Source organism: Macaca thibetana, chromosome 4 (genome assembly GCF_024542745.1).
Source record: "Macaca thibetana thibetana isolate TM-01 chromosome 4, ASM2454274v1, whole genome shotgun sequence".
Lineage (NCBI taxonomy): Eukaryota > Metazoa > Chordata > Mammalia > Primates > Cercopithecidae > Macaca > Macaca thibetana.
This window is the reverse complement of record NC_065581.1, coordinates 109,588,779-109,728,980: the sequence shown is the minus strand read 5'-3', so window position 1 is coordinate 109,728,980 and position 140,202 is coordinate 109,588,779. Positions and strand designations below refer to the sequence as shown.

Genomic DNA, 140,202 nt, shown 5'->3' with positions numbered 1-140,202 from the left:
GGTAAATTACTTCATTCTAGTTGAAAAAGATTTATTGGCTGGGCATGGTGGCTCATACCTGTAATCCTAGCACTTTAGGAGGCTGAGGCAGGAGGATCCCTTGAGCCCAGGAGTTCAAGACCAGCCTAGTCATTGCGGCTCACACCAGTAATCCCAGCACCTTGGGAGGATCATTTGAGCCCAGGAGTTTGAGACCATCCTGGGCCCCTTAACAAGACCCTGTCTCTACTAAAAATTTAAAAATTAGCTGGGTATGGTGGTGCATGCCTGCATTCCTAGCTACTCAGAAGGCTGAGGCAGGAGGATTGCTTGAGCCCAGGAGTTTGAGGCTGCAGTGAGCCGTGATTGCACCACTGCACTCCAGCCTGGGCAACAGAGCAAGATCCTGTCTCTAAAAAACAAACAAACCCAAACATCATGACTCCTAATGGGGATCCCCTCCCTTCTCCTATTGCTGCATTCGTACTGGGTTCCAGGGACCTCTTCCTCCCCTAACCCCTTCACTCCTCCTTGCTGGTGCTGGGATGCTTCACCAGTCCTTTGTGGAATCTCCGAATCTATCTACACTTTTGTAAATAACACCTTCATAACACTCAATGATGACCCTGTTTGAGAGTATCATCTGTTTCCTGCAGGGACCATGACCACTACTTTGCATGACTGAATTTTTTAGCCTGCACATGAGTGCATCTAGCATTTATTTCACTCTTTCCCAAATGAAAGGAAACTACAAATAAGCTAACCGCAGAGTGCACAATTTTACATAACTAATAAAGTGTATTAGGCATTTTGCTGCAAAGAAAATGAAATAAAGATGTTTTATTATGTACATTAGTTAATGAGGCACAGGAAAGGAATGTTAAGAAAAGCAGGAATGTTTGTCTAGTTCATGGTCCATGATAACCACAGATGGCTGCATTTGTAGCCACATGAGTCATTCAAAAGTGATATGAACATGCACACATAACAATTCCGCTTTTAATGAAACATAAGAAACTGTCGGCCGGGCACGGTGGCTCAAGCCTGTAATCCCAGCACTTTGGGAGGCCGAGACGGGCAGATCACGAGGTCAGGAGATCGAGACCATCCTGGCTAACACAGTGAAACCCCGTCTCTACTAAAAAAATACAAAAAACTAGCCGGGCGAGGTGGCGGGCGCCTGTAGTCCCAGCTACTCGGGAGGCTGAGGCAGGAGAATGGCGCGAACCCGGGAGGCGGAGCTTGCAGTGAGCTGAGATCCGGCCACTGCACTCCAGCCTGGGTGACAGAGCGAGACTCCGTCTCAAAAAAAAAAAAAAAAAAAGAAACTGTCAAGCTTTGGAAATTAGAAACAAACATATTCAATGCTTTTTGAAAAATCAGGCCTTACTTAAAAAGAAAAATGTTCTATCATCAAATGTATTAGGCATTTCTTTTTTATCATTTGAAATAATAGCTTATAAATAACATCGGTCCAGAACTAATAAATGAATTTTTACAAGAGATCTTTCTCTCCCTCAAATAGGTTTAAATTTGCTTTTCAAAATAAACAGCAAATTTCCTGGACGTAAGGAAGAGAAAGGAGTTTCCGGAATTAAAATCTGATTGCTTTTTTCTTCTATTTTATTTTATTTTATTTTTTTCCAGTAAGAACACAAGGTGAGATCTACTATCTTAACAAATTGTTCAGTGTACACTGCAGTATTGTTGACTATAGGTGCAATATTGTACCACAAATCTCTAGAGCTTATTCGCCTGACTTTACTGAAACTTTATGCCTATTGATTAGTAACTCCCCACTCACCTCAGCCCCTGGCCACCATCATTTCACTCTTTGGTTGTATGAACTTGACTATTTTAAATATCTCATATACATTGAATCCTGCAGTATTTGTCTTTCTGTTAATAGTTTATTTCACTTAGCGTAATGTCCTTAAGATTTATCCATGTTGTTGAATAATTGCAGAATTTCCTTCTTTTTAAAAGTTAAACAGTACTCCATTGTATGTATGTATACATTTTCTTTATTCATTCCTCTGCTGATGGACGTTTAGATTGTTTATATATCTTGAATATTGTGAATAATGTGGCAATGAACCTGCGAATGCTAACACCTCTTTGGGATCCTGATTTCAATCCTTTTGGATAAATATCCAGAAATAAGGTTGCTAGGTCACATGGCAGTCCTATTTACATTTTTTAGGAATATCCATACTGTTTTCCTTAGTGGCTGCACCATTTTGCATTCTCAATAGTATGCAAGGATTCCAATTTGTCCACATCCTCACCAATATTTGTTGTGTTTTGGTTTTTCAATAATAGCCATCCTGACAGGTGAGAGTTGATATCTCACCGTGGTTTTGATTTGCATTGCTCTGATGATTACTGATGATGAGCACCTTTTATCCTCTGGGAGCCTACCATTTCCTGTCTCTCATTGACGAGAATTTGCCCATGAGAAGTTAATGTCCCTATACTCTCGTAATGTGTCAACTAGCTCCTTTCATTGCTGTTCAAGATGCCAGAGCCCATGCTATTCAGATTCTTGGCCCATTTAAAAAAAATTTTTTTTTTTTTGCTATTGAGTTATGAGTTCCTTACATGTTTTAGATATCAACGCCTTATCAGATACATAGCTTGCAAATATTTGCTCCCATTTCGTAGGTTTTCTTTCCACTCAGTTGATTGTTGCCTTTGCTGTGCAGAAGCTTTGTGATTTGATGTAACTTTACTTATTTTTGTCTTTGTTGCCTGTATTTTGGGGGTCATATCCACGAAATCATTGACAAGACCAACATCAAAGAGCTTTTCCCCTGTGTTTTCTTCTAGAAGTTTTACAGTTTCAGATTTTATGTTTAAGTCTTTAATCCATTTTGCATTGGATTTCGTATGTGATGTAGGATAAAAGTCCAATTTCACCCCTTGGCACATAGATATCTGATTTTCCCAATACCATGTGTTGAAGAGACTATGATTTCCCATTATGTATTCTTGGCACCATTGTTGAAGATCAGTTGACTACATACATGTGAATCTATTTCTGGACTCTCTATTCTGTTCCATTCATGTATATGTCTATCTGTTGGCCAGTAACATACTCTTTTGATTACTGTAGTTTTGTTATACATTCTGAAATCAAGAAATGTGATGCCTCTATCTTTGTTTGTCTTTCTCAAGATTGATATGGCTATTCTTGGTCTTTTGTGGTTTCACATGAACTGCAGAATTGTTTTGTCCCTATCTTCAGATGACATCATCTCCTATATAGAACACCCTAAGATTCCATTTTTTAAACATGTTAGAACTAATAAAGGAATTCAATAAAGTTGCATAATACAAAATCAACATACAAAAATCAGTTGCATTTCTATACATTAACAAAGAACTATCTAAAAAGGAAATTAGGGAAATAATACCATATACAATAGCACCCAAAAGAATAAAATACTTGGGAATAAACTTTTTTTGTTGTTGTTGTTGAGATGGAGTCTTGCTCTGTCGCCCAGGCTGGAGTGCAGTGGCAGGATCTCAGCTCACTGCAAGCTCCGCCTCCCGGGTTTGCGCCATTCTCCTGCCTCAGCCTCCCAAGTAGCTGGGACTACAGGCGCCCGCCACCTCGCCTGGCTAGTTTTTTGTTGTTTTTTTTTTTTTAGTAGAGACGGGGTTTCACTGTGTTAGCCAGGATGGTCTCAATCTCCTGACCTCGTGATCCGCCCGTCTCGGCCTCCCAAAGTGCTGGGATTACAGGCTTGAGCCACCGCGCCCGGCCTGGGAATAAACTTAACTAAGGAGGCAAAAGACTTGTATACTAAAAACTACAAAGTACTGACGAAATAAATTAAAAAGACACAAACAAATGGAAAGACATTTCATTCCTGGGCTGCACGACTTACTATTGCTATTCTCCTTTTATAGAAAAATAAGCAAACTCAAGTATGCAGAGTTAAGTTAGTCATATTTAATCTTTGATTCATTATACATCATTGTCATCAGTCCATGCATATCCCTCTTTTATTTTATTTCATTTTGAAAATAATAAAAGGGACACCCCACATACCCATTATCCTAACCAAGAACTAGAATACCACTCATCAGTCACAAATCTCGTATACTTCCCCACATTTTCTCAGCACCACCTATGTCTTAGACCTCAGCCATTTGCCTTGCCTTAGCCCCAGCCTGTGCCTGACCAACTCACCTAGGCTACCCAGTTCCCTTCTAGGCTGTTGAGGGTCGGCTGTCCCCTTGACTGTCAACTCTGCAGCTGGGTCAACCATACACACCCAGAGTTCCTAGTTCCTCCTGCCCTTTATGGACTCTGACAAAAGACCACACTGCAGGGCATAGGCTTGGCACCTTGAACAGCAACAAAAGAAGGTGACACTTTGTGAAAGTATAGGGACATTAACTGCTCATGGAAAAATTCTCACCAATGGGAGACAGGAAATGGGACGCTCCCAGAGGATACTTTTCTTCTTCCCTTCCTCTCTTCTATAGACTATACCTTACAGCTTTCCAGAGAAGTTTCACTGAGTGGGACACAATTGCCTAGTGCCCATTGTGTCTCTGTGTGGCTCATTTTGAAGTGATAGTCAGTAAGGTTGTACATCATTTTGTGTATTAGTTTGTTGGGTCTGCCATAACAAAGTACCACAGACTGGGTAGCTTAAACAACAGAAATGTGTCTTCTCACAGCTCTGGAGGTGGAAGTCTGATCAAGGTGTCAGCAGCATTGGTTTCTTCTGAGGCTGTTGTTGTTGCTGCTGCTGTTGTTGTTGTTGTTGAGACGGAGTTTTGCTCCTGTTGCCCACGCTGGAGTGCAATGGCACGATCTCGACTCACTGCAACCTCCGCCTCCCGGGTTCAAGCGATTCTCCTGCCTCAGCCTCCCAAGTAGCTGGGATTACAGGCACATGCCACCACACCTAGCTAATTTTTATATTTTTAGTAGAGACAGGGTTTCATCATGCTGGCCAGGCTGGTCTCGAACTCCTGACCTCAAGTGATTTGCTCGCCCTGGCCTCCCAAAGTGCTGGGATTACAGGCTTGAGCCACTACACCCGACCTGAGGCCTCTTTCTTTAGTGTGTAGGGGTCTTCTTCTCCCTGACTTCACATGGTCTTTCCTCCATGTGCATACATATCTGTGTCCACATGTCCTTGATTGAGCTCACCATAATGACTGCATTTTAGCTGAATCACTTCTTTAAAGACTGAATCTCCAAATACAGTTACATTCTGAGGTACTGGGGTTAAGACTTCAGTATGTGAATTTGGACAGAACGTAAATCAGCCCATGCCATTTTGTGCCACTTCGTGTCTTCTTTTGCCTCCCTTCTCTTTTTTTCTCACCTCGCCTTGGGCTTGTATCTTCCAAATAAAGCACCAAGAGTTTCATCCTTGACACTGGCTCTGTTTGCAGAGATTTGGGCTAATGCAACTGTCTGTCACATACCTGTGGCTTTCTTCCTTTCCCACAATCTTGCTGCCTCACCACGAGTAACCAACATCCTAAACTTGGTCTTTTCACAAAAGTGTTGTGTCCAAATTATATATTTTTCAGTTTTACCTGTTTCTGAATATTTAAAAAGAATGTAGCCAGGGGTGGTGGCTCACGCCTATAATCCCAGCACTTTGGGAGGCTGAGGCAGGTGGATCACCAGGTCAAGAGATGGAGACCATTTTGGCCAACATGGTGAAACCCCGTCTCTACTAAAAATACAAAAATTAGCTTGGTGTGGTGGTGTGCACCTGTAGTCCCAGCTACTTGGGAAGCTGAGGCAGGAGAATTGCTTGAACCGGGAAGCGGAGGTTGCAATGAGCCGAGATCATGCCACTGCACTCCATGCACTCCAGCCTGGGCGACAGAGCAACACTCCATCTCAAAAAAATAAAAATAAAAAATAAGAGTGTAACATTGTATGTTGTCTTCTGACGCTTTTTCCCACTCAGCACTGTATTAATAAAACTCATCTCTTTGATATGAATAGCTGTAATTTATTCATTTTTACTTGCTGCAGAGTATTCCATGGTAAGAATATACCACAGTGTAAACTTTTTTTTGTCAACAGACATTGAGTTGTGTTCTACAAAGGCAGATGGCCAAACAGCACACATAACAGGCCCCCTAGAGACCCTCTGCTGGAGATGCCTTGAGAAAAAGCAGTAGAAGGAGTGCAGGTCCCCTGCTGTCAATTTCATCTGGGGCACTAAATAGACGGCTAAAGAAGCCCACTCTCGGAATCCAAAAAAGGTTCCCTAAACCTTGTGGGGATTGTAAGCTCTATGATGAAGGAGGCACCAGGCTCTCTCCTGGCATCATCAGAGGTTGTGTTTGCAGTTAGGCAACATTGCAAACTAGCAGCAGGATTTGTTTCATCAGCATCCATGGTTGGGGAACAAGGGGCCCTTCCCTGCCCTGACAGCAGCAGCAGAATGGGGTCTAAGCCTTGCATCTGATGAGACTTCACTGCCCTAAGTCTTGGGTCATTGCCAGTTTCCATGGAGCTCCACAAGAGCCTGACTTCTTTTCTGGGAGATGAACTTGTAGAACACTTTGACATGTTAGCATTGTCCTCTGAGGTAGTTAGTGGTTTGTTTGTTTGTTTTGAGATGGAGTCTCATTCTGTTGCCCGGGCTGGAGTGCAGTGGCACCATCTCGGCTCACTGCAACCTCCCACCTCCTGGGTTCAAGCAATTCTCCTGCCTCAGCCTCCCAAGTAGCTGGGATTACAGGTGCCCACCACCACGCCTGGCTAATATTTGTATTTTTAGTAGAGACGGGGTTTCACCATGTTGGCCAGGCTGGTCTCGAACTCCTGATCTCAAGTGATCCACCCGCCTTGGCCTCCCAAAGTACTGGGATTGTAGGTGTGAGCCACTGCGCCCAGCCTAGTGTTTCTAATCCCCAGGATATATATCTAGGAGTGAAACTGCCGAGTCATAGGGTATGTGAATATTCAACGCTAATTTAACCTCATACCCGTAATATACCAGATCCCACTGATAGTTCTAGCATATCCTCCAAGTATTTTCTAATAATTTCACTTTTGCCAGTCAGTTAGGTAGAGAGCAGCATCTCCCTGTGATTTTGACTTCACTTTCCCTGCTTGCTAGTGAAAATCACTTCATGTGTACATGGACCATCTGATTCTCTTTTGCAAAATGACTTTTTGCTCATTTTTGTATTGATTTGTCTTTCTCTCGCCAACTTGTAAGAATTATATGTACACATTCTTACTGCCAACCCTTAGGATTTTTTAATCTCCCAATTTGTAACTTTTTAAAAAAATTTTTTTAAGGTGTCCTATGACAAGGAAAAGTTCTAAGCTTTAGTGTAGTTGAGTTTATTAGTCTTTTCTTCTGTACTCAGCCCTTTTATTGTCTTCTATAAGAAATCTTTCCCTATCCAAGGTTATAAAAACAAACTTCAAAATGATTCACAAAGGAAAAATCATAATAGAAGTTAAAAATTAGTTAGAATTGAAAGGTAATGAAAGTGCCATATACCAAGCCTTGCAAAACATGGCCAAAGAAATGTTTTGGGAAAAATGCAGTCTTGAGTAGTAATATTAGAAGAGTTGTAGATTAATAAGCTAAATATCCAACTTAAGAAACATGTCAGAGACCATTCATCCTGACCAGTATCACTCTCCCAACCTTCCTTGAAGTTGCAGTGGCTGTGATTGTCATTTCTTTTCTTTTTTGAGATGAGGGTCTTGCCTTGTCATCCAGACTGGAGTGCAGTGGTGTGAACATGGTTTACAGTAACTTCAAACTCCCGGGTTCCAGCGATTCTCCTACCTCAGCCTCCCAAATAGCTGGGACCACAGGTGTGCACCACCAAGCCTGGTTGTTATATGTTTTTGAGAGATGGGGTCTCACTGTGGTGCCTAGGCTGGTCTTGAACTTTTGGTACCAATCAATGCTCCCAGCTCAACCTCCCAAGTGTTGGGTTTCTGACTGTTAGCCACCACACCCGGCCTTATTATTGTCATTTCTAGGTCAGGTTGGTTGAGTATTCATTTTCCTGAGGCCCATCCCCCAATTTACCAGGTGGATAATACTAGGGTCACTTTGAAGTCCAAAACTGAAGACACCATAACCAAACTGGAGATACCAGGAGCAACCCAAGTCCCTGAGTCACTAGCTGGAGGAGAGCCACAGAGCATTACCCAACCTGGAACATCCAAAGTGGACTTTGATGAGGAAAATGTAAACTCTTATTGTGTGAAGTCATTGAGATTTGGGGGTTGTTTGTTAGAGCATGAGCCTAATACAAGAAGTTAAAAAAAAAAAAAAAAAAAAAAAAAAAAAAAAAAAAAAAAAAAAAAAAAAAAAAAAAAAAAAAGAGGAAGAATTCCAAAGGAAACAGAAGAGAAAATAAAGAGCAGAAATCAGTGAAATTGAAAACAAAGAAACAACAGAAAGGCCCAACAAAGGGACCACTGTTCTTTCCTGAACCTCAGGAAAGCCATCAGATAACTGTCTGATTCTGTTCTTAGTCCTCTTGCCAAGTCTATTTTTCTCTCCCCATGCTGTTCATAAGAAGAGCGTATCGAGAACCTGCATATATAAAGCTGTGTGGGTTGGATTCTTTGTTACTTATACCTCCAATGGCCAAATACATTTTCACCCATCACAGGAACCAAAGGAAAGAGATGGTCTGAGCACAGAGAATGAATCTAGGAAAGAGGTGACTGGTTTGGGCTGCATCAGGAAAACGCGAAGGCTAAAGACGAGAGCAAGAGACCAAAATGCAGGGAGTACAGGTGGAAAAGGGCAAGTGGAACAGAGGCACCCAGGGCAGGAGAGCAGGGCTTCCTGGCAAGCTTAGGACGCGTGCTCCCCCTGCAAGGAGAGAAGGTAAAAGCAGAGTTGTCTTATTTGCATGCATCAGGTATTTTCCATTGCCAAGAAAAGAATTCAATCCCATTTCCCATGTAATGAGTGAAGCGTAGTCTGTGTTTTCAGTTAATTCTACAAGAGTGCTTTTGAAAAAAAGTACTCCAAAGAATTAATTGGGAAAACAATCATACAGAGCCCTGGTAATAGTCACCATCATCATCCATTGCTGTTTACAAAGGAGACTCTCTCTGTATTTAATCATGTGGGATCTCTATTTTAATTTGTTTTCTTTGTTGAACTGCATCATAATTGACTATCTCCTGCTACTTGTTACCTTTTTGCAGTGCAGGATGTGTGGGGGAGCAGAATTTCCACTTGTTTCCTTTCATCAACAAAGTAGAACATCACAGACTCAGATGAGCCCTATGTAGCAATACGCAAAGGACATTACTTGAAAACTCAACTTTCTTGTCTCAGACTTTTATTGGTGTAGTTTGTTGTCTCCAAAAGAGCGGCAACAATATTCTCAGTGGTTCTACCACTCAGCCCCTTGGGATGAAGGTGCTTAGTAATATTTCACTATTTAGTCTACAGCCTCACTATGTATGTATGTACGTTTTGTTTGTTTGCTTGTTGGCTTGAGATGGAGTCTGTCTGTCACGAGGCTGGAGCGCAGTGGTACAAACTGGGCTTACTGCAGCCTCTACCTCTCAGGCTCAAGCGACCCTCCCATCTCAGCCTCCCAAGTAGCTGGGACTACAGGTGTACACCACCTCGCTTGGTTAATGTTGTTTGTTTGGAGGCAAGGTCTCACCATGTTGTCCAGGCTACTCTCGAACTCCTGGGCTCAAGCAATCCACCCACCTCAGCCTCCCAAAGTGCTGAGATTACAGGCATGAGCCAACTGCGCCCAGCCAGCCTTAGTCTTTATAGACCTGGTTTCCTCAGGTCCAAATCCCTCTCCTTCAATCAAACGTTATACAACTGGAACTGTCCTCCACGTCGGCTCCATTTATAGAGCATTCTATTTCCTTACCTCCCCACCATTAACTTTTCCCTGGCTAATTTGAAACTGCCTGTACAAACTTTAAATGAGTTCTTTGTGGACGTCAGAAAGTGCTTACATTCTTAGCAGTTCCTGTAATCCTGTAACCAAAGAAGCATTGTTGATGGCCAAGGTCTATTCTTCCTATAAATATGATTGAGTTCTGACACCTGGTATAATGTTTTCTTTAAAATGAGAGCCAATGTAATAAAATTCTATATGGAATGGTCTGTAAAATGCTTTAACAAAATTAAAACAATTTCACAGAAAATTTCAATAATTTTTTCTAACTTTCTTTTCTGATTGCACAGTTAATTTTACCATCTAGTTACTTCAATAATATTTTCTCTGCCTACAGAGCAAATATAAGGGTAAATTATACAGACCCTGCTTTAGTAAGGCTCACAGTTCAAGCTGGTCTAACTAACATGATGAGTCAATGCTATGGAAAAACAGAAGAAACCAATTAATTCTGTTCAGAGTAAGATCAAAGAGGATCTCATATGGATGACCTTGGGACTTATTGGGGTAACTAGACCGAGAAGGATGAGTCCATTACCAGGATTTAAGAATCCAGAACTAAGTGCTAAGTAAGGAGTCTGAGGAAAGCATCAGCTAAAATTCACTAATTGTTAAATTACTACATACATGAAGTTTTATACCCTGGCATTTGTGTTTTACGTTGGCTAAAGAGTATAATTCAATAAAACCACTGGACACCTTTAAAGGCGCTTCAGTGGCATTCTTTCATTGAGGAGAAGTCTGCAGAAGGGTAGCACTTTCAAGTAAAACATAGTACTCTAAGCACGGTTAGCTTACATGTTCTTCCATTTATTTAAGTGCCTTAAAAACAAAAGGAGAATCAAAATCTTGACAGATCTTGGTTTAATCCTTTTCTTCTCTAAAAGTAGGTTTCTGTTTTTGGGAGGGGATTTATTTATTTTATTTATTTATTTTTTTGAGACAGAGTCTCGCTCTGTCACCCAGGCTGGAGTGCCGTGGCGCCATCTCCGCTCACTGCAAGCTCCGCCTCCCGGGTTCATGCCGTTCTCCTGCCTCAGCCTCCTGAGTAGCTGGGACTACAGGCGCCCGCCACCGTGCCCGGCTAATTTTTTTGTATTTTTAGTAGAGACGGGGTTTCACCGTGTTAGCCAGGATGGCTCGATCTCCTGACCTTGTGATCCGCCCGCCTCCGCCTCTCAAACTGCTGGGATTACAGGCTTGAGCCACCGCGCCCGGCTGGAGGGGATTTAATTGCTCATCTGATCTAAATGCCCATAACAAAAATAATATAAAATGCCAATGTAACCAATCCACCATGATTGTTTTTTCTTTTTTTCCTAGGAATTAACAGTGGCAAGCCCCGGAAATAGATGGGTAAGAGCAAATCTGTGGTCATCAGCAGGTGCACAGTCCAATCGGTGTGTGAGATGCATTCACAGGGCAGTACAGACGGCAACTGTGATGCAATTAACACGGTAGGCCCTGGAAACAGATGAGTAATAGCAAATCTGCAGTCATCACTAGGTGCACGGTGCAGTGGGGGTGTGTGAGATGCACAGGGCAGACAGTACAGCCTGCAACTGTGGTGCAGGCACAGAACGGGATTGAATTTCGCTAAATAGACGAAGAAAAAGTATGGTCTCTGTCCTCAGGGCACTTGCAACCCATTAGGCTGAATCATATGAACTGCAGATTATGCAGGTAAAATATGGCCACATATCCACACCTTCATAGGGCTCTGCCTGACACACGGAGGACACAATCACAAGAGCCCAAGCAGGCAAGGGGCCGGGAAAAAGTGGACACAACCCCGCCCCAGTCCAGCGGTGCAGATCAATAAACCAAGACTTACGGCCAACCTGAAATAGATTCTATTCATGAAAGTCCTTCCAGAAACAACATTCAGGATGACGGCATCAGTGTTAGCCAAGTGTCTGATGGTCTGGGTGTCACATCTGTGTGCGTGCCCAAATGGATGAAATTCATGCACAACCAATAAACCACACAAAAGTGATTGTTATGCTGAGCCGAACAACCATTTTTCACTTCCCTTTGTCTCTCCCATAGTTTCTCTTTCCTTTTCAATTCCTGGACCTACCAAAGCCTTAGGTGGGCAGGCATCCAGTGACTGTCCTTTTCAGCTTCGACGATGGCAACACAATCTCTTGGCTTTGTATTTGTGGAAGAGTTCCTTTTCACGATGAGAATTTCCAAAATTGATACCATTCTACATTATTCTTTTATTTAAAACCAAAGGAAACATAGAAACGAGTTTGAGAAATACCACTTCAAGATGGGGATGGGAGGCAAAAATGCTTCAGCCAACTAGGAGGTGGGCAAAAATGCTCTGATTCCCTTTGTTTTCATATATCATTTCGTTGAAGGTAATGGGAGGGATTTAATAGAAAAGATATGCTGATGACAAATCAAGTCAATATTAAAAGAATACTCTAGGCCGAGCACGGTGTTTCACGCCTGTAATCCCAGCACTTTGGGAGGCTGAGGTGAGCGGATCACCTGAGGTTGGGAGTTCGAGACCAGCCTGACCAACAAAATAAACCCGTCTCTACTACAAATACAAGATTAGTCAGGCGTAGTGGCGGGCGCCTGTAATCCCAGCTATTTGGGAGTCTGAGGCAGGAGAATCACTTGAACCCGGGAGGCGGAGGTTGCAGTGAGCCAAGATCGCACCATTGCACTCCAGCCTGGCCAACAAGAGTGAAACTCCATCTCAAAAAAAAAAAAAAGAATACTCTATTATTCTGAATATTCGGAATGTGTGTCCAATCATAGACTTTCGTCATTTCTTGAGTTCTGACTCAGCCAAAACATCTGAGTGAGATTTCTAACAGTAAAAACTGCATCTCTAGGCCACTGACCACACTGCAGCCCTCTGACAGTGTCACACTGGCATTATTTTGCTGCTTATGGACAAAAGAATGAGCAGTTTCCTGTTAGCTGGCTCTGAATACCTTTTTCACTTGAGGCTGAGATGGAGTCAGTACCGCTGCTACAGGAATACGAGTCAACATATCTTAAATGTTGTGTGCCAGACTATGCGAAGAAAGGGCCTTAAAAACATTCTCTCATGTAATCACCATAAGCCTTCAAAGTAGACGCTATTATTATCCCCACTTCATAGATAACTGAGGAGTAGAGAGGTCAGACACTTGCTTCAAGTCACAGATCTTGTAAATGGCAAAGTGAGATAGCTGGGTGATTCGACTTCAAAAGCCGAGCCCCCGCCTGCTTCTATCTGCTTGATGCCAATTCCAAAAGTCAAAGGCTTCTGAATTCGCACTAATTCCTCAAATCCCTCCTCTCTTATCCTGGTGCAGTCTCAGTTGGAGTGACAGCAAGTTTAGATATGAGTAAGAAAACAGAACCTGACACTCAATTAACAGGACAATTGCTTCCTTCAGAGACAATCTTACTTTATATTAAACTTCATTTCTGAAGCTCTCTGATTCTCTAAAATAATCAAAATGTTCAGCCCAAGATATGTCAAAATGGTGAAGAAATATCTTAAAATCCACTTTTTATCCCTCTAACAATAAACTTAAATCCTCCCCTTTAATGGGTCTAGTCAGTGAAAGAACATTTCTCTCATTTTAATCATTTTTCTCCTGATATTTTCTCTCCTTTTAATCATTTCTTCACAAACATCTGAATGTTTACAATGCTCCAGGGAAGAGGAGAGAAAATGAGAATATCCTTATCCCCAGGTGTGAGGAGTAATTACTCCATTGCCCTTTTAAATACCTCTGAGGTTTATTTCTTAATTTTTTCCCTCCAACTTCAGTTTCACAACTTCTTCATGAAACAAGGAGCTTGGTAAAGGAGGCCAGCGAGTAACAGGTTGGCTGTGAGCGTGACATGAATGCTCAGGCTGTCTTCCTCAGAGAGCAGTGACTCCAATGGTCAGTGACATGCAGGAGGGAATGCAGGATTAGGACCGACTTTCCTTAGGTGTAGACTCGCTTGTTTTAATCCCTGAGGTATGTTGTAAATGGGCAGTGCATGAACAGGTGATCAACTCAGAAGACGAGCTTCAGAAAGGTTGCCATAGAACTTTAGAATATGCCTAGGGATGGCCAAGTTACAACCAGAATTGAGTCCTTAATCACTGACCCCATGTGTGTTTCTATGGAAGAGATATGGACTATGTGCTCCAAAAGTTCTGAAAAACTGTGTGTGAGTCTCCTGACTGTGTAGCAAGCATTATTTTGTTGCTTATAGACAAAATTTCTCTCCTCTATCCAAATCAGTAGGCTATAGGCCATTATTTAAGAAAAATTTTTGAGTACAAAAAAATTCGTCTTTTATATACACACATGCACACATATATAGGGTTTGGGACAGACTCCACACCCCTAAAACTAGAGGAAAAACAAGGCCCTCTAGCTGGTCTGAACATGATGTAATCGCTTTTTCCTTTACTTATGTAAAAGGTACCCTTTGTCAAATCAGCACACTTCTGGCAATAATTCTGGCCCCAAATAAATAGAAACTCTAAGGTGAAACTTAGCAATTGTGAAATTTCCAAATAATTAAAAGGTAAATTTTACAGTAAAGAGATTTTTTTCTAATTCCATATGGCCATAGGCTATAAAATATATATATAAGTTCCCTTAGGTATTACCAAATGTGTGTTGAGGTCCTCAGCTAGGGTTGAGGGACCCTAACTAGGGTTAATACATCATGCAAAGTTTTCCACGTATTGGAAGAAACATCAGAAGTCAGCTTTTGTGTGCTCCTTAAGCCAGTTTTAAAATAGCTTTTAAAATACTCACCTTCCAGCTGATTAGCATGAAAGGTTTGAAAAAAATACAAAAGCAGAGTGCTATGGATTGAATGTTTATGTCCTCCCAAAATTCCTATGTTGAAACCCTAATCTCCAAAGCAATGGTATTAGGAGGCAGGGCTAATATAGCGGGCCTTTGGGAGGGGAGTAAGTCCTGAGGGTGGAGCCCTCATGAATATTAGTGCTTTTACAAGAAGGGAAAGGAGAGCTTGCTTGCTTCCTTTCTCTCTCTCTCTGCCATGTGAGGATGCAATGGGAAGACAGCTATCTGCAAACCAGGATAAGGGTGCTCACCAGCAACTCACCTTGATCTTGGACTTCCCAGCCTCCAGAATGGTGAGAAGTTTCATTTAAGCTACCCAGAGTATGGTATTTTGTTATTGCATCCTGAGCTGATTAAGACACAGAGTAACTTACAAAATCAATAACATCAAGTATCATTGGCCAAGCCAATGAGCGGCCATACCAAAAGTAGTTTACTTTTAAGATGTCTATCTTCCACAGAATCTCCAAGGAAGTAGCTTGCAGTAGTCTCATCCCCACAGAAATGATGCAGTGATTTTATGAACAAGGGTAGGAGCAAAACGTGAACTAATGGTCTACAAAACTAATCTCATCTACAATAGGAGAAAACAAGTCAGGCCTACTTCTCCATACCATTCATGCCTGTGGTAGCAAAAAGGCAGCATGAGTCTCATGTTTTGCTGGTGACATTCAAGTGTCAGACAGATTTACTTACTCGAGCTCTTTGGGGGATGAAAAGTTTTGTGTCAACACCTCAGGGTTTGCTGCAATACTACAACCTAAAAGTGAATGCTGATGGTCTTCCAGGGAAAAAATTTTAAAAAGCAAGCCCACAAAATAGATTCTACAATTTCAGGTTTGGTGTAGAAACAACTGAGAGAGAAACAGAGATAGAAAATGGACAAATATATAGACTGAAACACTACTTAAGGAGGATACAGGATTTCTTTTAAAATACTTCTTCTGAAAGAGATGGTACCCCACCCGACCCACCCCATCAACAAGAGGCAGTTTTGGAAATGTGAGCACGTTAGGGGTGCCACTGATGGGCGGCCACTACTGAGATTTAATGTGTTGGAGCATGCATACTCCACAAGCCCTGCAGCCTACAGCCCTCACAACAAAGAACTGACCCCATCAACACAACTTTCAGCTGCCCCACCAAATATTCATATAGATGGAAACTCAGTTTACCATAACAAATCTATGATCTCATTTCTTTCTATATATAAACACACAGAGAATTTTCAGCCCAGTTTTAATATGCTTTGGATTTTTCAAGAATGCAATGAGAGGATTCTGTAAATGGAAGGAAGCCTGTACAGCCAAGTGATTATGAGCAAGGAAGCCAGAGCCAGGCTGCTTTCATTTTAATCCCAGCTCTACCATTATTAGCAGATAACCAGGATAACCAGCAATAACCTGGATAATTCCCTCATATGTAAAATGGGACTAACAGCAGTACTCACCTCATAAATTTATTAGAAAGGTATTAGAATAATGCCAGGCATACCACAAGCACTGTATGAGCGAAGCCATTACAGACTTGGTATGCCTAGAACTTTATCAAGAATTGGCCACATTTTAGAAAATCATACTGCTGACATCAACCCCGTTCCTGGTATTGAACTGCCAATGCAGCGGGTCTGAGTTGATAACTACCACATTCATGGTGATTTTTCATCTATTTATATTTATACACACACATAGGAAGTATGTGCCCTGCTTAGTAATTTAATTACGTCTTGTAATATAACCATGCTAGAGCATTTACATATGAAAATAATTATTTCATTATAAAATATTTTATCTGTTTCAGTTAGAACATCACTGATGTGTATGTTTTAGAGGCTGGTTGTATTACCTGCTAGTTTCATTTCAGAATAGTAAATGGAGCGATGTTTTTATGAGTGAAGGTAAGCTTTATCATCCACGATTTTCATCTGAAGATTGAAAAGTGATGTTATAAAATATTATAATAGGGGTAAGGTGTTGAGTTGTGTCTGGTAGAGTTTTAAAAATCACTCTTTTAAAGTATCCTGTCAAGGAGTTCAAGATCAGCCTGGCCAACATGGTGAAACTCCATCTCTACTAAAAATACAAAAATTAGCCAGGTGTGGTGGTGCATGAGCCTGTAATCCCACCTACTTGGGAGGCTGAGGCAGGAGAATTGCCTGAACCTGGGAGGCAGAGGCTGCAGTGAGTCGAGATTGTACCACTGCATTCCAGCCTGGGCGACAGGGTGAGACTCCATCTCAGAAAAAAAAAAATTTTTAAAGAAATAAAAATAAAGAATCTTGTCAAAAAGCATCATCAAGCAACTTCACATGTCAACACATGTCCACAATTAAACCTGGATTACTACTGAGGCAAGCAGTTTCCATTAATTTCTAAGAAATCTTATTTATATATGTACATACGTAGAGGTGTACAAAGGTTTTTTTTGTTTTCGTTTTTGTTTTGTTTTTTTAGCAGCAATATATTTTTCAAACACAATTCAGGAGAAAACCTCAAATAAAAAGAAAGCCGAAGCTGTGGAGGGTGGCTGAAGGTAGAGGAGCCAGAAACTTCTCTCGCGGGTCCTGAGACTCCAGGGAACAAAGGCTGAAAAGCACCGATCTGGTTGGCCACTGCCTATAATGAAGACTGCCTGCCGAACATTCGTTTAAAGGATGGCTATTCAACTCACAAGTGGCATTTTCCCCACAGAAAAAGAGCTCACCAGCCAGCTAAGGCCTCCAAAGCGATTGAACTCAGTTATGCAGCAGAACTACAGCTCGGAGTTCTCCCCACAATCTGGGGAGTAAGAGGAGATGTTGCCACCCACTTCCTCGGCATAAAGCCAGCTCAAGACAAGAGTAAAACAGGCAGGGCTGGCTCGCCCCTGGTACACAGCTCCCTCCTCAGCACCAGCGCCCTACATGAGATCTCCCCAGCCCATACCCCACCCTCCTAGTGTGCTGAACACCCTGTGGTCACACAGCGCAAGGCTCTTCCCTCCGTCTGCCAAACACCCTTGGGTCTCCATGAAATACCAGACATTTTTTTCTTTCTTTTTTTTTTTTTTTTGACGTGGAGTCTCCTTCTGTCACCCAGGCTGGAGTGCAGTGGCCTGATCTCGGCTCACAACCTCTGCCTCCAGGGGTCAAGTGATTCTCCTGCTTCAGCCTCCTAAGTAGCTGGGACTACAGGTGCCCACCACCACGCCCAGTTAATTTTTAGTAGAGACGGGGTTTCCACATGTTGGCCAGGCTGGTCTTGAACTCCTGACCCCAGGTGATCCACTCACCTTGGCCTCCAAAAGTGCTGGAATTACAGGCATCAGCCACTGGTCCAGGCTGAAATACTAGATCTTCATGGAAGTTCTCTTAAGAGGTAGAGAGGAAAACAGCCTGACTGAGCCGGGCGTGGTGGCTCATGCCTGTAATCCTAGCACTTTGGGAGGCTAAGGCTGGCAGATCACTTGAGGTCAGGAGTTCGAGACCAGCCTGGCCAACATGAAACCTGATCTCCACTAAAAATACAAAAATTAGCCAGGCACGGTGGCAGGTACCTGTAATCCCAGCTACATGGGAGGCTGAGGCAGGAGAATCACTTGAACCTGGAAGGTGGAGGTTGCAGTGAGCTGAGATTGTGCCACTGCACTCAAACCTGGGCGAAAGATTGAGACTCCATCTCAAAAAAAAAAAAAAAAAAAAAAAAAAATCCTGACTGAATTCAGTCACAGTAGTAATACATGAGTGGTTGCTAGTTCCTTTAACCACACCAGAGGCATTTTAAAGGCAAGACGTTTCCTAACTCCAGTGATTTTCATGGGCTGAATTCCAGGCAGTTCAGCAAACTCAACAATTCGGTGGTGTGAGAAAGGGCATTTTGGAGTAGGGTATTTCAGCTCTGCCTAGGAAGATACCTCAGAAAATTCCCCTCGTGCAATTTCACTTCGCACACGCTTCTCCTGTTCTTCCATTTCTAATCCATAAAATCCCAAAATGCTTGGGAGGGTTTATTTTGATTTTTTTTTTAAACAATAGTGCCCTGCTGGTAACAGCCACAGTCACTTGCTAATCTGAAGATACCTCGCACTTTCTCTTTCACTAGCTTCGTGTATGACGCGAAACAGAAATATTTCAATTACAGGTGACTAAGAGTAAGAAAAATATACAACTATATTTAAAATACTTAAATTAACAAGATAGTACTTTTCCATTCTAACAAAATATCATACATTCAGTTTAAACAAGAGTTAATATCCAGACACACGTTTTCAAAATACCTGATGCTAGTTGAAAATTAGTGACCATGAGGCTTTCCAAGATATTTCTAATTAGCAAACTGCGTACAATTTTGAAGAACTGTACATACTGTGCTGGAAGACAGACACTGAACAGGTCAAAATGCAAACTGATGTATCTTTCATCAACCTAAATCTTGTTGCTTCACTTTTCTAAATGATACTTTGGCTGTCAGCGAATCTTATCGCTTCTTTTCCTTAAAGACAATAATATATAACAACACCCCACACAAATAACCATAAACTTCTTTGTGTGAAATAAGCCCTATCAAAATGTGTTCATGTGTTTCTGTACCAACTGATCTATACTGAGACTGTCATGAAAAAGGTATCAAACAAGTGTAACAGGCCTATACTTAAACTTCTGCCTCAAAGGAGAAATCGGATACTTGCCACGTTATTGCAAAGTCAAAGCTGCTACACTTACAAATATGGTACATAGTTTAGAAAAATCAAATCAAGGCTGGGCACGGTGGCTCAAGCCTGTAATCCCAGCACTTTGGGAGGCCGAGACGGGCGGATCACAAGGTCAGGAGATCGAGACCATCCTGGCGAACATGGTGAAACCCCGTCTCTACTAAAAAAATACAAAAAACTAGCCGGGCGAGGTGGCAGGCGCCTGTAGTCCCAGCTACTCAGGAGACTGAGGCAGGAGAATGGCGTAAACCTGGGAGGCGGAGCTTGCAGTGAGCTGAGATCCGGCCACTGCACCCCAGCCTGGGCAACAGAGTGAGACTCCGTCTCAAAAAAAAAGAAAAATCAAATCAAAAATGTTTTCTCACTGGCTTTTTCAGATAAAGAAGTTGGACCACAAACCAACATATCTGTGTGAAAATAGCCACCAATTTTAGTCCCCCCAGCCCCTCAAAGAGGAACAATGTCACCAGTCCCTCACAATGATCATAGTATCTCTGGCCAGGGCTGCGATTTCTAGTGTGTGTCTCCACATTTTGTCTCTGGGGAAGCAAGACAAACAGGCTCTACCCGTTTTCCTCCTTTTGTCTCCACAAGCCAGCACCTAAGATCCTCTGAATTTGTTCCCATCCAATTCTGCAAACTTCCAAGAAGGGCAGTAGATAACTTTTCAAAAAAAAAAAAAAGAAATGACGTAAGGTCACTACATAATACTGAGGCTGAAACGGGAAGAGGCTGTCCACTGTAAAAGCAAGGCACTTGGGGAGGAGCCAGGCAGGTGGCCTGAGCAGGGTCCCTCTCAGTGAGTCAACAGTTTCAGGCGCGTAAACCAGCTGACCAGGAGGGACGGTTCTGTGGATGAGGACTTCGTAGCTGAGGAGCCCGATTTCTTTTTGGTCCCTTCCTCCTGGAACGGAATCGTGGCGCTGCTGTGGAGATCTGAGTTGACGTAGCACCTGCTTCCTCGGATGTAGTCCGCACCCCGGACCAGATGCCGCTCGGTCGTGGGTCTGGAGAACCGGTATGGGTGAGAGGAGCTCTCTTCGATGATCGGGGGAATCCGCTCGTTACTGAAATACCGACAAAGGGCGTCCTCCCCTGTTGACGGACAAAGTCCATTAAAATCACAATCCCGGTGGGGCACGGTGGCTCACGCCTCTAATCTCAGCACTTTGGGAGGTCGAGGCAGGTAGATCACAAGGTCAAGAGATCAAGACCATCCTGGCCAACATGGTGAACCCTCATCTCTACTAAAAATACAAGAATTAGCCGGTGTGGTGGCGGGCGCCTGCAGTCCCAGCTATTCAAAGAATCATTTGAACCCAGGAGGCAGAGGTTGCAGTGAGCCGAGATCGCGCCACTGCACTGCAGCCTGGCAACAGAGCGAGACTGGGTCTCAAAATAAAGAAAAAAAAAGTCACAATCCCCCGCACAGTGCTCTTTAGAGGGCCCTCAGCCTGCCCAGACTTCTGCCACCACCCTGAATGTGGACACCGTACCCTGCTCTCCTCCCTGGATTGGCCACAAGGTCCCACATGTGGCTGAGCCCACCAATGGGTGCTCTGGAAGCAGAAATGGGAAAGGTCCCTCCCACTTCAGGCTGCTTTAGCACCTGAGAGGTAACACACGGGGCTCCTTTAATGGGTGGGGATCAGAGACTGTAGTGCCCTGCCATGGCTGAACAAGAACTGCTCATGCACTGTTTAATGCAGGGCATTCAGGGACATTCCTGAACAAGGAAAAGAGTAGTCCTGCCCTAACTGCCAGCAGACCCCCTGGGATGGGGATGGAATGTTAAGAAACTTAATACAAAGTTAAAATACAGGACACTTTGGTAACATGTAGCATCCTTGTGAAGCAGAAATTCTACACCCCAAAATATCAAAGATCTACGGGCATGGATGCTCACTGAAACATTTATTTTTATGCTTATTTTTATTTTTTGAAACAAGGTCTCACACTGTCATTCAGGCTGGAGTGCAGTGGTGCCATCTCAGCTAGTTGCAGCCTCCATCTCCCAGGCTCAAGAGATCCTCCCACCTCAGCCTCCCAAGTAGCTGGGACTACAGGTGCACACAACCACACCCAGCTGGTCTCGAAAATCCTGAGCTTAAATGATCCGCCCGCCTCAGCATCCTAAAGTGTTGGGATTATAGGCATGAGCCACCACACCTAGCCTGAAACATTTAGAATTTGAAAAAAACAAACAAAAATAACCTAAATTTCTAACAGTGGCACGTTGAATAAATAGGCGCTAGAGCCATAAGATGTCTTACTAATACGGCTATATTCTTTTAAAATATGTGTAGATAATATTCATTTTTACATAGTATTATTGAATATTTACTTCTCCATTTTTTTTTTTTTTTTTGAGACGGAGTCTTACTCTGTTGCCCAGTCTTGAATGCAATGGTGCGGTCTGGGCTCACTGCAACCTCCACCTCCCAGGTTCCAGTGATTCTCCTGCCTCAGCCTCCCAAACAGCTGAGATTACAGGCACCCACCACCACACCTGGCTAATTTTTGTATCTTTAGTACGATGGGGTTTCACCATGTTGGCCAGGTTGGTCTCGAATTGCTGACCTCATGATCCACCTGCCTCGGCCTCCCAAAGTGCTGGGATTACAGGTGTGAATCACTGTGCCCGGCCAACTTCTCCCATTTTGCACTTTTTTCTAAGTATATAAATGTGAATACAGGAACAACTGGAAATCACACGAAACATTCACAGTGATTATTTCTTAGGTTGGAGAAACAGATTCCAGCTGAGTTTTATTTTCTCATGCCTTCCACGTTTTTCAATGTACTTGCTTTGCTTTTGTAATGAAAGGGGAACAGTCACATCTAAAACGTGCCCATTTTCAAAAAGCCACATGTTGTGTAAGTCTATTTATATGAAATGTCCAGAACAGGCAAATCCACAAAGTAGATGAATGCCTGTCAGGGGCTGAAGGAGGATGGAATTGGGAGTGACTGCTAAAAGGCACAAGGTTTCTTTTTGGGGCGACAAAAATGTTCTGGAATAGTGGCAAGTGGTGCACAAGTCTGTGAATATACTAAAACCCACCTGATTGTATATTTTAAAAGGCTGAACCTTATACAATGAGTTATATCCCAATAAAGCTGTTATTTTTAAAGTGGCTGTGTATAGATAGATACCTTTATTCCAAAACAATCATGCAAGAAAAATATGGGAGGAGGTGTGGAGGGAACAAGTATTTTTCCACTTCCCAATTTCACACCCTCTAACCCCGACACTTCATCTCTCCATGTATAAAATAAATTAAAGGCTCAACCCAGGCTCAGAAGAACGGTAAGGAAGATGTTAACGTGTCTAAATCTAAACAAAGGACAGCCCTGCCACCTGCTGACTGCTCCACAGATACTCACACGTTAACTAAGGGGATCTTGAATGGTACCCAGGCATCTCTCCCTTTTTCACTTTAGCATAATACAGGTGATCTGCGTACTTAGGTGACAAACTTTACCAAGTCCCTAGAAAGGGTCAGGGGTCAATCAATCCCTTTGGAAGGCTAGGCCTCCAGAATTTTTTCTTCTTCCCTTTACTATCTAAAGCCTATTGTACTTAACTTTTCAACTGCCCTTTGTTTCAACAACTGCAAAAACAATGTTATAGTGTTCTGCCAATGATGATGATCAAATGCAATCTGGCAATCAAATGAGAATGTTTTAAAACATTTCACTCAAGACTAGTATAATAACCAGTGACTTTGATTACAGGGTGAATTAAACACAAATTTCTTTTCAAGTAGTAATTACCTTCTAACACAAGGAGGACTTGGAAGAAAAATCCATGTTTGTTAATCAGAAATCAGAGAGACTCAAAAAATAAAAGTAACAAAATTTAGAATAAGATTGTTTAATGAAAGCTGGGCATGGCGGCACAGGTCTATAACACCAGCTATCTCAGGAAGCTGAAGTGGGAGGATCACTTGAACCCAGGAGTTCAAGGCCAGCTTGGGCAACATAGTAAGAACCCATCTCAATTTTTAAAAATAAATTTTAAAAAAGATTGTTTAATGAATAATTTATTTCTATTTATTAAAAAATTAGACCACTGGCTGGGTATGGTAGCATATGCCTGTAATTCCAGCACTTTGGGAGGCTGAGGCAGGAAGACCACTTATGGTTAGGAGTTTGAGACCAGCCTGGACAACATATTGAGACCCTGTCTCTACCAAAAAAAAAGAAAAAATAGCCAGAAGTGGCAGCGTGGACCTGTAGCCCCTGCTACTCGGGAGGCTGAGGCAGGAGGATTGCTTGAGTCCAGGAGCTCAAGGCTACAGTGAGGTGTGATCATACCACTGCACTCCAGCCTGTGCAACAGAGCAAGACCCTGTCTCTAAAATAAATGGAAAAATAAAAATTAGACCATTAAAGTCTACAGCCTTTTTACAGCACTCAATGCTAATTAGGATATTTACAATCACTAACTAGGATGACATAATTTTGCTATTCTAGAAATAAGTAGGATCTTAAAGATCTTCTGCAGTCCTGATTTTATAGACGAGAAAATGAGGCTCAGAGAGGCCAAATATTCAGTCTACTTATTATAACACATTTACAAAGAGAAGTGAAACCAGGGCCTGGGTCTGTTCACTCCCCATTTGCTGCTCCTTGGTTCGCTTGGCTTAAACGTACCTTTCCTGCCATGACCTCGAGGTCTGGCAAAAGGGTCCACAATCCCCATCCAGTTCCCATCAGCAGGCATGGACAAAGGCCGCGGCTTGCCTTCAGAGGGACGAGAGAGAAGGTGACAAGTTTGACGAGTTCTGGAACTTTAGTGAATCCTTGCCTTTATTTATAACGTAGACCCCACAATATCGCACCCACTTAGACAGAAGCAATAACAAATTTTAAAATAAGAAAAGTATTTTAAAGCACTGTATTTCCATAGCAGGCAATTAAGATAGAGGCACATTAAACTTGAGCCTGTGAGTCTACAGAGCAAAGCAACTCCAAAGCTAAAACCCAGGCACTGAAAGTTGAAACTGTAACATGATCTCACCCAGTTGGGCTTTGATGCCAGGCAGAGTAATGACTCAACAAGGATCCGCTTGAGAGAGATGAATAAAGGTCTCATACTTAGAATTTCATTGAGGTTTATGTTTTCCTCAGATTACTCTTAAAGTCTGCCAAATTCATCCAACAGTTCCAACTAAGGCAGGGGGCGGGGAGAAGTCAAGGCCGACGGCAGAACAAAACAAACACTCGAAACTTACCATAAGATGGTGTTTTCTCTCTCATTTTTGTGGGCAGAATGTTGGTTTCCACCGAATACCCAGGCAACTGATCCGAGTCGGCAATGGTAAATCTTCGTCTCCGGCTTTCCTGGTCCAAGAAGGAATTCGGGGACTCTGAACCCTTAGAACCAGGCAGTGGTTGTTTGCACTTACTGGACCCTCCATACACAAAACTGCCATTCTCATCCCTGGAAGATAATATGCGCAATACTTAAGTTGTTTACAAAGATGTTCTCCTACTGAAGAATTCCAGCAGTCCTGCTACCTCCGCACACAGAAGGTAACTTAAATTCTCCTTTTCCACTGGAGAAGCGTTCCTTTTGTCAACCCCAGTTGCCACTCAAATACATACAGATCCTATTACACAAGAGCCAAATACCATGATGTGATGAAATATAAGAATAAATGCAGGCCGGACATGGCAGCTCCTGCCTATAATCCCAGCACTTAGGGAGGCCGAGGCAGGTGGATCACCTGAAGTCAGGAGTTCAAGACCAGCCTGACAAACAAGGTGAAACCCCATCTCTACTAAAAATACAAAAATTAGCGGGGCATGGTGGCGGGCACCTGTAGTCCCAGCTACTCGGGAGGCTGAGACAGGAGAATTGCTTGAACCCAGGAGGCGGAGGTTATGGGCAATGGAGCGCCAACCTGGGCAATGGAGTGAAACTCCACCTCAAAAAAAAAGAAAAAAAAAAAGAGTAAATGCAGGGTTTTAAAAATATATATATATCTACACAAATATACCTTTGAAAAGACAGCTCTAGTTTTCCTGTGCTTCTGTGTAGCTGAATATCCTATTTACTACAGCAATCACATGTTAAGGTGTGCTCTAGCAAACCATGTTGCTCACGCCAAGAGCTGTATCTTTGCCAAAATCCAGCAAAAAAGACTCTTGATATATAATGAAGTTATTATATTTGAAAACCATGTCAAAAGATACCAAGGAACCTTTTCTTTTTTTTTTTTTTGAGACGGAGTCTTGCTCTGCCACCCAGGCTGGAGTGCAGTGGCATGATCTCGGCTCACTGCAAGCTCCGCCTTCCGGGTTCACACCATTCTCCTGCCTCAGCCTCCCGAGTAGCTGGGACTACAGGCGCCCGCCACCACGCCCGGCTAATTTTTTTCTATTTTTTGGTGGAGATGGGGTTTCACCGTGTTAGCCAGGATGGTCTCAATCTCCTGACCTCATGATCTGCCTGCCTCGGCCTCCTAAAGTGCTGGGATTACAGGCGTGAGCCACTGCGCCCGGCCAAAGGAACCCTTATATTAACCAATGGAGAGTGATTCTTCTCTGAACCAAATACTACAAAACCAGCAAAAGTTGGATCACCGATTCCATCCTAATTCTATCTACCTGTCAGTTTAAAGTGTAGGATTAATTTGGGTCCAAGTTACCAGCTGATTAGACTTTTTTGCACTTGGTAAATTCCATTAGGCAAATCAGGACAAAAACTGCTAGACAAAATACAGAATCAGCTGAGTCCCAAAGCCATCTACTAATCAGTCATGCCTGTGTGTGGTATTCCCAGGTGGGATGGCACCCACCTACCCCTCCCACCCACAAATATATCTCTTTCCATACCTTTAAACCTGGCATATAACTCCCCATTCACAAAGTTTCCATGACTCATGACTGGTTTCTCGGCAATCCATTCACGTTTTTCATTCCTCGGAAAATCCTTCATGAGTGGTGTGTTTGTGCACTCTCAAAAGCGTCCTCCCAAGCAGTTTAATCCAGTTCTCTTTCTAGCCCCAGGTTCCTTTATCTCTCACTATGTACACACCACTCCTTTTCTTGCTCCCGCAACCCAGACAAGAACATTCTGGATCAAGGGAGGGCATCCTCCTCCAGTTTCTGATAAAACAATCCACACATTAGTCATCGTGGAATGCTGTGCTCTCTATATGCAGAGGCAAATACTACCTGTAACTTTAAACACACTTAAGATCTCGTGAACCAGAATGCCCCGATCACCTGAGGTACATTCGTACATGCTGTAATAAGTTCTGAGTAAACCAAGACTCAAGGAAACAAAAAACATCTCTGCACCCAAAACAGAAGAAATACAATGAAGCAAATACCTCAGCTTCAAATGAAAACCAGTAAACAACAAATTCTGATATACAGTAAAATGTCACTGTAATAAAATCCAGCCCGAACTTTGTTTTATGAAATATTATAGCCTAATCATATATTTCTCAATATATGCTTGAATTGCTGAATAAGACCCTGGTAGTTCTGTAGGGTCAAGGACTGAGTCTGTTTTGTGTCAGATGGTAGCCCAGACCCAATACTCAGGAAAGATATGCTGAATAAATGAGCCAGACTTTCTAGTTTTATCAACATATATAAATATGTGAGTTGATTAAAATAAGCCTAGATCACACCTAAATCATCCTGTACACTCTATATACCACCCTCATTATACCATATAGTATTTAAGTTAGCCATGAAGAAAGCAACTATCTTTTAAGAATTTATATCGAGACCATCCTGGCTAACACGGTAAAACCCCGTCTCTACTAAAAAATACAAAAAATTAGCCGGGCGCGGTGGTGGGTGCCTGTAGTCCCAGCTACTCGGAAGGCTGAGGCAGGAGAATGGCGTGAACCCGGGAGGCGGAGCTTGCAGTGAGCTGAGATCCGGCCACTGTACTCCAGCCTGGGCGACAGAGCAAGACTCTGTCTCAAAAAAAAAAATAAATTAATTAAAATAAAAAGAATTTATGGTACACACACACACACGCACACACACACACAAATATGAAATGTTCATACCTACAGTCACATGGGTTTGCGTTTTCTTGTTTTTGAGAGTAGGTCTCACTGTGTTGTCCAGGCTGGAGTGCAGTGGCGTGATCAAGGTGTACTGCAGCCTCAACCTCCTGGGCTCAAGTGATCCTACCACCTCAGCCTCCTAAGTAGCTAAGACCACAGGTGCACACAACCACACCCAGCTAATTTTTAAAATTTTTTGTAGAGATGGGGCCTTACTATATTCCCCAGGCTGGTCTTGAACTTCTGGGCTCAAGCAATCCTCCTGAACCGGCCTTCCAAAGTGTGGAAATATCGGTGTGAGCCACCACACCTGGCCACATAGGTTTTTTTTCAAGTTCTATGAAGAACACATCTCTCTCAGCAAAATCAAGCTGCAACTCTCATTAATCTCACAGAAATACTTATTATCTACCCCCTCAAGATGAATTTACCATGGAGTTAATGAAACTTAACCTGCAAGGCCTCCAACAGACCCTTCCAAGGTCCCAGGAGAGCACATTTTCATTCATTTTTCAAAAGTAAGGTATTGCTATATCCTTTTCTTTGTTTCTTTTTTGAGACAGGGTCTCGCTCTGTCACCCAGGCTGGAGTGCAATGGCACAAACTCTGCTCACTGCAACCTCCACCTCCTGGGCTCAAACGATTTTTCTGCCTCAGCCTCCTGAGCTAGGACTACAGGCATCTGCCACCACACTCGGTTAATTTTTGTATTTTTTTGTAGAGATGAGGTTTCACCATGTTGCCCAGCCTGGTCTTGAACTCCTGAGCTCAAGTCATCTGTCCGCCTCAGCCACCCAAAGTGCTAGGATTACAGGTGTGAGCCACCACACCTGGCCAATATTGCCATATTCTTTTCTCAAAAGGGCCCTCCCCACCAAACTGTATAGCTTCAAGCCCCACAGAACCTAGATCTGTCCCTACACTCCTATAAAGTAAGGCTGATCATACTTTTAATGGTAGTTCAAGATTCAGCCCTGTCATACTGTGGCTCAGCAACTTCCTCTCTCAAGATCCTCTTTTCACACCACCATTTACAAACACCACCAACAGGAGACGAGCATACCATGACAATGGATAGCAACATACCGGGGAGAGTAGGGAACAGCTGGTGGAGGAGGAATATAAAGATCCAGGATGGCTGACTTCTCCTTCTTCAGCGAGGTATCCATAGTGCTTTCAGGGGACTGGGTTGTCGTAGGTGGAGGTGAGGTCTGAAACATGAGTAACACAGCAATGCAAAGAGTGGAGATCAATTCAGAGATGATTCTTGGTGTTCATTTCCCCTTCCCCAAACCAACACCAACCCCGTGTCTGAACAGGGACTGAGGTCATTCATGTGTTTACAGATATTTGCAATATTTAACTTACATTCTTCTTTGAAACCCTTAGAATTAGCTGAGGGATTTGAAAGACGATGCATAGTGGCAAGAAGCAGAGGCTTAGGAGCCAGGTGCCAGGGTTATGATTCTAGCTCTGAGGAAATCACTTAAACATCTGTGGCCTCCCTTTCCTCCTCTGTAAAGGAGTGATACTGATAATATCTCTTGCATAGAGCTGCAGTGAGAATTAGATGAGTTCGTTCATGAAAATTACTAGCAAGGTCAGGTATGGTGGTTCACGCCTGTTATCCCAGCACTTTGGGAGGCCAAGGTGGATGGATTGCTTGAGCTCAGGACTTCGAGACCAGCCTGGGCAATGTGGCAACCCATCCCTAAAAAAAATATTAAAATTAGCCAGGTGTGGTGACACATGCCTGTAGTTCCAGCTACTTGGGAGGATGAAATGGGAGGGCTGCTTGAGCCCAGGAGGGAGAAGCTGCAGCGAGCCAAGAGTGCACCACTGCACTCCAGCCTGGGTAACAGAGCAAGACTCTGTCTCAAAAAAAAAAAAAAAAGAAAGAAAGAAAGAAAGGAAAGAAAAGAAAAAGAAATCAAATCAGTAGCAGCGCTACTATTGACTAGAAGTATCGCTTGGAACTCTGGATGTGACCCTGGCTAGACTTACTAGCTGTTTTTTTTGTTTGTTTTGTATTTTTTTTCAAATGGAGCCTCACTCTGTCTCCCAGGCTGGAGCGCAGTGGCGCGACCTCAGCTCACTGCAACCTGTGCCTCCTGGGTTCAAGTGATTCTCCTACCTCAGCCTCCCAAGTAGCTGGGATTACAGGTGTGCACCACCACACCCAGCTAATTTTTGTATTTTTAGTAGAGACAGGGTTTTGCCATGTTGGCCAGGTTGGTCTCAAACTTCTGACCACAGGTGATCCGCCCACCTCGGCCTCGCAAAGTGCTGGGATTACAGGTGTGAGCCACCACGCTTGGCCCTTATTAGCTGTTTATTGTTGAGCAAGTCACACAATATCTCTGTGCCCCATCTATAAAATGAGAATAAATAGGGACAAGAATAGTACCAACATCGGGTGCCTGTGAGAATTAAGATCACACATGTAAACAACTTAGGACACTGCTTTCCCATAGTAAATACACAACCTTATACCATTTGTTTTAGTACTATATATACATATATGCATTCATATATGTATATAATCTTAATTTCAAATCCACACGGCTGAATTTGAACTATGATACTGGTCTCAAAGGGCATGGTTTTTAATGTTTCACATGAGACCTTCAATCTTACCTTTCTACAGTCTAACAATGACAACAATGATTTTTCTGGTTGGTAAAGAACAGCAAGGAAATCTTGGAGTCAAGGCAGGGAAATATTTGGTGATGGCCAGTGAGACTGTGCTAAGCCCTGGGCAGACATAAAAAGCTACCCTGGCATGTGGGCGCACACCTGTAAAAATCCCAGCACTTTGGGAGGCGGAGGCAGGTGGATCACTTGAGCTCGAGAGTTCAAGATCAGCCTGGAGAAAATAATGAAGCCCTGTTTCTACTAAAAAAAAAAAAAAAAAAAAAGCTACCCTTCAACACTGGTTGTGATGGAAGAGCTCCCTGAAGTGAAACTGTGACCTGATTCTAAGGATTGAAAGGACTGACTGGCCAGTGTGACGGAGCTAGACATGGCCACCAGGAGGTTCACAGAGGACAGCTCATTTTCAGGAGAGATAGCAAGTCACAGGGGCAAGGACTGAGCTTTCAGTCTTCCAGAGTAGAACCCCATATTTTAAACGTTGGTCATTAATGCATAATCTATCAATTCTATTCAATTTATAATTGAAATCTCAACATGTCAATCTTGGATCATATCTGAAAACATGAGGCCAGGATCCAGATTCTACAAATCTTAGAAGCAAAAGTAAACTAGAACATTTCCACAAAATTGATACTCACTGAAAATACATATATGGATCATTACTTCTATATCAGTAACTCTCATTTACCAGGAGTGTGGCATCAAAACAGAATGGTGAATGCCTTTTCTATGACAGGTCAACAGAAATGATGTTGAAAAACTTAAGAGCTCTCTTCTGGGAAGGGTGGGTGTCCAGGCACAAAGAATAATGAAGAATGGAACACAGAGAAACCCCCAGGGCTGGGGGCTAACTCTACAGAGTATTTGTCTACCAGAGCTTATATTCTGAAAATATCCTGGGCACAAGAACACTTGGTAGCTAAGCTATAAAATGGTGTCTGCATTTTGATGGTCATTATCTCCCTGGGTCACAGGGAAAATTAGGTGTCTCTATCTCTTACCACCACCTCTTCCCCAAACTGCACAGTTAGTGGGACTTGGCAGGAAAGTAGGCAAAACCAGAGAACATCGCAGAGTGTCCCTTCTTAAGTGAACTTCCAGGGACCAACACTAGCCTGTACTTAAAAATTATTTTCACTCATGTTCTGAACAGATCCATGTGAATTTTCCTCTATTGCCTCAAACTCAATTATGCTCAAAATACCCAACATCTCTTCCTTCCAAATGGCCTCTTTTTTGATTTTCCAATTTTTGTCACCACCCAGGTTCCCTGTCACATTGGACACTTGCTTCTCCCTGGCCTTTCTCACCCTTACCCCAAAACTTTTTCTAATAGTCAACACTATTAAAGAGCGGAGCATGGCTTAGAAAGATTACATACCTTGACTAAGGGTCCCACAACAGCTAGTAAGTGGCAGAGCTGGGACCTGAACTCAAGTGGTTCAACTCAGAGGCCACATTTATAACCACCAGGCTGTGCTGCTTCCTGAGCCCTTCTGATGTGCTTCCCAGTGGCCTCTGGCATTCTTAGTCTTTCACTAAATCACCCGTCACCAGCCTTGCCCAGGACCACATCGTATCTACCCTTATACAGTAGCCTCCCTTCTGGTGGTTCTTATGTTTAGATGTTGTTATGTGCTGAAACTGTGTTCCCTAAAATTCCTGTGTTCAAATTCTCACCCCCAGTACCCAGAAAGTGACAGTATTTGGAGATAGGGTCTTTAAAGAGGTGGTTAAGTTAAAATGGAGGTCATCAGGGTGGGCTCAATCTGACATGAATGCTGTCCCATAAGATTAAGACACAGACACATTGTAATCCCAGCACTTTGGGAGGCCGAGACGGGTGGATCACGAGGTCAGGAGATCGAGACCATCCTGGCTAACACAGTGAAACCCCGTCTCTACTAAAAAATACAAAAAACTAGCCAGGCGAGGTGGTGGGCGCCTGTAGTCCCAGCTACTCGGGAGGCTGAGGCAGGAGAATGGCGTGAACCTGGGAGGCGGAGCTTGCAGTGAGCTGAGATCTGGCCACTGCACTCCAGCCTGGGCGACAGAGCAAGACTCTGTCTCAAAAAAAAAAAAAAAAAAAAAAAAAGACACAGACACATATGGAGGGAAGACCACATGAGGACAGAGGAAGACCACCATTTGCATGCCAAGGAGAGGGTCCTCAGAATGAAGCCAACTCCACTGACACCTTGACTTTGACCTTCTACCACCTTGTACGGCAGCCCTAGCAGAGTAATAGAGGTATTAATGTCAAAGCAGCTGTCAACCTGTCACCTGTGGGAGAAAGCCCATGCTCCTCAGCCTGACACTCCATACCTGCCATGATAGTCTCAGGCAACCAGTCCAACTTTATCTCCCAGCCCCGGCTCCAGAGTCTGAGCCACTCATTCCTTCTGGTAGAAGCTCTGGAGCCCACCCAGAGTCTCACTGCCACCGCTACCACCCCCCGCTGCTGGGAGTGCCAGCCGCTAAGGCTCACGGCTGCCCCTTCTTGGAAGAATGGCCCTCAGCTGACAGAGCTGCCTCGCCCGAGCAGGGCCACCAGAGCCCGGAGCTGTGTGGCTCCACCAGGATGCTTCATCCTGCATAGTAGGTCAAGGCTACGCTGCCCCTGAGAGGCATCCTTGCTGCTTCCCCGTCATCATTCTGCCTTCCTCTCTCCCTTACCAGTTTTATTTGGAGCACATACCCTCAAAAATTGCTCTCACAAGGTTGTGCATCTCAGACTCTGCTCTAGGAAACCTTATCTAAGACACTGCCCTTCTCCGATGGTGGTCTATCTATGTTTTGTGGGTGAGTGCGTTTAAACAAAAGCATTCATCTCCTCTGTGGTACACGCTCCCATTTGCCAATGCAAATCCCACCTACCCTCCCAGGCTCCCACCTCCCAGTCCATACCTCTCTCTCCTTCAGAACCCAACATTTATCTCATGCAACTATGAGCAGGCAGAGCAAGCATTTGGCAGGAATCCATCAATTACCTATGTGGAATTAGCACCTCTGTAATGTTAAGTATCATATTCTGAGAAATCCAAAAAAGTCTAAGCACGTTTAAATTTTACACTGACCAATGCAAACAGAAGCAGCTGGGATATAATAAATAGGCTCGGTTATGGGCAATGATTTTTTGGCTGTGACCGCAAAAGCACAGGCGACAAAAGCAAAAACAGACAAGTGGGATTACATCAAATTAAAAAGCTTCTACATAGCAAAGGAAATAACTGACAAGACAAAGCGTCAATCTAGAAAGTATCTGCAAACCATACATCAGATAAGGGGTTAATATCCAAACTATATAAGGAACTCAAAGAACTCAATAGCAAAAAAAAAAAAAACCCCACAAAGAACCTGATTTAAAAATGGGTAAAGGACCTGAAATGACATCACTCTCTTGCTTTTTTTTTTTTTTTTTGGAGACAGGGTCTCTACTCTGTCACTCAGGGCGGATGTAGTGGTAAAATCAAGGCTCACAGCAGCCTCCCACTCTCAAGCAATCCTCCCACCTCAGCCTCCCAAGTAGCTGGGATTACAGGTATGTGCCAACCAAACTAGTTGGTTTTAAAAAAAATTGTTGTAGAGACAGGATCTTGCTTTGTTGCCCAGGTTGGTCTTGAACTCCTGGGCTCAAACGATCCTGCTGCCTTGGCCTCTCAAAGCGCTATGATTACAGACGTGAGCCCCAGCAGCCAGCCCCGACTAGACATTTCTCAAGAGGAGATATACAAATGGCCGACAGAGATATGAAAAAATGTTCAACGTCACTAGTCATCAGGGAAATGCAAATCAAAGCCACAGTGAGATGACTGCGGGCACCTGTTGGAATGGCTACTATCAAAAAACAAAAGGTAAGGGTGATAAGGACGTGGAGATGTAGAAATCCTAGCACATGGCTGGTGGGAATGTAAATTAGCAGAGCCATTATGGAAAACATTATGGAGGTTCCCTGAAAAATGAAAAAGCAGCCTCACTAGTGGATACACATCTAAAGGAAATGAAATCAGTATGCTGAGGAGGTATCTGCACCCTCATGTTCACTGCAGCATTTTTCAAAATAGCCCAGGCATGGAGTCAACCCAAGAGTCCATCAACAGATGAATGGATAAGGAAAACATGGTGTATATACATAAGGGAATGCTACTCACCCTTAAAAAAGAAGGAAATCCTGGCCAGGTGCGGTTGGCTCACGCCTGTAATCCTAGCACTTTGGGAGGCCAAGGCGGGCGGAACACCTGAGGTCAGGAGTTTGAGGCCAGCCTGGCCAACATGGTGAAACTCCGTCTCTGCTAAAAATATAAAATTTAGCCGGGCATGGTGGCGGGCACTTGTAATTCCAGCTACTCAGAAGGAGGCTAAGACAGGAGAATCGCCTGAACCCAGGAGGCAGAGGTTGCAGTGAGTGAGCCAAGATCGCGGCACTGCACTCCAGTCTAGGCAACAAGAGCGAAACTCCATCTCAAAACAAAACAAAAAAAAGAAGAAAAGAAGGAAATCCTATCATGTGTGACAACAGGGAAGAACGTGGAGGACACTGTGTTAAGTGAAATAAGCCAGGTACATATAGACAAATACCACATGATCTCACTTATATGTGGAATCTAAGAAAAAAAATCTAACTCTTAGAAGCAGAGAGTAGACTGGTGGCTGCCAGAGGTTGGAAGGAGTGGAATTGGGGAATCCTGGTCAAAGGGTACAAAGTTTCAGTTAGCCAGGAAGAATAAGTTCAAGAGATCTATTGTATAGCATGGTGACTATAGCTAATAAAAATGCATTGCATGCTAGAAAATTGCTAAGTTGCTATAACACGTGTAGATTTTGAGTGTTCTTGCCACAAATAAATGTAAATGGTAAGCATGTGAGGTAATAAATGTATTAATGACCTTGATTTAGCCATTCCAAAATGTAAACATATTTTGAAACACTGTGTTGCACAATATAAATATACACAATTTGTATCTGTCAATTAAAAAGTGAATTGTAAAATATGTTCGGTTATTATTTATAAACTGTAATTATGGTCCCCTCTTGCCCTACCTTTATTTCTGCGAGTTTTTGTTTGTTGGTTGGTTTTTGTTTTTGTTTTCAGACAGGGTCTCACTCTGTCACCCAGGCTGAAGTGCGGTGGCGTGATCTCGGCTCACTGCCACCTCTGCCTCCTGGGTTCAAGCAATTCTCCTGCCTCAACCTCCCGAGTAGCTGGGATTATAGGCACATGCCACCACACTCAACTACTTTTTGTATTTTTAGTACAGACGGGGTTTTGCCATGTTGGCCAGGCTGGTCTCGAACTCCTAACCTCAAGTGATCCACCCACCTCAGCTTCCCAAGATGCTGGGATTACAGGCGTGAGCCACCACACTCGGCCTCTGAGTTATTTATTTTTAACCTCTCCTCTGTGACACCATAATCTTTCCATAATCTCTCCAGCACCTTGCCTCAGAAAGTTTCAAAACTGATGGTTTAAGACTATTGTTCTTCCATGGGAAGACATACAATAACATCAAATAGTTACAAACAAACCATAATCTCAATCTTATAAAAGGGCACTATAAGGTTATTGCTTTTCATTCTCAGTTTATGAAACAAACACTAGGCCGGGCGCGGTGGCTCAAGCCTGTAATCCCAGCACTTTGGGAGGCCGAGACGGGCGGATCACGAGGTCAGGAGATCGAGACCATCCTGGCTAACACGGTGAAACCCCGTCTCTACTAAAAAATACAAAAAACTAGCCGGGCGAGGTGGCGGGCGCCTGTAGTCCCAGCTACTCGGGAGGCTGAGGCAGGAGAATGGCGTAAACCTGGGAGGCGGAGCTTGCAGTGAGCTGAGATTCGGCCACTGCACTCCAGCCCGAGCGACAGAGCAAGACTCCGTCTCAAAAAAAAAAAAAAAAAAAAAAAAAAAAAAAAAAAAAAAAAAAAAAAGAAACAAACACTAAGGACCAATGGCACAACAAGGAGTGTGACCAGTGAGTGTGATCCACCCAGGTGTCAGCAATAAGGGGGTATATTGTTTGAAAAGAATTTAAATAAAACTCAGTCAGTTTGTCTTCTATTATCAGCACAGACTGGCAATACTACATAATGCCTAAATAACGGTGTGATACGGCTCCCCATGGGGTGGGCTGCACTCACCGCCCCCAACCCTGCCTTGGTAAAGCGCTGCTGAAGACTCAACCCCACGTGGTCTCTCCAGCATTAGTGTTCAAACTGTATACAGTTATGTAGGTATGTGTTTGAAACGAGAGAGGAGAGGGACTAAAAGGAGCTTTTGGCAGTGATGGAAATGTCTGTATCCACCTATCTGATATGGGAGTTACTAGCCGTATGTGAATATTCTGCACCTGAAATGTAGCCAGCGATCCTGCAGAGATTAACTTTTAATGTCATATCATTCTTTTTTTTTTTTTTCTTTTCTTTTTGAGAACGGACTCTTGTTCTGTCACCCAGGATGGAGTGCAGTGGCGCGATCTCGGCTCACTGCAAGCTCCGCCTCCCAGGTTCACGCCATTCTCCTGCCTCAGCCTCCTGAGCAGCTGGGACTACAGGTGCCCGCCACCATACCCGGCTAATTTTTTGTATTTTTAGTAGAGATGGGGTTTCACCATGTTAACCAGGATGGTCTCGATCTCCTGACCTCATGTTCTGCCTATTTCAGCCTCCCAAAGTGCTGGGATTACAGGCATGAGCCACCGCGCCTGGCCTTATTCTTTAAATAGTCATATATGGTTACTGGCTACTATACTGTTCCATGTAGATCTAGAATTTATATTTTCACATAGGCAGGATTATAGGATAATTACATACAAACTCCCAAAACCAATCAATCACCTTCAAATTTCTATCTCTTTTTGTTTGGAGACTAATGAGATACTCGACATTGTTCAGGTGCTGATGCTAGACGGAGGCTTACAGTCAATCCCAGATACCTGTACAAGAGGTGGCTTCCAACGTAGGTTTTTCAAGGGAGCAGGAGTAAAGTTGAAAGACCCAGTGGGGCGCTTCTTAAGCAGTAACACAACTCCTGTGGGATTCTCTCTCAATTTCTTCACCAGATTTTTCAGCTGCCATCCCACCTTCAAATAAAGAAAATGGAGAGGGAGGACTTGAAACTTGCTCATGAATAATGAAAAACTGAACCTATGAATTTATCTCGAGGCAATCTGAGTTGTGAGCAAATACATAGAAACAAAATAGGCAGGCACAAGTATGTTCATGTTAGCACAACCTAAAATAATGAAAAATGGGATGTAAGCAGAAAATTTTAAAACTTTAAACAGAACGGTTTTAGATTTAATTAAAAGTTCTAAAGAGGAAAATTGAGTCTCAATAAACAAACTCACCACAGTTTGCTGATTAACTTGAATGACTTCATCACCAGCATGAATCTTCTGAGATCTGTCTGCAGGAGACTGTACAGAAACAAAATAACCTGCCTTAATTTTTTTAAACCTTCTATTTCTTTCTGTTTTTATTTATTCTTTCTTCTGTAGACAATTAGCAACTGAAATAACATTTTCTCAGGAAAAATAAACAATGCACTTTATTTCCCCGAGACTACACAGTCTATAGGACCTTCCCCATGAATCCTGTGTTATCCATTTTATTAGTGTCTGTTATAACTGATAATTTGTCTGTTAGAATAGCCAGGTTCATCTAATCTATCGGGAAGAGACTGGACATACTGTCTTTTGTTTTGTTTTGCTTTTAAGACAAAGTCTCACTCTGTCACCCAGGCTGGAAGGCAATGGTGGATCTCAGCTCACTGCAACTTCTGCTTCTCGGGTTCAAGCAGATCTCCCAACCTCAGCCTCTCAAGTAGCTGGGATTACAGGCACCTGCCACCACGCCCAGCTAATTTTTTAGTAGAGATGACGTTTCACCATGTTGGCCAGGCTGGTCTCAGACTCCCAACCTCAGGTGATCTGCCTGCCTCAGCCTCCCAAAGTGCTGGGATTACAGGCGTGAGCCACTGCGCCCAACCTGGACATATTGTCAAAATGATTGGCTGATAGAAGCTATTGGCTCACTAAAAAATTCTTACACATATCCTTATCAAAATTAATCCCATAAAAGCTGACCAACTGTTCAACACGGAAAATCATCCTTGTAACTCTGTCATCTCGTTTTCTTATTAAAACTAAATGTCGTTCTTATTCTACTTTTCCGTATTATTGCAATGCTGCTAAAATAGAAAGTTGGTGGGAATAGAAATTGCTTTAAAGAAAATGAATTTAGTTTTCTTTTCATTTTCAGATTACATTCAAAAATGAGTTTTCAGTGTCAAAACAAAACCCGAACTTTTTTTCCTTCAAATAATGCCTGGTTATTAATTTACCATTGCTGCAACAAAAATATATATAAAGGGATATAATCCATTTGTCAAATATTTTGCTCACGGTGTTCTTGTTCATATAAGCCATCTAGAACTCCTATGTTGAAGGTATCTCACATATGACTAAGAGAAGAAGAAAGGACAAACCTTGGATTTCAAATTCTAATCAAACCTTATCTAGAACAGAGTATTTAATTTTCTAACTTACATCACTGGCTGAATCTTCAAACAATTTCCAACTATCCAAAAAATAGCACTTTTGAACACGGGGAGAGGGATAGCAAGACCCAAGACACACTGGCTGAAGTTTCTCTAAATTGTTGTGACAGGCTCAACGGGAAATTAACAAGCAGCCCTAAACTGTAGAAATATTCCCTTTGATTTTATCTAGGTCCATACAAGGCCCTGGTAACTGTGACAGTTATTTGTGAAAACATTTAAACTCCTATAGTACCCCGCAGTGCTCACCTGAGAGACCAGCCCATGTTCATCTCAAGTTTCTGGTTTTTTGTTTTGTTTTGTTTTGTTTGAGACTAACTCATGCTCAGTCGCCCAGGCTGGAGTACAGTGGTGCAACCTCAGCCCACAGTAACCTCTGCCTCTGAGGCTTAGCCATTCTCCTGCCTCAACCTCCTGAGTAGTTGGGATTATAGGCACCTGCCACCACACCCAGCTAATTTTTGTATTTTTAGTAGAGACAGGGTTTCACCACACTGGCCAAGCTGATCTTGAACTACTGACTTCAGGTGATCCGCCCGCCTCGGCCTCCCAAAGTGCTGAGATTACAGGCGTGAGCCACTGTGCCTGGCCCATCTCACGTTTCTCACATCACTTAAAAAATGAATTTATCTATGCTCCTTTTAGTTCCGTGTGTCAGATGCTGAACCCACAGTTACAGGCCTACTTTAGTAATTCTGATCTTAATCGGTCGAGTCCAGTTAATCTTCCTGGGCAAGGGATTCATTTAAGATAAGCTTAACTTTACAAAAGTTAGCCCAAAGGCCAGGAAGTCCCTGCCTCTACATGTGCAATCTTAAAAAACATGCTCTGATGTCCTGAATTGACTTCCCTTCCTAAGGACCCTTTTGCATTCATTTCTCAAATGTCCAATCAAGTGATTAAGAGTTGTGTTTGGCAGAACACTGGTAAAGAGAGAGTTCGGTACCAAAATTCTGCCCAGGGCAGTAGCTCTTGCCTATCTTCACCATGAGGAGGACAACTGAAAAATGATGCTTGTGTTGGTTTGCTGCAGAAGGGTCATGACCTAGAGAATAATGCACCCATTCTTCAGAGGCTAATCTAACTCCCATTTGATCTGAGGAGTGGAGGACAGAAGTATGGATGAGGTTGTGTCAAGACTCTTGTCAAGGTCTAAAATAACATCAAAAAAAGAATTAAGATAGAGAAACATCAGACACGGTTGGGTCTGACTTTGGAATGATCCTGGCCTCTCAGGTAACTTACCTCAAAGAAAGGGACTGAAGGCCTTGCTTGCTTGCTTCAGCCTCAAGCAAGCATTGCTTCAGCCTCAAGTCCAAGATTGAAGAATATGAACATAATTCACTTGTGAAAACAATGGGTGATTTTCATCCACTGCTACCTACCATACTAGGCTTCTATTAAAACATTCTGACAGTGAAGTCATAGCAACCTTAAGTGACAGCCAAAAGCTGACCTGGAGCTGGCACTTTCTACTGCCATTTAAGTATATAATACCCAACATTAAGAATAAAATATCCAGGGGCCAGGCGCGGGGGCTCACGACTGTAACCCCAGCACTTTGGGAGGCCGAGGCGGGAGGTCAGGAGATCAAGACCACCCTGGCTAACACGGTGAAACCCCATCCCTACTAAAAAATACAGAAAATTAGTGGGGCGTGGTGGTGGGCGCCTGTAGTCCCAGCTACTTGGGAGGCTGAGGCAGGAGAATGGCGTGAACCCAGGAGGCGGAGCTTGCAGTGAGCCACGATAGTGCCACTGCACTCCAGCCTGGGGGACAGAGCGAGACTCCGTCTCAAAAAAAAAAAAAAAAAAAAAGAATAAAATATCCAGATTGAGTCGGGGAGAAGTGGGCTCTCACCTAACTTCCCACGCTTGTCTAGAAGACTTAGACTTACTTAGCCTAGTGTCTAGCACATTCCAGGTCCTCAATAAATGCAAACTGAATGACTAAAGGAATGAGTGACATTTTCAAGTGGATTACCAGATGGAAGAAGACAAGTTTTCTTTTTTGATCTCTAACAAGATGGTAGCCACCACTCCCTGAAATGACTTCCATACAGTCTTACATGGGAACACCAGGGCCGACCCTGAGTCTGTCAGCCAGTGTTACAATTCTGGTAGGAATTCAGGGAATATATCATTAATGACATATGACATTTCATTTAATTCAAGAGCAGCTTTGTTTAGTCTGTCATTGAACTCTTTTCTTTTTTTTCTTTTTTATTTTTTTTGAAATGGAGTCTTGCTCTGTCACCCAGGTTGGACTGTGCAGTGGCTCGATCTCGGCTCACTGCAACCTCCTGGGTTCAAGCAATTCTCCTGCCTCAGCCTCCCAGGTAGCTGGGATTACAGATGCGTGCCACCACGCCTGGCTAATATTTTGTATTTTTAGAAGAGACGGGGTTTCATCGTGTTAGCCATGATGGTCTTGATCTCCTGATCTCGTGATCTGCCCACCTCAGCCTCCCAAAGTGCTGGGATTACAGGCGTGAGCCACTGAGCCGGGTCCGAATTCTTTTCTTTAAAAAGGGGGGTGGTACAAGAGGAAGGAAAACTATGCCTTCCAGTAGTAAATCTGTAGTGCTCCAGATCCAAGATAGCAATTGCTTCAAGACTCAATAGAGGTGGAAAACACACTGGTCTGGTTAAGAGAGACAATGCAATCATCAAATTGCTAGACTGCAAAACTTCAACTCTAAAAACTGAAATGACATTCACCATGTTTCTCATCTATACAGACATGACTGTGTTCTTATCACGGCTAAGCTGCAACGTACTGAGTCTCACACAAGAATGAAGGAAGAATCGTGTGTTGCATCTTGTGTCTTTTCTTCAGCACCATCCCCAGCCTAAAAGCAGAGCTTCCTGTGCTGTTATTATCTAGGAGGTGACACGGTATAAAAACTCCTAGTGACTCTTAGGGCTTCCTCGCTGTAGCTCAACAGAGAATCCTGAAAGACACTACCATTTCCTACCCATTCATCTACCAGAACCATGCAATGCATTTATAATTCATTGACTGCCTTAAGCAGTATCATTTTGTCAGTACAAAAATCAAGTGCTTATCACAGACACTCAAAGATCATGCCATTTTCCTTTATTGAAAGATCTAGGGGGCGGAGCAAGATGGCCGAATAGGAACAGCTCCAGTCTCCAACTCCCAGCGCGAGCGACACAGAAGACTGGTGATTTCTGCATTTTCAACTGAGGTACTGGGTTCATCTCACTGGGGAGTGCCAGACGATCGGTGCTGGTCAGCTGCTGCAGCCCGACCAGCGAGAGCTGAAGCAGGGCGAGGCATTGATCAGGCACACCAGGAGATCATATCCCACACCTGGCCGGGAGGGTCCCACACCCACGGAGCCTCCCTCATTGCTAGCACAGCAGTCTGTGATCTACCGGCAAGGCAGCAGCGAGGCTGGGGGAGGGGCGCCCGCCATTGCTGAGGCTTAAGTAGGTAAACAAAGCTGCTGGGAAGCTCGAACTGGGTGGAGCTCACAGCAGCTCAAGGAAACCTGCCTGTCTCTGTAGACTCCACCTCTGGGGACAGGGCAATAACAAACGCAGCCGAAACCTCTGCAGACGCAAACGACTCTGTCTGACAGCTTTGAAGAGAGCAGTGGATCTCCCAACACGGAGGTTGAGATCTGAGAAGGGACAGACTCCCTGCTCAAGTGGGTCCCTGACCCCTGAGTAGCCTAACTGGGAGACATCCCCCACTAGAGGCAGTCTGACACCCCACACCTCACAGGGTGGAGTACACCCCTGAGAGGAAGCTTCCAAAGCAAGAATCAGACAGGTACACTCGCTGTTCAGAAATATTCTATCTTCTGCAGCCTCTGCTGCTGATACCCAGGCAAACAGGGTCTGGAGTGGACCTCAAGCAATCTCCAACAGACCTACAGCTGAGGGTCCTGACTGTTAGAAGGAAAACTATCAAACAGGAAGGACACCTACACCAAAACCCCATCAGTACATCACCATCATCAAAGACCAGAGGCAGATAAAACCACAAAGATGGGGAAAAAGCAGGGCAGAAAAGCTGGAAATTCAAAAAATAAGAGCGCATCTCCCCCGGCAAAGGAGCGCGGCTCATCACCAGCAACGGATCAAAGCTGGACGGAGAATGACTTTGACGAGATGAGAGAAGAAGGCTTCAGTCCATCAAATTTCTCAGAGCTAAAGGAGGAATTACGTACCCAGCGCAAAGAAACTAAAAATCTTGAAAAAAAAGTGGAAGAATTGATGGCTAGAGTAATTAATGCAGAGAAGGTCATAAACGAAATGAAAGAGATGAAAACCATGACACGAGAAATACGTGACAAATGCACAAGCTTCAGTAACCGACTCGATCAACTGGAAGAAAGAGTATCTGCGATTGAGGATCAAAAATGAATGAAATGAAGCGAGAAGAGAAACCAAAAGAAAAAAGAAGAAAAAGAAATGAACAAAGCCTGCAAGAAGTATGGGATTATGTAAAAAGACCAAATCTACGTCTGATTGGGGTGCCTGAAAGTGAGGGGAAAAATGGAACCAAGTTGGAAAACACTCTTCAGGATATCATCCAGGAGAACTTCCCCAACCTAGTAGGGCAGGCCAACATTCAAATCCAGGAAATACAGAGAATGCCACAAAGATACTCCTCGAGAAGAGCAACTCCAAGACACATAATTGCCAGATTCACCAAAGTTGAAATGAAGGAAAAAATCTTAAGGGCAGCCAGAGAGAAAGGTCGGGTTACCCACAAAGGGAAGCCCATCAGACTAACAGCAGATCTCTCGGCAGAAACTCTCCAAGCCAGAAGAGAGTGGGGGCCAATATTCAACATTCTTAAAGAAAAGAATTTTAAACCCAGAATTTCATATCCAGCCAAACTAAGTTTCATAAGTGAAGGAGAAATAAAATCCTTTACAGATAAGCAAATGCTTAGAGATTTTGTCACCACTAGGCCTGCCTTACAAGAGACCCTGAAGGAAGCACTAAACAGAGAAAGGAACAACCGGTACCAGCCATTGCAAAAACATGCCAAAATGTAAAGACCATCAAGGCTAGGAAGAAACTGCATCAACTAACGAGCAAAATAACCAGTTAATATCATAATGGCAGGATCAAGTTCACACATAACAATCTTAACCTTAAATGTAAATGGACTAAATGCTCCAATTAAAAGACACAGACTGGCAAACTGGATAAAGAGTCAAGACCCATCAGTCTGCTGTATTCAGGAGACCCATCTCACACGCAGAGACATACATAGGCTCAAAATAAAGGGATGGAGGAAGATTTACCAAGCAAATGGAGAACAACAAAAAGCGGGGGTTGCAATACTAGTCTCTGATAAAACAGACTTTAAACCATCAAAGATCAAAAGAGACAAAGAAGGCCATTACATAATGGTAAAGGGATCAATTCAACAGGAAGAGCTAACTATCCTAAATATATATGCACCCAATACAGGAGCACCCAGATTCATAAAGCAAGTCCTTAGAGACTTACAAAGAGACTTAGACTCCCATACAATAATAATGGGAGACTTCAACACTCCACTGTCAACATTAGACAGATCAACGAGACAGAAAGTTAACAAGGATATCCAGGAATTGAACTCATCTCTGCAGCAAGCAGACCTAATAGACATCTATAGAACTCTCCACCCCAAATCAATAGAATATACATTCTTCTCAGCACCACATCATACTTACTCCAAAATCGACCACGTAATTGGAAGTAAAGCACTCCTCAGCAAATGTACAAGAACAGAAATTATAACAAACTGTCTCTCAGACCACAGTGCAATCAAACTAGAACTCAGGACTAAGAAACTCAATCAAAACCGCTCAACTACATGGAAACTGAACAACCTGCTCCTGAATGACTACTGGGTACATAACGAAATGAAGGCACAAATAAAGATGTTCTTTGAAACCAATGAGAACAAAGATACAACATACCAGAATCTCTGGGACACATTTAAAGCAGTGTGTAGAGGGAAATTTATAGCACTAAATGCCCACAAGAGAAAGCAGGAAAGATCTAAAATTGACACTCTAACATCGCAATTAAAAGAACTAGAGAAGCAAGAGCAAACACATTCGAAAGCTAGCAGAAGGCAAGAAATAACTAAGATCAGAGCAGAACTGAAGGAGATAGAGACACAAAAAACTCTCCAAAAAATCAATGAATCCAGGAGTTGGTTTTTTGAAAAGATCAACAAAATTGACAGACCACTAGCAAGACTAATAAAGAAGAAAAGAGAGAAGAATCAAATCAACGCAATTAAAAATGATAAAGGGGATATCACCACCGACCCCACAGAAATACAAACTACCATCAGAGAATACTATAAACACCTCTACGCAAATAAACTGGAAAATCTAGAAGAAATGGGTAATTTCCTGGACACTTACACTCTTCCAAGACTAAACCAGGAAGAAGTTGAATCCCTGAATAGACCAATAGCAGGCTCTGAAATTGAGGCAATAATTAATAGCCTACCAACCAAAAAAAGTCCAGGACCAGATGGATTCACAGCTGAATTCTACCAGAGGTACAAGGAGGAGTTGGTACCATTCCTTCTGAAACTATTCCAATCAATAGAAAAAGAGGGAATCCTCCCTAACTCATTTTATGAGGCCAACATCATCCTGATACCAAAGCCTGGCAGAGACACAACAAAAAAAGAGAATTTTAGACCAATATCCCTGATGAACATCGATGCAAAAATCCTCAATAAAATACTGGCAAACCGGATTCAGCAACACATCAAAAAGCTTATCCACCATGATCAAGTGGGCTTCATCCCTGGGATGCAAGGCTGGTTCAACATTCGCAAATCAATAAACATAATCCAGCATATAAACAGAACCAAAGACAAGAAACACATGATTATCTCAATAGATGCAGAAAAGGCTTTTGACAAAATTCAACAGCCCTTCATGCTAAAAACGCTCAATAAATTCGGTATTGATGGAACGTACCTCAAAATAATAAGAGCTATTTATGACAAACCCACAGCCAATATCATACTGAATGGGCAAAAACTGGAAAAATTCCCTTTGAAAACTGGCACAAGACAGGGATGCCCTCTCTCACCACTCCTATTCAACATAGTGTTGGAAGTTCTGGCTAGGGCAATTAGGCAAGAGAAAGAAATCAAGGGTATTCAGTTAGGAAAAGAAGAAGTCAAATTGTCCCTGTTTGCAGATGACATGATTGTATATTTAGAAAACCCCATTGTCTCAGCCCAAAATCTCCTTAAGCTGATAAGCAACTTCAGCAAAGTCTCAGGATACAAAATTAACGTGCAAAAATCACAAGCATTCTTATACACCAGTAACAGACAAACAGAGAGCCAAATCAGGAATGAACTTCCATTCACAATTGCTTCAAAGAGAATAAAATACCTAGGAATCCAACTTACAAGGGATGTAAAGGACCTCTTCAAGGAGAACTACAAACCACTGCTCAGTGAAATAAAAGAGGACACAAACAAATGGAAGAACATACCATGCTCATGGATAGGAAGAATCAATATCGTGAAAATGGCCATACTGCCCAAGGTAATTTATATATTCAATGCCATCCCCATCAAGCTACCAATGAGTTTCTTCACAGAATTGGAAAAAACTGCTTTAAAGTTCATATGGAACCAAAAAAGAGCCCGCATCTCCAAGACAATCCTAAGTCAAAAGAACAAAGCTGGAGGCATCACGCTACCTGACTTCAAACTATACTACAAGGCTACAGTAACCAAAACAGCATGGTACTGGTACCAAAACAGAGATATAGACCAATGGAACAGAACAGAGTCCTCAGAAATAATACCACACATCTACAGCCATCTGATCTTTGACAAACCTGAGAGAAACAAGAAATGGGGAAAGGATTCCCTATTTAATAAATGGTGCTGGGAAAATTGGCTAGCCATAAGTAGAAAGCTGAAACTGGATCCTTTCCTTACTCCTTATACGAAAATTAATTCAAGATGGATTAGAGACTTAAATGTTAGACCTAATACCATAAAAATCCTAGAGGAAAACCTAGGTAGTACCATTCAGGACATAGGCATGGGCAAAGACTTCATGTCTAAAACACCAAAAGCAACGGCAGCAAAAGCCAAAATTGACAAATGGGATCTCATTAAACTAAAGAGCTTCTGCACAGCAAAAGAAACTACCATCAGAGTGAACAGGCAACCTACAGAATGGGAGAAAATTTTTGCAATCTACTCATCTGACAAAGGGCTAATATCCAGAACCTACAAAGAACTCAAACAAATTTACAAGAAAAAAACAAACAACCCCATCAAAAAGTGGGCAAAGGATATGAACAGACATTTCTCAAAAGAAGACATTCATACAGCCAACAGACACATGAAAAAATGCTCATCATCACTGGCCATCAGAGAAATGCAAATCAAAACCACAACGAGATACCATCTCACACCAGTTAGAATGGCGATCATTAAAAAGTCAGGAAACAACAGGTGCTGGAGAGGATGTGGAGAAATAGGAACACTTTTACACTGTTGGTGGGATTGTAAACTAGTTCAACCATTATGGAAAACAGTATGGCGATTCCTCAAGGATCTAGAACTAGATGTACCATATGACCCAGCCATCCCATTACTGGGTATATGCCCAAAGGATTATAAATTATGCTGCTATAAAGACACATGCACACGTATGTTTATTACAGCACTATTCACAATAGCAAAGACTTGGAATCAACCCAAATGTCCATCAGTGACAGATTGGATTAAGAAAATGTGGCACATATACACCATGGAATACTATGCAGCCATCAAAAAGGATGAGTTTGTGTCCTTTGTAGGGACATGGATGCAGCTGGAAACCATCATTCTTAGCAAACTATCACAAGAACAGAAAACCAAACACCGCATGTTCTCACTCATAGGTGGGAACTGAACAATGAGATCACTTGGACTCAGGAAGGGGAACATCACACACCGGGGCCTATCATGGGGAGGGGGGAGGGGGGAGGGATTGCACTGGGAGTTATACCTGATGTAAATGACAAGTTGATGGGTGCAGCACACCAACATGGCACAAGTATACATATGTAACAAACCTGCACGTTATGCACATGTACCCTACAACTTAAAGTATAATAATAATAAATTAATTAATTAATTAATTTTAAAAAAAAAAAGATCTAGCAGCTGAAGCTCAAAATTAGACACATATTTCTACCAAACAGATTAGAAAAGCAGCTACTAAAATTTCCCCTAATTTTAGGAATTATCTCCTCTTGTCTTAGCTGATTAAATAGGTTAATTCCCCCAAATCCATGGTTCTTTTACACAGACCCAGGGAAGCTATTCAAACATTTTTAGTTTCATATCAATGTCTTTCAAAAGCACGCCATATTGTAGGCTGCAAGAAGAAAGCATTCAACTAGCTCTACTTCTCACAAATTCAAAATGTTGAGGGGCTAAAGACAATCCTACACATAGCAGAATTTCCAGAAGGAAGTACACAGTGTACACAAGTCTCTCACAGTAGAAAACAGACCTGCTTTTCCTATTCAAAGGGCGGGGAGAGAGGACTAAATTTCAGTATCATGCCAAATATTATGAAACACAACTATAAAAATATGTTGTAAAAAAAATCCTGAAATAGCTGCTTTGGAGACATAAAAATTCCATTAAATCAAAAAATATATATATTATACACATGGCTACCAATCCCAGTTCTTATAAGAGTGATTCTCAAAAACAAAAAGATCATTGCTTTTGTATTTATGGCTTCACACTTCCAGGGTGCAAAAGCAGTAATTAACACAAGGGTAGCATAAAAACTGGGCAAGGTGTATGAACAAGAGCAATAAAGGACGATTTAAATAATAAATTGACAACAGTTGGTGACAAGCAGTACTCTGTCAACAGAAATAAACAAAGCAGGCACCCATGCTCTCATAATAATCAAATAGCATGCACACATTTAAATTCAAAGTATAGAGACTGTGGATCAAATTTGTTTAAACACACAACAGCTTTTACACTTAATGAATATACACTTACATTTTCTGTGGTTCCAGTAATCACGTGTAACCCATCGTAGGTTGATTTGATGTACATGCCCTGGAGTGAGTCACAAACAGATTAACTCATTATTCCAACATTTACAGACATCACCCCAAGCAAGACTTAAACTTATAAAACATTAACAACAGTCCCTTCAGAACAATACTCGTTTTTCAGCCTCCTGAAACATCGAGAAACAAGATCCAAAGGGTGGTGAAGGGGAGCTAAGCAAACTGAAATACTGGTGAAAGCAGTAAAACGTGTGATCTCTTTGATGCTATAATCTGTGTACCAGGCACACAGAATTATGCCACACTCCGAGGATGTGGGCTTTTTCTTAGACCTACAGAATGAGTGAATGAAGGAGGCACTTCAAACAAGAACGGTTCTATTATGTTGACGATGAGACGGGGTCTTGCTATGTTGCCTAGACTGGAGTGTAGCGATGCCAACACAGCTCACTGTTACCTTGAACTCCTGGGCTCAGGTGATCCTCTCACCTCAGCCTCCCCAAGTAGCCAGGACTACAGGTGTGTGCCACCACACCCAGCTAATTATTTTATTTTTTTAATAGAGAAAGGACCTCGCTACGTTACCCGGGCTGGTTTCAAACTCCTGGGCTCAAGTGATCCTCCCACCTCGGCCTCCCAAAGTGCTGGGATTATAGGAGTAAGCCACCACACCCAGCCAAAGAACGGTTCTTTCTTGACCATTTCTTGGTCTAGGGACACAATATATTCATTTAAATTTGGTAACCGAAATAACCTCAGAGTGACTATTAAAGCTACTAATAATCAGACAAAGATACATGAACAAAGATTATTAAATAACAAAGCATAGGTAGCAAATTAGTAACAGACATCCTTCCTTTTAAGGGAAATATAAAGATGAATGAATATTCTCTCTCCTAAGAGGCCTGAGAGGCAAACTCAGAGGCCATGCCTCACTGAGTGATACACCGAATATATCATTGAGGAATTATTTCTGCAGTTGGACTCACCACATTTAATGTTGTTTAATTAAACTGCTACAAGATGGGAAAAGAGAGCAAAAAGTAGAACGGGCAAAACGTAGTTGCTCACCCTGGTATCTATGCTGTAATAATGTGGACCCTCCTCAGACATTATGCTGCACCCAGCCTGCTCATTAACCTACACCAATTTATGATGAGAGACCCATCGAACACCAACACCTTCAGGTTCTCCCCATTCCTCTCCTATCCTGTTACTTTCACTCACAGATTATATCAGCTTCTCCCCTACACATGGTACTCCCCCTCCCAGGGCACTGCTTGTATAACTCTACCATCTGAAATGACAACTCCATTTCTGCCTGCTCAGGGCATTTATCTGCTTAAATATTTGACTATAAACCTACCTCCAGGAAGTCCTCCCTGTTTAAACTTAATCTGTTATAATCCATCATTTGCCTTGAAGTCAAGCAGTACCAATATGCAAATTTCTGCTCACTAAGAATGTGGGCCTAAAACAGTAGGTTGATTTTTGTTTTTTTCTAAGAGCAGAGACTACCTTAATAGCTCCCAACAGCTACCTATACATTAGATACTTCTCCCCCTCCACCTTCTCCTCCTCCTTTTTCACCTCCTCATCATCAATACCAGCAACAGTAGCTGCAGCCACATTAATGCACACGTACTATGTGCTTGGGGCCTGGCACTTGGCACTCACAATCTAATACAATACTTTCAACAACCCTATGAGGAAACTGACACGTAAAGAGGTTAAGTCCCTAAAGAGCTGGGACTTAAACCCAGCTCTCTCTGACTCAAAGCCTCTAAGCTAACTAATGGGCTTCACAGCTTCTTCATGAAAATTTCAGCAAATTAATCCCACAGGATGCACGCTAGGTACTAGGAGACTACCTGTATGTAGTCCCACAGCCTGTTATGATATAGCTCGTATATTACTTATGAAACGTTTCTAAACCCTTCTTAAGAATCACTGCCTTCAGCCAGTCTCTTCCGACATTCTTCTAAGTGCTAATAGAGACTTTCAGACAGATGTTGTTTTTGTAGCCAGAGACCATATTTCCTTTGTGTAAATGTTTTATATTTCCTTGCATTACTAAGTCCTAAAAATAAAGTGTTATCTTCAAAATATGAGTATACAGTTTTAAAATTGTATTTATTTTTATACTTTGAAGGTAGAAAACATATCAACAGGATTCAAGATAGCACATTCCTAACTACATCACGGAAGGCGGTCTAACTTAATTCTGCTTTTCAGAATTATAGTGAAAGCAATAAGGAATTTTTTTTTAAAAATTTAGTAAATGATGATACATGTTATCTGAAAATAAAACAAGTGTTATTAGAACTTACCAGGCCTTCCCCAGGTTTAATGTTTGGTAAGTGAACTTCCTCCAGACATGCACATTGGCTCATCACAGGATCTGTGGTAGATCGGATTGTTTTGTCACAGATGCCATTTAAAACCTTGACCTAGAATTGGAGAAGCAAATAGTCAGGAAAGTTCAATCATTAACCAAGTTTCTCTCAAGCTGATTTTTAGAGAAACGCATTTCACCTATAATCTTTAGGTCTGGTCGGCAATCATTCTGATAATTCTGCTCAATGAATGCATGGCATTTAGACTCCATGTTTACCATCCGTGGGAATAGTGCCACTATTTCAGCTTTGTTTACAAAGGGCAGTTTTTATATTCACTCCTCCATGACCACCGAAGAGCACAGGCCAGGCAGAAATCCCCTTTCAGCAATGAAGTGGAATCATCTCTCCAAGGCCACCTACCTGACTTTTCAATGATTGCTCACAGTCTCTGAACACCAAATATTGACAAGGCAAAAAAAAAAAAAAAAAAAAAAAAAAAAAATTGTTTTGGGCCTAAACCATTTTTTTAATGGACTTTACTTTTTAAAGCTGTTTTAGGTTTATTTAAAAAATTGAGCAAAAAGTCCATTGAGTTCCCATATATCCCCTCCACCACCACCCTCCATTCCCAGCTTCCTCTATTATTAACATCTTGTCCTAGTGCAATGCATTTGTTACAAATGATGAACTAGGCTGGGCACAGTGGCTCACGACTGTAATCTCAGCACTTTGGGAGGCCAAGGTGGGTGGATCACCTGAAGTCAGCAGTTCAAGACCAGCCTGACCAATATGGCAAAATCCCATCTCTACTAAAAATAGAAAAATTAGATGGGCATGGTGGCAGGTGCCTGTAACCCCAGCTACTTGGGAGGCTGAGGTTGCAGAATTGCTTGAACCTCGGAGGCAGAGGCTGAGGCTGCAGTGAGCCGAGTCACACCACTCTACTTCAGCTTGGGTGACAGAGGGAGACTCTGTCTCCAAAAAAACAAAACAAAACAAAACAAAAACAAATGATGAACTAATATTCAGACATTAACTAAAATCTTTAATTTATATTAGGGTTCACTTTTTGTGGTGTACATTCTACGAGTTCTGACAAATGCCTAATGTCATGTATCCATCATTACAGTCTCATACAGGATAGTTTCAATGTCCTAAATATCCCCTGTGCGCAACCTAATTATCCACCACCCCATCCCTCACCATGAACCCCTGGCAAACATAGATCTTTTTACTATCTCTGTGGTTTTGATTTTCTAGAATGCCAAATAGTCAGAATTTTGCAGCATGTAGCCTTTTCAGACTGCCTTATTTCAATTAACAATATGCTTGTAAGTTTCCTCCATATATTTTCAGGACTTAATAGCTTATTTCTTTTTTATTGCTGAATAATATTCTATTTTATAGATGTACAACAGTTTCTTTATCCATTTACCTATTGAGAGACATTAAGGTTGCTTCCAATATTTTTGGCAATTTTGAGTAAACCTGCTATAAACATCCTGTGCACATTTTTTGATGTAAATTTTCAACTCCTTTGGGTAAATATTTAGGAGCACAACTGTTGGATCATATGGTAAGAATATGTTTCATTTTGTAAGAAACTTCCAAATTGTCCTCCAAACTGCCTGCACCATTTTGCATTTCTACCAGCAATTAATGAGCATTCCTGTTGCTCCACATCCTCAGCAGCGTTTGGTGTTGTCAGTGTTTTATATTTTAGCCTATATAATAGGTGTATAGTGGTATCTCGTTGTTTTAATTTGCAATTCCCTAATTACAGATGACATTGAACATCTTTTCATAGGCTTATTTGCCATGTGTATGTAAGTACCTGTTCAGATCTTTTGCCTCCTTTATAATTGGGTTGTTTGTCTTCTTATTCTTATTTTAAGAGTTCTTTGTACATTTTGGATACAAGTTCTTTATCTGATAGGTGTTTTGAAAACATTTTCTCCCAGTCTGTGGCTTGTCTTTTCATTCTCTTACCAGTGCATTTCACATAGCGGTTTTTAATTTTAATGAAGTCCACGTTATCAATTTTTCCAAAAGCATGAATTATGCTTTTGGTATTCTATCTGAAAACTCATTGCAAAACTGACTGACAGTCACCTACATTTTCTCCTATGTTATCTTTTAGATGGTTTATAGTTTTGCATTTTACATTTAGGTCTATCATCTTTTTAGTGATCACTCACATTCTTTGAATGCCAAACACCGACGAGGTAAAACTAAAGAGACAATGAGAGGATCCCTATTAAGTAGTCTCCTTGTAGAAGTCACAGTGGTTACGTGTGCTATTTCCCCAATCAGACTCATCTAACCTTTCAAAATTAAACCACCAAAGAAATCAGGAAATTCCAAAGAGTGATTTTTCTTTCCAAGGGGGAGAATCCAAGAAGTGATACTTTTTACATTCCTCCAATTTGTTTGGCCTCCCTATTTATGGAAAATATATTTATAGCAGTTTCATTGCTAAATTCCTCAACATCAGTAGGAGGAAGGTCTTATCAAAAGAGCACAGGCTGGCTTATGTCAAAAGGAGGAAGTGATGATGAATAGTTACAAAATGCTCCTTAAACAGTTACAGCACATCCCCCCTCCATCATAAGGTTGTTGCCAAGAATTTTTTTCTTAAATCAAAACAGTCCTAAAGTGAAATTTGCACATCAGTTCAATCATGATTAGCAGGCTAGCTAGCAATGTACGTATAACTGTATCCTGATACAATGTTCAGAAAAAGTAATAATAAAACAGAGACTCAATGTAGCTAATTTAAGCACAGGAATTTTCACAGTAGTTGGTCTTGTTAAGTAACTTTTGTGCTTTCCCTTCCACCTAAATTTAAAAACTCATGTCCCAAAAGCCAATATTTCAGAGTATCTCCTGAAGTAATTAGCCACGGTGCATTTACTTAATGTGATTCCCACTGCCTTTGGAAAAGGAATTTTACAATAACTTTTAGAACGCATACTTACCACAGTCAAAACTTTATCCTCCATTTCTGCTACAAAGCAATCCTAAAGAAGGGGATGGAGAAAATGAACACTGAGTACAAGAGTTAAAAACCTTCAGAACTGTTGGCTTAGCTTTCTAGATATTTTCTGCAGCTCAAGGTGGTCCCTGACACAGCCCTTAGCCTGCACAGTCCTGCGGGACTGGGATGGGAAAGGGAGGGCACAGTGAGAACAGAGCTGACATTCTCACCTTCTGAAGGTCCCGCTCTCCCCTGACCCAAGGAGTTCTCATCCAAGGAACCCATTTGGCCAATTACTTAATTTGAAAACTTACAAAAATCATTGCACTGAAATCCACCTACTCTCCAGACTGTCCAGAGAGTAGTAAGTCAGAAATCCAAGTCAAGAAACCTGACGATGGCTCCCAGTGTGCCCCCAGGAACAGATAGCAGTGGGCCGACAAGCTGGCAGTCTTTAGCTCTGGACCTGCCTACAAGAATAGCTTTCAAATAAGGGCTTGAGTAAACTCAGCCACAAACGTTTATTTTAAGCACCACTGAGATTAAATCAGATATTTCAGTCCTTGATAGATGAAAAGAGTTCAACAAAACATTCATTAACACACTGCCAAAAAAGTGGTCTTGAGGTATGCTATTGATGACACGAAATAAAGGGCTGGAATGCAAAGCATTATTTATTCAGCTTAAGAACAAAAGGCTTGGAACACTGTATGAACTGGGTTAGCTGATTATAGGAACCACCATTGTCCTGTCTCAAAGCTGCCAAAGTGAAATTGCCAATGTGAAACTTTCACAGTTAACCTTCTAGAACTCATCCGTAGCAAAGGATTTCAACCTATACTGCAGAATGCATGCAGAAAAAAAAAGTCAATACAACTAGACTCTATAGAGTTTATTCAGCACTATTAACTGTAATCCCAAGCTAGGACAATCTTAAAGATAATGCTAATTCTTTTATGTACATGAAAAAATGTTAATCAACTGTGTTGGAATTGTCAGGCGAAGATTTTTCACTTCAATCAAAAAGTCATTTTTAGGTTATGTTTTACTACTTCTGAAGGAGGAAGATGACTACCAGTTTCTACTCTATATGATTTAATAATCAGACTTTTATTGTCTTCTTAAATTTGTTTAAACTTTTTTCTACTAGATAAAAATGTAGGAAACGATAATAAGGACTGCTCCTAAAATTTATACTGACTCTCAGGAAAAGAGCAGCCCAGGGAGAAAAGACTTAAAAAAAATAAATTTAGAGATGTATTTTTACATGTGTGAAGTTGATATTAACTTAAACTACAGGAGCAACCTCTGTAAATAGGAATAATTATAGCTAAAATGTGCTTTTCCAATTCTATCTTATAGATAAAACTAAACTGTCAACTACCGTTATGGCTCATCCCCCATTAATACTATCTGACAGATTTGTTAAATAAATTTCAACCTTGGAAACACCGTATACATATGTGACTGTGTGCTAGAAATAAAACTAATACTTTGTGTTTATCTTTCATCACAAATTTCTTTTTTTTTTTTTTTTTTTTTAGACAGGGTCTCACTCTGTCGCCCAAGTGGGAATGCAGTGGTGCCATGTCAGCTTACTGGCAGCCTTGACCTCCCGGGCTCAACTGATCCTCCCATCTCAGCCTCTCAAGCAACTGGGACCACAGGTGCATGCCACCACGCCTGGCTAATTTTTGTATTCTTTGTAGAGACGGGGTTTCGCCATGTTGCCCAGGCTGATCTTGAATTCCTAGACTCAAGCCATCCACCCGCTTCGGCCTCCCAAAATGCTAGGATTACAGGTGTGGGTCACCACGCCCGGCCCACAAATCTCTAAATTAATACAAGCACTGTCACTCCGGGGAGACCATCACCTAGAGGCAGAGAGCAATTCTCAATACACCAGAGCTCAAGAACAAGGTAGACTTGTGACCGCATGGTTCCTACAACTTGATTCCTTGAGGGATCCAAGAGGTCACCAAGAATTTCGGCTCCCTGCGGTGGTGACTGCAGTGGTGATGGAGCCAGCAGCACGAGGCGCTTTCCGCCTCCCAAACTGTTCCAGCTGGCTTGTGAAAGGGCTCCCTCTCACCTCCCGCCACCGAGATCGTGGTTCTCACACCCATTCCTGCCGAGAGGAAGCAGCTGCAGGCATGACTTCACATTGTTTTCTGGCATGAAGGCAATGGAATGGAAAAATGAGTGCTGAAACCAAGTCACCCCCTCAGAGACTGGACAGTGAGCTGAGCTTCTCACAGCCCTGGGTCACCTGGCAGCAGAGGCCCAGCCTGGGTGGCTCTCAGCACCCCCCAGCCTCTCCTCCTATTCTGCCTTCTCAGGAACTGAGCAGCCTTGCGCAGCAGGTTCAACTTCTCTGAGCCTTAGTTGCCTTCTTTCTAAAATGGGGTGATAACAAAGCCTACCTCTGAGACCTGCTGAGAATTCGGTGTGATGATGACACACATCAAGTGTGGATGCACACCTGCTGAGAATTCGGTGTGATGACACGCGTCAAGCGTGGATATACACCTGAGACGCAGTCAGCACTCAGCAGTGGTCTTTTCCTCTTCTGCTTCCATGGCTTGCTTCCTTTTCATGTACGTGACACAGGGTCTCGCTCTGTCACCCAGGCCTCAGTGCAATGGCACGAACATGGCTCACTGCAGCCTCCGCTTCCAAAGCTCAAGCAATCCTCCCACCTCAGCCTCCCAAATAGCTGGGACTATAGGCACACACCACCATGCTTGCCTAGCTTTTTAATTTTTTTTTTTTAATATAGCGTTCTCACTATTTTGCTCAGGCAGGTCTCAAGCCATCCTCCCGATTTGGCCTCCCAAAGTGCTGGGATTAAAGGCGTGAGACATTCAGCCTGGCAGGCTTGCTTTCTTTCCATTCAGTTTTCTCAGGGACAAATATTGCTCATTTTCCTAATTCTTTTTTATTGTTGTTGTTAAGATAGTATCTTGTTATGTTGTCCAGGCTGGTTTCAAACTCCTGGGCTCAAGAGATCCTCCCATCTCAGCCTCTAGTAGCTGGGCCTCGAGGCGTGCACCACCACACCTGGCCTCATTCTCTATTTCTTTCCAGACTGAAACTCAGCACCTGCCAGTGCCATTGTGTCTCTCTTGCTGTCCCTATTTCAGTTTTCATGGCATCACGACATGAGGAGACTACAATGGAAATGCAGATCTCAATCCCTTCCCACCTTGGGGTCCTTCATCTCAAATAACAGCCTCAACACTGAATGGGAAGCTCTATCCTTATACTTGGTATAGGATGACAGCTAAACAAATGTTAAGAAATGAAGAAACTTCTTAAAAGAAATGTGCGATTTCCTTGCAGGAGAAAAGAAGCAGCAATATGTATCCTTCAAATTAGAGGACTCATAAATTATTATTGGAAGAAAGGATGCAGAGATGGATGGAAGGAAAAGGATGTCACCACAATAAGAAGAAGGGGGGACGGCAAGATGTAGAAGAGAGACGGGACAAGCAGATGTCTCTTCACAGGGACACCAAGAATAAAGGCTCAGGCAGAACATGTTCTTTGTCTGGAAAGAAATACAACTTTTATTTCTCCAATTCCCCAGTTAAAAGGAGTAAATGGCAAAGACAGATGTCTTCCCAGTCAACAGATCTTCTGTCAAGCAGCTGCAAGAGAATGTGAACTTCCCTGGCACGTTCAGTCTCATTGCTACCACCACAATGCACCTGGGGTAAGCCACACTCAAATCATTCATCGAGTCTGTGATTTCTAATTCGTGTATCTGAGCGCACATGTGCGCAAACATCACCATTTGCCAAAGCACCTATGTTCTTTCTTTGTTTTGTTTTGTTTGAGACGGAGTTTCATTCTTTCGCCCAGGCTGGAGTGAAGTAGAACAATCTTGGCTGACTACAACCTCCACCTCCCGGGTTCAAGTGATTCTCCTGCCTTAGCCTCCCAAGTAGCTGGGACATATAGGTGCCTGCCACCATGCCCAGCTAATTTTTGTATTTTTAGTGCAGATGGGGTTTCGCCATATTGGCCAGGCTAGTCTCGAACTCCTGACCTCAGGTGATCTACCTGCCCCGGCCTCCCAAAGTTCTGGGATTACAGACGTGAGCCACCACGCCCGGCTATGCACTTCAATTACTAGAGAACATGTGCTTGTCAACAGCACTTGTTAAGAAACATATTTTTCAATCTAAGTTCAGAAAATGATATCCTGATATGTATTTATGTATCAGTCTTACTGCTTCAAAACTGTTCAAATTTAAAATAAAAAAATACCAGAGGATGAGGGCAATATATTTGTCCAGTTCTTCGCCTCAAACTATCAAATTTGATTTCAGAAAACAAGTACAATGCAAGATTTTTGTATTTCCTCCCACAGTCTACTCCTTCTGAAGCAGGCACTGTGCTTTTCACATGTTATATCTCGATCTCCTGACCTCGTGATCTGCCCGCCTCGGCCTCCCAAAGTGCTGGGATTACAGGCATGAGCCACTGCGCCCGGCCCACATGTTTATCTCATTTAATCTGCATAACAATCTTTTGGAGTAAGTATTATTTTAAGTATTTTATATTATTTATCTCTATCTCATTTTACATAAATGTGGTCATATACATGATTTTTGTAAATAAAAAACTTTTGTTCTCTTTTTTTGGCTTGGCTCTTACATTCCCTCCCTATTTCTCCCCCTGCCAGAGTAAATACAACTTTTTTTCCAAACTGTCCACTGTATTTACATATTAACTTGTATACAAGTTTGCATAGGATGTATGTTTTATACATACACAAACACACACACACGTGCATTTTAGGTATTTATGGTAACCATTTATCTTCATACCACACTTTTTTGCCTTTTTTTTTTTTACTCAACATTAACTTGTAGAAATCCCACCAAATTATCTGATAAGGTAAATATTTGTATTCCCATTTTGCAAATGAGAAAATTGAGGTTCAAAACTTGTAAATGACTTGTCCAAGGCCCCAGGGCTAATTAATGTGTAGAGGTAGGATTTGAACCTATAGCTGTCTGTGAAGACTATGCTCTTAACCACTAGACTAACCTCCCTCGGTGAGCACCACGGGAAAAAGAGAAACAGAAAATGAACGTAGAAACAAAACTAATACCTCTTGTGTCCCTTGAGTTCTGATAAAAGCCATTCTCAGCAGCCTAACTTTCCAAAGCATTATTTCATTCATACAACACACATTTTAAAAATCACCATTAATCATGTCCCAGGCATTCTTAAGCCTCAATAAGCTGGGCAGGCGCAATGAGGATGCTCACAGGTACCCTTGTGATGTGACCAGATCAGGACGTGTACTTCCTATGGGGAGATTTTTTTTTTTTTTGTCATCATCAGTTCCTAATGATCGACCCCTCTCTCCAATCACCAGGAAAAGTAGCACTTGAGATGATGCATAAGCCCATCCCATCAGACAAGCATAGACTTCTCCTGGCTGAATTACTCAAGTGTCACCTTCTCAAGGAGGTGACTCCAGGCACATATCTCAAACTGTATCCTCACTCCTTCCTGTGCACCTTCCCTCCCTAGCACTGCTTTACCTTTATATAACCACATATATTCATTATAAAAGTTTGCTTATCAATCCATTTTCTCTCTCCCAGAGACTGTAAGATCCAGAAGGTCAGGGACTTTTCATCTGTTTATTCACTCTGGTATCCCAGGGCAGCAGACACAGAGTAAGTGCTAAACAAAAATGTATTGAAAGAAGTGTCCAAATACCTAGAAAGCCAACATCAACTTGCTTAGACAGAAGTTCACCCCGTGAAACAAACACGACCCCCTCTGCCTTTACTTTCATCCCTTTCTCTCCTCTCCCTACACTGCAGTGGGGACAGCCTCAATTAGCCACACAGTCAAGGACCCTTCACAATAAAACACAAATGTACCAACAAGCAAAACTTTCCCATTTGCTAATCACAATATTTACCTCTTTCATTTAATTGATTGCTAGTAAACTCGGTTAAAAATCAAAACAGGGCCAGGTGCAGTGGGCTTATGCCTCTCAGTGCTTTGGGAGGTCGAGGCAGGAGAATTACTTGAGGCCAGGAATTTGAGACCAGCCTGGGCAACATAGCAAGACCCTGTTTCTACAAAAAATTTAAAAACAAGCTGGGCATGGTGGCATGCACCTGTAGTCCCAGCTATCCAGGAGGCTAAGGTGGAAGGATTGCTTGAGCCAGGAGGCTGAGGCTACAGTGAATCATGATTACACCCCTGCACTTCAACCCAAGCAACAGAGTAAGACCCTGTCTCTTAAAAATTAAAAAAAAATCAAAATATGAGCAAAATATTATGGGAAGAGGGAAGCAAGAGAAAAAAAGGACACTCAAGGTAGGTATCAGGGATATGCCTTCAACCACAAATGCCATGCCTTCATAGCTGTATGACTAACGCATCACAACTGGTATCAGACTCTTTTTTGTCAAAATTACTTTATGCATCATAAAAAAGAGCAAAAACTCAGAAGCTACTTTAGTTGCTCTGAGCACCTTTCTAAGATCACGACCTCAAAAATCCATGTGCCTTGAGAACAATGGCTGCTCAGGACGAAAGCAAACAACTGCCACGTGCAGAGACAAAGTTCACAACTCACATTCCAGAAACAACCAGAAAATGCACGGCTTTTCAGAACTGCATCTCTGTAATGGCACGGTCAGGACAGAAGGGAGGATGTTCTTTGCTTTGCCAAATCAGCAGTAGAAACAAATGTGGAAACACAGAATTTTAGAACCAAGTGGGACATGAAAAAACAAGCAGCTCTTCCTTACATTTCATAGCCTCAATTCATTTCAAAAATATTTGACAAGCATCTGCTGCATGCCAAGTAACAGGACAGAAGGTAGTCCTAAGAACTGATGGTAGAAGAATAATTTTTTTTTAAAGTTAAGATCACAGAAGCTCAATCAGTTACAGACTGGCTAATATAAAACTTCCTGAGCCTTTACTAAGATACCTAGGTCTGGGCAATGAGCCATGAGTGAAACTGACATGTGTCACTTGCAATTCAGAACATCAGTCAGTGTGTGGACCTTCACGATTTTTACTTCTCTGCCTTGGGGACAATCAACATGATATAACAGTGATTCTGTCAATCTATGTCCTATACATTTTGAAATGAGGAAAGTCAGAGCTGACTGTCCTCTGCCCCTGACCCATTTGGATGTAAATAATCAAGGAATAAACTGCCGAGGTTTGAGGTTTGGGGGGGTGTTTGCTACTGCACCACAACCTAGCCCATCCTGACTGGTAAATCCAAAAACGAGAGGCCAAAATGAAAAGAAAATTAAGAAGCAGATACAGTAAAGTACTCAGAACAAAGACTATCATGCAACTTAGTTACTCCAGAAATTTCATTAAAAAAAATTAAGTGTTCTAACATTTTAGGGGAAGTACAGGAATTATTAGTTTGACTATTTTAAAACACACAAAAAGGTAATCTTTAATTCAAAGGCCACTGGTCAGTCTCACAGAAACCATCTTTACAATGGATCTAATTTAAAGCCTTTCATCTCTCCCCAGTTCTGATGGGAAAAAAACTGAGGTGGGGAGAGGAGAGTTGTACTTCGCACCTGCATGAAAATCCTTTCAAGAAGAGGAAGAGCAGGAAAAAAAAAATTAGAAAGCAAAAATGACATACTACTGACCTTCTGGACTGTAGTGGTCAGGTCCAAGCAAAGCTGGATAATTTTGTTCTTCGTGACTGAGAAATCAGTGATCCCTGTAAACGGAGCCCTGGAAGGTAACAACAATCCTCTTAAACGGTGTAGGGAGAATCCACTGGGATCCCACTGTATGTTGGTAAGTATAGCTAACCCCATGGGCTACTCTAAATTCTTTTCTGTTTTGTTTTGTTTTGTTTGAGACTGTTGCCAAGGCTAGAGTGCAGTGGAATAATCTTGGCTCACTGCAACCTTCGCCTTCTGGGTTCAAGCAACTCTCCTGCCTCAACCTTCCGAGTAACTGAGATTACAGGCATGCGCCACCACGCCTGGCTAAGTTTTGTATTAAATTACTTTTTATTTAACTGGTTTCTCTCAAGTAACACATAAAATAGGAATCTGAATAGAAAGAGAGGACTAGATAAAAAAAACAAATCAAAAATGACAGTTAACATCCCTTCTGAAGTCAACTAACAGCTTTCATACCAATCAAATCCTCAGCCATTAATATTTAATCTCAGTAAAACACAACCTTTAGCACAATTTCACTCTTCTCTAAGCTGAAGTTAATTTGTTCCTGCTATTAACCGTTTAAGTAACTGGCAAAGGAATCCTAAAATCTACCACCGATCAAGGACTCCTTAAGAGTTGGTAAAAGGCTGGGCGCGGTGGCTCAAGCCTGTAATCCCAGCACTTTGGGAGGCCGAGACGGGCAGATCATGAGGTCAGGGTATCGAGACAATCCCAGCTAACATGGTGAAACCCCATCTCTACTAAAAATATAAAAAAATTAGCCGGGCGTGGTGGCGGGCGCCTGTAGTCCCAGCTACTTGGGAGGCTGAGGCAGGAGAATGGCGTGAACCCGGGAGGCGGAGCTTGCAGTGAGCCGAGATCCAGCCACTGCACTCCAGCCTGGGCGACACAGCCAGACTCCGTCTCAAAAAAAAAAAAAAAGAGCCGGCAAAAATGATACGGAAACAACAATGGTTCCTTTCCCTAAGACAAAGCACAGCTACCATGCAGCTTGGACGCTACTCTTGCAGGGCAGTAAAAGGCACATCTCCAACTTACCGGTCCAGCCAGGCCAGCAGGGCCTTGGCGGCGCCGATGAGCTCCACCACGGAGGTCAGGAACTCATTGGGGGCCTTGCGGGAGGTGTTTCCATCGTAAGCGGGACTTTTCCGCCGGCTACTTATGTAATTCTGTAAATTGTGGGAGGATGCTCGCAGTTTCAGAACCAAGTTCTTCATGTTATCAGTTTCAAGGCCATAATTCTGTGGAAAATAAAATCAAAGGGAAAAAATTCAAAACAATTAACAATATTCAGCGGGGCGCAGTGGCTCACGCCTGTAATGCCAGCACTTTGGGAGGCTGAGGTGGGTGGATCTCGAGGTCAGGAGACCGAGACCATCCTGGCTAACACGGTGAAACCCCGTCTCTACTGAAAATACAAAAAATTAGCCAGGCGTGGTGGGTGCCTGTAGTCCCAGCTACTCGGGAGGCTGAGGCAGGAGAATGGCGTGAACCAGTGAGCCAAGATTGCGCCAATGCTCTCCAGCCTGGGCAACAGAGCCAGACTCTGTCTCACAATAAAAACAAACAAACAAAAAACAATATTCAAACTCTCTGATAACGCAAAAGCCCAGTTAGTCACTTGAAAAACTCTTACAACAACCACAAAACCCTGTGTGATCTATCCCCAGCACACTTCACTCATCCCAGCCATACCAGCCTTCTCTCTGCTCCTTCCACAGCCACTCAGGCCTCAGGGACTTTGTTCTTCATAGTTCTTCTTCCCCAAATGCTCCTCCTACAAATCTTGTCGTGGACAGCTCATTCTATTTTATTTTTATTTTATTTTTTCAGATGGAGTATCACTGTGTCACCCAGGCTGGAGTGCAGTGGCGCCATCTCAGCTCACTGCAACCTCTTCCTCCCGGGTTCATGGGTTCAAGAGATTCTCCTGCCTCAGTCTCCTGAATAGCTGGGATTACAGGCGCACACCATCACGCCGGGCTAATTTTTGTATTTTTAGTAGAGACGGGATTTCACCGTGTTGCCCAGGCTAGTCTTGAACTTGTGAGCTCAGGCAATCTGCCCGCCTCAGCCTCCCAAAGAACTGGGATTGGCTGGGCGCAGTGGCTCAAGCCTGTAATCCCAGCACTTTGGGAGGCCGAGACAGGCGGATCACGAGGTCAAGAGATCGAGACCATCCTGGCGAACACAGTGAAACCCCGTCTCTACTAAAAAAATACAAAAAACTAGCTGGGCGAGGTGGCCGGCGCCTGTAGTCCCAGCTACTTGGGAGGCTGAGGCAGGAGAACGGCGTAAACCCGGGAGGCGAAGCTTGCAGTGAGCTGAGATCCAGCCACAGCACTCCAGCCTGGGCGACAGAGCAAGACTCCGTCTCAACAACAACAACAACAAAAAACACAAAGTACTGGGATTACAGGCGTCAGCCACCGAGCCCAGCCAACAACTCATTGCTATCACTCAGGTGCTGACCCAAATGTCCCTTCCCCTGCAAGGCTTCCCTGATCACTTACTTAATCTAGAACAAGGTTTCTCAATCTCAGTCCTACTGACATTTGGGGCCAGATAATGCTTGTGGGGTTGGGGGTCTCCGTGTATTACAGGATGTTTATCAGCATCCCTGCTCTCTACCCATCAGATGGCAGGAGCACCTCCTCCCCCGGTGTAACAATAAAAAATGTCTCCCAATATCGCCCTATGTCCCCTGGTGGCAGAATCGCCCCTTCGATTCACTCTCTAGCCCATCACCCACTTCTGCCCCATCTGAAGCACCGTGTTTGCGGCCTTCTTCCTCCACTGGAATGTGAGGACTACAGAAGCAGGGCTCTGTGAGTATGCCCACTATGGTATTTCCAGCACAGCGGACAATCATATAGTCATGGAGTGCGTGGATTTCCACCAGGCAAGATACTCACAAAAAAGAAAAAAACAAAAAAACAAAAAAAACACAGCAGCACTAACTAAACACCAATTCACTAAGCGTGATCTCCTGAGCTTGAAGATGTGGCTCCTGTCTGTACTCCCAGCTACTCAAGAGGTAGGAGGATCGCTTGAGCCCAGGAGGTTGAGGCTGCAGTGAGCTATGATCGTGCCACTGTACTCCAGCCTGGGTGACAGAGAGAGACCCTGTCTCAATCAATCATAAAATTAATTTCTTGCTCTTGTGCTTCTAACCTGTGTTCTTTTTGAACAACGTTCAGCTTACATGGGTGCTTCAAAAAAATCAATTTCATAAGCTAATACTGTCCTAGACTCCCTTTCAGAGAAAAGAGCCAATCCTGGGAAATAACACATAAGTCTGTGACATTAGAGGTGGGGTACAAATTTCTGTATTCAATTGCCTCTGTGTGTCCTAAATTGTTTTATCATTTTTTTAAAAAAAAAACCATATTTCTTGAGATAGATTATGCTGTCTCAATAGCATCCCAAGGCAAGAATCTGGTACCATTTAAAAACCGAGACTAACAGAATACTTTACATTATTGAACACCTTATGCGAGGAATTGGACTCAGTGTTTGACGTGTATTATCTCAGGAAAACAGCCCAAGAAGGTAGAAATGTTTTTATCTCTAATTTACCACTAAGGAAACTGAGGCATGAAAACAGTAAATAAATTCTCTGAAGTTACAAAGCTAATCAGCGGTAGTGCTGGGCTTCTGACCAAGGCAATCTGCATCTAGGGCACAAGCTTTTGATTACTCTCTCTGCTGTGTATGTCCCCTTCCACACAACCTGCCCAAAAAAGGGCCACATGATAAGACAGATGACAAGATGGACATTAGACAAGGATAAGGAAAACTGTCCAGCGATCCTGGATCCAGCACAAGCTGAATAGCTATTCTGCTTCTCAAAATTCTACACATCCCCTCTGAAGTGGAGAAACTTTTTTTTTTTTTTTTGAGACGGAGTTTCACTCTGTCACCAGGCTGGAGTGCAGTGGCATGATCTCGACTCACTGCAACCTCTGACTCCCTGGTTCAAGCCATTCTCCTGCCTCAGCCTCCCAAATAGCTGGGATTACAGGCAAGTACCACCATGCTCAGTTAATCTTTGAATATTTTAGTAGAGATGGGGTTTCACCATGTTGGCCAGGATAGTCTCCATCTCCTGACCTCATGATCTGCCCGCCACAGCCTTCCAAAGTGCTGGGATTACAGGCATGAACCACTGCACCCGGCTGTGGAGAAACTTCTTTCAGCTGGCTTTAGCCATGTGGGCCAGAGAGAGGCAAGTCATGTGTCAAAATCAAGATACATAAAGCATAAATATACTCGGAAGTATGTAAGAAACTTTTTTTTTTTTGCAAGATGAACAATGGTAAGTTAAAAACCACAACAAAAGGCATTGACTTTAACAAAACAATTCTAATTTTAAATAGATTTTACTTGAAGTTTAAATTTATGTTACCTCCTAGTAAAATAAAAAATAATATTTAAAAGATTAGAAATTTTGAAAGAAGCAAAAATTAGCTGAAAAGTTTCTCTTCCAAGCTTTTGAAAAAAAACGGAATTTCAAAATATAAATGAATATTCTATATTGGCAGTATTTTTCTATCTAAATGTGATATTCATTTTTTATGTTATTTTCTAGAGACTAAAATATAATCTTGTCCTCCAACAGAGAGACAAAAATAAGATGGATCTCCATCATAGCTTTTTAAATTCAAAGAATCAAAGACTCACAATTCAATGGATAAAGAGGCCACAAGACAGAGCTTGTTTTGAAGGACTTGTAACTATGATGAAAGGGAAGGACCCCCTCATTCAGTCAGTTTCTCAGCCTGCCAACTTACATGAAGCGTTTCGAACTAAAAGCAGGAAACTCAGCTTTCAATAACCAATGTCACCATAAATTACTTGGAACTTTTATGACCATATACATAATGTTTACTTGTTGAACTCAAAGAGGATTAAGTGCATTTTATTGTTGCAAGAAACTTTAAACCTCCATCTTCTAAAAACGTACCACTTTTAATACTGAAATAAAGGGGGAGAGTGGCTTCTTGTAACTGGTTCTCTTCATTTTCCACTCAGTTTGCTCTTTTTTTCCCCCAAAACAAATAATGGACCTAGAAAGATGAATAAATATAGCTAGAATAGAATTTTTAAAAGAAGGAAGGAGGAAAAGGAAAGTTCCTTCCCTTCGACCCCATTCCACATTAAAGAGAGAACAAGAAACTGATTATATTAGCTCAAAAGAACCTCTACTGTAGAAGCATAATCAGGAAGGGATTATTGACTTAAGTGCCCCACAAAGAAACACCAAAAATAAATAATTTCTCAGACCAGATTAATTATTTTCACCAGTCTTTTCCCCAAAACCTGTCTCCTTCAGAAACTGCTTCGAGATAAGGCATCAAAAAGATACAGATTAAGATACAAAGTGAGTTTCTGAAAATCTGTTCACATACTAAAACCCTTCCACAGAGATCTCACTTCCTAGGGTTCACCATCAGGGATCCTTTCCTGATCTGGCTAGAGGAATCATACACTAAATGAGAGAAAAGGAAAGCAAAAAGAGTCTTAAAATTATACACATTTAGCTAAGGACAAACCTTATACAACTTCTCTGCCATCTTATCCATTCCTACTAGCTCTGTTTGTGATCTAACATGTGTGATTAAGGTGTGCCAGAGACACAAAATCAAAGTCATCTTATTGACTTGGGTCAATTAAGAGACAGCCTAAGAAATATAGTTCACAGTCTTCCTAAGGCATTTTTAAATAAGCTCATAAGCAAGATCAAGTTAAATATAATTTGCCAGCAAAAATTCCTGTTCCTGCATTTCTTCTCATAAAAAAGATAACATGTTTAAATGATTTGCCATGGGTAAACAATAAGCAACGAATAATCTCAGAGGTATGCCAGTGTGCATATGCACTCTAGGCCCATAGATTCATTACAGGCACTTCATTTAACCCCAAGTCTAGGTAGCATCATTTAACACATGTATCAATTCCAACTGTTCACTTCTCAACCTCCTTCAACCTTCAAAACACAGCTGCCCATGCCTTGGTGTTCAGTAAACTGGGCCTCACTGACTTGGCAAAGAACACAGGTTACAGTCATACTTACCCTTTTTTTTTTTTTTTTGAGACGGAGTCTCGCTCTGTCACCCAGACTGGAGTATAGTGGCGTGATCTCAGCAAGCTCCACCTCCTGGGTTCACACCATTCTCCTGCCTCAGCCTCCCGAGTAGCTGGGACTACAGGTGCCCGCCACCATGCCCAGCTAATTTTTTGCATTTTTAGTAGAGACAGTGTTTCACACCGTGTTAGCCAGGATGGTCTCGATCTCCTGACGTTGTGATCCACCCGCCTCGGCCTCCCGAAGTGCTGGGATTACAGGCGTGAGCCACCGTGCCTGGCCACAGTCACACTTACCCTCATTGGTTATTCTTACTGGTTATTCTCAATCACACCCTCTCAACCAGTACTGGCCAACGGAACTCTATGCAAAGATGAAAATGTTCTTTTTCTGTGCTGTCCAATATCGTAGCCACTAGCCACAGGGAGCTTCTGAGCACTTGGAGTGTTGCTAGTACAACCGAGGAACTGAATTTTATTTTACTTTAGTTGATTTTCATTTAGACAGTCACATTGGATAACAGCTATCCTACTGAAAAGAGCAGCTCTATAATCGGTCTCAGGTACCCTCTACCCAGAGAGAGGAAGAAAAACTGGATACAGATTCTAATTCAATCCTGGAAGGTGGTCCTGGTCTCATCGTATGATACAAATCACTCTCCTAAGCCACGACTGCCAGTCAAAGACAATATTCACGAAGGGCGGTTTCTCTCATTGCTCTCTATCCACGACCAGCTAATTTGTGAGCCACTGCTCACCAGTTTTGGAATCTTCATTAATATTTTATATTAATGTTTATAAGATTGTTTCCTATTTATTATTATTATATAATAATGTTTTCTATTTTAGGTTCCTGTCCATCTATCTGCCCCTCTCTTTGCATTGATACTTTCCAGTGGTTTTGTTTCTCCCCTCCCCCTTCCTTACCTTTAATTCTATTCATTTCCTGTCTATCATAAAATCAACATCCACTAAACTAAGTTTACATAGAAACCTCTTTTATAACACCAAGGCCAACTGCATTTATACATCGACTGCCCTGGAGATGGTCTGTTCAAAGCAGCACCAATTTATACATCCAAAGATCTATATGCTACAAATGGATTAAAAAGATAGTATAATTAGTATATGAATTATAAGAATATTCAAAAAGGAGATTATATCAAGACTAAAGACATTTTAGTAAAACTCACTAAAATAATCCACACACTTTTGTGAACCCCTACGTGACCCCCCTGTCCAATGCAGTCACTGGTACAGAGCAGGTCCAGAATGAGTCTGAGGTCAAAGCTTGGTCTGCAAAGGAAATTAGAAGGAAATTGTAGGAGATAAAACACAGCTTTAGGTTCTGGCATTTGTCTAGCTTTGTTCATTTTAGTCTAATGCTCTAAGAGGTAGACAAGAGGAAAAAGCAGAGAGAATGCCCAGGGGCACCTGTTATATTTGTCATCCCACCCGATGTACATGATGCATCTCTAGCTGACCCTTCTGCCCTGCCTCTCTTACTTTGGATTTCCAAGTAAATTTACCTGTCCTCCAAGTATTACTGCAAAGTGAAAGAGACAATTTGCAAAACATCAAGCAGAAAAGACGGAAAAGCCATGTTCCCAGAAAGTATAATAAAAGTAAACTCAAACATGTTTGTAAAAAAAAAAAAAAAAATACAGTTTCAGTAATAAACAGGATGCTTAGACGTCTGGGCAGTGCAAAGCACTTACACAATAGTGCACAGCCACATCTAAGGTGAGCGTTACTGTACAGATGGGAAAAACAGACACCACCATTTCCCCGGAGGTCACAGAGGGAGAAGGATGTAGCAGAGCCGGGATTAGAATGCAAATTCCTGCTTCCCAGACCCGTGCTCAGACTACTTGGCTGTAGCGTCTCCCAGGCGGCGGCTCATTTATCAACTACAAATAATTTCCCCATTACTTTCCTAAACAAGAGCAGTGCATCTCAGAGCAGAAGACAAGGCTCTGTCCATTTTAAGAAGAAGAATACACACAATGCAGCAAGTGTTATATAATCAACAGTACGCAGACCAGCGATGGCAAAATCATCAGCAGCACATTCTTTCCCACCATTCTCAGTGATGTAATTGTATATACCCCTGGCTGGGGTTCAGGGCATTACTAACCCAGCCTGAATGCTGTCGAGTTTGTCCAAATCCTGACAGTTAAGTAAACTGCATCTTTAGCCTGGCACCGGGGCAGGCAGACTTGAATCCCACCCACACTAACCAATGTATAAACAAAATGTCCTTACAGGTGTTTTTGGCCCACACCTAACAAAGCTACCCATGTGATTCTAGTGTCAGGACCCAGCAGGATTTTACTCATTCGTGTTAAAGCCAAAATCCATCACCTACAAAATGTAATGAAGGCCACGTTTTTTTCCCATTTCATAGGTCATGTCAAGTGCAAATATCAGTTATTTAAATATCATAAATATCTGTGAAACTCAACCGCTTTTTATAGTAACAAAACCAGACATGAAAATCAGAACCTATTTCTCACTTCAATTTAGAAGATGACATTTTCTTTTCTGAGACAGGGTCTCACTCTGTCGCCCAGGCTGGAGTGCTGTGGTGCGATCTCTGCTCACTGCAGCCTCCACCTCCCAGGCTCACGTGATTCTCTGAACTCAGCCTCCTGAATATCTGGGACTATAGGTGCATGCTAGCCACACCCAGCTAACTTTCTGTATTTCTAATAGAGACAGGGTTTTGCTACGTTGCCCAGGCTAGTCTCAAACTTCCGGACTCAAGCAATCCACCCGCCTCGGCCTCCCAGAGTGCTGGGATTATAGGCGTGAGCCATTGCGCCTGACCAGAAGGTGACATTTTCATTCAGGACTATTTCCAACGTTTTTTCCTTATAAAAGAAAACTAGACTAACTTAGACTAATACAGAGATTTTCTGAAAAAGACAAACTCTTTCTGTAAAGGAAAAGTTAATAAATATTTTAGGCTTTGGGGGAACCATGTGATTCTGTTACAACTACTCAATTCTCACTGTAGCAAGAAAGCAGCCACAAACACATAAGTGAATGGACATGGCTGTGTTCCAATAAAACTTTATTTACAAAAACAGATAGCGGGCCAGATTTAACTCACAGGCCATAGTTTGCCAACCCTTAATGTAGAAAATAATTCATTTTTTCCCCTTCCTATAGTATCTTCGGCTCATGTTTTATTTCAATGGAGCATTAAGAAAACAGTGATATGCTAAATCACAAACAATGAGAGCTTAAGAGAACAAGGCTCTAAAGAATGTCATCACGGTACAGATCACCTTCTCCTGAACTAACCAGTGCACAGAGAAGGTCCACAGCCTCCAACACAAGCTCCTGGTGTCCGATCCGCGTGACCCCCAGCTCCTCCAGATCCTGATGGGAAATCTGCAGCAGCTGCTCGCCATTGATCTTCTCCCGTTCAAACTTGTGGACATATTGTTGCAGGCAGTCATCCAACCCTGCCGAAAACAACCAGAAGTCCCATTATTGTCATTCTGTTCCTTTACCCCCACCAAACTGCCCGCATGTCACATCAATCTCAGCAATCACCAATTGTGATGCTACTATCTGATTATCCATGTGAGGCCTACTCCACCTAATGGGCACCTTTGCATGACATCTCAAACAGATTTTCAAGTGCAGCTTAACATTCTCAAGTGATCCAGCAGACTTTTATGATAGTTACCTTTTCATTCCCTGTAAACTAAAGGAATAAACGCCAAACCCCTGCTGACTTAAAACTCTAATTATCTAGACCAGACATGTTGTCTGTTTGCTAAGCAACCCTTCTTTTGGGACATCATCCCTCCCATCCCATGTAATCCCAGGGAGCTTGCCACTCAAGACGCCTTGCCACAGTGGGTGGCACATGGCCAGGTCTCCTGTAGGGCTCTATACACCAGCCAGTCATAGGTTTAGGGATGGACGTGTGACTCAAGCAGAACCAATCAAAATCTTCCTTGATATTTGATATATGGCCACAAGAACTGAGAAGCTCTTTTTTACCTTCCAATCAGAAGTCAAAAGATAAACCTTGGCAATGCTGGCAGTCATTTTTCTCATCAGTTTTCTGAGAATAAATTCATTTGAGAAAGAGAGAGAGAAAATACCCCAATAATATCCTATATACCCCTGGATATAACTTTGCTTAATAAAGATACTTCTAGCCCTAGAATCTTTCACTTAAGTTTAAATAAGTTTTCTTTTTAGATTAAGCTTGTTTGTATCGAATCTCTGTCCCTCACAACTGAAAAAGACTCTAAAGGAGACGGATACCAGCAGTAGAACCATATAAAAAGGCATGGTAAATGGGTTCGCTTATGGCAATTTTTCCAGGTCAAACATTATGGCCAAAAGTGCCATATTTTAATGCTTGTATATATTGACTAAAATGAGTAAGCCAAACAGAACTTGAGAATTATGATTCCTGTACAGAGAACTTGTTTTAATAGTTTTACTGGAATAACATTTTACCCTGAATCAATTGATCTATTCAAGCCTAATAATAAAAGTCACCTTGGTGTTTTAAAAGACCCGAGTTATATAAACTCAATCCCAACACAAAGAATGAACACTCAATTTAACTGGAAAAGTATGTAGAAAGCATGCTGCTGCCCCCTCCCCACCAAACGCACGCACATGCACACACACACACACGTGCACACACACACATGCCCATACATGCACACACGCACACACACACGCACACATTTATTTCATTTCACCCTCACAAAACCTGTGTCATGTGGGTATCTCTGTGAGCTAGCACTTACTTTTTGGATTACTAAAGTCTGTGGATATTAAAATCTGATGTGTGAGGCTAAACTACATCTCTGCCCTACAAATGTTCACCATTTTCCTCCTAATAAGACAGGAAAAACAGTAGTTTTCTGATAACCATTTGGGGCTATTAAATATAGGAAGAGGAAGTAATAAAAAAAAAATCTATGGTAACCATTTGGAACCCAACTCATCCTCCCTGAAAGTGACATCTGTCTAGCCCAGGGGCTAGACATTGCACAGCAAGCGAGGTTGGGAATATTGATATAAACCCAGCTCCGCTCTGACAGCCTTGAGCTACAGGTGGCCTTCATGGCATGTGAGTCGGGCAGGCAGTGGAGGCCAGGCAAGTCAGCAGGTGTTGAGACCGACACCCTACCTGGGCTGCAAATGCAACCTCAGCACCAGGACACTCAGAATCAATCATCTGCAGGGGGGGCGGTATCTATCTGTAGCAGGCAACCATGCCAAGGGACAAGATTGAAGGACAGCCTCCTAACTATTTTGTTCCCATCTTGTGGATGAAAGAATTAAGGCTCACCGAGGATACATAACCTGTCCACAGTCATATAGCTGGTCAGATGCCAAGAAAAGGGCTGATGCAGAAGAAAAGAGGTCAAATGCAAGTTAGGGTCTGTTGGACACAGCCTCGTTCTTCTGCATTTTCTCGCAAACATGACATAATAACCCAGGATTATAAAAATTCTTCTCCAGCAACTTCTTAAATGAGCAGTAAAGTCTAACCACAAGACAGTTATTAAAATAGAATTACAGAATCTTAGAGTCACTTAAAAGGCACTTCAGATCCCAATGAGTACAAAAAACTGAGAAAACACAGACAAAACAGAAATTACTGTGAAGTTTACCCAGAATCACTTAGCCAGTTCTAAGCCTGATCATGATCTTCTCCTCTCTCTCAGGACGCTGTCCTCCCTAGCCTACTTTTAAGCTTTAAAAAGAATTTTTTTGTTTTAGTTTGTCATACAAGTTTAGGACAACTATGTTATATATTTAAAGCCTGTTATGGCTAAACTGTGTCCCCACAAAATTCGTATGTTACAATCCTAACCCTCAGTACCCTGGAATGCATTTGGAGAGAGAATCCTTAAAGAAGGATTAAGTTCAAATGACATCGTTAAGGTGGGCTCCATCCATATGACTTGTGTCCTTATTGGAAGAGGAGATTACAACACAGACACACACAGAAGAAAGATATGTGAAGACATGGAAAAGACGGTCATCGTAAACCAAGGAGAGAGGCCTCAGAAGAAACCTACCCTGCTGACACCTCGATCTCAGACTTCCAGCCTCCAGAATGTTGATGAGACAAATTTCTGTTGTTCCAGCCTCCCAGTCTATGGAGCTTTGTTATGGCAGTCCAAGCAACCAAATACAAATGTAATAACATTTTCTTTCATATTAATCCACACGTGATGGACTCTCTTAAACAAGGCCCAGTGACCAATGGAACAGGTGATGCTTACTGTGATAAACAAGCTCACTGCTCATAATACAAAGCATAACACTGAGAGATTCACATTCGTTTTCATGTACAGAATAAATCAGTCCATTAAAACTACAGTGAAAAAGTATATTGGATGTTCCTTAAGCTTCATTCCTGAATGCTAAGGAGAAATAAAGATGAGGCCAGATCATTTCTCTGTTAATGAACTGAAAAATTCATGGAAGAAGTGGGATTTCAGAAGTAGCTTTAGAATAGTAAGGAAATGTTTGGAGCACTGAAAAGGTTGAGATGGAAGGAATGGTGAGGGTTCTAGACAGTGTGCAGGCTACAAATGACTAGACATTGAGAATTGAAGAATACAGAGCATTTCTCTTGAGAAACTAACCAGAATCTCCTTGAGGATTATGAGAGAAAATAAGCATTGTAACCTCAAATAATCACAAGTTCCCTGAGATGTAGAATTATCAAGCAGAAACATCACGTTACTACCCCTATAAGAATAGAATCTATTGTAGCCTCAAGACTTTGTCCTCAAGGCACACATATATTGAATATGCTAGGTTTTAAATAGTGTTGCCTCCCAGAGTTTTATTATTCCAATACATTATGACCTATTGTTCGGCAGTCCTATTGTTTAGAATACAATTAAACATTTATAAACAGCTAAATTAAACTATTACGCAGTCCCACAAAGGAGGGAAAAGCCTCAATTTCTAGTAAACTGATCTAATAGTCTTAGAATTTGCAATAAACCATACTCTTTTACTTATTTGTCAGATGGATCTATCTGCCAGTTTCTTGCTTCAAGCAATTTACAGAAAGTCTAGCAGGACCAAGAGAAACACATAATTCAGTAAAATTAGATTAAACACATTCCATTTATACAAATTAAACACGCAATTAAATGTGAAGGAAAAAGAGAAGAAATTCTCACAGAAGGGAGCCACAGGTCCCAGGCCTACTCTATTGTCATGAAATCTGGCTGTATATAATCCTAAACCTCCAAGGAAATCCCAAATGCAAGATGAAAACACAAACACACACACACACACACACACACACACACACACACACACACACACGGATAAGAGCCCACAATCCAATAACAGTCTCCCTTCTCACTGACTGGATAACCTGGGGCAAGTTACTCGGCTGTCTCATTTGTAAAATGAGAATACTAATACTACCCACTACAGAGAACTGTAATGAAAATTTAATGTTAATGTTTATAAAGAGCTTAAAACACCATAGAACACATAGTAAATACTCTGTAAATTTGGTTAAATTTTAAAATGTGATTTATTCAGGTCCTCAGTTTTCTAAATGTTCAGAATAAAAGTTGCTGGCTGGGCATGCTGGCTTACTCCTATAATCCTAGCATTTTGGGAGGCCAAGGCAAAAGGACTGCCTGAGGCCAGAAGTTTGAGACCAGCCTGGACAACATAGCAAGACCCCATCTCCATTAACAGAAAAAAAAAATTGTTTGTTTGTTTGAGACAGGGTCTCACTCTGTCACCCAGGCTGCAGGACAGTGGCACGATCATAGCTCATTGCAGCCTTGAATCCCTGGGCTCAAGTGATGCTCCTGCCTTAGCCTCCCAAGTAGCTGGGACCACAGGTGTGTGCCACCACACCCAACTAAAATTTTTATTTTTTGTAGAAACATGGTCTCCCTATGTTGCCCAGGCTGGTCTCGAACTCCTGGGCTCAAGCTGTTCTCCTGCCTTAGCCTCCCAAAGTGCTAGGATTACAAGTGTGAGCTGCTATACCTGGCAGAAAAAATAAATAAATAAATTTTTTGAAACAGAATAAAAGTTGCTAAAGAGACACAGAAACTCCCAAATGCTTAGGTGGCCATGTACCTTCCCCAGAAAGTGTTCCCAAATGTGAGAACCTGCAATCATCATTGGTTTCACCTACAAAAATTTTATGATTTATATCAGAACATAAGCACCATAAAAGTAGTAACTTTGGCCGGGCACAGTGGCTCACGTCTGTAATTCCAGCACTTTGGGAGTCCAAGGCGGGCGGATCGCCTGAGGTCGGGAGTTCAAGACCAGCCTGGCAAGCAAGTTCAAGACCACTGTCTCTACTAAAAATACAAAAAAAAAAAAAAAAATTAGCCAGGCTTGGTGTCGGATGCCTGTAATCCCAGCTACTCGGGAAGCTGAGGCAGAAGAATCACTTTAACCCAGGAGACAGAGGTTATACTGAGCCGAGATCATGCCATTGCACTCCAGCCTGGGCAACAGAACAAGACGCCATCTCAAAAAAACAAAAAAAAAAAAAAAAAAAAAAAAAGCAGTGACTTTGTTTTGTTCACTACTCCCTCCACTGGCGTGGAGAACATTGCTGGTGTTCAATAAATATTTGTAAAATAAACACATGATGCATGAAGAAAGACAAAGAACTCCACATAAAAATTAATATCACACCAATGCACAGAAGTCATCTGCTTTTATTTTCTTTCTTTCCTTTTTTTTTTTTCCCCCCAGACAGTTTCACTCTTGTCAATTCTCCTGCCTCAGCCTCCCAAGTAGCTGGGATTATAGGCACCCACCAACACACCCCGCTAATTTTTGTATTTTTAGATGGGGTTTCACCATGTTGGCCAGGCTGGTCTCAAAATCCTGGCCTCAAGCAATCCACCTGACTCGACCTCCCAAAGTGCCAGGATTATAGGCATGAGCCACCATGCCTGGCCTGCTTTTATTTTCTTATACAAATAAGCAACTAAAGATAAACTGTTGATTGTGGTATCAGTTACAGATATTTGCTACACATCTCAACATTTCAAGATTAAAGGAGGTCATTTCTACACAAAGAGAAATATCATAAACAAAATAAAACTCCAAGCCTCTCAGTATCAGTCTTTGACAAGATACCTGCCTCGTACTAAGAATTTTTATTAATTAATTAATCTCCCCTAAGTGGAGAAAAGATTATATACCTGAAGACTAAGAAATTAAAGTAAATGCCCCAATGCAAAAAAAAAAAAAAACCAGAAACAAAACAAAACAATAACAACAACAACAAAAACCTATGGCTATTCTCATTTTCTGTAAAATAGTAAAATCAGATCATGAAGTAGGTCCCAAAAAACAAATGGTCATCAAGACTTTAGTGGAAAGTGTCCCACAGACCATACCCTCTGTGGCTTTGCTTCCAAGAGCTTGGCAAGCTCAAGTTGGCAGAAGCTACAGTTCTTCAAATACAGGAGCCCAGAGTGGTTCTTCCAGCATTTTCATTGAGTACTTCCACTTGAGTTGGGTTTTGTGCTTTTAGATTGCTTTTTGCTTTCTGTTTTTTTTTTTTTTTAATGATTAAATTCAGAAATCAGTTTAGCTAAAGCTTGCAGACTCTCATCTCACTCAAGACTTTTAAGAACCACAAGTGACATGTGCCGGGCGCGGTGGTTCATGTCTGTAATCCCAGCACTTTGGGAGGCCAAGGAGGGTGGATCACTTGAGGTCAGGAGTTCAAGACTAGCCTGGCCAACATGGTGAAATTCCGTCTCTACTAAAAATACAAAAAAAAAAAAAGCTGGGTGTGGTGGTGGGCCCCTGTATTCCCAGCTACTCGGGAGGCTGAGGCAGGAGAATCAGTTGAACCCAGGAGGCGGAGGTTGCAGTGAGCCGAGATCGCGCCATTGCACTCCAGCTTGGGTGACAGAGCGAGAAACTCCGTCTCAAAAAAAAAATAATAAAAAAATAAAAAAATAAAAAAAATAAAAAATAAAGTGACATGTGATACAGAAATTTGCTCCCACAGGATTTTGGTAGACTATGTTCTTCCACGAGGAGAATCATCACAGACTCACACAAATTCAATTTAATTCAACAAACTTTATGAAGTAACTACTACATGTGAGATGTTCTCTACTGGGAATCAACCTCCACTACAAAAGAGATGGGGTTCAGGGGAAGGTCACTTTATTATTATCTGAACCAGAGGGAAGGAAACAAGATTTGGGTGGTACATGTACACCTGACCACAATATTCTCAGAATTCCCAATACTTTGAAAACCATTAAATGGTAAAGACCTGACACAAAGCTCCTTAGCCTTCCCGACTTACTGATACCACTGTCCAGTATATTATAACTTCCCCCAAACACGACATGTTGCTAAGAACAAAAAGACAGTTTTCAAACAGAAGCGTGACATGGTTTGGCTTCTATGTGAGCACAGTAGGATTAATGGAGCGAGCAAGGCTGATGTCAGGGCACGCCAAAAGCCAGAAAGGTGGTCTACTGGTAGGCCTCCGAGTGCCCTTTTGTGAGATGAGTCACCCAATGACATCACTTGGAAATGCCTTTCTTCTGTCACTCGTTTTGTTGATGTCTTTAGGCCTTAATTTTCAGAACCAGTTGATAAAGAGTTGATTTAAATATAGCAATTTGAGGTTGTTCAATAATACTCTGTTTGAAACCCAGGAGTGGGCCAGATGCAGTGGCTCACACATGTAATTCCAGCACTTTGGGAGGCCAGGGTGGGGGGATCACCTGAGCTCAGGAGTTCGAGACCAGCCTGGCCAACATAGTGAAACCCTGTCTCTACTAAACATACAAACAGCAGAGCGTGGTGGCCTGTCATCCCAGCTACAGGCATTCTCTGCCTTCTGTTCTGTCATTTGTCTCTGCAGAGGATCCCTTCACCATGTCCCCTTCTGCTCGTGGTCACTGTCACGGCTGAACTTATCTCTTTCCCGGATTTCTGCAATAACCTAGAAAGTGGTGGCCATGCTCACTCCCTTTTTCCTCTTAATTCATTCTCTATCATTCCATCTGAGCAAAACCATCCTGTCCTTTACAGATCCCAGTCCATTAGCTCAACACAGCATCTCAAGCCCTTTGGGACCCGTCCTCTTCCAAACCTCCCTGCAGTCCCATCATGCTGTAACTCACCCTACTGGTGAGGACACAGTAAGTGCACCTGTTCCGCTGAGTTTCTCCAAAAGTAACAAAAATGTCACTCACAAATTGGCAAAAACAGCACCCAGGCCAAATCCCGCTGGCTGCCTGTTTCTGCAAACAAAGTCTGAATGGAACACGGCCATAACTCCTTGGTTTACATATTGCCTCTGGCTGCTTTTGTACCACAATGGCAGAATTGAATAGCTGTGATAGAGACCTTGTGGCCCACAGAGCCTAAAATATTTACTACCTGGCCCAGGTTTACAGGCCCTTGGTAGAACTGACAGCAGCAATGAGTACAGAGTGATGATGACCTCTGCCGACCAGAAAAACAGACTCCACCAGTCCAGTCTGGAATTAAGGGAACGTGAGTTTTTCTTCTTTTGTTGTATTTTTTAAGGAATCATTTCATACAGTTACACTGAATTTAAAAGCATAGAAAATGTTACCTCCCCTCCCCCAATGAAAGACCTGAATGTTTTAGGAGGTTCCTTACAACTTTTTAGCCACTTTATTATTTTCTTTTTGTCAGTTCTCTTGAGGCATTATTCATAGACATTAAAAGTCACCAATTTCCAGTGTACAACTCTATGAGCTTTGACAAATAGGCAGTCATGCAACCACCCTATGATCATGATAGAAACATTCCTATTGCCCCCCAAAAGAGTTCCCTTGGGCCCCTTTGCTGCCCACTCCCTCCCCACAGCCCCATTCCCAGCTGCCACTAATCTGATTTCTACCTAAATGAGCCCAATTTCTCCTTCTGGCTGTACTCCCTGTCCTGCCTGGGTAACACTGGCTAACCCACTTAGTTCTGGTTCTCAGGCTTCCCATCCGTGGATTAGCAGGCTTCCATTAGAACTGACACCCACGCACACTACTAATTGCAGCTCTGATTTTATCAGCCATCCTTCGAGGTTTGTGGTTAAATTTAATTTGAAGAATGGGGACCATGATGAAACATAATGTCTGAAAACTGGATTGGAAAGCTGCAGTGTTTCTTACAGGTCTAAAGATCCATGGTTCCAACATATGTCTGAGCTACTCAGAAGTTATCTTTACTTATAAGAGCAGAGTATGAAAAAGGAAATAAACTGCCCAGAAACTTAAATCCTAAATATCCTCAAAGCTACAAAAGAAAGAAAAAGAAAGAAGAGAGAAAAAGAAAGAGATAAAGAGAAAGAAAGAAAGAGAGAGAGACAGAAAGAAAGAAAGAAAGAGAAAGAAAGAAAGAGAAAGAAAAGAAAGGAAGGAAGGAAGGAAGGAAGGAAGGAAGGAAGGAAGGAAGGAAGGAAGGAAGGAAGGAGGGAAGGACAGACAGACTAGCAAATGAATGAACTTGGTGTTGAGAAAAACCATATAAAAACGATGCATTTTAAGTGAGGGTTTTGACCCTGATCAGAGCTGTGAGCTGGGACTGCTGCTCCCTTGGAAGCAGTGGCCACATGAAATCCAAACACATAATAAAGATCCAGCCACCAAGAACTCTGGAAGCCCAATTTAGAACCAGCAAAGTTCTTTCACTTTGTTTCTGAAATGGAATGACTGATTTTGAGGACAAGGGACACCCCACTGGCCATTTTTGGGGGTACCAAGCTGAAAGAACAGTAATGTAGAAGAGAGAATAAAAGTTTAGACTCTTACCCGTTTGAAAAAGCTGATCTACACATTGCTGAAGAGCTACCAAATATGTAGTAACGAACCCACAGCTTCAATTTCTTACAAAAGGCAAAAACAGGCGGAATGGAAGGACAGTCGACGCTAAAGCACTTTCTTATTCCCAAAGCAAACTCAACTTTCTTGCTAGTAACCAAAGTCCTCTGAGACTTAGGTCACCCTGAAGACATCAGAAGACGTAACCAAGGAACAACCACACTTTGAATTTCATGACATAAGTAGAAGACATATTATTTAAACAAAATTTGGAGCTAGCAAACACATCCATGCCAGGATAATTTAAGAAAGTAAAAATTTAGAAGGACTACCTTAGCTCAAGGATTCAAGTTAACCAGAAAACAACAGTCAGATGGGCTGCCCTCATTTGAGGTTTCTGAATGGGTAAGTAATGTGTCCCAAATGAAAACTTTAACCTGGAACCTCTGGCTCTCAAGTTGCAGGGCTCCCAAGCCTACGCTGCCCCAACCCCAACAGATTCTGTACAACTTCCGACCACTGTGAAAGGGACGCAGCCTGGCCCCCTCCCAGGACCCTGAGCTGCTGAACAAAGTCTACCCATGGCGGGAGAAGTGCCCAGAGAAGGGACAGGCGAAAGAATAGAAGTTGGTGTTGTCTGAAAGCATTTTTGGAGGGAGGAGTTTACACTGATCTAAATCACAAAAAAAGAACCGATATGCAAATCTTAAGTAAACTGAAGAGATCATCAGAATTCAGAATATAATGGCAGCCCTCAATATTCTCCTTTGAGTCCTCCTTCCTTGCTCCTCCATCGAAAAACAATGTATGAGGAGATTGAAAGATACTACTAAGGGCAGGGAAGAAATACAACACTGACTTACGTGTGTGTGCGTGCATATGTGTGTATAAGCATATACCTATATCTCACAGCAGACATTAAAAATGCAAAATGAGAGATTCTAAAGACAAAAACACAATTGTAGGGATGAATACAAAGCCTACACAACACTCTGGTAAACGTGTACTTTCCAAGGTTGTTTGTTGTAATTCAGTAACTAAACCATTGTATCCAATTTTGTAACAGACCTTGGACCAAACAAGGGGAGCGGAGGGGAAGAGAGAAGCCACATGTGAAACAGAAGGAATGCACTTTACCCAGGAAGCTGTACTTTTTGCCTCATCTAGTGCAGCCTACTTTTGCCAAAACTGTAAATTTGATTTGGTCTAAAAGCCAAACACCGGCAAAACGATTGTCAGTTCATGCTTACACGGAACGACGGGTAGAATTAACTAGTTCCCCTGCCACACAGCAAGTTTACGTTTACAGCACTGGGGAGAACCAACTCAGCACAGATAAGAGACATACAGTGGCCGTGATGCTGCACCCACTGCTTGAGGGTTAAGTTGGGCAAGTTCTACCGTACGGAGGTGAGCGCATCCATCGCTTCTGCTCCATCTGAGCCGTCAGGATTTCCATGGAAAAACCATTCAGCCAACCCTCTCCCAACCCTGCCATCATCATTTCAAAGTGCATGGTCCAAACAGCCAGGTCTTGTATCAAATTAAACCCCTGCAGGAATAGGGGGCGGCTTGATTTAGTGGCTCATGGATCCCTGCAGTGACCCCACGGAGGGTCAGGTTATCATCATCTCCAGTTTATTGGTGAGGAAAGCAAATCTCAGAGACTATCAGGAAAAAGGCAAAGGTAAGACAGAATCCGGACCACAACTGGGCAAACGTACATCCCTGTGGGTTCTGAGGTGGTCAATGAAGAAATAAGTGGAGGGGAAGACAATTAAGTATGTTAATGTGCAGACCTTCTATTACTGAGTACTTACTATGTTTTTGGCACCATGCAATGCATTGTGGAAATGGCATAATTTACAGTTGCTGTTCAAGTAGCTGAAGATTAAACAATCGTAAACCAAGCAAGAAGAAGCTCTACGCCAGCTATACAGGCCAGGAGAAACAGTATGGCCTGTGGAGCCAGACGGCCTGGATTCAGCTCTACCACTTCCCAGCTGTGTGACCTTGTGCAAGTTACTTAACCTCTCTGTGCCTCACTTTCCTTATCTACAAAATGGAGAGGAGAGCAGTCCCCACACCTCATGGGATTAACTGGATGATTAAATGTGTTAAAATGTGTAAATGAGTTAATATTCTTAAAGCACTTATAAAAATTGCCAGGTATACAGTAAGCGCTATTATTTAAAAAATGAAAGAAACTGGGGCTCAGCTTGTAAGTAACTGGCCTAAAGTCGCACAACCAATAATAGGCAGAGTCACGATTTAAAGTCATTTCCCAGAACTGTGAAAGGAGAGCATGAACCCAGCATCGGCTTGGGAGATTTGGAGCTTTGATGGCAGGAATCTGACATTATCCTCAACCGATGCCTTTTACTTCCTGAAGTGGCAGGAGTTGGAGCAGGAGGGGGTGCTCCAATACAAGGAGGCTGGAAAAGGGCCGAAACAGCTGGGGACAGCCGCCTGGGACAATGGAGCAGGTTTGCCAGGCAGCATTAAAGTCTTTCTAAAATGTTTTAATAGCAGCTTTATTGAGACATAATGCATATACCATACAATTCACCTATTTAAAGTAACAATTCAGTGGATTTTAGAGTATCCACAGAGCTGTGCAACCCTAACCACAATCAATTTTAGAATTTTTAACACCCCCCACCAAAGAAAATTCTGTACTCATTAGAAGTCCCTCCCCCCGAAATTATACAATAAAGTTGTATAATTTCCCCCCACCCTCTCAGTATTCTCTTGGGTGAACCTGTCTGACACTCAGCCCTGAACAACTATTCATCTATTTTCTGTCTCTATGGATTTGCCTGGATGTTTCACATAATGGATTCTGCACATTTCACATAAACAGAATCATATAGCATGTGGTTTTGCGTAATTGGCTTCTTTCACTTAGTATCATGTTTTTGAGGTTCCTTAAAGCCTTCTTAACACACAACTTCAATGCCCTTCCCTTGCTCCAAGCCCCGCTGGCTTCCCACTGCACTTGGGATCAAATCTACAGCCAAAAAAGTCCAGTGTAATCTTCCTGGACGCATCTCTGGCCACATGCTCCCCTAACCACTATGCTGGATGCTGGCCAAGCACCTCGAGCTCCTATCTCGAGGCCTTTCCCTGTGAGGTTCTGTCTACCTCGAATGTTCTCACCTCCTATGGCTCAGGGTCAGCTCCCTTCACATCCGCAGGGAGGCTTCAGATGACCACCGTATCTGAAGGAACCCAGCACTCCATTATTCGCTGTGCCCTCCACAAGCCTTTCCAAACCTGTGACTATTTCTGTGTTTGTTATGCTGCCGCGAGCCCCCTGCCTCCTGCCACAGAGGGCCGGGACCATGCATGGCCACATTATTTACCATTTCGCCACCTGCATTGCCCAGCACAAAGGAAGCACTTCGGGATTCGTTGAATGAAAGAGAAAAAAATGAAGGAAAAGTTCAGCTGAGGTTGAAGACAGCAGTTTGGAAACGTGTAAATCAATAAAGTTGTGTAATTTCCCCCCACCCTGTCAGTATTCTTTCGGGTGAACCTGTCTGACCCTCACCTTCTCACCTTTCTTTCATACACACATCACCAAATATTTATGCAACTCCCTGGCACATGGGCTGGGGGTACTCACCGTGGGACATGAGAAAGAGAAGATCCCAATCCTACAGCCTGCAGTACAGCAGGGGAAGGATGAATCCTTCAAGTTCTTCAATACAAAATTCCCACAAGTTTGCTATGCTCGTGGCTTCATGGGATATCAGCCCTGGTTACCAGAATGACTTAACTGAAGCTTTCTCTTGTTCTCCAGAAAACCCAGGTTTTACTACACTCCAGGGGCCAAGACAACATTCCCCAGATCCTATGCTGCGTGACATGAATCTCTAGGGCCCTCTCATCTTACAGAGTCACCTTTTTGCCGTGCTGGAGGAAGAGTATCTAGGCCCGTAGCTCTGGCTCTCCTGAGCTAAGTGACCTCAATCGGATCACTTGGCCTCTTCACCACTGGGTAAAATGCAGGGGCTGGAAAGGTGACCCTGTGGTTCCCACTGGCCCTGCGTTGCTATGAATCTGTATGTCTTAAAGTGCTATCTTTTTTCCCATCTTCAAACTAATCAGGCACCACCTTCATGACAAACCCCTGATAGCAGAAAGTTCTCTAATAGCAAAGCCAGCTCCCATCAACAGGGCAGGAATTGGCACTATTTGTGTACAGTTAACTGACATGTGCAAAAGTCGTGTTTCCGAGGTTAATATATTATAAGATCATACAAGGCCAGAATTAGAGAAGAAGTGTAAAGCACTGTTACACTTCTTGATTTTGTTTCATGCTTAATAAAACAGAGTTGTGTGCATCGTGCATCTGATACACAGAAAACCAGATCCTGGATTGGCTCAGCTGGGACTGAACGTTAGGGTGGAGGGTAAAAGCCTCCCTGTGATCACTGCACGTTGTCACAGCAGGGACAGCAATGCCCCCTCTGCTGTCCTTCCCACAGACGGCAAGAGCAGGCAATGCCACTGAGGTTCTCAAAAGAAAAAAAATTCTACTCTCGGAAACATTCACACTAACATACAATATACATCGTGGATTTAAGAAGCACACTAAAGAAAGTTAAAGGCCTGGGCTGGGCGCAGTGACTCACGCCTGTAATTCCAGCACTTTGGGAGGCCGAAGTGGGTGGATCATGAGGTCAGGAGACCGTCCTGACCAACATGGTGAAACCCCGTCTCTACTAAAATACAAAAAATTAGCCATGTGTGGTGGTGCACACCTGTAATCCCAGCTACTCGGGAGGCTGAGGCAGGGGAATCGCTTGAACCCAGGAGGCGAAGGTTGCAGTGAGCCGAGATCACACCGCTGCACTCCAGCCTGGTGACAGAGCAAGACTCTGTCTATTAAAAAAAAAAAAAAAAAAGAAAATAAAAGAAAAAAGAAAAAAAGAAAGTCAAAGGCCTCAGTGAGCCATAAAGCCCAGGCTACCAGTTGCACTCTCAAGAGTGACGTCATGGCACGGGAGGGAGAGGGCAGGGGAAAACTTCAAAGTGGTCTGTGGGCCAGGCGCTGTGGCTCACACCTGTAATCCCAGCACTTTGGGAAGCCAAGGTGGGCAGATCAAGAGGTCAGGAGTTTGAGACCAGCCTGGTCAACATGGTGAAACCCCGTCTCTACTAAAGATACAAAAAATTAGCCGGAATGGTGGCAGGCGCCTGTAATGGTGACAGGCGCCTGTAATCACAGCTACTTGGGAGGCTGAGGCAGGAGAATCGCTTGAACCTGGGAGGCGGAGGTTGCAGTGAGCCAAGATTGTGCCACTGCACTCCAGCCTGGGAGACCGAGTGAGACTCCGTCTCAAAAAAAAAAAAAAAAAAAGTGGTCTGTATTTGGTGAATAAATACAAGAGTTTCCATCTTCAGATCTGTAAAATTGACAGCTTAAATAAAATTCTAAAGTCTTTAATGCAAAAGACAATAGGGTCGATCTATGTTACCAAATATGGTTAAGAAGAACTCAAAATTTCCTCTAATATTCAAAAGGATCAACAAAAATTTGGGAAAATGAACATATAAAATTACACATCTAATTACAGAAAACAGGTACTGCTTTCTGTATGGCAGGTACTCTAAGACTTAATATATATATAACCCCTTAAGTCTCCTAGCATCCCCTCATATGTGTACTATAACTGTCTCACCTGGAGCTGAGGAACTGAGGCACCCAGAAGGAGGTAACTTGCTCACAGCCTCACCGAGCCCGGCTCACACCGGGGGACTCACATCCTCACTGCCAGATGCTACCCCCATCCTCCAACACAGAAACGTTCACAGATGTCTCTTTAGCTGATCTCTGGAAAGTACAGTTTTATATAACAGGAAATTATACACATCATTTAAGCTAACTTAGCTTACTGTCTGTGACTGCCATCAGAAATTTTCATGGCCATGTAAATATAAATGGCTCTCCCACCTGAATGGGTCAGACGAGAAAATACTTTTAACTTAAAGACATTATCAAAAGCCAGTATGTGATGAGTTGGGTAGCCCAAGTTTCTAAATAACACTCAACAATACAGCTGAGAGGGATTCTGTAGATTTTTTCCAGGAAATCTGGATGGAATTCTTTCCTAGCTCTTTCGTATTTGAATGTATCTCTAGAAACTGGCCCCCCAGGCCAGTAGGGACCTAAGCGGCCATATGCAATCGACTGTCTCCAAAGGATGAAACACTTGTAGAATTCACAAACTCTCTACCTATATGTTCCAATTTATTTTGAAAAAACTTTAGAAAAGGGCAAGTTACCGCTTTCTGGGACCAAATAAAAATATGGTACTTTAGGCTGTGTACTTCAAGTTTTCTGGGCGCCATTCACATTTCAGAAATAGACAAAAGCAGAGAGAGAGAAACAGTACTAGAGAAAGAGAATGTCAAGTAGTTGTCACCACAGGTCACCATGTACCTGTATATCCTAAGGGCTCCAGAAACAAAATATCTGACTAGTGGCTCGTAAGTAGAGAAAGGCCAGTTCCCTCGGCTCATGTACTGACTTGTGTTTCACCACACAAACAAAAACAAAGGAAGTGCCTGCCCCACAGAAACACGCACATGCATGAGCAGCAATACCGGCAAAATATTGGAAATATTGTAAAACCTGAGGGTTCATACTCCCAGAGTCCAGGACCCAGCCTTGGCCCTTACGGAAACAGCTAGGTGATCCCTTACAGAAAACATGTTGGGGATGGGGGGATGGGGGGAACAGAAGGAGGAGTTAAAAAGACCTCTTGAGCTATTGTCCTCCAATTGCTTTTTCAGTGTTTGTTTTGTTTTTGAGACAGGGTCTAGCTCTGTCACTCAGGCTAGAGTGCAGTGGCGCAATCATGGCTCACTGCAGCCTCCACCTCCCAGGCTCAAACGATCCTTCTGCCTCAACCTCCCAAGTAGCTGGGACTACATTACACACCATCATACCCAGATAATTTTTTTTGCATTTTTCTGTAGAGACAGGAATTCGATATGTTGCCCAGGCTGGCTCAAACTCCTGGGCTCAAGTGATCCACCCACCTCAGCCTCCCATAGTGCTGGGATTACAGGAGTGAGCCCGGCCTACTTGTATTTTTTTATGGAAGAGAAGAAAATATGGGAGTGCCACTCCAAGGGAAAGAGCTAAGCAAAGAGAAAACAAACAGGACAGGCAGGCACGAGGCAGCAAAGAGGAAGGTCAAACTTTGGGGAAGATGAAAAGCAGATTAGAAGGCCACTCTGTTTCCAGTTAGAGCCCTCAAATGGCTTCCACAGCCATTCCCAAGAGCAGTCTTTAAGTGAAACAGCAGTTACTGAGACCTTTCCCATGGAACCACCCACCGCATCCTCCCCAGATACCCGTCGGGAGTCAGGGATACTTAAATCACCTCCATCCCTCATGACCCGTTTCATGTTTTGGAGAGGCACAGCGCTGCCAATTATATAAAAGCTTTCTGCTTGGCAGTCCTAAAAGAATGACATTTTCCCCAAAACAAAGAATTCATTCCATCTGAACCAACTTGTATTTATTTAGCCAGGACATATGCATCTACTAGATGCTACAACTATGTAACACTCCCCCGTGTAGGGCTTACAGATGCCTTCAGGGGTTCTCATGATACACACTGTCAACAGGTGGTCCTGAAGAGCATCAACAACTGGAGATGCCATCTTCTCCTTACGATCGTCACAGCTGTTTAGTGACTTAAGCAAGAAGCAGAGGTCATATTCCTAAGAGGTAACTCCTTGAAGTGATTTTGCACAAGGCTTATGCCTTGATGGGAAAATCACACATTAGAATGACAGTCTTCTATTGAAAAAGAAGTATTTCATTTCAAGTTTGTTTTCATATGTTACTTATATACATATACCATATAAGTATGTAAAGTATGTGGTTAGGCCCATTATAAATATATATGCATGCATATATATATATGTGTGTGTGTGTGTATATATATATGTATATATTTGATTGTTTTGAGATGGAATCTCGCTCGTGTTGCCCAGGCTTGAGTGCAATGGCGCGATCTCGGCTCCCTGCAACCTCCGCCTCCCAGGTTCAAGCAAGTATCCTGCCTCAGCCTCCTAAGTAGCTGGGATTACAGGCGCCTGCCACCACGCCTGGCTAATTTTTGCACTCTTAGTAGAGATGAGGTTTCGCCATGTTGGCCAGGCTGGTCTCAAACTCCTGACCTCAGGTGATCCACCCACCTTGGCCTCCCAAAGTGCTGGGATTACAGGTGTGAGCCACCACACCCGTTTTTTGTTTTGTTTTGGTTTTGTTTTGTTTTGTTTTGAGACAGGGTCTCATCCTGTCACCCAGGCTGGAGTGCAGTGGCTCGATCTTGGCCCAATGCAGGCTCTGACTCCCAGGTTCAAGTGACTCTCCTGCCTCAGCATCCCGAGTCACCAGGATTCAGGCACGAACCACCACACACAACTAATTTTTGTATTTTTAGTAGAAAAGAGGTTTCATCATGTTGGCCAGGCTGGTCTCAAACTCTTGGCCTCAAGGATCCACCCTCCTTGACCTCCCAAAGTGCTGGGATTATAGGCGTGAGCCACTGCACCTGGCCCATATATATTTTACATGCACACACACACACACACCGTGACCATCTAACCTAAAAAAGTCCACCTGTGTATCACAGTCCCTTCTATCATACCGCCTTTTAAATCTTTTTCTTCTGAAGACAACACTTTTTGAAATTACCGACTCTACTAGGATAATGGCTTCCTGTCTGTCACCTCCTCTAAAACGTCTGCACCGTAGAATTAGGGATCTCCTCTTTCTTATTACCTGCAGTATTATCTCCAGCTCCTAGAACAGATTCTTGCTGATAGGAGGCACTTAGTAAGTAACTACTGAATGAATGAAGAACGAATGCCTCACCACACACCAAAGCAAAAGGAAGGCATTATGGAAAAACTCAAATAGAGCGGACACAAAGTCATACAACTTGGGCTTAAGAGCGAGCTTGACTTCTTAATTTCCTATATATGTAGAGAAGTTGCTTAATCCCTAGACTTCAGTTTCCTCAGCTTTAAACTAAGATAGGGTGGGCATGGTGGCTCATGCCTGTAATCCCAGCACTTTGGGAGGCTAAAGTGGGAGGATCGCTTGAGCCCAGGACTTAGAGGCTGCAGTGAGCTAAGAGTGAGCTAAGGCTGCAGTTGGCACTCCAGCCTGGCCAACAGAGCAAGGCCTCATCTCTAAATAAATCTCGAAGAAAAGAAAGAAAAGAAAGAAAAGAAAGAAAAGAAAGAAAAGAAAGAAAAGAAAGAAAGAAAGGAAGGAAGGAAGGAAGGAAGGAAGGAAGGAAGGAAGGAAGGAAGGAAGGAAGGAAGAAGTACTGTGTTTGACAGTTCTTTGCAAATTAAAGAGTACTTTATTATTGCTGTAAATGACATCTTGAGTCAATATTGATAGTGGCATCAAAGAAAAAGTTCACTAGCATAAATCCTTAAATAAGCGAGTTAATCTGGCAAGAGTGAACTTTCTCATCGTCAACACCATTTTGCAACTGATTGGCTACCTCTCAAGTGTGTGACAGTTTGTTTACAAATAATAGTAGAAAGAAAGTATAAAGACCAGGGTTCAGCTCCCTACTCTACCACCCAACTTTAAGTCCTCCTCCCTCAGCACCATCACATATGAATAATAAATATATGAATAATCCAGAGATCTCAGAGTGCTACTGTGATGATAAAAACCTAATATTACGCTTTGTCCAGCTCGTTGGAGCTTGCTAATGTCAGCCTACAATAGGATTTTGGCACCAAAAGCTACACGGGCACCACTGGGAAAAGCACCATCCTATTAAACAATGGGACAATGCCACCAGTCCCCTTCCACTGGCAACGCTAGACAATACCTCCACAAAAAGCCTTCTATCACCAGTCATGTGTTCTTTTGCTACCAGATCTTTCTTATTAAGATGTAATTCACAAACCATAAAATTTGCTCTTGTAAAGTGTACGATTCAGTGGGTTTTAGTATTTTCACAAGGTTATGCAACAATCACCACTATCTACAGCTGACCCTTGAACTAACTTGGGGTTAGGCATGCCTACCCCCTCATAGTAAAAAATCCACGTGTAACATTTGACTTTCCCAAAACTTAACTACTAATAGCCTACTGTTGACCAGAAGTTTTACGGATAACGTAAAGTCTATTAACACACAGATTTATATCTACATATATTTTATGCATTCATGACATACCTATCTTTTTCTTAATTGTTTTGGTATTTTGAGACTATAGAGTTTTTTCAGATTGTTGCAAATCTCCAAAAAAATTTCCAATATATTTACTGAAAAAAAAATCTACTTATAAGTGGACCTGTGAAGTTCAAACCTATGTTGTTCAAGGGTCAATTGTAATTTGATAACATTTCCATCACCCCAAAAAGAAACACCCTACTCATGAGACATCATTCTTTATTTCCTATTCTCCCAACCCCTGTAATCAAGAAACTGCTTTCTTTTTCTTTTTCTTTTTTTCTTTTTTTTTTTTTTTGATACAGGGTCTCACTCCTTTGCCCAGGCTGGAAGGAGTACAGTGGTTCGATCTCAGCTTACCGCAGCCTCCGCCTCCCAGGTTCGAGCAATCCTCCTGCCTTCAGCCTCCCAAGTAGCTGGGACTACAGATGCATGCCACCATGCCCAGCTAATTTTTGTATTTGTAGAGACAGGGTTTCACCATGTTGCCCAGGCTGGTCTCAAACTCCTAAGTTCAGGAAATCCACCTGCCTTGGCCTCCCAAAGTGCTGAGAACGAATCTACTTTCTATCTCTATGATTTGCCTGTTCTGAACATTTCATATAAATCATTTCATACAATATGCAACCTTTTATCTTTGTCTTATTTCATATATCATCAGATGATCAAGGTTTATCTATGTTGTAGCCTGCACCAGTACCTCAGTCCTCTTCGTGGCTGACTAATATTCTACTGTATAGATATACTACATTTTTATCCATTCATCAGTTGATAGACACTTAGGTTTGTTCCCTCTTTTCGGCTATTACAAATAAGGTTGCTATGAACACTCATGTATAGGTTTTTAGGTGAATGTACGTTCCCAGTTCTCCTGGGGTTATATCTAGGAGTGGAACTCTTGAGTCATGTGGTAACTCTTTAAGATTTTGAGGAACTGCCAAATTGTTCCCCAGTGGAGCTGCACCATGTTACATTCCTGCCAGCAATTTATGAAGGTTCCAATTTCTTCACATCTTCACCAACACTAGTTATCATCCATCGTTTTTAGTATAGCCATAATAGTGGGTAAGAAGTAGTGTATTATTGTGTTATCAGATTTTAACAACCAATTTTTAGTAGGTCCTCAGAAACAGAAACTAAATACCAGACAGTGGAAGAAAAAAAATCCACATTACGCCAAGGCAGTATTCTCAAACTTCAGTCATTCAAGTACTACCCTCATGATTTTACCAAATCTGAGTGTCATGTCTACTATTATTTACTTATTTAATAAATCAATTCATTTTTAATTTCATTTTTATAAGAATCTTTAAGTCAATGCTATAAATATGTGTCACATGCCATAAATAGAAATATCATGAGTACACACTTTGGGAGGCTGAGGCAGGCAGATCACTTGCGGTCAAGAGTTCAAGACCAGACTGGCCAACATGGTGAAACCCCATCTCTACTAAAAATATAAAAAGTAGCCAGGCATGGTGGCATGGACACCTGCAATCCCAGCTACTTGGGAGTCTGAGGCAGGAGAATTGCTTGAATCCAGGAGGCGGAGGTTGCAGTGAGCCAAGATCGCATCATTGTACTCCAGCCAGGGCAACAAAGTAAGACTCCCTCTCAATAAACAAATAAATAACATGAATATAAATATGAAAGGAAAGCAAAGTTAGCTAGATGGAACTGTCTCCCGGGGCCTGCTTCTTCATGTTCAAAGAAAAATTTGCAAATAAAAGGTGCTGGAAAAATGACAGCTACAGAGAGAATCTTCCCTTGACCTCATCAGACAGACTGGACAGCAAGGTGCTGGCACCATCAGTGACAGAGTAGTTCCCTGTCATGTTTGTGTCTCTTACAATGTAACCTCTTACTATCCCAGGTGCATCACTTTGAGAGACCCTGCTATAACGCTTCAGGAAATACCGGTCCTGAAAGAGAAGGCCAGTTCCATAGTGGTCATCATACTGGGGGTTTTGATGGACAGTTTTCTACATAGCCCATTACACTTGGCTGAGGGTGTCACTACTTCATGGTAACAAACCTTGTTCAGCAAATTTCCAATAAGTCTGCCCATTCTCTAGCTGCAAGCACCTGGCTTTTCAAGTTTCAACAAAAACAACTTTCAGAGCAAATACACGTAATACAAATTAAAATAAAAAGCACCTGCCCTGGGCAGGCAAGCCCAGGCAATGCTATCTATAATGTGACAAAGTGCCTGGATGGGCTTTACTGACAGAACTGGCCCCAAGTATAATTAAAAAAAAAAAACAGTGCACCGGTTGTGCTTAAATACAATTCAGCCTCCCTCACCCAGTCCAACACACGTACTATTTATAGTGAGATAAAAGCAGCCAGTGACAGCATATTTGGGTGCCTCCAGATTTTAAGAATAATTATCATCTGTCATCATCCAAGCTTAATAAAATACTAAATAGTATATTACATTAAAAGAAAAGGAGTGATGATTAAATCTGAAGGTATTCCACTGTCTCTGTACCTGGGTACTCCTCCTGGGCCCTCAGATCTCTGCTCACACGTCCTTTTCACTGGGAATACTTCCCTGGCCCTCAACTCTAAATCCCCCTTATTTCATATCTCGGGATACCTTTCATTTCCCTTCCTAGCACATCTCGCTATGTAGTTTATGGATGGCTGGTGTCTGTCTCCCAACAACAAAGCCCCATGTAAACAAAAACCAGGACTGTTTTGGTCTCCATCATGCCGCCAACAGCTACAACAGTTCTTGGGACAGAGGAGATAACTCAAGAATTATTTGCTGAATGGATGAGCTCAGAGGATGTCAAAATTGTATGAATGTTGTAAGGTCTGGCCATGCTTAGAACTACCACTAAGAGTATATCTCAAAAAGGCAAACAAACAAACAAAAAACAAAGCAAAACAACAACAACAACAAAAAAAAAACCATACAGGGCAGGACTCTACAACTTTCTAGAGTTCCTGCGAACTGACTACAACCCAGGCTATCCCATAAGATAGGAACCTCCCTTTCTTCTAAGTGAGGTATTGAGTCTATCAATGAGCTTTTATGGAGGGCCCGTTTGTCAGTGGAGGGAAGTTGGTGATGAGGGAAGGAAGAAGACAAACAAACTAAAATGGACTCAGTGCTTACCATGATACACATATTCCTCCTTCAGTCCCCAAAGAACCCTTCGTGATCACCATGATACATCTTGGGCTTGTAAAATGTAGTAACTTGCTCAAAGTCACACAGCTAATCTATGGTCAAACAGGAACAAGTATCAATTCGTTATAAGCCGAAGACGTTACACAAGTGCCAGAGGGCACATACACCTTGAAAGGGGCCAGAAAGAATGGACAAAGTTAGATGATAGAGCCAATGGGGTGGGGGGGGGGATGTTATTGTTAGTTTACCATTTTCTATGCGTTAAGTATAGGACTAAAGCATTGACTCACAAAATTTTATGTATTCATCATATGAGCTCCAGGAGGTGGGCACAATGATTTATCGCCATTTTTTTAGGGTGAAACTGTAGCTTAAGAGAGAAACCTGGACAAGGTAATTGATGGTTGGAAAGTGGCTGAAATCTGAAGCCCAAGCTGTCTGAGTTCACATTCAGAGCACTGACCCCTGCCTCCACCTCCTGCCACGATGCTGGGGGAGAGTGACATAAACGAGGCACAGAACAGGGAATGAGGGCGTTCCGTAGCGCATGCATTTAGGGAGTGTCTACTCTACATCCAGATGGCACAGGGTAACGAGTATAGGTGAACGACAGAGCCCTGCTCTTCTAGAGCGTCTAGAAGACAGTGAAGTCAGAGTGGATCTGAAGTATAGGGTCTGAAGTCGGGTTGCCTGGATTCAAACACTGACTAGCTGTGCAACTTAGACAATCACGTAATATTCCCAGGCCTCAGTTCCCTCCACCTTTTTTTTTTTGAGACAGAGTCTCAGTCTGTTGCCCACACTGCCAGACTGGAGTGCAGTGGCATGATCTCGGCTCACTGCAACCTCCGACTTCCAGATTCAAGCGATTCTTCTGCTTCAGCCTCCCGAGTAGCTGGGATTACAGGCACACGCCACCGCATCCAGCTAATTTTTGTATTATTTTTAGTAGAGATGGGGTTTCACCATATTGGCCAGGATGGTCTCAATCTCCTGACCTCGTGATCTGCCCGCCTTGGCCTCCCAAAGTGCTGGGATTACAGGTGTGAGCCACTGGGAATGGCAATAGCCATCATACCTACCTCATGAGGTTATTAAAAAAAAAAAAAAATGGGCTAGCTGGGCGCAGTGGCTCACGCCTGCAATCCCAGCACTTCGAGAGGCCGAGGCGAGCGGATCACGAGGTCAGGAGATGGAGACCATCCTGGCTAACACGGTGAAACCCTGTCTCTACTAAAAATACAAAAAATTAGCCAGGTGTGGTGGCAGGTGCCCATAGTCCCAGCTACTCAGGAGGCTGAAGCAGGAGAATCACTTGAGCCCAGGAGGCAGAGGTTGCAGTGAGTCGAGATCGTGCCACTACACTCCAGCCTGGGTGACAAAGCAAGACTCCATCTCAAAAAATAAAAGGGGGGCCAATATAAAGTCCTTAAAGCATACCTGGCGCACATCAATATTAGCTATTATTGTTCTTGGAACTAATAGAAAACAAGGTTAGATGGGAAAAATATGGCCAAAGCAAAGGACCGTGGAAGGATTGAGTTCAGCAGGGTCTGAAGAATGTGCAAGATGGACGGGGGCTTGCTAAAGTCAGAGATGCCCTCGGGAAAGCAGTGGGGCCATCCGGATGTGGAGTGATGTGCACCCAGCACAGCTACAGACTATAGTGTCACAGGAGAAAGAAATGGACAGGATGAGATGATGGACTGCGACATCACGTGAGAGGCAAAAACTAGCCAAAGAGGGTGCCAAGGGTTTGGACCAGGTTCAAACTCTATACCAGACAGAAAACATGGCACAAAAGAGAGAGGAGACGTGTGGGAAGAAGATGCGGTCATGCCTTTCCTCCTGTGCTTGCTGACTTGACAGTGGCTGTGAGTGAGTCAGAAAGTGGGCAGAGACTGTGGGTCTCAGGAGGCTCCAGACCAGGGCCCTGTGGAAGGGCTGGCCCAAGGAAACTACCATTTACTGAACATATACTATGTTTACATTGTTCATGGTTAAATCTAAGTCTTGTTTTTTCCTTCTGAAAAGAGTCTACAAGATCACTCCTGATCGCCCTTGTACACATGAGGAAGTTGATGGAGAGGGACTGGGGACATTGCTGAGGATGACACAGCTAAAAAGTGGTAGAACTGGTCTTGAGGTCCAGGCCTATCCGATTCCAGAACCCATTGTCTTCCCACTGCCAGGCTCAGCCAGAGAAGCCAGGAGGTAGAACAAGCTCTGCTGAGAAGCCAGCGCCTCAGAGTTACAACACACACCTGGCCCTTCTCCACCTCGCCCCTCTTGGCCACCATCTCTCCCCTTGGCCGCCCTTCCCTCCCCTTCTCCAACCCAGCACTGTGCTCATTAGACAGGACCCAGCATTAATCCACCCTCATCCATGAAGTTTTCACGCCCCCTCCCCAGGGGAAATGGTCACCTCCTCCATCTGCTGCAGCCCTTGCTGTCCTTCCCACCCACCTGGCATGTGTAGACAAGCTTCAACTCAGGTGTGGTGTTCTGGCCACCTTATGCCACCCGCTGACAGACGGGGCTGATTCTGCTATTGTGCACTTCCCGGGGCCTCTTGCTCCCTCTCAGTTCCATCAAGTCCCCTTGAAAGCTGCACTCTCAGTCAAATGCCAGCCTTCTGGGGAGAGGAGGACTCCCCAGCCCTAGGCCTTCCTGGGGCTGAGCTACCCTGATGCACCTCTGACAAATTCCAAGTACTGTGGCTAGCTCTGCTCCACTACATCCTCCTCCAAACTAGAATTTAAGTTTCTAGAAAGAAATCACTTCCCTGTGCTGTTTGTAGTGCCTTACACGTGGCAGACGATCAATAAATAACCACCATTGTCAAAGCTGATGAAAAAAAACCTTTAGTACAGTAACACCTCACCTCACACACGTTGGAACCAAAAGGCAAGCCAGGGGGCCTCTAGGCAAACAGTGTAAGAAGGCTTGGAGGTGTTGCTTTTACCCTGCAAACCCAGCAGTGATGCCAGTTAAAGTAATAATATAATTATTTTTTCAGATATGGATGGTTCAGTGTTAGAAAGACTTGAAAAACAAAATGAGGCCTCTTTCTTTGAAATGTTAAAGATGTGATAAAACCTATGCGGTAAAGTACACTGGCTTGACTTAAGGCCTTCCAAGACAGACCTTCACCCAAGGCCCGTTTGTTCTCATTTTAGAAAGCAGAAAAGTTCTTTTGTTTCCCAGCCTTCAAGAGAGACAAGCTGAGTAAATCCACAAGAGTAGCCAGTGTGTATGCTGCTTGGAGCACTGGTTACCTAAAAGCCAAGGACAGTAACCGAGAAAACAGGGCATGCTGGGGTCACTCGGCAAAATAGTCACACAAGTATCGGTAGGCCCTATCATTATAGTAACCACACACTTCACTGATTCTGAATAATTCATTCTTTCATAAGCAAGGAATCATTAACTTATGTTGAATGCACTCTGTAAGCCCCCAAAAATAAAAATTTATTTTAGAAAGATTTCCATCCAAAACTACAGGGAAAAATTAAATATACCCAGGTCTTAAAAATATCCAGGTTTAAAGACCTTAAACCAGGTCTTAAGGATCAGTTATCAGGAAAATTCCTATATATGAAACAGTTCATTCCCTCATGGGTCCAGCAAACAGGATGAGACCTCATACCATTTCTCTCAGAAGAACTGCAGAATGCCTACTTTCTTATCTTTTTTTAACTTTGCAAATAGCCCAACTATGAAGTGCACATGGCTATGGGGTCAGGCTGTCCTGAAGCCAATTTAAGAACCTAATAAAACCTATTTTTACATAAAGAACCAACTTTATTTCAAAGCATTAAAAAAAAAGACAATTCCTTCGGATTTTTCAATCACTGAACTATCAAAAATGATTGTAACATTATAACATCATGACTTTTATTGGAATCCCTGGGCAGCTATCAGCTTTGCAGAGTGAAAAAAAAAAAAAAATTCTGAGCTTCTTTATAATTTTTATTTTTATTATTTATTTATTTATTTATTTTTGAGATGGAGTCACCCAGGCTGGAGTGCAGTAGCACAATCTCGGCTCACTGCAACCTCTGCCTCCCGTGTTCAAGCAATTCTCCTGTCTCAGCCTCCTGAGTAGCTAGGACTACAGGCGCACACCACCAAGCCCAACTTTTTTTTTTTTTTTTTTCTGTATTTTTAGTAAAGACAGGGTTTCACCATATTGGTCAGGCTGGTCTCGAACTCCTGACCTCAGGTGATCCACCTGCCTCAGCCTCCCAAAGTGCTGGGATTACAGAAGTGAGCCATGGCACCCAGCTGCTTCTCTGTAATTTTTAGTAGTTTCAGAATGTCACTGATGGAATGACATTGATACTAGCTATTGGTAATTAACTAGGCCAGCGAAGCTTGGGCCCACCCAAGGTAGCCTGAAGAGCGTGACCACTAACGGACTCCCTTCCCCTCAATGTGCATGGAGGTGCTCCCTAAATACTTGTCTTCAGCTTTCCTGCCATCCACACTGCTCTTCAAACACCCAAATGCACTCAGGTGACTCCCGATTTAGACCTTCAGTGATCCTCCCATCATTCACTACGAAGATGAGTCCAAACCCCTAACATCACTCACCGTGAGGCACCAGGAGAGCCGTCACAGAAGAACGTCCCTGCTCTGCTGGGGCTTTCGTCCTTACGATGAAGACAGGCAGCGAACACCAAACCCAGAACAGAGCAGGCAGTAAGTGCTAGGAAGAAGGCTAAGGCAGGCACAGGGGCTAGAGAATGGCACTCATCCAAGAAGGCCTCTCAAGAAAGGTGAGTATAGCCTGAAAGAAATGACATGACCACATGACAAGCAAAGGCCTCCCAAAGCTGGCCCGAGGCCTGCTGGCCAAGCTCCTACTCTGCCCGTCCTCCTCTTGCAACCTGCACTCCAGCCTCAGAAGCTGGGATTCCTTCTCCCAACGCACCTCACTGCTTCACACTCCATGCGTTTGCATTTGCTCTTCTTCTGCCTACAACATCACCCACACACCTATCTGGTCTGGCCAACTCCTCCTGATTCTCCAAGGCTCCCCAGAAGCTTCTCCTCCTTTTTGAGGCCTTCTCTGGACACCAACCACATACCAGCTTCCTCACCAGCAAGATCCATCACTTCTCCCTTCTGCCCCTCTGGCCCGCACCGTGTTTATTCATGTGTCTGACGCCTGAGCAAAGTGAAGCTCCTAAAGGTCCCGGAGCTGTGACACTCATCTCCATAGCTGCAGCTCCTGGTCCTTCAAGACAGCCGTCCCCGAGGGCCTCCGTTAATAAAGGAATAAAACGCACATCCTCCTTTTACAATGCCATCTTTGAAAAGGTCTGCCCATGGAGAAAGCACAAACAAATGCCTTTTTATTTGAAACTCCCTTTGTAAAAATCGCTCTCCTTTTTCCCTGAAACCTGCATGTTGTAAAAGTCTTTTGGGTTCTTCCCCCTATAAAACTATCTTGACACCTAGCCATGTATCACGGCGCATGAAGCAGCTATAAACATCGCAGTTGGAAAAACATTATGCTGTGAAGGAAGAAACTCTATCTGCCAAGACACCGAAAGGCTTGCTACAGATATCATGAGAATGTCATGCTGGACACAATGAAAGCAGCTTGGACACTCCTTTATAGCCTGTGATCATTTTCACAAACATTTCCTAAATCCTACATAGTAAAACTTTCTTTCCAAGGAGGACAAATTGTTTAAAAAGGGGGAGGAACATACTCTTTTCTGGTTTTGCTTTTGTGTAGTTAAACTCTGAGCTTTAAAAACACAGCCTACACCTCCCCATCCTTAAGACACCCAAAGAGAAAGTCAGTTGGAGGAAAAAGGGAAAAAAGGCAGTGGCCAGGACGCAAGACATACAGCTCCCAATAAAGGAGATGAATTCAGAGAGAAAAAAAATTCTTCTTTCAGTGCAGATTCCACTATTGTTACTTTAGTTTCCATTCTGTTTTCAATGTGGGGCAAATAAGAGTTGTAGAAGTGAGAGCCTCCCATGTGGGTGGAAGGGAGCTGGATTCAGAATCAGGTTGTAACTGCAGAAACACCAGCCAGATCTCAGAAAGACCAGCCCAAGCCATGCTGACAGCTGGCCCTCCTCAAGCCTAAACTAGAGCTCCAAAACTGAAGACCCCCTAAAAATAACAAAGAAAGAGAATTCAGCTGCTCCGTCCGAACTCGAGCACAAAAGGAAGAGGGGGGAGAAATCATTTCCATATTTCACATAAACTTAGATCTCACTGCGACAGTTAGGAATGCATGAGTCAACCAAGGACTGACAATAATTACTGCACACATCAAGCCCCCCGCCACAATTCAAGACGAGAATGTGCAACACCGAACGAAAACTATGGACGTCTCTATTGGGAAATGTTTGTGCTTACATATTTCAAAATGGCTTCGTAAAAAAAATAAAGTGTCCTTTTACGTGAGCTTTTAACTTTTTCGTTGTTGTTCTTCCAGAGAAAGCACCTGGAAGAGACTTTAAAATGTAAAACTTGTCCCAAAGTCATGTGAGATTTTATTCTTGCAACTTACTGTAACTGTACATGAGTGTTTTCTCCCAGCCCCCAGATTCCCTCACACGGTGGTTAAGATTCGTTCTGCCCTTGAACAGACTGGGGGTTTAACTGTACTGCAGTGGTTATTGTGAGGGAGGAAAAGAGGCAAATAAATCACAGAACGGCTGTAATTCTAGAAGAATAATTTTGGGGGAAGTAAACTTTCTCGTTGTTGGCTGTCAGGAACGGAAAGTTATCTATGGTGTACAGTGTTGAGAATCAGGCACCAGATGTCTGGTGCTGGGGTCGTCTCATTTCATGAAAAGGAATGTTTTGTTTAAAAATGTCTAAACAAGAAGTACCATTTCCCGAGCCTTTCTGTATTCCACAACATGAGCTGGGCACTCTCTCCTGGTGTTTCGTTCAGGCTCATAACAACCATGTGATATATTATCATGCCTATCCTACAGATGTGAAAGCAAGCTCCGAAGGGCTAAATGCTCAAGGTCGTACTATCACTGAGTGCTAGAGTGGGGATTCAACACGGGTTATTTCACTCTGCCCCAGTCTGGCTCTGCTTTCTCCCTACAGCAGGTGGGGCACCTGTTCTGGCGTGTGACTTCCCCAGGCAGGTAACGCCTGTGAGCGCAGCAGAGTCTCATGAACAGGACGGAGACAGGGAAACAAAGCTGGCTCCCTGGCTCATTCTCCACGCGATTAAATTAGTCAATGCTTACTACATGGATGAATGCAGAATTTAAATCTAGTGTCTGAAGAGCCTTTGTTAACCAACGTGTGAGCATGTCCCTGGGTGCCCACTGTCAAAGTGGCACTACTGAACTATAAACATCAATTTTACATCCAACAGAAGATATACCATGTTCCTGACCTCCTTATGATCCCATAAAGCCCAGTTTCTTTGAAACCTAGATTAAAACAGTTCACTGAGCATGTGCCACCATGTCTCGCAATTACGATTTCTTTTAAAGCCAGGCGTGATCCCATATCTTTCAGAAATTTATTTAATAGCAGTCTTATGCTTATTTGATAGCAGTCTTATGCTTATTTGATAGCAGTCAGTTCTAATTTATTTGATAGCAGTCTTATGCTTATTTTTTATTTATTTATGCTTATTTGATATTTATTTTATTTGATAGCAGTCTTATGCTTATTTGATTTTTTTGCTTATGTATTTATTTCCTTATTTATCTATGCTTGTTTGATATTTATTTTATTTGATAGCAGTCTTATGCTTATTTGATATTTATTTATTTTGCTTACGTATTTATTTGCTTATTTATTTATGCTTGATATTTATTTTATTTATAGCAGTCTTATGCTTATTTGATAGCAGTCAGTTCTAATACAGTTTCTAAGTCACTGAGCATGAAATCATGTCCATCTCTCCTCAAGAAGTTCCCTCTTTTAGGTAGCAACTGGCAGTGTGAAATATCAGAGACCTGATGCCTTCAAGAGTAGATGAGGAAAATAGGGACATGCTGCCCTGTCTCCCTGAGAATGACATCATCTTTTTATGCTGTATGATTCTATGCATGTCTGTGTTTTGTTATTTTTAAAGGAGACCTGATGACCAGGTTCTGGTCACCTTCAGAGCACTGAAGAAAATGACTGACAGCAGGTGGCTGTCACATTGTCAGGCCAAGAAGGCGGCTTCCTCTTTTTCTAAATAACATGAGCCAAGGTAATAATGACAGCATTCCAAGAGCATCTTCTACTCCCAGAACAACTGCCACTGCACTTCAGGGAGTAACTGAAACACCAAGTCCCGTCAGTGGGTTTGCTGGGGTGGCCAGCTCTAATGCACAGTACAGTTCTACCAATCTGTCATCAAGTACTTTCCAATGATGTCATCAGCCCATGAATGTAACAGAACAATGATCTGCCCCACGACCCCTTCCAAAAGATTCCCCCTTATTAATTCTGTGTCCTCCTTCTCGGCACTAAAATCCAAAGAAGTTACCTTGTCATTTGGGTCAACCTTACCAACTTCTCTCAAATAGGCTTTGTCAAATTATGAAACAAGCTTTGGAGAAAGATACAAGTCCCACATTCTCCCTGTGCCTAAGAGATCTCACAGATTGTTTATCAGGCCACCTCCCACTTTAATATAATCCTGGCCTTAAAAAGAAGACTAAATGTTTGTTTTAAGCAGAACTGGTGCCACAGTAATAAACTTTCAGGGCAGGAGATCAGTTCTCCCTTGTTAGACTGACCGAAGATATTTTGCCAGGTGCAAGCCAGCCTGCCACAAACCATCCTAAATCCACCGTCCAGTCCCAATGTGGGTGGGCCATGACACCTTTCTGTTCCTAAGAGGCACTTAGATTTTTAGATTAATTTTTAGATTAATAAAGTTAATTAAGTTTGACTGCATAAGCACTACTTCTAAAAATTTGAGGTTTATCTAAGTATAGTGATTCAGATAAATCATTAAGACAGTATTAAATGTAAAAAGAAACAGATTCCAACTGTGCAGAAATCCATTTATAAAAAGACAATGATTATGTGTAAATAAGAATAAACATGTACGAAAATGTCTAGGAAGGGTTCCAGAAGGTGCTGACCTCCAGCTATGGGAAAGGAGAAGGATATAGCAGAAAGGGGACTATCTTTTCCAACCCATCTAGAGTTCTGTTGTTTAAATTTTTTTTTACAAGAAGCATTTCTGTATTATTTGACAAATAAAAATAAAATCTACAGGCAACGGAAAGACAATGGGGGGAAGGATGAATATATGAAAGTAAATCACATTCCACAGCTCCTGAATGTTTAATCAGAGACGATTTTCCACTAATATTCCTGTGATGACCACATTGCTCCATGAGGATGCATTTCTGCCTGCCACGTTAGAAGCAGCTGTTTCCTATCATTCATTATCTGTTTCCTCCAAGGCCATGAAAACTGAAAGGCAGTTCTGTCTGGTTCCAGAAGCTGAACATGCAAAGCTGCATCCACACCTTTACCCCAATGGCATCTTGGACGAAGGACAGGAAGTCTCCAAACAGAGCCTGCTGTCTTTCTGTTTCTGAGTCTAACCAAAGCGTTCTCCCTAACCCTTCCTCCTGATCACACCTAGGCCACTGAGCCTCTAGGTATCCAACAATCCACACTAGTCACAGCCTGTTCATCGTCACATCAGCCATCATATGCAGACATTTAGCGTTCTTCAACCTATAAGAAAACAGAAGATCACTGATGCGCTCTCGGCAGCCTCTTTCCATTCTGAATCAGGCTGGAGAAGAGGAACGGTGGGAGTACACCTAGTGATTTCTGCAACTTGCCAGTGATTCTGCAACTCGCCACGCACGACCAACTTCACTGCCCAGCACTACCAATGGGCAGAATCCTCCTAGTTTTCTAAATCACTTCACCTAGCTGTCCCCTACCCTCACCCCTCATCTGGCTGGCATTTATCCTCTAAAACCATCCTCAAGCAACTGTCTTTAAAAAAAAAGAAAAAAAAAAAGCTTTACTGCTTTTTGTGGAGCATGGCCAACTCCTAGGCAGGACAGAGTCAGCCTTATTATTTTTTATTTTTAAAATACTTTATTGCTCCTTGTGGAACAAACAACTAACTCTCTCTCTCTCTCTCTCTGTCATTCATTTGTGCTCCTCTGAACAGCTCCTAGAGCTGTAAGTACATCTGAATGCATCAGATCATATTGTGTAATAAATAGTGCTGGCATTTCTCCTGCTAGACGGAATGTCCTCACCAGTGGATCCTCGAAACCCAACACTGAGTCTAGTCTAGTCCATCACACAGAAGGTTCATAAGGCTTCTTGATTGGGAGTGTATTACAGAACAGGAAAAATGCTAGGATGTGCCACATTATTGCTGGTGGATGGGACCTACAAAGCCATAGGTTTTATGGGATTTGGGGAAAGGGGGCCAATTAGGGCAAGGTGGGAAAATAGTATAATCACAAACCTTCTGAACTGGGGGTCTAGAGAATTTGGTTCTGGTCTAGGTCCTGCCACTTAAATCTCTGTGCCACAATGTCATTTACGACAAAATAATTTATTCACACAAAAGAAGATGTATTTGGACTGAATGATTGAAGGTCATTATCAACCCTCAAAATTAGAGTTAATGATGGAAGAAAAAACATGGAATCCATAGTGCTGAAACCACAGTCCTAGGAAAAATGCGTGCTCTTGTTATATAACCAACCGAAGTCAAGAAACATCTCAATATGCCTAATACACAGGCTGTCGTCTGGTTCATCGATGTGAACAGGATTTGTATCTGAGCACTGCCTCATACCCAGTATTTGTTCACTATAAGGATACTCCTGGCCAGGCGCGGTAGCTCACACCTGTAATCCCAGCATTTTGGGAGGCTGAGGCAGGTGGATCACGAGGTCAGGAGTTCCAGACCAGCCTGATCAACATGGTGAAACCCCATCTCTACTAAATACAAAAATTAGTGGAGCGTGGTGGTGTGTGCCTGTAATCTCAGCTACTTAGGAGGCTGAGGCAGGAGAATTGCTGCAACCCGGGAGGTGGAGGTTGCAGTGAACCGAGATCGTACCATTGCACTCCAGCCTGGGCAACAGAGTAAGACTCCGTCTTAAAAAAAAAAAAAAAGATACTCCTTGTCTCCATCATCTCAAACCTAAACATGATTATCCCCTCCCTCCTCCCCGAAAGAAAATGAATAAATGCTTGAAAATAAAAATCAAATGTTGCCATCTGGATGGAGGCAAAGCTTCTTTGAAAGTTTAACCAGCACAGGAACACTGACAGCCCACGCTGGATCTTTAAGGCTTGAAAGCTTGAATAGCCACACAGGTCTGGTAGCTGCTACTGACCTCCCTGTCTCAGGCCTTTGGAGAGGTGGTTTTTAGCTTGATTCATCATCACTGCTTTCTCGGACAGCAAGCCTGCCAATTCCACTGAAGGCAGAGTTGCCAATTAGCTTGGATTTTAACTTCTCTATATGCGAATTTTTGGTGAATTTTTTCAACTTTTAAGTTCAATGTACAAGTTTGAAAACTGACAGCATCTAAAATATGCTGTACATGAATCCATCAATTACGAATCATCTCCCTACACAGAGTTCCAAACCTACAATGTTTGAGAGGAGGAGGATTGGTCTAGGTATCTTACAAATATCTTTTGAAAAGTGCTACTCAACACACAAAAATTAGACAAATATTAACTTGGAAACGGATCCAAAAGAAATTATATGTGTTTCTAAAGGGTTGGAAAGGGGCTTCTTTGGCGCATACAGATTTTTCCAGTTTTAAAAGAACTTTTCTACATTAATCACTTACTAAAGCTCTGTTCCGGAAACAGGCACACACTGAATAAAATATAGAAACAGTTTTTTCCCCTGGCTCAAAGATGCCTTACAAAAAGTCTCCTTCATCTATAAAAAGGCAAATCAGGTCAACTTTCAAGTTTTTTATTTAACACCCTGCATTTCCCAAAATGCATCAGGTATGATGAGTCCTGCTCACCATAAGCCCAAATCTCCACTTAACACTAACAGCGTGATTCACGTCGCTCCAGGTTACTATCTGCAAGGCGCCTGTTTGACACAGTGGGTGTCATTATTTCTCCTCGTCGCACAGGCAATCTAAAAGTCCCTTGAGAAGTGTGAGACCTTCTGTGATTTGGAAACGGAGGAAGCAACTCTGGTGACTAAGGAACAGGGGTAATCACCCTTCTGATGGTTGCTTCTGTAAGATCTGCTCCTGTAAGTTACTCCCACAGCGCTGATAGGGGCAGATCTTTCGAAATAACCTCTTGGCTCCCAAGAAGAACTGGGCTGGTTTCCTTAATTGGGCTTGGCATGACGGGACACCTTCCATCTGGGGTTGTTTTGCCAGGACAATAACTCAGTGGCATACACACTACATCGTGGACACACCCATGTATTACTGTCACACCCACCAGTTATCAAAAGCAGCAGTAAAGCAGGAAATGTAGTAAGTGTTGGGCATTAACTGTGATAAAACAATAGATATGGACTTCAAGGGCGTGCCTTTGTGGATGCCTCCCCTCTGCCACGTAATGCCTACTCTACATGTCAATATCACCAGCCCTCAGGTCTTTATGCTAGTGGAAGAACTGAGGAAAGACATTTAAGAACTCATTTACCATCACCCCTCCACAGCACGACATTTTAAAAGGTATAACTGTCCTCTCTTTTCTCTCTCTTTTTTTTAGATGGAGTCTCACTCCATCTCCCAGGCTCCTGGAGTACAGTGGTAAGATCTTGGCTCATGGCAGCCTCCGCCTCCTGGGTTCCAGTGATTTCTCCTGCCTCGGCCTCCTGGGTAGCTGGGATTACAGGCACAGGCCACCATGCCCAGCTAATTTTTATTTTATTTTATTTTATTTCATTCTATTTTATTTTATTTTATTTTATTTTTTGAGATGGAGTCTTGCACTGTCACCTAGGCTGGAATGCAATGGCACGATCTTGGTTCACCGCAATCTCCCCCTCCCAGGTTCCAGCGATTCTCCTGCCTCAGCCTCCCGAGTAGCTGAGATTACAGGTGCCTACCACCACACCCAGCTAATCTTTTGTATTTTTAGTAGAGACGGGGTTTCACTATGTTGGCCAGACTGGTCTCGAACTCCTGACCTCAGGTGATCTGCTTGCCTCAGCCTCCCAAAGTGCTAGGATTACAGACGTGAGCCACTATACCTGGCCATCTTTTTAAAATATTTTCTAATGAAAATTTTTTACTTTTTTAAGTTAAAATAGAGACAGGGATCCCACTTTCTTGCTCAGGTTGGTCTCGAACTCATGGGCTCAAACAGTCTTCCTGCCTCAGCCTCCCAAAGTGTTGGGATTACAGGCGTGAGCCACTGTGCCCAGCCTTCTCTTTTTTGGGGGGGTGGGGGCCATTTCAAATAATTCTCCTGCCTCAGCCTCCTGAGTAGCTGGGACTACAGGCGCGTGCCACTACACCCAGCTAATTTTTGTATTTTTAGTTTCAACACCATTTCATATTAACACACTGCATAAAGGATGTGGGATCTAGTTTTCTCTTTACCATTCCTCTCACCGATGGGCAATTTACTATTTACAATTTATCCTTGTTTGATTTGAGATTGAAACTACCCTGTTGGAAGATGTGAATTTTTTTTCCAGGATATGCCTGGAAAAAGTAGCACCCAGTGCTTTATTAAGCACTTCAAATATGGCTGATATTATGATAAATGCTTCACTCACATTATCTCATTTAGCCCTGAAAACAAACCCTGAAAGTTTAGTAACAGCATGATTCCAAGTTTAAAGATGAGTTAGATGACTAAACAACGTACATAAATTGGCCAACATCAGGCAACCATGACAGGCAGTAAAGGATCCAAACTTGGGCAGCTCCTGAAGAGCCCTGGTTCTCCAGTACTGAGTCGCCTGCAGCAGCCACAATGTTTCAGAATGAGGAACGGCCCACCCACAAACACACGGATTTATCCAGCCCCAACAGAGACAGGAAGAGACCATGAATGAATGGATACATGAATACATTTTCTCTCCAGGCAAAATCCCTAAAAGTAAAACAATTATTCTCTATTGCAGGCAATTAACTACAGGCATGGGCTCCCACCTTCACCCAAAACAGACGCGCTGAAGCCAGAGCCATGGTTTTTATAGGCTGATTCCAACTTTGTTGGACAAAGAGACTTTAGGGGTTTACCTTCTTCCCTATCAAATATTTACCAAAGACATTTATTAGGAGGGCCTTAATTTGAATAAACAGATGCCATCCTTGACCATCTCAAGGACAAAGTTAACACTACTATCATTTGGCTTTGAGATGAAAATAATCATTTTTAAAAGAGAAAAAGAATGCTAACTACATGAAACAAAAAACAAACCAAACAACTCTAATCTAAACATCTTATCAACAGTATGCCACTTTCACTACAACTTTAGATCTGTAAAGCGCAAACAAAACCAGCAATAACAACGATAAGATCTAAACTATGCAATCTGTTTTCATAAGAAAAGTAAGGTAGTCTTAAAATGTTTTTAGAATGTTATAGTTACATAATTACCACCAAAGACGATAATTACCAACCTTAACCCACAAAATTGGTGTGAGATCTTTTGAGGACAATTAAGTCATTATAACACATTGATTCCACATCATTTACCACTCCCAGGAAATCTACCACAGCTCCATTTAACAAGGCAGATTCTTCTTAGATTTCTTCCTGAATTCCTAAGGTTGCTTATGGACATTTGTACTTTTTTATTTCTTTGTTATTAGTTACTCTTAGGAAATATTCCTTTTCTCCTTAATTCATTAGACCATGATTTTAGGAGACGGGATTTCTACAGCATGACTGGAACATTACATATCAAGTTAAAAGTTCATTTTAAAATATGAAAATATGAAAAAGATACTAATACACATGCTATCTTAAGGAAATATTTTTTCAATATTCATTCTAGGGATGGATCTTTTTAAAAGATGAAAGAGGAGAAACAAGAACACCCTCAGGATGTGAAAACAAGGCCACTGATACCAAAAAAAGAGTTACAAAACAGAATTTCAAATTGCTAAAATATACAGATGAGGATGCTAAATTCAAAGTTAAAATAACAGCTATCTATGTCCTCCAAGAGATCATATATTCAGAAATCATGACTGGGGTCGGGGGTGACAGGAGCAGAAAAATTGGGACTGTTTTTTAAAAAGGTAACTATTAAAAACTTAAAATGTACCTTGTGAAATTACTTTCAAATCACATTCCACTGAATTCTAACTTTGGACTGTTGAAAATGGAAGCTTTCCCAGAACTGAGTGTGCGTTTAACCCCGGGAATGATGCGACAACCCCGACCACGTGAACAATCTGGAAAACAACACAAAGGGGAGGGCGAGCGGCTGCACCCTTCAGAGGTGGGGTCTTGTGGGTTTGGGGTTTATCGTCATTCTGCCTAATCAATTCCCATTCATTTCAAGCATAACCTGTGTGTTCCTACAGGGTTCAGGAACTCAGAAATAAATACCCACATGGCTGCTTCTGGATCTGGTACAACAAATATATGATTCCCCTGGGCTTGTGTCTGAGATGCTCACTCAGTATTTTCAAGATTTCAGTGTAAAATCACCCTATTGCTGCTGGGCACAATGACTCACGCCTGTAATTCCAGCACTTTGGGAGGCTAAGGTGGGCAGATCACTTGAGGTCAGGAGTTCAAGAATAGTCTGGGTAACATGGTGAAATCCCATCTTGACTAAAAATACAAAAATTAGCCTGGCGTGGTGGCGCACGCCTGTAGTCCCAGCTACTTGGGAGGCTGAGGCACAAGAATCGCTTGAACCTGGGAGGTGGAGGTTGCAGTAAGCCGAGATCCCACCACCGCACTCCCCCTGGGTGACCGAGCGAGCGAGAGTCCATCAAAAAAAAAGTCACCAAAAAAAAAAAAAAAAGTCACTCTATTGTATATTAGCATATGTGTATAAATACTAATAAATACTAGGTATAGTGAAATGGGAGGGAGGTGGGCAGTGTTGTGTTGGAAATACTGGACTATGTTGTTTATCTTAAGTGTACCCTTCTTTGGGGGCATGGGATGGGGGAATCCTAACCCTTAGATGATTGTTATTTCTGACCACTTCCAGAGAAAAAATACCAACCAATGCTATGCTTTGGCTTCTCCCACTAGAGTGAAGTCTCTGAACATATAAAGATTAAATTACATCCTGAGCTAGAAACAATTACTAACCGTTCATCAGCAATGGGCAGCAGATCACAGGTGATAACACAGAAAACACCCACAGCCCAAGGTGTGACCTCCAGAGAACACTTCCATCCAAACTTCCGGGCTCCTCCGCCCTCCCCGCCCCAGTCTCCCTCCTCTCCATTCATCACGGCTCCCCTTTCCTCTCCCACTCCCTGTCAGCTCAAACTCCCATCCCTTTTTTTCAGCTTAGGTCAATGTGTTAGTAGTCTTCTTTCTTTAATGAAGAGTTTTTAATGTTTTCTTATGCTTAAAGTCAGCTCAGTTTTACATTTCACAGATCAAAGGAAATAAACACCCAGTCAGTCAAGTTCCTTTTTGCACAGAGCCTTTAAGTGCCTTTTCCTTCGGAGATCCAGGAGCTTCCCCTACAGTAGGGTGACTGGGCCACTCCAGGTCTAAAACCCATTTAGTGCTACATCCCATTAAAGAGAGGACAGTGCCTGCCTGATAGAATTCTGAATCAAATAATGAGCCCTAAAAAATAAATACACATATATGCATATTTATATGTATATATCTAAGTATATGCTTACATGCATATATATCATTGTATTTATATATTATGCACGTATTATGATATATACATATTGTATATGTGTATTGTGTGTGTATATATGTGTACAATCTATTTACTATGTATAATGTATCTATTATATGTGTGCACACACAATATATACATACTAATACACAGTTCCTCTACAAAGGAAGGCCACGAAAAGATCTTCATTCATTCCTTGCATCCCACCTGCTTGGAGGCTTACAGAGGGGCTTGGTGATCTAACACACGACTCCCGACTCTCCAGCCTCATCTAGTTCCATTCACCTCACAACAGATCCAGCACATCGGCTTCTTTCAGTGGCTGACAAATGTCAAAATGCCATGCTGTTTCTTGCCTCCCAGTTTTCTGCCAAGAACATTCTCCTGCCCTAGACCTAGCTACCTCTTGCTCATCCCACAGGTCTCTATTTATTTTATTTTTATCTTTTTTGAGACGGAGTTTCGCTCTGTTGCCCAGGCTGGAGCACAGTGGCATGATCTTGGCTCACTGCAACCTCCGCCTCCCAGGTTCAAGCAATTCTCCTGCCTCAGCCTCCCAAGTAGCTGGGATTACAAGCGCCTGCCACCATGCCTGGCTAATTTTGTATTTTTAGTAGAGGTGAGGTTTCTCCATGTTGGTCAGGCTGGTCTTGAACTCCTGACCTCAGGTGATCCGCCCACCTTGGCCTCCCAAAGTGTTGGGATTACAGGCATGAGCCACCGCACCCGGCCCAGGTCTCAATTTAAATGTCCCTTCCTCCAGGAAGCCTTCTCTTGCAGCGCCCATTCATATATGCGTGAGATTCTCCTCCTCTGCACTTCTATGATGCCCTGTAGCCTAAATGCCTGTTGATTTGTCTGTATGCCACTTAACTGAAGGCACCAAACAAAGAGGGCCCGTGTCTTATTCATTGCACCTAGAAAAGAACTTGACAAACGGTAGGTACTCAATAAACAGTTGGTAAATTCTATTTCAAGTTGACTGGTTTCTCTCCAGTCCCACCAGTTTTCCTGCTAACAAATGCCTTCCACCTAGAGTCTGTACCAAACATGACATATGTATGATTTCATGGTATTCTGAATGTTTCAGATAAATCTTGAAAGGTATAAAGGTAAATCATTAGTAACAAGGAATTCTTCCAAGGTTTTGGATCTGTCCATAAATCTTTTCTACTTACATGGGTAAGGTATAGACTAACATCAAACTCAGAGAGAGAGCTATTTACTCATTTCCTGCTCTTCATTTCCAAAATGATGTGAAAAAAAAAATGAAGAGATAATTTCTGCTGAATAACTCTTCTCTGTAGAAGCCACCAGTACATAGTCATTCACTAAATGAATGGCATTGTTAGTATTAAAATAAGGGATTGTATAATCTACAGTGTCCTGTTACCCAGTTCAGGGAGGGCATAACAGGTCCCCATTTATCAGGTATCTAGTTACCAAACAGTTGATTACAGATTTTAAAGGAATTAAAAGGCATTTAGCACAAATGTCATCCTGAGAATACAAAGAGCTATGTGCATTCAGGGAGCTGTTTCACGAGCAGATGGTTTCTTAGGACATCAATTCCTCTCCTCCTGTTTGTTCTTGAATTTACTCATCAGCTGTGTGTCCCTGTCCCACCAACCCACCAAAACCACCCTGTCAAGTTCACCAACCTGCACACAGCTAACTAGATCCAATAGTCAATTCTCAGTCATCCTCCCACTGACCTCACAGCAGTATTTGCCCCAGTTGATCACTACCTCTTTCTGGGAACACCTCCTTCGCTTGCCTCTGGCCATCACCCTCTCCTAGTTCTCTTCCTACTTAACTGGCAGCAACTTCACTGCAATCCTTGCTGGTTGCTCAGCTCCCACATTTCTAAAGGCTGCGATGCCCTAGATTCCTTTCCTTGTCTCCCTACTCTCACTCACTTGGTGCGGTCATCCAGTCTGAAAGATTTAATACCATCTGCACCCCAATGGCCAGCAAATTTGTCTCTAGTATCAACCTTTCTGGTTAATCCCAACACATATATCCCACCGTCTCCCTCACTTGGTGGGTGAATGGGCACTGCAAAATTAAAAGCCAGATCTTCCCAGCACTTTGCGAGGCTGAGGCAGGCAGATCACTTGATGAGCTCAGGAGTTTGGGACCAGCATGCCAACATGGTGAAACCCCATCTCTACTAAAAATACAAAAATTAGCCTAGCATGATGGCGCATGCCTGTAATCCCAGCTACTAGGGTAGCTGAGGCAGGAGAATCTCTTGAACCCAGGAGACGGAGACTGCAGTGATCAGGGATTGTGCCACTGCACTCCAGCCTGGGTGACAGAGTGGGACTGTCCCAAAACAAACAAACAACAACAAAAAAACGACAACATATCTTTCCTTAACCTGCTTCTCCCACCTCTCAGGAGATGGCAACTCTATCCTTCCAATTCCTCAAACACTTCAAGGGTAACCTCTTACACTAAATTCAATCTCCCAGTAAATCCTACTGGCCTTTCAGAATACCGGGAACCTGGCCACCTCTCAATCTCTTTCATGTGACTATTGCCATGGCATCTGAACTGGTTCCCTGATCCCACCCTTGCACAGCCACCGTTATCATTTTTAAATGTAAATCTGATAACACTTCTTGGCTCAAAGTCCCCCAATAGCTCCCCAAACACTGACTGTAAGCCAAAGTACTGATCAGGTCTCTAGGGCTCCACACTCTCGGCTTCCCCCTGGTCACGATGCCTCAGGAACACTGGCTGTCTCAGGACACATGCACTCGCTGTTCCCTTTGTCAAGAACATTCTTCCCCCATTAGCCACATTGCTCTGTAAAATCTTTCCCTCGTCACCCTAGTTAAAACTGCATCCCCACTCCTCCAAATCCACCTGTGGCCCTTCCCAATGGCAACTATCACATCCACGTGCTATGAATTTTACAATCATCCTTCTACCCTACCAGAATATCAGCTCCGAGAAGATAGGAACTGCTGTCTCTTTCATTCATTGCCACATTCTTAGCTCTCAGACAGTGCATGGCACACAGCAGGCACTCAATAGATGTGTTTAATGAATGCACAGTGAATAGCAACCTTCTCTAGCCTTAGTGGAAGTGCCAATTAACTGAGCACTTTAGTTAACAGGCAATGAGTGAGGGGAGTTGGAGTTGGCCTGTATTCATCCATTCTCACATGGTTATAAAAAACTACCTGAGACTGGGTAATTTATACAGAAAGGTTTAGTTGACTCATAGTTCTGCACGCTGTACAGGAGGCATGGCTGGGAGGCCTCAGAAACTGACAATCATGTCAGAAGGCGAAGAGGAGGCAGGCACACATGGCAGCAATGGGGAGACAGCACCAAGGGGAAAGTGTTACACTCTGTCAATCAGATCTCGTGAGAACTCACTCACTATCATGAGAACACCTGGGGGATATGTGCCCCCATGATCCAATCACCTCCCACCAGGTCCCTCCTCCAACACTAAGGATCACAGCTCAAGATGAGATTGGAGTGGGGACACAGAGCCAAACCATATCACAGCCCCTAATGTGTTCCAGTGACACTGAACTCCACTGAAAGCTTCACTTTCAGAGCTAGCTAGGATTAATAAGAAATCATTTCATAATATCAGGTAAATTAGTATATCAGTCCGTTCTCACACAGCTATGACAACATACTTGAGACTGGGTAATTTATAAAGGAAAGAGGTTTAATTGATTTGCAGTTCCACATGGCTGGGGAGGCCTCAAGAAACTTACAATCATGGCGGAAGGGGAAGCAAACACGTCCTTCTTCACATTATGTCAGGAAGGAGAAGAATAAGAGGCAAGTGAAGCAGGAAGCCCCTTATAAAACCATCAGATCTCATGAGAACTCACTATCACGAGAATAGCATGGGGGAAACCGCCCCCATGATTCAATAACCTCCCGCTAGGTCCCTCCCATGACACGTGGGGATTATGGGAGCTACAATTCAAGATGAGATTTGGTTGGGGACACAGCCAAACCCTATCAATGGGGTTTGTTTTAATTTTAAAATCAGACAAGAGAAATTAGCAAGTTTTAATAGAACTGTCAAGGAAACAGAACATGGGGGAAGAGAAATATAAGAAAAATAATTTATAAGAAAAATAATCTATCATTTTGTAGCTAATCCGATTAAGTAAAGGATTTATTAACCTAACCTGAGAGAAGGCATAGAAGAAATCACCTCTACTTCTAAAGGCTTATTGGGCCAATGATGAATAAGAAAACAGGCCACCCTTCCACCCTCTTCCTTCAGCACCAAACCTTGAAGAGCCCTACACACCCCTGATCCTCCCGTCAGTATTCCATTCACCCTCTTGCCTTGGCAATCCTAAGGAGGCACAAATCCCAGGGAAGTGGCTCACCCATCCAAACAGCAACTGCAGCCAGTTATGTTAGCCAGAACTGCTTATCTCACCAAGCACTGGACGAGACTTCAGGGATTATGCCAAGATGCATTTTGCATTGATCAGCACTGATTTTAGATCTCCATTGACATGCTGTCCTGTAGGTCTCTAATCCTCTGATTTTATTTTGTAGTCTATGACTTAGGATGCACTGTACAGAAATAATTCTGGATGTCATATTCATGTATATTGCATCATTTCACACTCAAGCTTGAGGACTTGAATTTCAACTAACACTGCCCTATTCTAACACATTTCATGTGCCAGGCTGCATGATACTTGCACCTCATTAAAACATGACACAATTAGAATGCTGTAGTAAGAGAGGGCACTGCATTTTCTTAAACGTTTGAATCATGGAAGTATCCTTGTTGCTATCAAGGAAGATGTATCATCTACAAACTAGAGCTTTTGATTGGTATCATCTACAAACTAGAACAGAGTCTTGCTTTCGAGAGTTGGTATCTGTATCTGTAAAGCTCCGCCTTGTCATTCTCCTGCCTCAGCCTCACTCTTAGCCAAATCTCCTGACCTCACATAGCAAAGTGCTGGGATTACAGGCTTGAGCCACCTTCCCATTGGTATCTGTAAATTCTAAACCCCATAGCAGTTCCTTCCCAGAATTCAACCCATTTTTTTTTTTTTTAAGAGATAGCTTTTGGGCTTTTCTGTCGCCCAAGCTATAGTACAGTGATATGATCATAGCTCACTGTATCCTCGAACTCCTAGGCTCAAACAATCCTCCTGCCTCTACCTCTCAAGTAGCTGGGACTATAGGTGTGCACAACCACACCCACTCATCTTTCAATTTTTTTTTTTTTTTTTTTGTAGAGACAGAGTCTCACTATGTTGTCCAGGCTGGTTTTAAACTCCTGACCTCAAGCTAGCCTCCTGCCTCAGCCTCTCAAAGTGCTGGGATTACAGGCCTGAGCCACTGTGCCCAGCCTCAACGCATTTCTAATGATATATGGCCACACTAAGTCACTGAGGTACAAAACCTTGAGTTACAGTTCTCCCTCTCACCACTCCCACATGCATTCAGACCCTGCCAGGGCACACAGAGGACTCCTATGCGGCGCCTCTCTCTGCATCCTTTCCCACCTTTCAGTTCTGAGGCCTCTGCTTGAGTTCAGGCCCTTTCAACTCTCACCAGGAGACAGGTCCAACAGCCACCTCCTCAACCCTCCCCATTGCCACGGCTCTGTCATCAAGACACCACCTTTCAAAGCTCTGTATTATATCCCTATTATCTAGTGAATTCAGAACAAACTCGCTAACAGTCAGTGTCTCACAAAGTGTGATTCACAGATCACCCCAAAAGACTTACCTGGCCACCTGTTAGACGTGCAGCCCTCACTATCCATGACGTTACCAGAATTTCTGGGAGTTAAAGCCAAGAACTGTTTCATCCTGACTAGTGACTCTGATGTCCACTAACAGCTAAGTACCAACACCCTAAATCTTGCATTCAAAAGACATGGCTAGACATATCCGGCTATGATGGACTAACATCTATCAAGCCAACCCCGACAAAACTAAAAAAGAAATAAAGACGAGCTGGCTGTTTGAAGGTAACAGAGAACAGCTAAGGCAGCCAGGACTTGAGGGGTCACAACCCTGGAAAGACATGAAAGTGAATCCAACCTTCTCTCCCACACTTCCCTTTAAGGCTTTTCTGGTTCCACAGCAGCCTGGAGGAGAGGCCAGGCAGGAAGCAGCCAGGGCTCTGAGTACAGGAGAAGCACCATCTGATTGCTTTAATAGGAGCAAACAAGAGAATAAAACCATCTTTCATTCTGTCCTCTATAGATAACCAATGTGGGCATTTTGATGTATTTCCTTCTAGTCTTTTTTAAACGTACAGTCACATAATCTCAGAATTTTAACACATGAGAGCATTAGAACCTAAAAACATTAAGTGACTACCCAAAGGTCAAATAGTCCCCATTAAATATATTTTAAAATCCACCTTGTCCCATTTACAAGAGCCCAATCATATATCAAAAAGAGAAAAGAAGTAGATACACTATTCCCTAGAATTTTTGAGTGGTAAGATTACAGGTTAAAATTAAGTAGATCGATTTGATTCATAATGCTAATGATGTAAATGTTTTTCCCTCGTCCTCAAAACCTTTTACTAGGCCAAACTTACATTGGTACCTCCTAAGTGCCTCTAGGGGAGAGGTCAGGCTCTGGAATCAAATGCCTCTTGATTCAAACCCTATTTGCTACCTACGCAAGCTCAGACACATCAGGGTTTGGTTTCCTTCACTCTAAGATGAAGATGATAAAAGCACCCGATATCAAATAAGCATTGTGAAGGCGAAATGAGATAATGCATGAGAAGCCTTAGCAAGAGCCTGGCCGTTAAAGCATCGTGATAAAGGCCAGGCGCTGTGGCTCACTCCTGCAATCCCAGCACTTTGGGAGGCTGAGGCAGGAGGATCGTGTTGAGCTCAGGAATTTGAAACCAGCCTGGGAAATATAATGAGACCTCGTTTCTAATAAAGTTCAAAAAAAATTAGCTAGGTGTGGTGATGCATGCTTGTGGTTCCTGCTACTTAGGAGGCTGAGGCAGGAGGATCTCTTGAACCCTGGAGGTCAAAGCTGTAGTGAGCCCTGATTGTGCCAGTGTACTCCAGCCTGGGTGACAGAGGAAGACCCTGTCTCGAAAGCAAAACAGACAGAGAGAGAGAAATGCTATACATCTCAGCTGCTCACTGCTGCCTCCCTACTAAATTGCCAGCTTCCTGGACACGGATTTCATTTACACCTACTCACCTGCCTGTCCCTAGCATAAAGCAGAGTAATTGGTACAAAAAAGGAAATCTGTACTTTTTTTGGTTTTAGCTTTTAGAAAGGGAGTTAATGGTTGAAAAACCTAATGAAGGTTTATCAAAATGTTGTCCACAATAAATACGTATGGTATGTTTATCTGTATATGTGTGTATATAGACTTATGTATCTATATAGTCTGTATACTTACAATGCAAACTGAAAGGCTACAATATTCTCTACTGTTTAAGAAGTTTTGTAAATTGTGTTTTGGGGTGAGTACTATTCTGGATTAAGAAGTGAAGCTGGTATGTTTCTTGTTTGTTTCATTTCCCCATGCAGAGCACCTTGAAGATGGAAAGAAACTTGAGTCAACAGATAACTTACTAATTTACACAGGACCCCACTAACCGGCATGGAGATCGGGGGGCACACTTCCTATTTTAGGTGATATGTGAAAACTTTCTGTGCAAACACAAACAGCTCCTGTCAGAGGCCAATATTATACGGCCACTATGGGGAGGTAAACTCAACCAAGAGAAGCCAAATTCCTGTGTTTACCCTGAAGAGTAACTATTAAGTGGCTTGCTGAGTACATCAGGACATGAGTGTTTCTGGCTAAATAATACCTGCATGGAATTACACATTGCAATTTTAGGAATAACGGAATTAGGTAAATAGGAAAAACAAATTACACATTAAAAAAGGTTTACTAAATAGCTGATGAATTACCATGTAGCCAATTTTATTCACATCTTACAGGTACGTTTCTCACTGGACAATTAACACCTGACCACTGCTGTCCACAGAGGAAATTGCAAACTGGCAGATACGTTTTGTTTGGTCTGTGTCAAAATAAAAGCTATAGACAATTTTGTGAACACTGGGAAATGTCACATAGAAACCCAGATTCACAGCTTCATTTGACAAGAACAAAAAAATGACAAAAATCAGAAGCTCTGGAAACTTTATATCCACAATCAGCAGAAACCAGACAACACATGGCTTTGGGTTTGCCGCAGTCTCCACCACTCCCTACTGTCACATGCCCCCAGACTGCAACTTCTGACATTGCCTCCTAGCCCCTGTAGGCATCCGTGTTTGCAATTCCTGTTACAAGTCTCAGGGCCATTCCCGGTCTTTGGTGTTCACTTCTGTAGTGTCTTTTTTATTCTGGATTCTCATGGGTTTTGCCAAAACTACAGGTTCAAATTCCATCTGCACTGATTCAACGTTCACAACGTCTACCTACTAAGACAAAAGAGCTTTTCGCTTTGAAATGCAACGTGTTTGTGACTCAGTATTTCTCTTTTCTGATTTTTCTTTCCCTCACTTCTCATCTCCATGCTTTGTTCAAAGCCAAATCCTGAGTGCTAAGTGAGGAAGCACAACTATCTTCTTGCAATGGAGTTGGCAGGGGTGGGTGTTACATTCTGCTCCCCTATTCGAGTCAGGTCTGGAAATTCCACATGAAAGCTAAACAGGTCCTTTCAGACCCATGAAACATGCCCCTCCTGTGTGTTCCTGGGCTGAGCACTCACAGGGACACAACGGAAGGATGCCCTGGGCTTGGGGTTTAGCAGGTGGCTAAGAGCCCAAGGGGATACCAGCTTTAACTCTTCCCTGTCTATTCTGCAGAAAGGACACTTACAAGCCAAGGTGCATTACTCATCCACTTAAATATGTCACCACTGTCCTTACTGGAAACATTGTCTTTCTTAATCAGTCATGACGTATTGGCAAAAAACTGTTGACAGGCATTATGAGGAAGAGTCTGGTTTATATCACCTATTTCCATAGAGTCCACATGAGTGGTGCAGACCACTGCTTCTCCCATTTTAGCCTGTACCAGAATTCCCTGAGGAGTCTGTTAGCTTCCTGGATCCCACCCCCAAGTTTCTGATTCTGCAGGTCTGGGGTGGGGCCCAGGAATTTACATGTCTATATTCCCAGGTGAGGCTGGTGTTGAAGAAGTGAGTTTAATAACAATGGTGACAGGATGTTGAGAAGCCCCACATGTACGTGCCTGGGAAAGAGTCTCTTCAAAAGCTCGGTTTAAACACTTCAGGAGGCAGGTACAACCATCTTATATTTACAGGTACTCATTAGTTTCTCCATTCCATGGTGCCAATCTCTGCTGGGGTTTTTTTTTTATTTATTTGGGGGGTTCTTTTAGTAGAGACAGGGTCTCACTATGTTGCCCAAGTTGATCTCGAACTCCTGAGCCCAAGCCATCCTCCTGCCTCAGCCTCCCAAAGTGCTGGGATTATAGGCGTGAGCCACTATGCCCGGCCTGTCCATCTCTGATTTGATCCAAGAAAGAATGAAGAATTTCTCCAGGTCCAGGAAGGGTTTTTCTTTAATCAGCTTTATGTAAAATTCTTCAAATTGGCCTAGAGGTGCTTAGAATCAAACCACTTCAAACCATGTGTCTCTAGGCATCTTACTAGCAAAGAGTATTTATGTTTTCTTAAATACTTATTAGTAACAATTTAAGGCTTTAGTGTACAGAGTTGTTTCCTAAATGCCACCCACAGTTGTGTCATCTGCTCATGGTTAGTTTAAGACTCCAGTTGGAATCCCTGTTAAGATGGTGCTGACAACTTTAACAGGTGTTACATGAAGTCTGATCCACCCTACATGTTAAGCTAGTTTTCCTCTATTTCAAAGATCATATTCCAACTAGTATTTTGACTTGATTCTCCTGAAGACGTTGTAATGTAAAATTACTGAAAGAACATGCAAAATTGTTCAATTAATGCATATGTAAGTAAAATTAGAAACACACACACACACACACACACACACACACACACACACATCCACTCCCAAACCCAAAGCACTGAATTTCCCCTCTCTGCAAATCTCTGAAAATAGGAAATAGAATGCTTCCTTTCACTAAAAGGTTATCCTCGGGAAAGCATGATTCAGATTATCATAATCGCCGCCTTTTCTGATAGAAAGCACGTAGGGGTTTTCCTCTGATGGAACTGACAGACTGGCTCCTTTCGGGGGACTCACAGCTGGGTGTGAGCAAGGGATTAAGGCTTCCGGGTTATTCTAATATCAGCCTCCCCTCCCTCAGCTCCCTCTCCCACTCCTTCCGCGCTATGGAGAAGTGATATATTATGTGTTTAAAACTATGCCCAGCTTCTGCTGAAAATGTATCAAAATACCATCTATTCCACCAACAGTATGGAAGCTACAGTTTCTAAAGCAAAAATTAGGATAGTCTGTCAGTAGAGCAAAATATTTTAAGTCAGATATACCAGTTTCTTTACTCAAATACTTTAAAAGTTACCACATAGAAAGCTTTCTAATTTCTCCATCTTATTGACTCACATTCTAAGGAGTTGCTTTGCCTTAATAAACACAGCCGCATTTGCCCTTCTGATCCCAGGTTTAAAAATGTTCCATCAGCCATTTGATGTCAAAGAAAACAAAGTAGGCTAAGTCCAATTTCACAAAAACCCTATTCATAGATGAATAAACAGCTTCAGAAACTGTAGCCCCAGCAAAAAGTGCCAGAAAACAATGATATGAACAAGGCAAAAGACAGAGGGCGCTCTCTATTCTAAATGACCATCATACACGGCGAGAGAGGAGCCAGCGGGAAAGGAAAGGAGAGCATCTACCTACTTTAGCCCTGGCAGGAGGGGAAAGAATGGGCAGACATCCCAACTTCGAATCTAACGTTTACATTACTGAGATTGGAAGTTGTCAATGACCCAGCTGCAACTAGAACTTCGTTTCACAAAGGCTGGAACCACCAACACCTGAATCCAAGACACCATCGCCTCCAGAATACTGCAATGCCTTCCGGCTGGATTTCCTGAATTCACTTCTGCACCAAAAGCCTGACTGATCTTTCAACACACAGATCAAATACTGTCACTCTCTGCTTTCCAACACAACTATAAAAAATATTGCACCTCCCTGACCACGACTTGTAAGACCCTACATGATCTGGCCCCTGTGTGTGTCTCTCTCTCATCTGCTTTTCATCCACCACCCCCACCCTCGCTCTCATGACCCCACCACAACTTCTTTTTCTCAAACCCTCCAAGCCCATTCCCACCTCAGGGCCTGTGCATGAGTTATTCCCTCTCCTACAATGCCCTTCTCCCTAATTTTCTGATCGCCGGTTCCTTCCTACCTTTCATGCCTACATGTCACCTCTGAAAGGCTTCCCTGATGACTTCATCCAAAGGAGTCCCCCACCCAGTCCCTCTCCCTCACCTCTCTGCTTTATTTTCTGATTCATGCTTATCAGTAGAAATTTTCTTATTCATCTGTTTTGTGGTTGGTGGTGGCGTTTGTCACCCACACATCCACCACACTAAAGCAGGGACTATGGATTCCCAGCACTTAGAACAATACCTAAAACCGAGAAGGTCCTCCTAAGAACAGGGCAAAAGCGTCCAAGGAAACAATGAGAAAACGGAAGACGGACTTAATTTAACTTACCTCTGTATAACAACAAAAGGGTGAATAGAATTGTCATAAATTATTAGTAAGCACGTGAAGGGTGACACTCAGCCACAACAATATTAAATATTTAAATAAAAATACCCCAATTACACTACCAGTTAACTTGAGTTATTATTGATTATGAATAATAAGTGGGTGAACACATATGCCATTCATTATGCAAGAGGCATTCCCTGTATTTATTTCCTCTTTTAATTCCACACATATGCCATACGTTATACAAAGGGCTTTCCTTTTATTTTGGAGATGGAGTTTTACTCTTGTCGCCCAGGCTGGAGTGCAATGGCACGATCTCAGCTCACCGCAACCTCTGCCTTCCGGGTTCAAGAGATTCTCCTGCCTCAGTCTCCTGAGTAGCTAGGATTACAGGCGCACGGCACTACGCCCAGCAAATTTTTTTTTTTTTTAGTAGAGACAGGGTTTCACCATGTTGGCCAGGCTGGTCTCAAACTCCTGACCTCAGGTGATCTACCCGCCTCGGCCTCCCAAAGTGCTGGGATTACAGGCGTGAGCCACCACACCCGGCCTCCCACACTTGTTGGTTAGGAAGGAATTAGAAGGTACCATCTGGATAGAGGAGGAACCAGGGACGGGACAGGATCACAGAACAGAAGCCTTCTGTGAAGCCTGGTCCCAGCTCCTCACCTCTGGACCTTGGACAACTCATTTCACTTCCAAAAGCCTCCTCCATGCTGCTCATCTGCAGTGGAAACTGCCTTCCTGTGCATCTCCAGGCTTGGGAAGAGTCCAATGAGAACAAATGCATAAGTGCCCTGCAGAGCTCATGAAAATAACATCTGATTTTTTCACTTAAAGCCTACATAATGGGTAAGCCAGTGATGACACGCCAGAAATAACATAAATGAGAGGACAGAGGGAAAGCAAGGCAAGAACACTCAGGTCGGGGAGCTAGAAGACAACAGGCTGGGTGAAAAGACAGGCAGTGACACAGGCATGGGGACACAGACGGGAGGGCCCCTCTCGGTTCCTCACAACAAGGGGAATGCACAAAGGAGCCAAAGCAGGAGCTGTCACTCGCCAGTCTCCATGGATAAAGGATGGAGACACCCCAGCCTCAGTGCGACACGTAGATTTGTGCCAAATTTTGAGACCTGCCACGGTTATTTATTCCTGAAAAGACATTCGGTGTCATTTCCCATCAACAATAAAATCTCCACCAAAAGTCAGCTCAGTGTAGTAAACGCCGTGTGGTCACCAACTATAGGACGGTGTGACTAGCCAAAAGCCCATCTCATCCTCCCAGGTCCTACTGAGGATCCTGAGAACAAACTTCAACCACAGTGACCACTGACCACCCCACAACTCCCTTCTGGCTACTTGTGTTAAAGATTTTTTTAAAGGGGGGCAGGGGGCAGTCTGAGCATGGTGACTCCCACCTGTATAATTCCAACACTTTGGGAGACCGAGCAGGGGGGATCACTGCAGACCAGGAGTTCCAGAGATCAGCCTGGGCAATACCACAAGACCCATCTCTACAAAGATTTTTTTTTTTTTATTAGCCAGGTGTGGTGGCATGTGCCTGTGGTCCCAGCTACTTGGGAGGTTGACACAGGATGTTCACTCAAGCCTCAAGCCCTGGAGATTGAGGCCACAATAAGCTATGATCGTGCCACTGCATTCTAGCCTGGGCCACAGAGCAAGACCCTGCCCTTATTTTATTTTATTTTATTTTATTTTATTTTATTTTGAGACGGAGTCTGGCTCTGTGGCCCAGGCTGGAGTGCAGTGGCACGATCTCGGCTCACCGCAAGCTCCGCCTCCCAGGTTCACGTCATTCTCCTGCCTCAGCCTCCTGAGTAGCTGGGACTACAGGCACTCGCCACCGCGCCCGGCTAATTTTTTTATTTTTTTAGTAGAGACGGGGTTTCACCATGTTAGCCAGGATGGTCTCGATCTCCTGACCTCATGATCCGCCCACCTCGGCCTCCCAAAGTGCTGGGATTACAGGCGTGAGCCACCACGCCCGGCCTTTTTTTTTTTTTTTTTTTTTTTTTTTTTTTTTTTAAGGCTGTTATAAGAACTCTTCAAGGAATAAGGAAGAAATCTCAAGGGAAATGTCTCATTTATTTTACTAAGAATTGCCTGATGCTGTTGCTAGGTGGTGCTTATAAATATAAGCACATACCATAAGACTGGTTTTTTGCCTTAATTAGTGGCCAAGTCAAGCATCCTCAAATTAAATGTCATCATTCCAGAATGTAAATGAAACAGCTGGAGTACATACCAGACCAGATAGCCCAACACTACAGTAGCAGGACTCCAGCAAAGTTTGAAAACACGTCTGCAGCCACATGCTAGAACAGTGCTTCTCTAACTGTGATGGGTGCATGAATCGCCAGGGGATCTTATTAAAATGCAGATTCTGATTCACCAGGCCCAAGCTTCTGTATCTCTAATGAGCTCCCAGGTGATGCTGAAGTTGCTGGTCACAGACCAGGTGCCAGACAGGGGCCAACAGTTGACAGCAAAAACCATCCTATGCCATCCTCACTGCAAGCCCAGGTACAATTTTTTAGAAGTGAGGAAATATGGCTCAAACTAATTTACCCAAGGAGAGTTCATGATATTTGCAAGAGGTATTTATCACTCCATTAATCAAGAACCTTCCTGATCAGCTGCAAGTTCTGCCCCGGATCCTCTGACCAGCTGGCAAATGGCGGAGAAATCTCTTTGACACTGACAGGTGCTCCTGGATGATAAGAATGCACCTTATGAAAGACCTGACTGCTCAGAGAGAACAGTTTGTGTCCTGGAGCTATAGGAAAAAGGAAGAGAGGAAGCAATAAAAACAAGGAGTAGAAATTTACGGAGAGCTTACATAAGATCACACAGTCAAAAGCAGAACTGGGATACTGAGTCCATGCTCTGAACCACTCAGCTCCACCACCTGGTACAAGTAATCAAAGTGACAAAGTGATGGAGTTTGGGAGAGCCCCAGAGAGACCACCACTAATAATTAGGGGACCCTGAGCAAATTCTCTCTCTCTGCTTCAGTTTCTTTAATATGGGCTGGAAATGATTCATACACCTCACTGGGTTTTCTAAGGATGAAATGAAAGAGGCTGGACGGGGGCAGTGCCTCACATTTGTAATCCCAGCACTCTGGGAGGCCGAGGTGGGAGGATCACTTGAGCTCAGGACAAGATCAGCCTGGGCAACAGAGTGAGACCCCATCCTGCATTAAAAAATAATAATAATAAGTAAAGAATTTTTATAATGAGGGAGCCTAAATAAAGCACTTAGAACAGCGTCTGCCAAGATAATAAATGCATCAATCAATGTTTCTCTGTTACTAAGAGAATTTTATCACTGGAGTGCAGGAGAGAGAATGGAACCAAGGAGAGGGTGGAATGAAGAGCTTTTCTGAACTATGGCCAAATGGTAGACCTACAGCTGCTAAAAGAAAAAGGCCTCCCTTTCCCAGGGACCACAGAGGCTAAAAGAAAAGGTATAACCTAAACTGGAATCAAGGTAACAAAGCCTCTGTCTGGACAGAGGCAAGAAGGGCCTAACCGTGCAAGGTAGTGTATTGCAGTTGACCTATGATGTATCAGATCTCTATAGTTAACTTGGAAATTCCAGCCTTTCCATGACCAAATAGTGAAGCACCTTAAGATTGCTATGCGTCATAAACAAATAGACATGACAGGGAAAGAGCAGGGCCCGAGGCTTAGACCTTCAGCAAGCAAGTCCCCTTTTCTCTTGGTTGGTGATGGGGACTGCGACCAAAACTAGCAGCACCAGAAGCTGGCCAGAGAGACTTCTCTCCTGGGACCAAAGCTGGGTGTTATAGACGTGCTGACTCAACTACACAATTTTATTATTATTATTAATTTTTTTTTTTTTTTTGAGACGGAGTCTTGTTCTGTCCCCCAGGCTGGAGTGCAGTGGCGCTATCTCAGCTCACTGCAAGCTCCGCCTCCCGGGTTCACGCCATTCTCCAGCCTCAGCCTCCCAAGTAGCTGGGACTACAGGCGCCCGCCACCACGCCCAGCTAATTTTTTTGTACTTTTTAGTAGAGACGGGGTTTCAGCGTGTTAGCCAGAATGACCTGGATCTCCTGACCTCATGATCCGCCCGCCTCGGCCTCCCAAAGTGCTGGGACTACAGGCGTGAGCCACTGCGCCCGGCCAACTACACAGTTGACAGCCTACCCACTCTAGGCTGATCAACGGCCAAGGCTAGGACAGTTCTGCTGGGACAACCAGTCCCACTTCTTCCTCGTGGAAGGCACTCCCCAGTGGCCTTAAAGCAGAAACATGACTTGTGGTAGCTGCATTCCACAATGAAATTTCTCATATTTAAATCAAGCTTAGAGAAAAGGACCTCATATAAGTTCAGATTTTGACCTAAGAAGATTGAACAGGAATGAAGATATAACTCTATTTCTAAAGCACGGCTGGATGTAAGTAGGGAATGTGGCACATGTCTACTCTGAGAACTGAGCTATGAAAATCAGTGCATGTAAATCCCTGTTGCCTGCCTACCAATATCTATTCTCCCCTTTTTCCTCTCTGACCAAACTCCAAGTTTTTTTTCAGGGTCACAATGTACCAAACTTAAAAAAAAAAAAAAAAAAGAAAGGAAGGGAAAAAGAAAAAAGGAAGAAGAAAAGGAAAGAAAAAGAAAGGGAGCAAAGGGAAGGAAGGAAGGAAAGAAGGAAGGAAGGAAGGAAGGAAGGAAGGAAGGAAGGAAGGAAGGAAGGAAGGAAGGAAGGAAGGAAGGAAGGGAAAAGAGAAAGAAGAAACAAAAGAAGGAAAAAGAAAGAAATTACAGCGACCAGCCTTCCCTGCTGCATGAGGTGGCCATGTCACATTTCTGGCACCTGAGATGTAAGCCAGGTCACTTGATAGTTTTTCAAAGAACTCTTTAAAGGGGAATACTTGGCTGCTATCTGTCTTCTGTCTTCCATGAGTCTCCCTTCTGCCTGGAATAGGAAGACAATCATGCAGGAGCCGCCACCTTGCACTGAAGCACTAAGTATGAAAATGAACACCATGTGCCAGGCCATACCCTATGCCATGTGCTACGAATGGCTGAACAAGATGGCAGCACCATGGAACCCCCTACATGTTGTAAAAGATCATTTGCTTTGCAAAGGCTTTTACTGAATTGACTGGCAAGGTGCCATGAACTAGGAATAAATTTGATTTACAAATAACTTTCCGACAGGAACTAAAGACAGAGAATAACACAGACATATACTGGATGAGTCTCCTCCACTAACATATGCTATTCAGACCGAATCCTGAAGATCTATTCACAAATGTAAAGATTCTCGGTGTGGTCTAGGTATGGCCTTGGGAAGAAACTCCTGAGAAAATGGAGTGGAGTGAAGCCAAACCACCTGCTCTGCTGGGTGACATCTGTCAATCACTCTGTGACTCAGTTTCCTCAACTGCAAAATGGAAATAACTGTTCCTACCTCAAAAGTGGTTGTGCCTATTAAATAAGCTGATATTTGTACAATGCTTAGACATGTGCCTGACACACTGCTTAATAATTACTGAGGATCCACTAACATTATGGTAAAATTGGTGACAGTGTAGCTAAACACTAATAATAAAAGCCAGACAGATTAATTCATTCTGTAGACAACAACTTATTTCCTAAGGCACACATCTGTCAAATAACAAGGACATGAGATCCAGCTGTCGACTGTGGCCAGGTTTAGACAGTTTTAAATCTAAGGCCTTCAATGGTTCTCATAATCGCCCTACCCAGATTCATGCAATACCAAGAGTCACAAAGTCTACATGAAGAGCTGCTTATCAGTAGCATGTATTTATAAAATAAAGGTTGGGTAAAGAGATTAGCAAAGAGCACTAAAAATAGTCCTATAAGCAAACAAGCTTTTGTAAGTCGACAGTTCATTAAAAAGTCAATACTTGAGCATCATTATTGTGAGAAATATTGAAGTAATGGGTCATGCAACTTGGAAGATTGCAGCCTCTTATCATCTTAGCCATCTTTTTTAGATTGGAACACAGAAAGTATCCAGATCTTTCTACAAGGCTGTATTTCAGGGTCCAAAAGGGCACAGGCAAATGTGTAATGTAGCCAAGTGCCAACCACAGGTATGTAACCTAATAAGTATCGTAGGTATTGAGCCAGCCATAGATATTCGTTTCAGGTCAGGAGAAAACTTTTCCTAGATGAAAGTAATCTCAACTAACTCATAACATCAAGGCAACTGGATACAAAAACATGCTTTAATCTACTCTCCCTTTTAAATACTCAACAAACATAACAGGATGTGATTTTACACTTCTCCTTTTCCAATCCCAAGAGGGACAAAAAAAAAAAAAAAAAGACAAAGTCTTGAGGGTGTGAAGATCTCACTCCATCATCTTCCTGTGTGCCTGTTACCATTTTTCTGGTTGTACGTTATCAACTAAGCTGGCAGAGGCTCAGAAAAGCCAGGGTGATAAGATGTAACCCTTTCTTTCCTCTACAGCAGAATAGAAATACAGTGGAAGCCACAAATATGAGCCACGTGTAAGTTTAGATTTTCTAGGAAACATATGTAAGAAGGTAAAAATAAACAGGTGAAGTTTATTTTAGTAATATCTTTTATTTAACCTATCAAAATACTATCATTTCCACATATAATAAAAAGTATTAAGATATTTCGTGTTCTTTTTTTTTTTTCATACCAAGTCTTCAAATGCCATGTGTATTTTAGACTTACAGCACATTGCAATTCTAACCAGCCACATTTCAAGGGCTGGAGAGCCACAAGTGGTACTGGTTACTAAGCTGGACAGAACAGTTCTAGAAGTCAATAGTAGGTGAAATTTGCAGTGTCTCAAGTTGACTTTATGAGGGACATACAGATAAAATAGATATCAACTCAGTTTCAGCAAGTTGCCAGCCTACGGAATTTGGTAGCATCTTGAATGAAGTAACACACCTCATTTCAAACTAGTGTGGGCATGGATGGCTTTTAAGCTAATGCTTCCTACCAAGTACTGGAAATGCCACTTACTCTTTGGGAAACCTAGTCACCAATGCAAAAGCATGTGTTGTTTTTAGCTTCATTTTACATAGGAGTCCAGGAAATTCTGCTCACTTGACAAACCCGTTCTCAAGGAATTCTCCCAGAGGAGCAGGAAATGGTCAGACATAACCGCTGACACACCCCACACACCTTGGACATCCTATTCCACGTGGTCTACGTGTAAGTCACAGGCATGAGAAATGAGATGTAGCGGTGATCAGCTTTCATTATGCTGCAGCTATGGGTGGGACGGTTTGAAAGCTGACCTGGTCTTACCAGTATTACCTACCTCGCAGGCTTACTGTGATGACCAAGGGCAGTAACAGAGAGAGCTCTTAGCAAACTGTAAAGCGCTATAAAATTCTAGTTAGTACTGAGAAAGAACACCATTCCTCACCTGGAAGAGCAGATAGAAAAACAAATACTACCTCGAAACAGAGATGTTGGGGGTGGGGGGAAACCATGAAAATACAGATTGTTCTTGGTGGACTTTGTTCTCTTGCAAGTACAGAAAAAGGTTGAGTAAACTCTAGTACCTTTCCCTCGAAATCGTGGGAGACACTGAAAAGTAAGCGAGCCAGCTAGGAGGACAAGCTCCTACCTCTGCTCATTCCCCCCACCGCCCCAGTCCCACTGCCTTCCTCATCCCAAATACTGTATGAATCAAGACAGTGATTCCAAACAATTAGATTTCTCCTTCCCAGGGCTTCCTTGTGGCCTGAAAATGCAGCGCCACCGGGGATACTGGCGCCTCCCGCAGCAAAAGTCACTGCCTTCCCGGGAGTCCTGGCTGGAGGTTTCTCTCCGGCGCAAATGCCACGGTGTTGGCTCTTGCGCCGCCCTCTCGCCTTCTCCAACAAAAACAGACAGGCTTGGCGACCCGCCGGAGTCTCCCTCTACCTGTCCGACCGCCCCGTCATGCCTGCGGACGGCTCTGGGCAGGCGGCATGGACGAGGTCCGGCGGGAGTCACCCACACAAAGGCGCCTTGTGCCTCTGCGCTCGGGTCCCCGAGTCGCCGGGCACCGCAGCCGGGCCAAGCAGGGAGAGCGCCCCCCGGCCCGAGTGCCGAGTCCGGAGATCCACATCACCAGCCCTCAACCTCCACAGAAAGGCCACCCCTACTCCCTGGTTTAAGGATGGGGCTCCCCTCGGCTTGCCACAATCCGCACCCCGGAAAGGAAGAGCTCGGAGCAGGTATGAGAGATACCGGCGCACAGGCCACTCGGCAGAAGTTTGCATTGTCACCGGGCTGTGCCCTCACCGCTTCTCGCCGGGAGGAAGGGCCAAGCACCCCCTACCCCAGTTCCCCGCCCAACCATCCCCGAGGCTGGAGGACTCCGGACACTCCCCCCGCAAGGCCCGCGCACCTCTAGTCCAGTCCACCACTTGTTTGGGGCTCCACTTGGTCACGGGTTCCATGGTAAACGGCTTCGCCTCTCGCTGGGTTGAAGAGTCGGAGATAAAGTGTTGCTGCCTGTGCTCCGGTGGCCCTTCCCGGGAGGGCGCGCCCACGGCTGCTCCCTTGCGCCCGAGCGACTTCGTCAAGGCTGCATGGCCGCGGTCAGCGGGTCGTCCCAGCGCAGCTCCGCCAGAAGCCTGGCCCTCTCCCTCCAGCTGCCACAGTCCAGCTGCAGCTCCTTCTTCCCCCGCCGCCGCCGGGATCCTGGGCACAGCTGCTGCTCCTGGGCGACGGCAGCTGCAGGCACGCCGGGCTGCGACCCCAGACCCCTGGCCTCGGCTCGGCACGGGAGCCTCCCGGCCCGGGACCACTTTCTTAGTTCTCCTGAGGCGCGATCGGCTCTCCCTCCGCCCGTCTTCTCGCCGGCTGGTTCCCCGGGGTCCCCGCTCCGCGTGCGCTGGCGTCCCGGAGCCTTCCCGGCGCAGGTCCCACCTCCTGCGCCGCCCTCCGGTGCCGCACTGGCAGGGAAGAGCGCAGAGCGTGCGCGCTGGGGTTGCAAAGTTTCAGCTCCGGTCACTGCAAACCGAATAAAAGAGAGGGCGGGGCCGAGGGGCCAGGGAAACTCGTGGGAGGGGGCGGGTCCGCCCTAAGCGGCCGACTCCGGTTACTTTCCCTCTCTAAGCCGGTCTGGCTCACACCCGCAGCGTCCTGGGCCCTGCTTTCCTTTTCAAGGGGCGGGTTGTAGATCGCGCGCGCACCCTGGAGAGCCTGCTGGCTTGTGTGAGGCCCTGGCCCTGTGGGTAGCAGAACACTCTGTCTCGCTGTGAGCAACAATACACTTAAAAAAAAAAAAAAGTAAGATCTGCATGTTCTGTTCATTTCAAATGCTTTATGTCATAATATTACTCTGCCATTAAGCCGTCATTTTAAGTTTCTTAAAGTAGAACAATTTTTATTTTTTTTAGATGGAGTCTCCCTCTGTCGCCCAGGCTGGAGTGCAGTGGCACGATCTCGGCTCACTGCAGCCTCTGCCACCCAGGTTCCAGCGATTCTCCCGCCTCAGCCTCCCGAGTAGCTGGGATTACAGGCGCCCGCCACTACGCCCGGCTAATTTTTGTATTTTTAGTAGAGACGGGGTTTCACCATGTTGGCCAGACTGGTCTCGAAATCCTGACCTGAGGTGATCCGCCCGCATCGGCCTCCCGAAGTGCTGGGATTACAGGCCTGAGCCACCGCGCCAGGCCAGAACAATTTTTTTTCATTTATATGTTGACTGAAATCGTAACAATGTAACTCTTTTAATGCTATTGCTATGAAATTTCAACTTTGCGACTAAAATTAGATTGATGGCTTTTAGCGTTATATTTTGCTATATTATAATTTCATATTTACAGCGTGAGCTAATGCTCCTTTGGATTAGTCATTAACCGTGAAAGGAAAGTTGTTAGCCAACAACAACAACAAAAAATAGCTCGTGCACAATTTCAGCGCCTGGCAGGGGGAGGGTCCTTCCATATTCATGGACTCCAACTGGGGCCAGAGTTAACGCTAAACTGGGGGAAAATCTAATTTTAATGCCTGCCTCTCCTTCAAGTTCTCCCTGCATCCTAACTGTCTCCCCCACCCCTGCCACCCTCGCCACCACCCCTCCCCTCACCCCCCAACACCCCACCCCAACCCCCCCGCAACCTCTACCTCCCACTCTTTTTGGCACTGAATGATTCTTACTTTCAATTACGGTTATTTATTTACATCTTCCTCTTGGAGACTATTAACCCCGTGAGGGCAGAACCTACTTGATCTCATATAGAATTTTCTTTCCTCCCTTTCTTCCTACTACCTAACTTGTAGCAGCCAGCACGGGACCAAAGGCAAGGTTGGTATTTATTCATTCAATAAATATCTGGGACTGCTTCCTATGTGCCAGCCACTGTATTCAGTATTTGTTGAAGTCGTGTGATACGTGCTGCTTACACAGGTCTCTTTGGACGCACATGTGGAAAAATGGCTAGCAGCCAGCCTAGCATGAGATGAGCTGGAGCAACCAAGCAAAAGAAACATTTTTAAACAGCAAAACATCAGACCCACCTCCCATTCAACTCCCCTAAAGGACTGGGCAACACAGAGACACACAACTATCAAATATAGTGATTTTTTTTTTCATCTAGCGAAAGTGACTGGGAGACCACGAAAGTTGGCAAAGGCAATGACAAAATTCCTGATACAGTAGTTATTCTGTTAAAAAAAAAAATGACCTTTAAACTTAATGACATCTGGCATTAACCATCTTTACAGCAGTCGGCAGGGAGATGGACCTTGACATTGGTTCACTGGAAAGTGTCAGCAAGCTGATGCACACCTTTGGTTTCAGCAATCACTGCCTGTTGTGTCATTTCTGATTATGATTAGGGTGACCACATAACTTACCTCCAAATCAAAATATTCTTGAGCATGAAAGAAGAGACTATCAAGAATTCCATTGGAATAACATGAATAAACTGGGCCATATGGTCCACACAATTATAAAGAAAGGTCAAATATTAATGATTTTGCCATGGAATTTTACTTGATGTTTTCACGTCTTCCGATTCATTGGCAGTAGTCTTTACCAGAAGAGCTAAAACACTAAAATTCTGCGACTCAAGCAAGAGTTTGCAAAACATCCCAGGGAGCCAACACACTATCTACACTTGATACATAAATACAGCATAGCTAAAGAGGAAGGCCACGCTAAGATCTCTAACCCGGAAGACCAATTAACTATCTAAATGAATTAGCATTCTGTTTACACTTCAACTCCTGGAGGCTAATTACTATTTAAATAAAGCCTTCTACCTTAATTACTGCTGTTAGCCTGTGAAAGTTTTAGGGAGGCCTGCCTTCCTAGCTGAAATGCAAACTGGAGGACATGCAAAGCTATTAATGGCATACAAAGCTAATAAAGGCAGAACCTTAAGTAAATGGCTTTAAAAATTAAGTACATATAAAAGGATAATTTGTAAATTTGCTAACTTTTCTATCTCTGCTAGCTAAAATCTGTAGCTATTACACCATATGTTCACGCACGACACCAAACTGCAGCTATGCCATCTTCCAGATAAGAACTCTTCATTTGTGCCTTGATGTTTACTACAATTCCTCACACATACATAATAAGCCTTCTTAAAATTGAATTAATATGTAGAACTGATACTAGACCCCAGATCTTCTAGATTTCTTTCCAGCTCCTTCATTTTTCTGACTCTTCTCCTTCATGCATGTTTAAGTCATTTATTCAGTTGATGAAAGACGTATTAGGTACTTATTAGGCACTAAACTAAGCACCAGGAGGATTCAGAAATGATGAGTAACCTTTTAGATCAAAAACACCATGTGACTTTGTAAGGGTGGATTTCTTCTGTAGTCTTTCATCCAAGGAAAGTGACCTGGTAAATAAACCCAAACAAGGGAATTCGAGGACCAATGTGATATTAACATTTTAAGCTTGTTCAAAATTTATTACTTCTTTATGTGAGAACAAGGGATGGAGTATTTTGGATTAGTGGTTATAACTATAATTTGATAAACACAGAGAAGCAAATTAAGCAAACTTTTAAGCAAATTATTAATCTGTAAAAAGCCAGTCTCCTTCCCCAGTTAAAAACAATGTTTTCCAGAATAAAAGAAAAAAATAAATCAAGTTGCTCTAAATATTCAACTTTATTTCACAATCTGAGGTTCTTCTCTGATTTTCTTTCCCTCATATTTCTTTTTAACTATTTTCAGAATATTCAAAATTATTTAATTTTTTCACATATAATTGTCTCGTGTATGTTCTTAAGTTATCTTTCATCTTGAGAGATACCAAAAAAACCCTGCAGTTTTCTGCCTGGAAAATATCCTACAGTCAGAGCTAAGCATTCTTATCTATGACATTACATCACTGCGAAGTCATCACTGATTAACTAAATTATCCCGACTGCTCACGTTCTTGTCTTTCATTTAATTCCATTTGGTCTGAATTCTTCACACCATAGTAATGTAGTTATCTCCCTAAACATGCCAGGTTCCCTATCAGATAATTCAGGTAGTAAAGACTTCAAGCTTTATTATTTTTTTATTTTTCAAGTGCTGCCTTATTCAAATTCTTCTGATCATTCAGGAACATTAAGTCATTCTACAGTTGGAAACCTGGTATTTGGCTTTCTTTTACTGACCCTATCTCTAACTCAAAGATCAATGTCAATTAGATAAATATTCAAAAACCTCACCTACTTTAAATCGTACTTGGAAAAGTTGATTAATCTTTTCTAATAAAAAGAGAAACATTGACGTTGCTAAATTCTATTTTCAAGGCCTTATCGTTGTACCTTGGAAGAGTTGATAGATGAGGCAGTACCCACAAAAGAACTGTATGTCCTTGCCCTGAAGTGCAGAAGCTACTAACGAAGGAGGGTGCTGCAGACAAAGAGGGAACAATCAAGCCTACATTTTTTTCCTGTGGATTTCTGTTACTTTTTGTACCCCCTATGAAGTTGCGGAGTATCCAAAAAGAACAGAATGCCATTTGCACCAGCTGTTCTTACAGTTCCAATTTAACTTTATGGACTCCTAATCTCAGAACAAGTCAATATAATACCAAGAGTTTCAGACTCAGTGATTTTTGTTTTAATCATAATTCCTATGTTGATAAGGACAAAGTCTCAGGGTGAAAAAAGATTAATGAACGTCACTCTAAACCTAAAAATAAACCAATAATTAAGTTAGGCAATGTAAAAATATAACATTTGGAAATAAAATGCAGATTTGGCCCCGTGCCGTGGCTCACGCTTGTAATCCTAGCACTTTGGGAGGCCGAGGCAGGTGGATCACTTGAGGCCCGGTGTTCGAGACCAGCCTGACCAACATGGTGAAACCCCATCTCTATTAAAAATACAAAAATTAGCCGGGTGTGGTGGCAGGCACCTGTAGTCCCAGCTACCTGGGAATCTGAGGCAGGAGACTTCCTTGAACTCAGGAGGCAGAAGTTACAATGAGTTGAGATCATGCCACTGCACTCCAGCCTGGGTGAAGAGCGAAACTGTGTGGAAAGACAGAAAAAGAAAGAGAGAGGGAGGGAGGGAGGGAGGAAAAAAGGAAGGAAGGAAGGAAGGAAGGAATGAAGGAAGGAAGGAAGGAGATGCAGATTTGAGTGTCCTAAACTAAGCTGAAATTTCAAAAAATCTCTACAATGTTAACAAGAAGAACATAAAAATAATTGTTTATATATTGTTTTATGTATGCAAGACACTTCTGGTAAAAAAAATTAAAAATTAAAAATATGTTTTGTTTTATATTTTCCTAACTTCAGTTTGGCATAACAAATATTTAATATTCCTATTTCAAATAAAATAGAAATATATACACAAATGCCCCAGACTATAATTAAGCAAGTTTAATTAACTTTGAACTCAGTCTAAAAGTTGTCTGCTCCTCCATTACTTAACTACCATTCCATACAGAGGAGGAGATTTTCTTCTAGTTTCAACCTACCAAAGGTATTTAGATTCTGCAGCCACTGCTAATCAACACATCCAGATTTTTACTAAAGGCACATATATGTTTCCCCTTTGGGATCCTTAGACATTTGAGCCTGTAACAGGAGACTATGCCTTAATTTTCCACAACTAGCTCCTTGCATTTGGAAATACTATAACCATTTGGGATGGGAGAGCGGTGGAAAGAAAAAGAACGTAGAAAAGCAGGAAGTGTTTCAGTCTACTTCGACATCAAAAGGGAAAGGATGAAAATTAATACCAATCAGGGTTTCCTGTAGGCAGTCAGGTGATTCCATAGGATTTTGAGAGCACTCCCAAAGGTCTCATAGAACAGGAAGACTCACACTTGCTGCCAAAAAGTCAGCAAAACGATTATTGAAATCCACAACCAGCTCACAAATGATAGCGACAGTCATTGTTTTACAGTAATTGTTTTAATACACTCGCATTCCATTCTGGGAAAACTCCCAGATCAAATCATTTTTTCCTTTTGAGTTTCATGGAACTTTCGCTTTTGGTTACAGAGTGATGGGCTTCTATCCATTCTTTTCCACTATTTTTCCCTTTCTCCTGGGCCCAGTCCTAGAGAAACAGGTGGGGTAAGGGGCAGGTGGCGGGAGGGATTTCAGGAGCTAGAGGAACCTCAGTTTAGGGAGCCACAGAAAGCCCTGGGTGGTTAAACCAGTTCTACCTGAGTCGGAGGAAATCTCTGCTGCTAGTGGAGAGAACCTAAGGGAGAACCTGAAAAACACCGGGAAGTTAAGGCCACAGCCTTCACTTCTGTCCTGCTCCAAGTTACATCCCCTGGGTGTGCCGCTCAGTGACCAGCCAGATGGGGTATGGGGTTTCTGTCTATTTAATATTTCTCCTAGTACGAAAGGACAGGAGAAATAGGGCCCACTTCATAAAGCGCCTTCTTAAGGTTTAAGAAGGACAGGAATACAAACGTAATGCTGGTCTCACCAGGGAGGACCAGGCAGTGCCTCACTCCTTTTCCAGAATCACCTCCTCTGCCTTTGCGTCCATGTCTTCTTGTGAGATAACTTCATTTCCACTAAAGTGCTGGCCTAAGATTTCCCTTTTCTTGGAAAATTCATGTTTCCAAGAGGAACACTTCGAGACTCCCAACTAACTTTATTATCCCGATCTCTTACCCAGTCCATAACTGGCCCTATAACCTTGAGCAAGCTAGCTGCTTTGGGTGGAAAGGAACATTAAGGATCCTTCTAGCTGTAACATTCTCTTTTCTAATATTGAGATATCAGTTGTTGAGGGCAGCTAAGGAAGGGGCTTTTATTTTTTCATTTTTTCGAGAGGGCTCTGTCACCCAGGCTGGAGTGCAGTGGCATGATCACAGCTCACTGCAGTCTCAAACTCCTGGGATCAAGCAATCCTCCCACCTCAGCCTCCTGAGTAGCTGGGACTTTAGGCACGTGCTACGATGCCTGGCTAAGCTTTTTTGTTTTGTTTTTATAGAGACGGAGTCTTACTATGTTGCCCAAGCTGGTCACAAACTCCTAAACTCAAACAATACTCCTGCCTTGACCTCCCAAAGTGCTGGGAGGTGTGAGCCACCCTGCCTGACCAAGAAGGCATTTTTGAATGAGAGAACTAATGAATCCCTTCCTGTCTGCCGTGAGTTCACACGGCTTACTGTAGTTGTATAAACTCACTTGCTGAACTGGTTTTGGAGACATTAGGTTTGAAAATTGGAAATGGTCAGGCGTGGTGGCTCATGCCTGTAATCCTAGCAATTTGGGAGGCTAAGGCAGGTAAATCACTGGAGCCAGGAGTTTGAGACCAGCTGAGTCAAGAGGGTGGAACCCCATCTCTACAAAATAAACAAACAAACAAACAAATATAATGAGTCAGATGTGGTGGTGTGTGCCCGCGGTCCCAGCTACTCAGGAGGCTGAGGCAGGAGGCTCACTTGAGCCCAGGAGGTCAAGGCTGTGGTGAGCCATGATTGTGCCACTGTACTCCAGCCTGGGTGACAGAGTGAGACCTTGTTCTCCGAAAAGAAAGAGAAGAGAAGAGAAGAGAAAAGAAAAGAGAAATGAAAAGAAAAGAGGGAAGGAGGGAAGGAAGGAAGGAAGGAAGGAGGGAGGGAGGGAGGGGAGTGGAGTCGGGGGAGAGGGAGAGAGGCAAACCGGGCGCGGTGTCTCACACCTGTAATCCCAGCACTTTGGAATGCCAAGGCGGGCAGATCACAAAGTCAGGAGTTCGAGACCAGCCTGGCCAATATAGCGAAATCCCGTCTCTACTAAGAAAAAAAATTAAAAAAGAAAAAAATTAGCTGGACATGGTGGTGGGTGCCTGTAGTCCCGGCTATTTGGGAGACTGAGACAAGAGAATCACTTGAACCCAGGAGGCGGAGATTGCAGTGAGCTGAGATTGCGCCACTGCACTCCAGCCTGGGTGACAGAGTGAGACTCAAAAAAAAAAAAAAAAAAAGAGAGAGAGAGGAAGGAGGGAAGGGGGGAAAGGGAGGGAGGGAGGGCATGGTGACAATGGGATAGCAAGGAGATTCAGGGTTCTGTATATAGTTTATATATTTTAATAGAGAATGAAGATATGCAATTTATCAGAAGCTATCAATAATGCAATGATAGCAAATCATACTTTGCATGTCAAACTGAGGCATTTCTGTCAGTATTAAAATAAAAATATTACATCCACAGAGAAACACTTATTGCCATTATTGGTCATCAGATGCCAACTCAGGCTCCACTTGGCTCCCCAAGAAAGAGACACCATCTGGTGTGATGGTTAATTTTATGTGTCAGTTTGACTGGGCTAAGGGATGCCCAGAGAGCTGGTAACACGTTATTTCTGGGTGTGTCTGTGAGAGTGTTTCTGGATGAAATTAGCATTTGAATCAGGAGGCTGAGTAAAGATCACCCGTACTAATGTGGGCGACCATCATCCAACCACTGAGGGCCCCAATAAAACCAAAGGCAGAGAAAGGGATGGATTTTGTCTCTGTCTCCTTGAGCCAGAGCACCTGTCAAATCCCATCCTAGACATCAATGCTCCTGGTTCTCTGGCATTCAGACTCCAGTACTTACACTAGTAGCCCACGCCCCCATCCCCCACCACCCCCTCCACCTCCACACACACAGGTTCTCAGGCCTTCGGACTGAATTACACCATTGGTCTTTCTGCTTTTCCAACTTGCAGAGGACAGATGGTGGGACTTCTCACCCTTCATAATCGTGTGAGCCAATTCCCATAACAAATTAAAAAATTATTAAGCATACTAATATATACTTAAATATGTCTGTGTGTGTACATGTATGTATATGTGTGTATATGTATGTATGTGTGTATATATATGTATGTATATGTATGATACGTGTGTATATATAGATAGGGAAGAGTTAGCATCTTGGATATTTGAGACATCTCTAGTTTTACAGTGACACAGACTGAAGATGTTGGAAGCTCTTTGTCTCAGAAACACCCAATATTTTGCACAGTGTTTATATATATATACACACACACACATATATACACACACACATACATATATACACATACATATATACACACACATACATATACATATATGTATATATGTATCCTATTGGTTTTTTTCTGTGAAAACCCCTAATACACCTGGTGTAAACAGAGGGGCCCCAATTTCACTTAGGACCAAAACAGTATCGGCCTTCCGGCGCCCTTTGCTCTGTCTTCCCCACAAACCTCACAGGCAAATGTTGTTTGAGCTTTAATTTCACTGGATTTTTACAGTTTGTATT

The 140,202-nt window shown here is 42.9% G+C and overlaps 1 protein-coding gene across 3 annotated transcripts; it reads right to left on the bottom strand.

Annotated features, from left to right (window-relative positions):
- Positions 1-18,843: 18,843 nt before the first annotated feature.
- CNKSR3 (CNKSR family member 3) lies at positions 18,844-131,483 on the bottom strand. 3 transcript variants are annotated; one of them, XM_050786791.1, is made up of 13 exons: positions 130,894-131,483; positions 71,148-71,311; positions 62,790-62,992; positions 61,704-61,791; positions 54,038-54,079; positions 51,051-51,170; positions 48,707-48,766; positions 37,452-37,520; positions 37,038-37,184; positions 28,538-28,662; positions 24,650-24,858; positions 24,069-24,158; positions 18,844-20,504 (listed from the first exon to the last, which is right to left on the bottom strand). In XM_050786791.1, the coding sequence occupies exons 1-13, from the start codon at positions 130,943-130,945 to the stop codon at positions 20,206-20,208; spliced, it is 1,668 nt and encodes a 555-aa protein (XP_050642748.1). In that variant the 5' UTR covers positions 130,946-131,483; the 3' UTR covers positions 18,844-20,205. The 3 variants fall into 3 exon arrangements, with proteins under 3 accessions (XP_050642748.1, XP_050642750.1, XP_050642749.1); XM_050786793.1 differs by lacking the exon at positions 130,894-131,483 and adding an exon at positions 130,696-130,780; XM_050786792.1 differs by lacking the exon at positions 130,894-131,483 and adding an exon at positions 94,024-95,072.
- Between the last annotated feature and the right edge of the window lie 8,719 nt (positions 131,484-140,202).

Coding starts and splice junctions, on each gene's coding strand:
- CNKSR3 (XM_050786793.1), bottom strand. CDS start 130,765: ATGCAAACTTCTGCCGAGTGGCCTGTGCGCCGGTATCTCTCATACCTG. Junction 71,312..130,695: donor CCGAGCTCTTCCTTTCCGGG/GTGCGGATTGTG, acceptor TGTTTTCGGCAG/GGTTGGATGACTGCCTGCAA. Junction 37,521..48,706: donor TTACTGGAACCACAGAAAAT/GTAAGTGTATAT, acceptor GTTTCTGTACAG/TCTCCTGCAGACAGATCTCA.